This window comes from Bidens hawaiensis, unplaced genomic scaffold (assembly GCF_021521415.1).
Source record: "Bidens hawaiensis isolate Kalapana, Puna unplaced genomic scaffold, B.hawaiensis_p1.1 tig00023403_1, whole genome shotgun sequence".
NCBI lineage: Eukaryota > Viridiplantae > Streptophyta > Magnoliopsida > Asterales > Asteraceae > Bidens > Bidens hawaiensis.
Window position 1 is genome coordinate 157,793 of NW_027493669.1, and position 144,179 is coordinate 301,971.

The following is a 144,179-nucleotide window of genomic DNA, read 5'->3' on the forward strand; positions in this document are numbered from 1 at the left end:
AGCCACCAAAACTCATATTTTTCTTCAAGATTATATTTTAAATCAATTTTAGTTAATTTCTAAACATACTTGGCATGTCGGTAACCAACTTGATCTTATAACAAGTTCGAACCGATAAGGTCGTATACTCGCTTAACGAACGTTAAGGTTCTTCACAGTAGATCTACATACTTGGTTAAGTCTATTTTGATTTTATTGAGTTATCTCATAACATTTATTATTTTGGGAAGTTAACTGTGAGCTTGGTCAATTATCAAGTCTCGAACCGATAAACCCGAACACTCGTTTAAACCTCGTTTTGGTATTCTTATAACCAAGGGTTTTGCAATATCGCATTTTAACCCACATTATTACTTAACATAGGTTGAGTAAAAAAAGAAAAAAAAACTAATGAATAGAATACCGAGACCCGGTTTCGAGTAAACTTATTTTACAAAACTCGTTTATTTAATTTCTCAAATATTTACATTTTAAATTCTAAACTTTATTTATTTACTTTATTTGTCATGTATTTTATTTTAAACCCTTCCAAGACTACCTACTAACACAAGACCCGTTTAATATAGGTCTTGCTCGTTAAACCGATCTCTCTGATTATTCACGACACTATCTTTCAAGTTACTTGTTAATGTGAGTACTTTTTCGTCCCCCGTTTTCCATCTTTCGTTTTGGGGGTGGCATTGCATACTTATTCAAATTCAAATGATTTATACTTGAGTCTTAAACCACAACACGTATTGTATATGTTTACTTAAATAAATGCTCGATTTGGTGTTATATGCTTTACATGATTATGTGCAAATTCTTGAATGCTAAGGCGGGTAGCCTCATCAAAGTATGATCATACGTTAATTCCGAGTATATATGGTATCCCCATATAGAAAGGTATCGTCAATGTATTCTTATTGACGATTTCATTATTGTCGTCAATGTATTCTTATTGACGGTTCGTCAATGTATTCTTATTGACGGTTTTATTATCTAATTGTTGCTATTATTTATTGTTTTCATATACTATTTGTGGATTTCATACTATATACTTATTGTCCAAAACTATGAAAATTGCTCACCAACCTTCGTGTTGACAAACTCTATTTTATGCAATGTTACAGGTTTGATGTTAGCTTGATTGGATTACTTGAAGAAACTTATTACCTTGGCTTTAGGATATTAGAAAATAAAAGAACAAGTTATTTGTTTATCTATCTATTTGGCATTTTGTATGAACAATTGTTGTGTTATTTATGATGATATGGATTTAAATGATTTGTTTAAATATTGTAACTTTATAGTGTCATTGTGCAATGAGCAATCATGTCGCGCCTCGACGTTTCTGCCTTCATTGGTCAGGGTGTGACAGGTTGCACACCGGGAAACATTTCGCGGAGGGCTGCTTCGATTTGAAGGGGTTCAAGCCGGTCCTGTGTAAACCCTCAACAATATCCAGCTAGTCGCTGTTAATTTTTCTAAAAGCAGCACACCCCTCATCGAATTCAACGAGATCGTGGTTGTGAGTCTCGTTTACCACTTGAACCCTCCAACATGCACCCCTCGGGTCGTACCTGCCCAGGATCTTAAAAGGACAGCATTTTTTAACGCTGTTGGTACGTCTCACCGCCGCCTTTATTTTGGGTTCGCCTCCACGATTGCATGCAAGGTCCACACCATTTTTCTTTGACCGATGGACCACAACAACAAACCCATGATGCCGTCCTCTAATTTTGACCCATTTCTCCAGCTCCTCGCGGCTCTCAAAAATCTGAAACAGTTTTATGCTATTTATTAATCCGTTTATTAAATAATATAGAAATAAATAATATTAACTTAAACAAAACACACGGTGTCTTACAGCATCTGTTTTATACAAAACCGTCACCTCGCATATGTAGTCATCATCGTACTAATCTTCGTTATTTTGGTTTGCCCCAGCATGATCGTTTCGCCCATGGTGTGATGAAGACTCGGTTCCGTAAAACGGATCATTTGCTACTGGTGGCTGGTATGATGACGAAGCCTGACCTCCATAATCCGACCAGGCGACAGGTGACGGGTACGACGGCTGACTACCGTAAACACCAGCCAGCTGATCTGTATAATCCGACACGAAGTACTCCTACATGAGTAATAAAGACGGATTTTGTTCTTATTTATTTAAGTTGTAATGTTTATTTAATTCGAGACAATGTTTGTGTTTTTGCGTACTTGAATTATATGAAATAAATAATTTAGATATTGTTACGTGTATTTACTTTAGTGTCTTTTGAGCTATGATACAATTATGTTGCGCCTCGGCATATTCCACCCTAGGTTGGGGTGTGACAGCGTTCAGTAGCATGACTTATATGGGAAGATTGACATTGCAAAACGACCTTCCAATTTATTGGCTGCTGTCGTTATGGACAACTTGATCAGTTACAGTGATTACCTTGTGATAAACTGACAGTGCCAAACGAACCCTTTCTTGGATGCTTTCGGTATCAGCATCTCAAATCTGGCTCTACGATTTCTTCAAACTCCAACTGTCTTGACCATCGGCAACCGTAGTTGTGTTCACTCAAACACATATCAGTCATCACTAAGCTTAGGCTTAGGCTTATTAGTTTTTTTATGTTTAGTTGGGTGTATTCTAAGTTGATCATCTTGCGTATATTAAAGAATTATCGGCTTATATGTATACACACACATATATATAGTAGATGTGTGGTATAAGAATTCATTGCTCCGACATAACCAGCACCAGATCGAGATATTAGTTTGATGAGTTTGAATCTCTCGAATCCGCGGTATCCGCTAACGGTAGTGATAACGGGAGCCCATACTTTGGAGAGAGAAGTGGAAATTCGGTCATTGCCCCAACATAACGAGTACCAGATTGAGATATTAGTTCGGACTTACCTGAACTGGTTGACACGTATGCTAACGTGGATTTAGGCTCGGTGTTGATGTTGATATTAACACGTTTGCTTAAAGCTTTCGTTATCACCGGCATAATACACAATGAAAGCACAAACTCAAACAACAATCCATATAATAGCAATTCTCTTCATTATTTTTCTCTTCTTCATGTTTAGTACTCTCTTGAGTGAAAGTAGAGAAAAATAATGAAGAGAATTGCTATTGTATGGATTGCTGTTTGAGTTTGTGCTTTCATTGTGTATTATACCGGTGATAACGAAAGCTTTAAGCAAACATGTTAATATCAGCGTCAACACCGACCCTAAATCCACGTTAGGATACGTGCCAACCGGTTCAGGTACGTCCGAACTAATATCTCAATCTGGTACTCGTTATGTTGGAGCAATGACCGAATTTCCACTTATCTCTCCAAAGTATGGGCTCCCGTTATCGCTGCCGTTAGCAGATACCGCAGACGAGAGATTCAAACTCATCAAACTAATATCTCGATCTGGTGCTCGTTATGTCGGAGTAATAAATTCTTATACCGCACATCTACTATATATATGTATGTATATATATAAGCCGATAATTCTTTAATATACGCAAGATGATCAACTTAGAATACCTCCAACTAAACATAAAAATAATAATAAGCCTAAGCTTAGTGACGACTGATATGTGTTTGAGTGAACACAACTACGGTTGCCGGTGGTGACCAACGGTCAAGACAAATCGAAGAACCAGATTTGAGATGTCGATAACGAAAACAGCTAAGAAATTGAAAGTTCGTTTGGAAATGCCAGTTTTCCCAAGTAAGCCTCTGTAACTGATTCAAGATGCCCATTACGAAATCAGCCAATAAATTGAAAGTTCGTTTCGTACTGTCAATTTTCCCAAATAAGTCATGCAATTGACCACCCTTTGTCGAATTTCGAATAATAATATATTGTTGATAAGTAAATAATATTAATAATAATCATAAATAACATTAATAATAACAAAAGACAAGAAAAAAAAAAGAAAACAAAGAAAAAAAACCACAATAAGACAAAATTGATGGGTTTTTCTAGAAAAACCCACTAACATAACCAGTACCCGTTTGATATAATATAATATAACGTAATATAATATAATATAATATTATATTATCTTATATTATATTATATTATGTTATATTATATAAGAACGTACATTCGAACGTCTTGTGTCGGCGCCTGACACCCGCATCTGAATCTCTAAATTACATCATGTACGTAATAATAATAATATTTTAATACTAATAATTATATGTTTAGAATAATATTATTTTAATAATAATAGTAAATGACGGGACAAAATACAGAAAGAAAAAGGTCTAATAAATCGTCTGCTATTTTCTGATTCCGTTGTTTGAATAGGTCAATTACAAGACCCTTTTTCTAGAAATAAATAAATAAAAAATAATTAATCCACTACATGATCTATAAAACATGGGCTGGCTTAATTGGAATTTAAAACACATCACATGCACGTAAAGAAATAATACAAATACAATTGAATTGACTGAACATGGAAAACATGGACTGACATTTTAAACTTGACATTTGACAACAGTTAAAAACTGAAACAAGATAAACGTGGAGGGGTGCATGGTGTTGCAAATGGGTCATGGCGGTTTTCAATGGTGCCGTGGCAGCAGCTAGTAGGTGGTGTATGGGGGCTAGATCGTTTGAACACACTTTTAGTTAGGAGTGTCAATCGTGTCAGCTTGGCTGGTTGGTGAGTTTAAATATGCCACACGAACAGCTCATATTATTATTGGTGTCAAATATTTCAACATAAACCCGCACATACACAAGTTCGGGCCGACCCATAAATGATGCATTTAACGATTTATCAAAATGATGAAAAGATTTTTTAAAAGGAAAAATGTATATAATTTAGAGTTAGTAGAGCAAATGAGTAACATAAATTTATTTCTTTTAGAAATACAAAAGTTTTGAAATTGGATTGAAAATTGTAAGAGTATATTAAAAAAACGAAAAAGACAAAAATAAAAATATAATTATAAAAGTTTTTATTTAATACTTAGGGTTGGCGGGTCAACCCATTCTTATATGAGTCTAACAAAACCCTATCCGTTTTTAAAATGGGCCATGTTACTAACCCAAAACTTGTTTTTTCATGTTAGTTTCAGGTCATGTCAATAATTGTTAACTCTATTTTAGTTATCAAGTTTATTTTCTAATAGCACCCAAATTAGCTCATAATTGAAGTAGATTCAAATTGAATAATTATTCGCTCTCCATCTACGGTAAACGTGTCGCTCAAGGGATATATATATATACACACACACGGCGTTTATGTAAGAGCCAATAATGCATGACGAACTGCAAAAGCCACATAATAATAAATACATAATGCACAATGTATAAGTATTTTATGTGATTGTTATAGTTCTTAATATAAAACTAGTCATGACTGAATGCATGTATATATGTAGCCATGTAGGTAAGTGGCTAGAGCCATCTCTCTTCTAAAATAATAGACTAGAAGAAAATAAATTACTCCAAAAACTAGAACTTTATTATGATTGCTTAAAATGTTAAACCACCAAAAACCTGCTTCTAACTTAAGAATTGAAAATTCAGAAACATTACTGCCTACATATCAGTTTGTCAATAACAGCAGCCAGCAGCAATTCAAACTCCAAATCCCAAACAAAAGAATGATGTTCACAACAAAACTCTTACTCTTCTTTGTTTTCAAACATCTACAAGGATTACAAACAAACAGCCAGACCATCCATGTAACTGATTACAAGAAATAGTCCGGTGTCTTGCGGGTTGTATCCGGTTCAATCTGCCTTGGTGCCGGATCAAATTGAAGGAAATTTTGGTCCATGTTTTCCCCTATTTCAAGTATCGCAGCCATGTTCCCGCACCGATAACAGTAGTTTGGAGCACTAAATACCGTCACCACGTTCTTGTCCTAACATCACCATAAGAGTAAATTGGTCATTTCACAAAATAAGTTTAACACACTTTTGCTTTTAACATCTCTAAGTGAGAAGAACCAAACGTTTTACAACCGATTGATCAGTGAAGACAGCGAATGTAATTTTTTGAAAAAAAAAGGATCAATCTAAAGCTTGTAAACGATCTGGGTGTTTGTTCAGCGAGAAGTCCGTTTATGTTCGTTATAAATGAATGAACTTGAACACAGCTTGCTAGTTCATTTATGTTCTTGAACATTAATTTATCTTCATTCATTTAAATCCATTTTTGTCTGTTCGTTTACGTCCATTTATGTTCGTTAGTTTATGTTTGTTCTTTTATGTTGGTTAATTTTTTAGGCCCATTACAATTTACGAGGTTTAATAACTTTTTAGGCCCAACACGCTTGCATTTACTTTTAGTTAGCTCAGCTATGTTCGTTCATTTACGTTTGCTTATGTAATAAATGAACAAACATGAACAAATCTTTATGTTCATGAATGCTCATTTAAATTCGTTCATTCATGTGCGCTCATTTATGCTTGTTAGTTTACGTTCGTTAATATATTCATTTATGTATTAATTTTTTAAGCCAAATACATTGTTCACATTAACTTTTAATCACCTAATTTATGTTCATCCGTGAACCGTTTGATTTTAACTTAAATGTATGAACATAAACGAACACGTTCATGTTCATTTTCTTAACGAACGGACACAGACAAGAAAACCCCGTTTGTTTAACTATTTGTGTTCGATCGTTTGGTTCATTAAAGTCAAACGAATGAACATGCTCAGTTTGAGCTCGTACACTTCATTTACAACCCGTAATCTAACCTGGCACCAGTTAAAACCCTCCATAACAAGCTGATGAGCTCTTGATATAAGCGAAAGCCCATTCGTATGGTTTAAGTGAGATGCTATATCTTGTCCAAACGTGTATCCGGCCCCACGTGGAGATATTCCCCACCCGCATCTGTCATCAGGGTCGGACCACAACAGGTCACACATTGGTCCTTCATGTGGGACCTACGCCAAACTCACCAAAAAATGCATCAGTAAACTACAAAAGTTCAAATCACACGTTCAAGAATAAAGGCAGTACAGGCTACAAAGTACCTCTTGTATGCGGTCCAATGCTCGGATATTGTCTAGTGTATCCAATGACGGTGAAAGTCCTCCATGTAAGCAAAAGATCTATAATATAAAAAAAAATAAAAGAAACTGTTTGATTTTCTCATAAGATGTATGAAATTATGAAAATAATGAACATGAAATTTGTAAAAGTATAACCTGGCTTTCAATAAGTGGTGTAAGAGGCAGGTAATCAAAAAGGTCAGTAAAATGCTTCCAAACATTCATCATAAAATCCATATCTGAGTTGACCAAAAAGTAATACGAGTAAAGCTAATATTCAAGAGCTCTTCAAGAAATGCTGACCTTATGTTGCAAATGCTAACATATATGTATGTGTGTACGTGTTTCTCAATTTTTAAGATAAAGGTCTTACACTTGAGTGATCTGTCTGCTTTCACGAAGAATTGTAATTCTATCTCTATAACGAACTTTTAGAGCCACTAAAAGTGTGACGGTGAGTAATACCCACGATCTGTGTTAACAATTTGATTAAAAATCAAAATTTTAATTTTAACTAAAAAAGAATACACCGCTCCCACTGAGTTGATTATAATTATGAAAGATAACTACACTCTCAAAGACCATGTACCGCATAGTCATAGTACTACTAAGTAGAAGCAGTGTTGCACAACCACAATATATAATTATTTTACCATCTTTGTTTGACCTAGTTGTAACCTATTTGGCTACATGATGCAACATATCACCTTCTTAGACTTATATATTTAACGTTATGTAGACCTTGGTTTTTAAAGGCGTGAGGCGAGCTAGAAAACGCCTCAGGGATGAGGTGGCGGCCTCATGTACTAATGGGTCAAAATTAAGGGTTTGTAAGAGGTTGATATGTAAAAACAACCAAAAGAAGAATAATTAAAAAATTCACTTCATAAGAAGGTTGATATGTAAAACAAATGAGAAAGACGCTTGGAGTTCTAGTTGTAAATAAAGCTAATTTGGTTGTACATAAAGCAAAGGTGAGTCTTGGACCTAGGTGCAAGACGCTTAAAAAGCGGAGGCCCGAGATAAGTAAGGCGTATAGCATAAAATACCATTTTTTAAGGGTTTTATAGACACATTTTTTGCTTGTTTAAGCCAACTTTAGGCTGGTAAGAGATTCATTTTTGGATGTTTTAGACCAGTTTGCCTAGAACTTGCAGAACTTTGCCGAAACATTTAAGATTTGGCCAGAATCTCACCCTAAGGTTGCTGTAGCGCCTGAATAGCAAGGCACTTTACTGCTCATAGCCTCGTCTAAGGGCCTAGGCGTGTGCCCAAAGGGCTTTTGACAACATAGCGTCTAGACGCCTAGACAAAGCGCACCAAAAACACCTTGCGAAAACAAAAAGGCTCTTCTTGCAAGATTCTAGCCAAAAAATTGCTTTCCAACAACTTTCAAGCAAGATTCTGGCGAACTTCTGCATATTCCGGACTGAACAACTAAAATTGGTATGAATTATCCAAAAACGACCTGGAACCAGCTTAAACAAGCCTAAAACATGTCTGAAATCCCTAAAATGATATGCTTAATTTGTACGCCTTACTTATCTCAGGCCCCTCACTTTTTAAGCGTCTTGCGCCAAGGCCGAAAGCTCACCCTTTGCGCCTTGAGCTTTCAACTACCTTGCGCCTTTCAAACGTGATGTGTGCGCCTCAGCTTTTGGGGACCTAAACGCTCTGGAGTGCTTTGCGCTTTTTTAAAGCAACCTGTAGACTATATACATAATAATTTTACCATAAAGCCATCCTAAGACATCAAGATTGCAGAAAACTCACTTTCTCATATTCAGCGTCAATATTTTTCCTAGAAAACTATTCGATTAATCAATTTTCAGTTAATTTCACATTCACCAAGATAGTAATATACTAATTAATTCCAATTATTTCACATCAACAAAGATGGTACATTAATGCACAGATATATGCTTTAGCATTCATGCTGACAATGATCAAACCGACTGCATCACGACATCTATGTGTTTCTAGAATTCCATATGATGCCTAACACTAAAACTCTGCATTGAATTCTAAATTCTATAGCATGAGACTATATACTTGAATTGTCTGCTCCAGAAAATCTTTAAGCAAGTAACCTCACATGATTGCACATGAATCATCTTCTATTATATGCCCCAGCACAAGAAGAAGATTGACACACGCAATCAACAAACTTAATTAGTAATCTTCCTAATCTTCAAAAAGCAATCCAAACAAAATCAAATTTGTCTCCAATGAATGACAGAATTCAGTTCGATTCAAGTTCAACCCCATCTATGTCAAACGGTTAAATCACTGACAACAAGTTGCTCTTTCTGACTAACCATTCATGATTAACAATACGCATACATATTCCAATCACCACAACTTTAACGTAACAAAAAAAATCCTCAATTTATTATTCATTCAATGTCCTAAAGTCAAGGAAGATGCTATAAATTAATCACCCCTAGATCTAAACGCTAGCAGGTGTGTCATATCATACGGTGCCGCGTAAGCATAGCTACTAAAAAGCCCTGCTTGCACGTAGGCCCATTTCCCAGGCCAGACCCAATAAATGCGCTTCTAGCTCCTAGGCCCTCGCTTCTTGAAGTTAAACGACACCTCTATTGGTATTGATTACGGATCAAGAACAATGATCATTTGAACCTTTACTATTTAATACTTATTGAACTTTTGGTTTTCATGCTATAACATTTTGGTATTTGAACTTTTGGTACTTTACTTTGAACACTTTGTTATTCAAGTTTTAAAATAAGATTTGAATCTTGACTCTTTTAGAACTTTTGGTACTAATTAGATGATATTAAATGTTATATAATAGCTTTTATTTTGATAGTATTATTTTTCTAATGCATAATATACTTTAATTTGTTTTATCTAAGCACGTTTTTTTCTTAGGCTCTCGCAAGAAGATTGGCATACGCAAGCAACAAACTTGAATAAGCTAAACTGCCTAGTGACAAATATAGTAATCATCCTAATCTTAAACAAGAAATCCAAACAAAAAGCAACTTTGTCTCCAACGACCGACAGAATTCAATTCGATTCAACCTGTCTATGCCAATCAGTTAAATCACCGGCGTACTGATTAACCACAAACAAACATATTCCAATCACCACAATTTTAACGTAATAAAAAACTCTCTATTTATTATTTCATTCAATATCCTACAGTCAAGGAAGATGCTATACACACACCACCCCTAGATCTAAACGACAGCTAGCGTGTCACTTCATATGCGCAAACCACAGAGTTGTCGCACCTATCAACGGGCCAAATGAAGCAAACTTCTATTTGTAAAATCCCGACTAGGCGTCGATTAATCACTAGTCGGTACCCCCACCACCAGCTAGTATCTGATTAATCGCTATTTGGTCAAAATCGGTCAAAACCGAAAATTTTATACGTAAAAATTCGGTATATATGTATATTTGAAGAAAATACATATAAATTCCAATCAGACTAATCCCAATTAATCGCTAGTCCCTACCATACCGCCCGACTAGCAATTTCTACAACACTAGTTATACATCATCCGATTCTTACAACATCTGACACAACACATAAATCTAGTTAAATATAAGAAATGCAGAAAAGAAAATAATAATAATAATATTTCTCACCAACATAATCGCCCATGAAGAGATAATTGGTATCCGGCGGGTTCCCACCGATACGAAAGAGCTCAATGAGGTCATAAAACTGGCCGTGAATGTCCCCGCAGACCGTAATGGGGCATTTAACCGGCTGCACATTCCACTCCTCGACAAGAATAGCCCTGGCTTGATCGCAGAGCGATTTGACCTCGGATTCGGTCAAGGGTTTGCAATCCATCAATTGCTCTATTAGCCGATCTAAATCCGCGTGCGACGGCATTTTCTTTCTTTCGCCGATCAAATTGCCACAGATCCAAAAATACAAATAATAATTTGAGATCCCTAAAAATATTAATTAAAATCTGATGGTGAAGAGGTAGGTCCCAGCAAGGCCCAGTTGGACCCGCAAGACTCACCTTGAAGAGGGACGTCTGCGCAAAGACCAACTGGTTCCACAGGACCCACCAAGCTCAGAGAGATGAAGACCTTACGCGCAGTACGCCAGCTGTTCCCGCAGGAAAAGCCTCCCAATGGTGAAGTACCCCGCCTGTTCCCGCAGCTGCGGATACAAGCCATCAGGGAAGGCTACCCGCACTAATAGCAAGGCTACACGCACAAGGCACTAACTCTCAATAATTCAGTAATGTCACCTGAAGAAAGAATGAGCAAGGCGGGAATACTCCTGCCCAAATGAGCCAGTCCGTACGCTTCTGGAGGATCTTTTGTTCTATACCTGCCAAGGTATGGACAAAATAGACAAGATCTGACCAAAGCAGCCCATGAACCAATCACAGGGTGACAGCTCACTGACAACAGTACGACGAGGAGCACGCTCTAGTACAAAATGTCACTATCAGCCGCTGCCTACTCACCAACCCTTGTCGTGGCACGTACATAGCCTGCAGTTGGTGGAAAAGGAATAGTACACAGCCGGCCATGTCACTATCAGCCGCTGCCTACCCACCAACCACCAGCATGGCACGTGCGTAGCCCACAGTTGGTAGAAAAGGAATATTATACAGCTGGCTGTACCTGCTTGGAAACCTACCTTCGGCTATAAATACTCCAACACCTTGGAACGGTATCATATACTATCTTATACCATCACATATCTTATCTGCTCTAGCTATTTCTCTTAATATACATTTATATTCAGAGCAATCTAGTCTGATTCTCACGCCGGAGGGTGGTCACAAGGAGGTACCCCCCCTTCTCAGTGACGAGCTCACGGTGTCTGTTTTGCAGGTCATCATAAGAATAACCATCTTTGCCGGACCTAACCCTCGTGGGAAACATCTACTTGACCCTAAGATTATCCGTAATCTGCCGGGGTCACTTAGTGTTTCTTCATTGGCGCCATCCGTGCATAAAAGCTAGAACTAATTCTCAGTTTTTTCAAAACCTCTGGAAAGATGGTTAAGGTTACTCCGGTGCCAAGGCCAGCGAGTGACCAAGAAACCCCGGTAACCAAAACCCCAGCTACTGGGAACACCGGCGAGTACACAAATTTTACGAACACTACCCCGGTTACCCAAGCCGGGGCAAGTGCAGTAAACAATCCTCCCCTGGGATTCATTGATACCCAATTGGAGAAACAACAAACGAGGCTCCCCCGCCAAACACTTGATCAAGTTAAAGCGTGGGCAGAAGCACGTCAGAAAGAATTCCAAGCTGAGTTGGATGAACGTTTACGTTCACTCCAACAGGCTAATGACGAGTTCGGGAACACTCAACAGCTCAACATGAGCAATGAGTGCGAGTACTTGGACGATGATTGGGAGGAGTCCGACAGTGACGCAAACCCTCGTCATAGGGCGAAAGGGAAGCGTAAGGAAACGGACTTCCAACCGAAAAGGAATTTTGGAGAAACTTTCAAACCAAGGAACGCGGGGAGAAACCCACGTGACTTCTCTAAAACCTTTAGACCAACTGTTGCAAATGCGGGAACGTCCAAGTTTGCAAGGGACATTGCGGAAGCAATCGCTTCGAAGAGTGCCAAACAGATGTCCAACATCGGCACTTATGATGGTATATCCGACCCAGATGATCACTTGAACAGATTCATAGCGGGGGCAACCGTCAGCAACTGGACGGAACCCACGTGGTGTTATATGTTCCAGATGACGCTGGTTGGAGCGGCCAGGGCGTGGTTTGATCGTTTATCGGTCTACCACATCTATGATTGGGCGGACTTCCAACACAAGTTCAGCCAGCACTTCAGCCAACAGAGGAAATATACTGAAGAGCAGTGGACGATCCTCAACTGCGTTAGAGAAGAAGATGAATCTTTACTAGACTTCATCACTCGCTTCAACTCGAAAAAGCTGAGTCTGGGCACCTATATCGAAGATCTTGTTCGCGCCGCTTTCATCCAGGGCGCCGAATACCCAGAGCTTATCCGCACGTTGACGGGTAAAGACGGCATGCCATCCACATGGGATGCCATCATGACGGCGGCCAAGCGCTTTGCAGAAACGGAGAAACAACTGGGTAGGGATCTTCCCCAGAGTACAAACCTTTACACGCAGAGGACTAGAGAAAACAACGTCCGGACCGCCCGGCAAAACAAAAAGAGGAAGCTAGGTATTTGGCAGTCAAGGGTAAACTTTGACACCTCATCCAGCTTTCGTCCTCTAGTAGGCGGAAGGGATAACACGCACCCATCAAGCCGAAACCCCCGGTGGACGCCACTCACCAAAAGCGTCACGGAGATATTTGCCACCGAAAAACTCCCATGGCCAAAAGCTCCAATGGTCTGGCAGCGACATAACGCGGATCAGAGTAGATCCTGTGACTTCCACGGGACAAAGGGTCACACCACTGAGGAGTGTATATCCTTGAGGGATATTGTTGAAACATTCGTCAAGGATGGAAAACTTACACACCTTGTGGCATCAATCAAGAATGGAGGGAAGAATGATAACCGATACAAAAGCAACGGACGAAAGCCCGTTGACATCAGCATCCACATGGTTCATAGTAACGTCAGAGGAAGAAAAAGACGAACGACAGAACCATGCGCGTGGAAGGAAGCTGAGGTGCGCTTCCCGCGAGTGCCAGGAGGACCCAGCAAAGAAGGCCCTATCGTCATCAAAAGCCAGCTAGGGCACTACATCACTTCCCGCACTCTTGTTAACAACGGCGCCTCGTTAACGGTTATGTACAGGCAGTTCTTCGACAAGCTAGACGACGAAGACAAGGAACGCCTGGAAACGGTCTACGCCTCGATGGAAGGGTTCGACGGCAGCACAAACACCCCCCTGGGCATCCTATCTTTCCCCGTCATTCTCACAGACGGGAAACACTCCCGCACAGAAGACGTGGACTTTGTCGTAATGAGGAAGCCACACCACACATACGACATTCTCTTCGGGAGAGACGGGATGGCAAGATTCAATGCCGTGGTATCTTCAGTCCACGGCATGATGGGATGGCCAACAGCTGAGGGTGTAGCGATGATCACCGGTATTCCCCAGGTATGCATCGCATCTGTCTCATCAAAACCCAAACCAAAGATGGCTAAACCAACAATCACCGAACCAGAAGAATGGGCCTTCAATGGCAAATACCCTGACCAGGCTGTTACCATTGGCCCAACAGTCACTGATCCTACGCGCACCTTACTCAAACGCTTACTACAGATAAACGCTGACATCTTCGCGTGGACACCAGCTGACATGACTGGTGTACCTCGAAGTAAGGCAGAGCATAAGCTCAAGTGTGACCCGGCTTTTACGCCAGTCATACAAAAGCGCAGAGTAATGGGGGCGGAACAAGCTAACGCGTGTAGAACCCAAGTCAAGGAACTCCTTGACGCGGGCATCGTACGCGTTAGCAGATATCAAACATGGGTTGCAAATCCCGTCATGGTACCGAAGTCTAACAAACAATGGCGCATGTGCATAGATTTCAAAGACTTAAACAAAGCATGCCCCAAAGATTGTTACCCGTTACCCGAAATTGATCTTAAGGTAGATTCGTTAGCACCGTTTCGCCTTAAATGCTTCCTTGATGCGTATAAGGGGTACCATCAAATCCACATGGCCGTTGACGATCAGGACAAAACCGCATTTTGGACGCCCGATGGCATATTTTTTTATCAAATGATGCCATTCGGACTTAAGAATGCCGGGTCCACATACCAACGCCTGATGGACAAAGAGTTTCATGCCCAAATTGGGAGGAACTTGGAAGTCTAAATGGATGACTTGGTCATCAAAAGCCCTGACCCAGAAACGATGTTGAAAGATATCGAAGAAACTTTCAACACGCTCAGAAAGATAAACATGAAGCTCAACCCGAGCAAGTGTTCCTTTAGGATGGAAGAAGGGAAGTTCTTAGGAGTCATTGTTACTAAAGATGGCTTCAGAGCGAACCCTGAAAAGGTCGAAGCCATTATCAAAATGGAATCACCTACTACCATCAAGCAAGCTCAGACACTGAATGGACGCCTAGTCGCACTTAACCGCTTTTTGGCAAACCATGCGGATATGTCGTTCCCATTCGTGTCAACATTGAGAAACTGTTTAAAGAAAACGCACTTCCGCTGGACACCAGAAGCGGAAGCAGCTTTTCAGGAAATTCGGTCACGCTTGATCGAACTCCCAACGCTCACAGCACCAGAAGCGGGGGAGGAATTAATCCTATACCTTTCCGCCACAGATAGAGCAACCGGGGCCGTCCTGCTAGTAGAATGAAAAGGCATCCAGATGCCAATCTACTATGTTAGCCGTGTCCTAACAGATGTAGAAACCCGGTACTCTACCCTGGAAAAATTAGTCTTAGCACTTGTACAGGCTTCACGCAGGCTAAGACGATATTTCCAAGGTCACCCAATCACCATTCTCACCAACTTCAAACTCGCAAACGTTCTAGGCAAACCCGAATTGTCAGGACGCCTAGCCAAATGGGCAATAGAATTGGGAGAATACGCGATAAAGTACAAGCCGAGGCCAGCCATAAAAGGCCAGGTCTTGGCCGACTTTATTGCAGAAGTCCCCGCTTCGCGGGAGAAAGAGTACAAGGAGGAGGCTCAACCCTCTCCAGCACAGGACATCGATGATGTCTGGCGACTCTACACTGATGGAGCAGCCAGCAACGAGGGCTCAGGCGCAGGGTTGAAACTAACCAACCCAGCAGGCCAAGAATACACTTACGCTATTCGACTGGATTTTCCAAGTACAAATAACGAAGCAGAGTATGAAGCATTCTTGGCCGGGCTGAGAATTGCGCGTAAGATGGGAGTGAAAAACTTGGAAGCCCACGTGGATTCCATGTTAATAGCCAACCAAATAAACGGGACGTACACGGCCGTGAACGACACAATGGCCCTGTACCTCGCACAAGCAAAAACCCTTATGCGCGACTTTAACGATTGTAAGTTCATACACGTCAAGCGTAGCGAAAACAAATCTGCGGATGGGTTAAGCAAGTTGGCATCATTAGCCTTCACCCACTTGGGAAAGGACATCCGCATTGAACTCCTTGAAGCACCATTAGTCCCGCACAAGGAAATCTGTGTCATCCAAACCGACACAGAAACGTGGATGACACCAATAATAAATTACCTTGCGGCGGGTATACTACCAGAGTAAAAAACACAGGCAAGAAAAATACGCTGTAAAGCACTGAACTATCAACTCATCGATGACATCCTTTACAGGCGTAATTTTCTTGGCCTACTCCTAAGATGCGTGGACAACCAAGATGCTGGCTACCTCCTAAAGGAAGTGCACGAGGGCATCTGTGGAGTACACGCAGGTCCACACGCTGTTGTAGCTAAGCTAAATAACGCGGGATACTTTTGGCCGGGGATGCATACAGATGCGCTGGCATACATCAGAAAGTGTAGGTCTTGCCAACTCTACGCACCCAACACGCATCGCCCGAAGAATGAACTTGTTCCAGTCACCTCTTCATGGCCATTTCAGAAGTGGGCCATCGATGTGACAGGCCCATTTCCCACAGCAGCAGGGAACGTTCAGTTTCTGGTGGTAGCCATCGACTACTTCGCCAAGTGGATAGAAGCAAAACCCTTAGCCCAAACAACCGCAAAACATATCAAAAAATTAATTTGGGAATTTATTATTTGTCGTTTTGGACTTCCCAAGAATTTGTTGAGCGATAACGGCACCAACTTTGCTGACAAGAAGCTACAAAAGTGGCTGGAAGAACTTCAAATCACCCACACCTTTACCTCAGTGGCGCACCCGCAGGGTAATGGTGAGGTGGAAAGAGCAAATAAGAGCATCATCGACGGCATAAAGAAAAGACTCTTGGAACACGGATCCGGTTGGGTGGACGAAGTTCCACACGTCCTTTGGGCAAACAGAACGCTGAAAAAGGCCAGTACGGGAGAAACCCCGTTCAGCCTCACTTATGGCACTGAAGCCATGGTCCCGGTCGAAATTGGTTTACCCTCACCAAGGGTCTTGATTCAGCCAGAAGACAATGATGCGGAAAGACGGTTAGACCTTATGCTAACCAAAGAACGCAGAGACTTAGCCACAGCGCGTGAAGAGAACTACAAGCGACAAATGCAAAAGTACTACAACACGCGGGTAAAACTCTGCAACTTCAATGTCGGAGACTACATACTGCGTAACAACGAGGCTTCGAACCAAGAACGCCCAGGAAAGCTGGCCCCGGTCTGGGAAGGGCCATACATTATCAAAGAAGTTTTGGGAAAGGGCGCATACCGGCTCGAAAGGCTCGATGGCACCCCCATCCCAAGAACATGGAATGGAGCTCAATTACGCAAATGTTACATGTAGATCAATTCCAAACTTATAAAGAAAAGGCCTAGAGCCACTTCTAATGGAAATGATTCTCCTTTATCACATTGTGTTGATAGCCTTACCTTTATACTTATTCAAAACACTGATATGCCGGTATTCACCGCATAAATAAGTGGGGAAGTAAGTCGTTGCATGTGGAAGGCGGCAAAACCCGCATAAACACAAAACGGCAAAAATTTCTAAGGAAAAGATGAGGAAAACCTTCACGCATGTCAGTTATAGGTGAAGTTTAGTCATCCCACTAAATGAAAGTGACGGTCCTACCCGCACAACCATGATAGAGGAAACTGAACATTAACCTATTGACAACCGCGCGTCGAAAGGTTAACTTATTCAAAACACTGATATGCCGGTATTCACCGCATAAATAAGTGGGAAAGTAAGTCGTTGCGTGTGGAAGGCGGCAAAACCCGCATAAACACAAAACGGCAAAAATTTCTAAGGAAAAGATGAGGAAAACCTTCACGCAGGTCAGTTATAGGTAAAGTTTGGTCATCCCACTAAATGAAAGTGACGGTCCTACCCGCACAATCATGATAGAGGAAACTGAACATCAACCTATTGACAACCGCGCGTCGAAAGGTTAACTTATTTAAAACACTTAGAAAATTTCTAAGGAAAAGATGAGGAAAACCTTCACGCAGGTCAGATATAGGTAAAGTTTAGCCAAGTGAAAGTGACGGTCTTACCCGCACAATCACGAAAGAGAGCAAAACTTTAACCTATCATCTGCCACGTTGAAAGGTTAACTTATCCAAACTAAAGAAATTGCTAAGTTAAAACTAAAATATACGTGAAACAAAGATTCAAAAATAAGGGGAATATACCCCCTTACCTTGGTAACCAAGAAACCGTAAGACAAGTGCGGGTACAGTGTCAAGGCGAAACCCTTCACATACTTTGCACCTGCAGAGAATTGAAGCCAAGAATACCTTGGTAACCAAGAAACCGTAAGACAAGTGCGGGTACAGTGTCAAGGCGAAACCCTTCACATACTTAGCACCTGCAGGGAATTGAAGCCAAGAATACCTTGGTAACCAAGAAACCATAAGACAAGTGCGGGTACAGTGTCAAGGCGAAACCCTTCACATACTTAGCACCTGCAGGGAATTGAAGCCAAGAATACCTTGGAAGTCAAGTAACTATAAGACGAGTGCGGGTACAGTGTCTAGGCGAAACCCTTCACATACTTAGCACTTGCAGGGAATTAAAACCAAGAAGGATCTTCTGGGCCATGCTTGTGGAAAGGGATATAACAAGCGGGAACGTTGAGAACTAGATTGTTTGAAGCTCCAAGATGGAATTGGTTGTTTAACATAATTGATCACTATGTCTAAAACTACCAAAACCTCGTGGAGAATCTACACAAGTGAAACTCAACGCTCCTGACTTGCGAGGAGGTTACACACCTACCCGCATCATACCCCAAAGATCAAGCAGAAAAGTCGGGAATTTCTGCACGTGACATTAGGAAAACCGCTGGAAGAATCCCCACGGAAAACCTTAAAACTAAAAACCCTTTTCAAAACCCTTTGCTTAAGTCCAAAAGTTCACCTCACTTATTAACAATTCATGAGAAGAACATTGGACTGGGGGTACTTGAAGAGGTAGGTCCCAGCAGGGCCTAGTTGGACCCGCAAGACTCACCTTGAAGAGGGACGTCTGCGCAAAGACCAACTGGTTCCGCAGGACCCACCATGCTCAGAGAGATGAAGACCTTACGCGCAGTACGCCAGCTGTTCCCGCAGGAAAAGCCTCCCAATGGTGAAGTACCCCGCCTGTTCCCGCAGCTGCGGATACAAGCCATCAGGGAAGGCTACCCGCACTAATAGCAAGGCTACACGCACAAGGCACTAACTCTCAATAATTTAGTAATGTCACCTGAAGAAAGAATGAGCAAGGCGGGAATACTCCTGCCCAAATGAGCCAGTCCGTACGCTTCTGGAGGATCTTTTGTACTATACCTGCCAAGGTATGGACAAATAGACAAGATCTGACCAAAGCAGCCCATGAACCAATCACAGGGTGACAGCTCACTGACAACAGTACGACGAGGAGCACGCTCTAGTACAAAATATCACTATCAGCCGCTGCCTACTCACTAACCCTTGTCGTGGCACGTACATAGCCTGCAGTTGGTGGAAAAGGAATAGTACACAGCCGGCCATGTCACTATCAGCCGCTGCCTACCCACCAACCACCAGCATGGCACGTGCGTAGCCCACAGTTGGTAGAAAAGGAATATTATACAGCTGGCTGTACCTGCTTGGAAACCTACCTTCGGCTATAAATACTCCAACACCTTGGAACGGTATCATATACTATCTTATACCATCACATATCTTATCTGCTCTAGCTATTTCTCTTAATATACATTTATATTCAGAGCAATCTAGTCTGATTCTCACGCCGGAGGGTGGTCACAAGGAGGTACCCCCCTTCTCAGTGACGAGCTCACGGTGTCTGTTTTGCAGGTCATCAGAAGAGTAACCATCTTTGCCGGACCTAACCCTCGTGGGAAACATCTACTTGACCCTAAGATTATCCGTAATCTGCCGGGGTCACTTAGTGTTTCTTCAGATGGGGTTGGAGATAACAAGGGGGGATTTGGCTAACATTTTGTGGTAGCATATAGATTTGGATTTGTTGTTGCCATTGACTTAGAGATGAGATGAGATGATTTCATTTCATTTGATTTTCTCTCTCTGGAATTTGGCAAAAGGAAAGACAGGGTGTGTTTTGTGTGAATATATATATACATCTGTATGTAATGTTGAAAAAGAGAAACTAGTGTTAACATTTTAGTCCTTTTATTTTGTATCATGTCAATTTCAACCTAGGTAGGGACAAGCATAAACTGGAAAAGACTCGTGAGAACCAATCTGGATCAGACCCGGCTATTTATAATAGGGTCGGTACCCAGGTTCTAAGAATATATCATTAAACGGGTCCGGGTTCTAAGTGCCCTCACTATCATCTACACCACTAAAGTCACAATATAGGTACTCGATGTTAAAACGGCTAATCCTTAACCCTTTAACCTCTAAAGTTGCTTGTCATTCCTCTAACCTTGCGTTGAGTCCCTGTTTAAACTCTGCAACCAACAAAATGTCATCCGCAAAATAACATGCAGCGTGGAATCTCCCAAATTGACTTTGATAACTCATCCAAGAGAACTACAAAAAGAAGCGGATTCAACACACACCCTTGGTGAAGTCAAGCCTCCATAGGGTAGAGATAGGTATCCCTTACAAGCACCCGGACACTAGCTTCACTCCTACCATACATATCCCTAGTTATGTTTGCATACCTTTCAGGAACCCCTCTACCCACCAAATTATCCCAAATTAATCTGTGTGACAAAATGTCCAACGCCTTTTCAAGTCGATAGATACCATACATAGATCACATTTCTTCCCCGTATACTAATAAATAAGTGTCACACCCCAACCAAAGCGTCGGAACGTTCCGGGGCGTAACATATTGATCAGACATTAGCTCAAAAGACACTAACTAAAACGACAATAATTATTTAATTCAATAACATTAAAACAAGTACATAATTACAATAACCAAATCAAATACAACATACATTTGTATTTTTTACTAAATTGTAACACCCCGGCTTAAAGCGGAAACGCCCGAGTGTCACGTACAGATTGTTCAAACACACGTGACACTATTGGGTGGCAATAATAACATTAATTCATTTAAGCATCAATTAACACAATGTTTGAAGGTAACAATACAAATCAAAAATACAATCAAATATGATAATTTTGTTTATTAAATAACCTATGATTCTAGGTGTCTTCTCATCTTCAGCCTCTAATAATAGTACCTGTAGCATATATATAAAATATGGTCAACTAACTTAATAGTTGATGAGTTCCACAAGTTTGAATAAATACATAAAAACCTTGCAATTCCATGAAACTTGTGATAATTAAACTACTTTGCATGTAATGTCCTTTCCAGTTGGCAATAGCCAATGTACTCGGATGGGGGGTCCCTTTTCCACTCATAAAAAAATGGTCCTGAGCGCAAAGGGGGACGTATGATCATACTTATTGAGACAACCACTTGTTGAGCACATAATCAAGTAAGCACATATAACACACAAGTCCACGATATGAATTGTAGTTTAATAGCTGAGTATGAAATCAATTTGCGTTTGATATGATATATATGCTACCCCCAAAAGTAAAAGCGTTAAAAAAAAGGGGTGTGAGAAACTCACCTTATGAATTGAAGCAAAAAGGAGAACTCGAAAGCGTTGAAAAATGGCAAACAACCGAACGCGTCACGAAAGCCGAAACAAGCGATCCGCACTAACTAAATTGAGTAAAACGAGACTTAATCGATAATCGTACGGGATTGGTTTATTGTATAATTTATAATTTATAATGAATATTTTATATTATTTTATACTTTTTGATTATAATATTATTATTTATGTTTTAACGAAAACTCGGTTATTAATATGATATAAGTGTTTTTAACAGCGAGGATATGAAGTTTGCACGTATACTTGAACTAGGGTTTGTAAGTCGTATTTATAATTAATGGTTTAGCAAAAAGATTTTAACAATTTAAATTTTACTTTAAACATTGACGAATGATTTTTAATTTATGGCTTACGAAAATGAGAGTTCGGTTTTTAAGTGACAAATGGTGAAATATATTTCATATTTAATTTATATAATTTTTATTTAATTAAATGTGGTTTTTATGATTTTATTATGATTTAATATATAATTAAAAGATTAATTTAAAAACATGAATTAATTCAGAATAAATTGGATTCTCAATCCTTAAATATACTATGATATATCAACTGTTAATTAATAAAAACATTAAAAATGGTTCTTGAGTTTAATAGGCCAACGCCTTACCACTGGACCATATAATCATTTTGAGTTTATGTAATGAAGCCAAATTTATTAATATAAAAACAGTAGATCATCTTCAATACTCAAACCCTAGGTTATCAATTCTCAAATTCTGTTCCATGTATGATTTAATTATTTTAGTGGTTTTGTTTATTTGATTAATACTAACATAATGCATATAGTAATTACTCGTTAATGTGCTGTTTTAACGGAGAAGGGAGCCTCGGCGGAGCCGGTGCTTGACGGAGGATTACGGCTATATTAGAGAGATTTAGAGGGAAAGAAGGATATGAGCGAGTTGTAATGAGGCCTAAGCCTCTATTTATACACTCAATTGGAGCGTGTACGCGTTAATTCTATTAATTTGATTACCCGGATATTCCGGCGAGTTACGAAGATTACGGGGTTCAAACGCACCAATTAATGATTAACAAACGTTATGGTCGTTGATTATTGATGCGTCGTTATGGTTTAATGTGGTTACAAGCTAATAATTAGATTTATATGCTAGTTTTAATACGTTACAAAGGTCGCCGGAGGTTTCGCGGCTTCGCCGGAGATGGCGACCGGAAAGACATGATGGGTACGGGTTGGGGCTGGGCTGGTTTGTTGAATTTTGTTATTAATATAATAATTTACAATGAAGTGGCAAGTAAGCGGGCAACAAGCTGCGCCGCAACCCCCTTTTGGATAGCAAATCCAATTCCACTAAAAACAAAGTTTTGGCTCTTATGGGCCGATAAATTACTATGCTCGACTTTCTGAACTCTGTTCAGAAGGTCCACGGCATCCTGAGCTAAGAAACCAAATGTGTCAAAGGAAAAGGGGATAAACACGTGTTGATTCTCCAAACAAGCTTTCTCGTGTTTAACAACCTTGTCCGATGCCGCCTTCAATGCTACCTGGCCTGCTACAAATCCATTGTCCCTAAGATCAACAAGAGGGGACACTCCTGTGAGATCTACACAAGCGTGTTCCCCCCTACCCACCTAAAAACAAGAATATCGGCCGGTCGTAAAGTAGATATTCCTTCAAGAGAATCCGTAAGAAAGTTTACGGGGGCCTCCTTTTTAACTGAAATTCCGGTCCATTTAAAAACATCACATATAATAATTTAAGTCAATTTACATAATGGACCTTCTACTTTCAAGTTTGATTTAAATAAGAATATAAACTATATTTACATTATAGACCTTGTACTTTGAAATGCGTTAGAAATGAAATAACAGTTAGAATATTTGGATAATTTTTATATTACACCCGTATAGTTTGAGGATTGTTAAAATAACAACTTTAAATCTCGGCATTTCGATAATTGCTTAAAATAAATAGGAAATGAACAATAATCGTAAATCATCGTGAGCATTATATCAATGATGAACTAATAAAAAAAGACTATGTCGAAAAGACAAAATGAGTCGATTTAACGAATTCAAATGCGTAAACCAATAAAGATAACAAAATGACGATTGGCACATAGAATACATGCAACGAAAATTTATTAATAACCTCATAATATATATATATATATATATATATATATATATATATATATAACCGAAAATTCAAAATAGGTCGGGTTTTAGGGTTTGAAAAGTAACGAATGTTACATAAATATCCTAAGGCCGAACTAACTATCTTCGATCTTGATAACACCATATACTTGAACCTGTAGCATGTATAAAAATAGAGTTTGTTAACACGAATGTTGGTGAGAAAAAATAATTTTAGGTTTATATATGTAGATAGATAAAATCGCCATTCATGTTTAATAGATGTAGATTTGTTCCTGTTGATACAAAATTAATGTACTTAGGTAAATGCATGATCATACTAGATGAGAATAGATGATAATGAGGCCAAACCACCAAACAATAAAATAAACACTTAAGCACAAAGAGCATAATCATAGAGCATGTAATAATCACAAATAAACATAAACTGAATTGTGTTTTGAATAGATGTGGTAATAAAACTTGAATAGTACATAAGGTATACATGTCACCCACAAAATATAAGAAAGGTGAAAAAGGGTATGTAAACTCACATTGAATTTGGTGGGTTGAAAGATTAAGATCTTAGTTAAGCGTGTGAATGTCCTAACGTGTAAGCCCTAAATAAAAGTAATAAGGTTAGTTTTAGTTTGTGTTTGACGAATAATTAACTAAGGATTATAATGGTATGATGATATGATAACTTGTACTTGAAAAAGGAAAAGAAAGATGAAAACAGAATTTGGATAGCTTGCTGTCATAGCATAGATAAATTATTAAAAGATATGAACAATGCCCAAAAAATATAAAAAACTCCAGTCAACTAAATGAATGTGTTAGGAAAAACTTTCACTTAGAAAGTTTAGTCATATTCGGACCCGAGATTGGCTAAAATAGCCATTTTTCTAACATGGTATAGATATGCGCAATGATTTTAAAATAACGATTGTGAAGCCATACGAAAGAAATTAATTCAAATAAATAGGCATTAGAACCGTAACTCAATAAAGTAAATGATAGGATTTTGCCTTGCATCATTCCAGTTTATTATGATCAAGTTATTACTCAACCTTTGTCGAATAATTCTGCTGTCAAATCTGGAACATTGTAAATAACAATGTTTTTGATGTTTCATAATGGATTTTGATAAAGAAAAATTATGAACCACTTATGGTATGATAAATACAACATGTTTGGTCATGTATCATCAAAATCCTTATGGTTCATGAATTAAAATAAACTAAATACAACAAAAACTTCAAGAATGTAAGAACTTGTTAAGGTGTGGCTACTGAAGATCATCTTCCAACCTTTAGTTCTTTGTCTCCTCCACAGCACACAACATGGTATATGGATTATGTGGGATCCTTGACGTGATTATATGATAGTTTTTGAACCATTATAAACAAAAAGAAAAATAAGAGAGAACGAAGAATAAACACATAAAACATGATCAATAGCAAAGAAAATATGAAGAACATAAATTAAACCTTACTTGGATGAATGTTTTAGAGAGAAAAGAAGAGATGAATGAGAAAAGGAAATAAGATAAAAATGAAGAGTATTTATTGTTATGATTAGAAGGGGGTTAAATAGGTAAGTCTTGGAGAGAAAGTTGCGTTTGAAATATGTTAAAAAGATGCTTTTTCTTAATAAAATATGTGAAGTAAAATACTTATGATAAAAACTAATTTAAGATGGCCATAACTATTTATGTTATATGTTAAAATATTTATCTAGACATACCCGGTTCAATGTATCAAATTAACTATTACACATGTAAACAATAAAATGAATATAGATTCAAGTATTTGTAGATTTGAAAATAATGTTAATAACTTGAAATGAATAATTTATGATTCAGTAGCAGCAGCAGCAGCAGTAGTAGTAGTAGTAATAATAATAATAATAATATGGATGAGGAATTAGAACTTTATTAATTTGATCATACGATTATGCAAAGAACAAGTTTTCGTAAAAGAAGATCCGAAAATTTAAACGGGTCGAGTTTTCGGGTTTGAAAAATTAACAAATGTTACAATTGGGGGGGGGGGGGGACTCATGGGTACTACCCATGCACCACCCAATTCTGCACTGCTATCTTATTTCTACTCTCGAGTACCCATAAACCACAAACTCACTGGCAGCACCTACCCACAAGTACCCTATAACTTCTTGTTTGATTTTTAGTTCTCCAAGTACAATAGTGTAATAAAATGAATCAATTTTATGTGGCAAACATTTGCCGTGAAATGAAGCCATGCATCCTACCTATGTAGGTGCCTCGTCCTCTCTTATGAATTTCACGGGTATATGTGAGTAATCAGTGTTATCAGGCCAACCTTTACCATCAATTTGTTCAACCACATAAGTTAAAATATTTATAGGGTTCATCATTCTAAAAACTTTGACATTCAATGATTATCGATAGTACACGTAACATATATATATATATATATATATATATATATATATAAATAAGGTAGAGTGTCGCTTAGTTCCAAATCATGAACATGACGTACAAGGTAACCTGAAGGTAATGACATCCTTCAGGTGACCTCTAACATTACCTCTAGAAATTATGCAAGACACACTTTTAATGATGGTAATAAAAATTTGGGATAACTAATAACGGAGAGTACTGCTATTTCTGTCCTTGTAGTTTGCTCCTTTTGTCATTTTCGTTCAAAATTTATTTTTTAGTCATTTCCGTCCCCATAGTTTCATTTTCTTGCCATTTCAGTCCAAATCACTAATTCCTTTAGTTTTAATATGTTAAATTATTAGTATTAAATGACAAACATACCCTTTTAATTAAATAGAGTAAATTGTCATTTCCGTCAATGTGGTTTGCTCATTTTTGCTAGACCTGTCCAAAGTAAACTTATTTTTAGCCATTTCCGTCCTCATGGTTTCTAAAAGTTGTAATTTCCATCCACTTTACTAACACCGTTTGTCACATCCAAACCTACGGCGACATATGCCTGGCACGATTGATTGCACAGTAGTTCATAAGACACTATTAATAATAATGACAATAACTAATTAGTTTATTTTATAAATCGAAGTATATCACAATACAAATAAAAACAATCCATCATACAAACTAGCTTTTTATTTGATAACCTAGAGTCAAACTAATATCTTCTCAAACATCCAATTCTTCAACTAGCAAATCTGTAACTCGCATAAAAATCGAGTTTGATCAACAAAAGGTTGAGTGAGAAATACACAAGTTTAGATATATGTTTATATTGTAAAACAAAACAATTCGTATTTGAATATGAACAATTACAATATCTACCTTCTACCTATTCTAATAAAGTAAAATAACTAAGGACACGTATCAGTTTGTGGTTAAACCACATAACCTTTTCCCCCCAAATTAATATTTATGTCATAGATCAATAATTATTCACTTTTCTTTTACACTCCATTTATATTATATATATATATATAGATATAGGATTTGGTTCATTTCAGAAGTGTTTTCTTAGAGCGAGAAGTGCGAGAAGAGATTATAACTAATCACATGATTTCTTTTTTAATTTCTTATTATTTAAATAAAAGGGTATGTTAGTAAAATATAAAATGTTTTGTTTTGTAACTCATACTCATTAATGGTTTAATTAATGTTAAGTTACTAACAAATGATAAGTTGTTGTTGTTGTTGTTATTATTATCATTTCATCTAAAATTTGAACAATTAAAATCCATTTGATCTAAAATTATTTTATTCTAATACATGGCTAATTAATTTTTTTATTTGATATCTAATGTGAAGTGTTTTTTTTTTGTTTGATTTTAATCAACTAATGTAGTGTAGGCTTATCTTATGTAATGTAGATAAAGTTACGTAATCTAGTGTATGCACACTTTTCAAATTTTGTATAGTCATAACTAATGTAGTGTAGACATATCATATATAGTCTTGGAAAAACTAATGTAATGTAGGCTTACTTTCAAATGTTGTGTAGTCATAACTAATGTTGTGTAGATATATCAGATGTAGTGTAGGCAAAACAAATATAGGGTAGGCACACTTTCAAGTGTTATATAGTCATAACTAATGTGGTGCAGAAATATCATATGCAGTGTAGGCAAAACTGATGTAGCGTATGCTCACTTTCAAATATAGTGTAGGCACACTTTCAAGTGTCGTATAGTCACAACTAATGTAGTGTAGATATATATAGTGTTGTGTAAGCAAAACTAATGTAGTATAGTGTAGGCACACTTTAAAATGTTATGTAGTCATAACTAATGAATTTTGGACATATTTAATGTAGTGTAGGGGCACTTTTAAATGCTTTTATAATTTTACACAAAACTAGACGAAAAACACTCGTTTTCGCGCTGTTTAACGCACCTGATAAGTTTTTCGCGCCAAAAACCAAACCCGAACTAAATTTGGACCAGGCTTTTCGTATTTGGGCTTGAGAAATCAGAAACTTGGGCCAAAATGGGCCCATGGGCTTCCGATCGGCCAGCAGCCACCCCCCCTTTTTATTCTTTCACATTTAAACTAGGTCCAAGATATTTTCAACATTATTTTTTGAAAACTCTGGACATAAGCTCTGTTCCAGCCAAAAACCTTCAAACCCTAAGGTAAGGGGCTTAAATAAGTAGCTTTTGTACTTGTTTAAACTTGTTTAATACCATAAAAACATGTCTTGGTTACTAAAAATCATTCCTAACCGTGTAAAAATCCTAAAAATGGTCCATAAACATGTTTTGATCATACACATGGTAAGGAACCTGTTTTGATAGTTCTTTTTTTTTTTGCCATAAACACGGATTAAAGGGTTGAAACGGCGTTTTTACGGTTCAAAAGTTCGTTTTTGTGCTCTAGCCGAAACCTTAAGTTAAAGGCTGTTATGCTTGGTTTTGGGACATGATTTGAGTATTCAGGAAATTTTGAGGAATTTTTGGAAATTTTTTGGGGTAAACGGACGATTTTCAAGCGAAATATAGCTGATAAAATGAATTTTTATAAATTAATAAATTAGTAAACAAATTCCAGAAATATTTTTATAAAAATCTACATATTTTAATTGATAAGTGTTTCAATTTTCATAATTTAATGATTAACGGTTAATTAATTATGATAATCTGAATATTAAACAAATTCAGTTTTTATAACAACCAGCAAGTTCGCGACTAACGAACCTGCGGGAATATCAAAACACCAAGAGTGATCAAAAATTATATTTTGAACTAATTAAGTAAAGACGAACTTTTCTATGAAAAACCTGGACAATCCGGATGGATTGTGCGCGTTCCTTCTTAAATCAAATTGAATAAACGGAAACGGGCCCCGGGCTAATCCGGGACCCCAGTAGGTGATCCTTCTTTATAACTTAATCACTTTATTAACCAATACATTTACCCAAGCTTATTTTCCCATAACTGTTTTCTGAACGCGTAAACGAACAACTTGGCCCAGCTGGGAAAACGGAAATCTGAGCCAAGTTCGGTTTTGTGTACTAGACATTGAACAACATCACAACCTAGGCCTATTACCACTTTCTGGGCGTTCCAGCTACACCCAGATTAGTTATACAGCCCAGTTTAGTATTGAGGTTATAATAATATTAAAATATTAATATTATTATAATATTGATTATAGAAACTACTAATCGCGGACCGAACAAACCACGAGCTGATACAGTACTGAATATCGACTAAACCGTGAGTTTCATGACCCCACTTTTAAACTGTTTTACGAACTTTTGGGGTGAAAAGCATGTTTGCTTATATATATATACTTATCCGAAACATGTGATGATGTGAATTATCTAAGTGCTAACACACGAAAGTCCCCACGATCACAGTGACTAACTTCGAGCCGGTGGCTTGTGAATAGTACTATTGGTTTGACAAACCCATGCGGGGCCAGCACGGTTGCTGAGACATTATCCCGTTTGCACATGTCCATATTTTATTTTTACGAACCAGCTATGTAATGTTAGGCATAGCTACCGGGGCATGTTGTGGGCGGAAAGGGGCCACAGTGGTTGATTGAGCGTGGGAAATGGAGGCACACAGCACGAACAGTCCAGGCTTCACTGTAGCTTAGCATAATTACATCACATACATCATTTACATACATACATACATACTTATTTCATGATTATAAGTGTTAACTTGTGAATACTCATTACTGTTTTCTTGAAACTCGTGAAACTCACCAACTCTAGTAGTTGACCCGTTTTAAACTGCTTTTCAGGTATGCCTAAATCGGAGTAATTTGGTGATCTGTTACTTGCCTGAAGTGTGTGGTCGATGCTATGTGAATAGAAGCAAGGGTGTTAGTAGTAAGAACGTTTAGTTAACGAATTAGTTTTGTTTGTATCACCTAGACTGTAAAACAATGATAGAACAAAGAAATGTAATATATTGTAAATTAGTTTGTAATGTTTCTTTATAAACAATGTGTTGATACCAGAGGTGTCTGTTACATTCCCGTTTTACGCTTCCGCATTGTGCTAGTCGGGGTGTGACAGAAGTTGGTATCAGAGCCATTGGTTATAAAGGATTAGGTTATCCCTTAGGGTACCTAAAATATAACAGTAGGCTCGATTAACTCTGGGAAATAATTAAATAATAAATTAATATTATATACTGATGGATGCCGGGATGAACTTGTAGGGCAAGTGAGTTATTGTGGTCCGGAACATAATAACAGACTTGCTTGTACGAGGGAATTCGGGGAGAAATCGCGGAACGTGTGGTTAGGTAAAAGTGGAAACATATGTGTATAAAAGGTAATGTGTAAGTATATATATATATATAACGCTTATACGTGCTTATGTGGAACAAAGTGTATGAATACGTGTACGTACGATACTGTTGATGACGGTACATTTTACTATGAATATTATATTCAATATTGATTTAAATAATAATAATAAATAAAAATTTTAATAAAACTAATATTATATTATAATATAATTAATATGAAATTTGGTTTAATTAATTAATCTCCTCGACAATAGTTAGCGATAGCAATAGATATTATTCTTATAACTAACCTTTGTGCAGAGTCATGTCAAGGAATAACGACTACGTATCGGAAGAAGAACCGGTAATATCTGTAGAGGAGGATCCCGAGGAAGAATCAGAGGAGGATCCAGAAGAGGAGGACCCAGAAAAGGAACCGGAGGAAGAAGAGGAAGAGGTGGAAGAAGAAGTTATCTGTAGAGAGCTACCCAGGAATGTGCTTGATCTATCTGGTTACAGATGCGATAGTTATCCACCCAGGTCACCACGCAGGGATCAAGACGAAGTTAACAGTCAGTATCGTTCACCTACTAGAGTAGCCAGATTACCCACTCCACCTATACACCTGTCGCCGACGACTTCAGCTACTGCACGAGTCCGGCAGACTGCTCGTATTCGGGTAACCCCGATTGACCCTACCTCGATTCCATTCAAAACTACCCATGACCGGGGAGGACCTTCACACCCTAGGACAGATACTTCATCTTCCCGTTCATTGAGTATACCTACCCCTCGCCCTGACCTCCCAAACGCAGGAAACAACTCTTGGATGGCTGCCCTGACTGACCGTGTGATAGACCACTCGATAGCCATAGCTAACATTAACCAGGAGAGGAGGGACATGACCCAGTACTTATCGACGTTACATCAGATAGTACTGAAATTGCAGCAGTCAGATGCCTACCACCACTGTTGTTTGGATAGGGTGACAATTCGGCTGTGGAACTGTTACTGGGTGATTACGGTGCTGTTATTTTTATGTTTGTGGTTAGCCTATCGTCTGTATGGATAGATGCGGAATATTACAATTATGTGTACATGATCTTTTGATACCCCATGTATGTATATAGTAGTATGTTATGTTAATATGGGGCACAACTTTGTACATTATTACAAGCACTGACCCTTATAGGGTTAAGTCTAACAGTCACTTAGTGACAGATTTTGATATATACATGCAAGCACTGGCCTTTATCAGGCTAAGTCTATGTACTTTTTGATATCAATGTAAAGAACAATTTGTGAAATGTTAGTATGTTATCTGGTTACCTGTACAACATTGATTGTGATTATTATTACACAGTGCCGTAGACTGGAATTAGTACTAATTGGCTTATATTTGTTTATCATTATAGAATGGCCCCAAAGAAAGCAAACCCTATGACTGAGGCAGAAATAGCCGAGATGATTGCTCGGCAAATGCAGGCAGTGATCCCACTTATCGTAACACAAGTGACTGCCGGTGTAAACGCAAATATGCAAACAAATCAACAAAAAAACAATAATGCTCCCCCAACCAACAATGAAACAGTTACAAATAACAATCCCCCACCTAATACAAATACCTCTACCAATGCAAATAATCCCCCACCGAACCCAAGCAATGACAATAACAACCCTAATCCCCCTCGAATGGAATATTCGATCAAAAACTTTATGGCCTGTAAACCGATTGATTTCAAGGGCACTGAAGGGCCAAACGGGCTGATTAAATGGATCGAAAAAACTGAATCTGTTCTCAATATTAGTAATTGTCCACCGGAAAACATAGTCAAGTATGTTGCTTCTACTTTTACTGATCACGCATTAATGTGGTGGAACACTACGGTACACTTCTCGATATAACATCACTTCTCGCATGATCTATCCCCTATATATATATATATATATAACATGATTAAATTATTCACTTTCCTATACTTTAAATTTTTATAAATATAAATATTCTTATAAATTATAAATATATGCTTTAAATCTATCTATTTATTTTTTCAGTTAATTTACTAAACTATTTATATGTGTGTTAAAATGTAATAATATATACCATTCACTTTCATATATAATAAAGTTTATCATAGTCAGTTTCTCGGTTTTTTTTATCAGTGATTGTTTCAGGTTTTTGTGGGACTTAAATTTGATTGTTACGGGTCAAAAAGTTGGTAAATAGATTGTGTGGTACAAGTTAATATATTTGGCTCAAAATATGTTACGGGTCAAAAAGGGCAATATGAGTATTTTTAAAAGTTTGAGAATGCAAGTAGATTTATTATCAAATTTGTTACGGGTTAAAGTTTTGACTTGAAAATGTCAAAAAAATGAAAGTTAGAATTTTAAACGTGATTTAGGTTTCGAATTTAGTTTCAATGACATTATGGAAATTATGAAAAGATTCGGGATTTGGCTAATAGACTAATTTTCTCACAACTATTAAAATTTAAGAAAAGACGGCGAACACTTTCGACATGCTACCTCCAGGCCTATCAATGCTTCTAACTTTTCTCAAATTTGAAACATTTGTGTCAGCATTGGTTTTTCCTTTAATGGTGATTAAAATGTAGTGTGTGAAACATATCATACAAAATTATGCTCAAGTGAAACAAAATATTCACAAAATTGAACAGGTTAACATGTTATTTTTAAGTGTTGTCATTATGGCAAAGGCGAGAAACTCCCTCAAAATTATAAAAATCATTTTCATAGTGTAACCCAGAACCATTATTGTATGAAAAAGCTTTTTTGAAATTGGTTTATAACCAAAATTCTTTCAATTATATATATATATATATATATATATATATATATATATATATATATATATATATATATATATATATATATATATATATGGGAGATTTCAAATGAGAACCCCTTTGAGTTTTAAGAACTCGAAAGAACTCAGTGAAACGATTTTTTTTTTCGAATTTTTTTTACACATGCGTAACATATGTAAGTTACATACACGTTAAAAAATTACAGAATTTTTTACGCGCCGAGTCGACTTATCACACATGTGTAACGGACGTAAAAATTAATGTAATCACTTACAACTTTATTCTCTCTCATACTTTGACTTTTTAGTCAGATTTAATCTCAACCACACAATCCAATCCATTTAATAAAATGTGTGGCTAAGAATTGAGTTCTTAAGTTCTTAAAACTCAACATGGTTCTCAAAATATCCCTCCCCTATATATATATATATATATGCTAAGTATAAAATGAAAACCCACTTGAGTTGTGAAAACTTTAGAAACTCATTCTCAACCTCATGTTTTTAATTAATGTTTAAATCTTGTGGTCCATAATTAAAGTAAATAAAAAATGTAATTATAAATATAACTTTTTCTCTCTCTTGAAAACATATATAAAAATTAGTAAAAAAATGTTAAAAAATAGCAAAACATTTTTTTTATGTTTCGATGTTTTGTATTAAATGTTACAACATATATTATATGTAACACAAAAAAAACGATGTTACATAGGGTTTTCGTGGGTTTTCACAGCTCAAATGGGTTTTTATTTTAACCTTACCATATATATATATATATATATATACAAGGGAAGTATAAAATTAAAACTCACTTGAGTCGTAAAAACCCTATGTAACATCGTTTTTTTTTTGTTTTTGCACACGTAATATATGTTGTAGCATTTAATACAAAACATCGAAAACTAAAAAAAATATTGTTTTGCTATTTTTTAACATTTTTTACTAATTTTTTTATATGTTTTCAGGAGAGAGAAAAAATTATATTTATATTTACATTTTTTATTAACTTTAATTGTGAACCACAAGTTTCGAACTTTAATTAAAAACATATGGTTGAGAATGAGTTTCTAAAGTTTTCACAACTTAAGTGGGTTTTTATTTTAACCTTACATTTTTAATTAAATGGATTGGAATATATGGTTGAGATTAAATCTGACTAAAAAGTAAAAGTATGAGAGAGAATAAAGATGTAAGTGATTACACAAACTTTTACATCCGTTACACATGTGTAAAAAGTCGACTCGGTGCGTAAAAAATCCTGTAATTTTTTTACGTATATGTAACTTACATATATTACGTATGTGTAAAAAAATTCAATAAAAAAAATTGTTACATTAAGTTCTTTCGAGTTCTTAAAACTCAAAGTGGCTCTCATTTGATATATATATATATATATATATATATATATATATATATATGGGATGGATATATATGTGTGTGTGTAAAAAAAAATTCAATAAAAAAAATTGGTACATTGAGTTCTTTCAAGTTCTTAAAACTCAAAGTGGTTCTCATATGAAATCTCCCCAATATATATATATATAGGGTAAGGTTAAAATGAAAACCCATTTGAGTTGTGAAAACCCGCGAAAACCCTATGTAACATTGTTTTTTTTTGTTACATGTAATATATGTTGTAACATTTAATACAAAACATCGAAACATAAAAAAAAATGTTTTGCTATTTTTTAACATTTTTTTACTAATTTTTATATATGTTTTCAGGAGAGAGAAAAAATTATATTTATATTTACATTTTTTATTCACTTTAATTGTGGATCACAAGATTTAAACATTAATTAAAAACATGTGGTTGAGAATGGGTTTCTAGAGTTTTCACAACTCAAGTGGGTTTTCATTTTATACTTAGCATATATATATATATATATATATATATATATATATATATATATGGGATGGATATTTTGAGAACCATGTTGAGTTTTAAGAACTGATAACTCAATTCTTGACCACACATTTAATTAAATGGATTGGAATATGTGGTTGAGATTTAATCTGACTAAAAAGTCAAAGTAGAAGAGAGAATAAAGATGTAAGTGATTACACAAATTTTTACTTCCGTTACACATGTGTAAAAAGTCGACTCGTTACGTAAAAAATTTTGTAATTTTTTTACGTATATGTAACTTACATACATTACGTATGTGTAAAAAAAATTCAAAAAAAATTGTTACATTGAGTTCTTTCGAGTTCTTAAAACTCAAAGTGGTTCTCATTTGAAATCTCCTCTATATATATATATATACTAGTGTGAGGGCCCGCGCATTGCGGCGGGTAAAATCGGTGCTAAATAGAATGAGTGTCATAACATAGATAAAAATAAGAATGTAACAACAATATTGAAAATATATATTTAATTCTTAAAAAAGAGAGAATGGTAGTCCGGAAAACAATTTGCTACACAATAATACGTACAAATCGTTGATTTAACAAGACCGCGTTAACGTAGGCTAAAGTGATGCCGAATATGTGAGTGAATGACTATTGATGTATAAACCTACATCATATCTAATAAGTGAACCATTTTACACCAAAAGTATAGTATAATCTTTTCGGTCCGTTTCTACAAGTTATATCAAGACGTAGAAAAAAATAATTCAACAAGCAGACCAGTTTAGATTCAAATCTTCTGTATATAACCAAACCTATTGAAAACAACTATAACAATTTGTTGCCTTCAAGTTGCAGCCTCAAAAGAAGTTACGATTTGGTGGGGAAAAGCGAAAAATAGTTTTTATTTTCATTTTATCAATTTCAATAGCTACTTTTGATCCAAAATTCGATGTTAATGCTGCTGACTAATTTTATGTAAAGGTTAGTATACCCACTTTAGACTTCCTGGTCACACTTGACCAAAGAAGTCAAATTTGACCATGATTGATTAGCATGCAGTTTTCCTTTCATCTTCACATTCTTGATACTTCTAGCAATGTCTGCAACACCATGTGTCTTTTTCATGTCTGTAACACTATTTATTTTAACTTTCTTGATACATTTAGCAAAAATTTGATTTGCATGCAGATTGATCATGGTCATCAATTAAATCACCCTTTTTAAATAGCATATCTGAATCAGTTGGCTCAGGCTGTGGTTAACAAAGTATTATAGAAGATACTAAAGACAAACTTGAAGAAGCTGAAACGGACGATTTTCTGCTAGATGACATTTGTTCACCTAGCAAAACCACCTGGTCCAGCTCCTTTTTTAGCCGTTTTACATTCTGACACTTGTCAGATATCTTTGTACTACACATAAAGTAAATAGCCTACAATGAATGCTACAACTTACTGTAACCTAGTGACTAAATCATCACGATCTCTGAGGAACTTCTGAAACTGTGGAAATAATCTGAATAAATTTTCTTATAGCGAAAACTGTAACAAGATGGCGTTAATCAATTATTATGATTATCTGCCACTTTGGAGAATGAGAATCAAATAACTAAATCAATAAAAAAAAAAGCTACAATTCTTGAGGTCAGTATGCCATCTAGTTGCTAATGCTGCAACGCCTTGAGGTCAGTGGGAAATCTTTGCAGCCACATTTAAACAAAGAATCAATCCCACAACTTGTGAAATAGATGACACCTGACATACACCAAGAGGTATTCAAAATATGTGATATTGAATAATTAGAATGGGTTTAGGGTCTAGACTTACTGCAAAAAAAAAATACTATGTATGTTTGGAATGAAATTTATGATTATTAGCAAAAAAAAATATCATCTTTGGAATCAAATTATGAGTTAATTAGTTATAAACAAACACATAAATAAAAAAGTGTTTACGGGTAAATCCAAATCATTTTGGCCCATACTAAAAAATGACCCATTTCAATGAGCTCGTTTGACTCGCTCCGACCCGCATATTTTGCTGGCCCTAACTTGTGAAGTCCTAATATGTATCTCAATCATCTATGAATGTTAATCAAATTCATAAAAAGAAAAAAAAAACTACTCCAGATGGTTATTTTGGTTACGATTAAGACATGCCAGGATGAAATGGAACGGGAATGACATAGTTGCACATACAATGAAAATGAAAGCATGATATAGTAGCCGTCTTCACATAAATGACAAATGTATAGGGTCTAATAAGCTTTATAAAACAAAATTCACACCTTAAAGTCAAATTTATTATGAGTCTATGTGTGCTACAAATGAATAGGATATGTAGACTTAAGAGAAATATTTGCAACAAATGAGTTTTTACAGCTGAACATTTTTACCTCTTTATGAACCAAGAGACAGATAGCATAATTTGTCCTTAAATCCGAAAAACAAATCAAAACATTCAGACCTAAAACCTTAGACTAAAAACGCGTTAGGAAGCAGATTAACCAAAACATAAACCACGGCTACATATACATCTTACCTAGAGACATTAAAATCAACATTACCGTGCGAAAAGGAAGCCAGGGTGGGTCAAATATGAAGTTGAACATCGCCTATACTTAAGGAACAATTGTAACTGCCACAATTGAAGGAAAAACTGCTGTTATGGAGATAATTAAAGATGAATAAATGATGAAATTGAATATGAATGGAGGAATGACTGCACCATAAACTTGATCATTCAATTCAATTCTTGAAATGATTACCGTAATTAAGGATGGTAATAAATATAACCGGTGATAACCAAGGCTGAGGACGAACTGGAAGGTCGCCGTCGATACTGTTACACAGACAATTGAAGGAGCAATTATTATAAGAGTAATTGAAGCAGGAGGATTTTGTCCCTCCTATATATTTTATATGTAATATAGATAGATTATAACAGAATTTAATAGCTGCAATCAAATTAATAAATAATATGTCTTCTTCATCACCTGAATGTATCTCAAACCCTCGATCGCTTTCTAACCGTTGGAGACAAACTCTGAATAATATCAGAGTGCTGTATAGCCAAATAGTTAAGTTTATTCTGCAAGATCATACAAAAACAAATTTAAAAACAAATATATCATCATGCATGATTATCAAAATAAAAAACAAAATGAAAAATGAAATCTAACAGATCTTAAAATCCTTTAAAACTTATATATATATTCCGAATCCAGTGTGGTATAATTGAATTACCGTTGACGTCAATTCAAACAACAAGCTTAAATATTTAAATTGCACTAAGTAGTGGCCCAATATCAGAAAACAATTTACACAATCGAATCGAACAAGAGGAAATTACAACTATGTTTACTGTCAACATGGATAAAAGATTATACCGAGTGATGATGTTGTTCACCACCGTGCGTCTTCGCATATTACCATCATCACTGGTTCATCAACACGGAAATCATATCCGCTTGATTTGTCGTCGCCATCGTCATCATCACCCATGCTCACCTAAACTCAGAATTATAGTCGAATCTTATTGTTAGATACAAAATTAGGGCAAATGGTTTAGCTTGAAGGAAAATTAACAATAGCAGCAATAATAAATATAACAGAGATCAATTAACCAAACTGGGATTCAACAAAATTAAAAAAACTGGGATGTGAAGAGGCCAACTAAACAAAGACTGTTCACAGGTGATACAATTAAACAGAGAAGCTCGTAATCGAAAACCTAAGTTACGGACAATAGTTTGAACTCGCCGAAGATCATTGACTTTATGGTAGTAATGTAAAATAGATTGACAGAATGCCTTCATGGCCTGTGCGGAATGTAACAGAGACGAACCAGAGTGATGGCTAAATATAACAGGGACACGAATTAATTATGTAATTGATCAACCGATATAGCAATTAAAGGTCTTATCTGTAACGTCGCCGGAGGAAAGGATGGATGGGTTAATGTCGCCTGAGGGTGAATGTATAATGGCGCCGGAGAGTTAATGACATTTATTTTAAGGAGAGTGAGCGTGGAATGCAAAAAGGTGTCGATCTCTTTTATAATGTAATATATATATATATAAACCCAAAAATTTTATGTATCGCGATGTGGTTGCTCCCTTTTTATGGAAGCCACCAGATTTCTTGATTTTTAAATGAAGGTCTCTCATTGATTTAACCAAAATTCATAGGTATGTGTCTTACAAAAACCAGATAGCTCTTAAACGGGTTATAACATCCTTAAATTAAAAATTAATCTTACCAATTATTTGATATGAAAATCCTACAAAATAGGAATATACTAAAATTTAATATCCAATTTAAAAAGAAAAGGATATTATTTATAATTAACAAACAATTTTATAGTAAAAAACATAAGCGAGTCATGGGTCATCAAATCCAGATAGCTTTTAAACGGGTTATAACATATTATTTATTTATGAAACCTTTTCATCATCAAACCCTAAGTATATTATTTTCTTACAATAAATAAAATTAAAATCCAAAAAATAAATATTAAAAAACGAAAAATGTAAAACAATCATTCTCTCAAGCCATCAGATTACTTTATTTGTAAATGAAGGCTTCTCACGCATTTGACCCGAATTCACGAGTAAAGGTCTCACCAAACCCAGATAGCTCTTAAACGAGTTATAACATCTTATTATATTAAAAAATAATCCCATCAAATATTTGATATGAAAATCCTATAAAATAGGAATATACTAAAAATTAATATCCTATTTTATTTAAAAAAAAGATATTATTTATAATTAAGAAACATTTTTATAATAAAGATAAATGGGTAATGGGTATCACCAAACCCAGATAGCTTTTAAACCGGATTATAACATATCATTTATTTGTGAAACCATTTCATTATCAAACTCAAGTATATTAATTATTAACTTTTTTACAATAAGTAAAATTAAAATCTAAATATACATATATTATATTTTATTAAGTTCATTTAAAAAAAAATCATTTTCTGATATAAATAAAATCAATTTATGTACACATAGTATATATATATAAGCATAGATGTAATAAATTTTTCATATACGGTATGTACTTATTTGCTTTATTTATAACTTTATTATTTGAATCATCTCGTATGTTATACGGGCTCTAAAGCTAGTTAATGATATATAGCAATTACCAAATAAAATATATGTGGACCCTTTCGGTCTAGCACAAAGTCAGCTAACCAGGGTAATGCATGTATACTAGATGAGGATGAGGTGGTCCAACAACCAAACAATAAAAATCAACACATAACTATATAGCATGTCATCGATGAACAATAAATCCATACACACATAATCGAATTATGGTCTATAAGATATAGATGTATAAATAAAGTTTGATGTGCATGGTATGCATGTTACCCCCCAAAAGTAAAAGATGTAAAGGGGGTGTTAATCAGTCACCTAGAAAGTAGGCCAATAGAGAGATATATAGTAAATAACTTGAATTATAAGTTAAGCGAGCTGCCAACCGAACTCAACAAAAAAACCCTAACATGAGGTCAAAACCATAAATAAATAAGAATAGTGATAATTATATATAATAATTAATCTAATGAAAGATTTTTAAGCGAAAAACCAAAAGTTTGTTTTTAAGCGAGTGTTCGGTCGTGTCCGACCCAAATGTTGATTTGAGGTAAATTTCGGGTCCAACATGACCAAAACATAAATACAAACATAAAACATTGAAGGAACATAAGCTTATTCGGGCCAATTCATGGTATAATTGAAAAGCCCCATATTGGTTCTTAACATAAACCCTAACTTAAATTTGATTCAACTGAACATGAAATCCCCCAAATATATTGAAATTAGATGAGCGCTTTCATTCAAGGGTTAATAACTAACAATAAAAACAAAAACTTACTTGAGAATTGATTAAGGAAGCAGATGATTTAAGATTTGAAGACCCGTTAGACTTTTGAAAGTCAAACCGTGAAGAACACCTTAATTAAGCTTGAATTCGTGAAAGAGAGTAAGATTTACAAGTTGTGTAGCATAGAGTGAACATGGAGAATGATTTGTTCATATAGCAATCGGATTTAAAGTTAATGTTTATCAACAAATCATCTTACTTTGTTTTAAACTCAAACTATTGATAAATAATTCAATTTGGAGATAAAACTTCTTTAATTGATGATAAAGATCGTTCCTTTACGATAGAATGATACCTAGGAATGTTCTAGAATCAAAATTTTGAATCATAACGAGATTATGATGAAGATTTGAGGTGAAACAAGTCAAAAACGAACTCAAACACAAAAATACCGACCTGATAGTTGGTAGAGAATTGCCCTAGAATAGAATCAATCCCGTCGCGCTACGTTGTGTGTTGGTTTACCCAGACTTTCATTTCTTCAATTTTAGCCTTGTACTTTCTAAAAATGTGATTTTAGCCCAAATCAAGCGATTGTAAGGATGGCTTAACATGTTTAAGTATCATAACTAAGGATGAGCTCAGGATGGTATCGGTACCGACCGATACTGATCCCAAAAATTTGAAATATTTGTTAACGGTATTGGTTCGATATCGGTACGGTACTGATATTTCGTGCAAAATTCGGGAAATACCGGTAATGTACCAATGCCGATAACGATGCCGAAAACTAAAAACTTGGTACCGGTTTGGTACCGATGGTACCAAATCGGTACGAATTCGGTACCGATACGGTATTGGTACAAATCGGTACCGGAACCGAAAATGCTCATCCATAGTCATAACAATATAAAATGAATTAATCACGATAAATTACTAATAAATATTCGTTCTCATTGACAATGGAATATCCGAATTACAAAATCAAACTGGATAAACAAATACAAACAAAATCGAAAATTGGTGAATGCTACAGCGAAAATTGACGAATGCACAATATACCCTAGTTTTGGAAATTTCGTCTCGAAATTAAGGAAAAACTACAACAAGTGTTGTTAAAAATAAAAGAACTTTTAAGAAATTTTCAAGTTACATTTTAAAATTTAACATAACACAGATCTTCATGTGGCCCGAGAAACGCTCAAGATGAAAATACAATAAGAAAAATTATATATAGGATGTATTTGTGGCGTATCATCATGTCTTTATTATTTTTACATTTCTAACGTTACCCAAAACCACCTTTAGTTCTAAGTTATAATACATAATTGTACATACTATGATTTCCATGAGAGTATTTGGATAATTACGTTTCGAGCCATAATTACCTTTATCGCCGGATAGTCAACATAATGCGTTCTACTGCATGGGTTATAAAAACATAAGTTATTATTCATTAAAGTATATTTTTGAGAGAAAATAAGATAACCAGCAAAACTTTTGTGAACTTAATAAACAAAAATAAAAACAAAACCAACAATATCGTCATAAATGTACATAATGTCATAAAAAATATACTAAGCGAACCTTCAGGTTTAAAATAAAGAAAGTCTTTGTTATATAAAAATCAGCAAATAATCATGAAATGAGAATAGGCATGAGAAAACCTTTAAAGATTATAAATATCGTGATGATGAAATCCTTGGGGTCATGAATATAAATTTGAGCAAGATTAGAAGAAAATTTTAAATGAATTGAGTTTGAATAGACGTGGAAATTATGAATTTGCGAAATGATATAAAATTGTACATACGACTTCTATTATTAGCTATGATCATACACGTACTCATAGCCCCTGGTTTTTTAATTAGCGACAAAGGCTTGTGGTAACAGATCATAGACCGCCAGTTTGTAATTAAACAAAATTGCATGAAATATAGACAAGGTTAGATGAATAATAATAATGATAGATGAATTAGACGTGATATAAATAGACTTGAAATAAATAGACTTAAGTTAAACATAAGAACTTTAATACGATACCAAAAATAAGAAAAAGTCATTACAATACTTAAACCAAAAAGAAAAATAAACAAAATAGAATCTAGCGAGCGATGAGAATCTTCAAGTAGCTGGAATTTTTAGTTGCGGTTGACTTGAAACATCTGGTCTTGAGCACCTTGGTGGATTTGATCTTTATGAACTTTGAGTAGTTTGGTTTGGTTGGATTGGAATAGTTTGAATAGGCTGAGCTTGGATGAGTTGCATGAATGAAATTTGATTGAAATGGGCTTGATGAACTTGGGCTTGCGGTTCTTGGGTTTGATAGGTTTGGATTTGATACGTTTGGCTTGGGTTAACTTGGTTTGGATAGAGTTGAGCTTGATTCACATATACAAGTCTAGGGCATGCATTTATTAAAATAGTGTTAGTAAGGGCACTCTTGTCAAGGTACACTATCTTAATTGACACGGGCCAACGATGTTAGTAAAGTGGATGAAAATCACAACTTTTAGAAACCATGAGGACGGAAATTGCTAAAAATAAATTTACTTTGGACGGATATGGTAAAGGTGAGCAAACCACACGGCCTAAAATGGTAGTTTACTATATTTAATTAAAAGGGTATTTTTGTCAAGTCAAACTAACTTAGCAGGCTAAAACTAACAGAGTCAGTGATTTGAACTAAAATGACAAGAAAATGAAACCACAAGAACATGAATGCCTGAAAAAAAAGCATGGACAGAAATGACACCTCTCTCTCTCTCTCTCTAAGGGATAATAATTAACAAGGTTGACGATAGAAAAATATAGTACTTTGCCTGCTCATAGTGTCCATCATCTTGTTGAGACATACATTGATACAACCAACCAAAGTACCATCCGAGCGGAAATAAACTTAAGGCATAAAATGAAAATAAATACTCTTTTCCCAGAACATAATATGTAGCATAATAAGATCTATTTTCAACCCACAAGCACATCGAACCAAACTACATACGATACTGGAAAAAGACTAAAATGGGCTGAAACTTATTTGAAGTCCAAAAATTGTTTCAATACACATTATGCTTCTAATATAAAAAAAAAAAAAGGTGGCAAACAATTTCATCATGTTCACAGGTACAAAGACGTATGACTCTACGAGACATATGAGCAAGAATAGCACATACATACCTTCATCTTATAAAACTAAAAAGATTGAATATATATATATAAAGATTGAACATATATTGCATTTTCTTTCCAGTAGTCTCTTGATCATTAGCTTCACGGCCTCTTTTTAGTGCATATTTATTCCCATTGATCATGATGTTCTTTCAAAGTTGCCACCGATTTGCATGTGCAACCATTCTGGTGACGATCCGTTACTGAATTCCCTTGCGGGTTGTGAAGCAAACGGCACCCCAGACATGTCGAACGATTGTTGACCAAACTGAAACACCATCTTTGACTTGTTAGGCAGAGGCGGAAAATGGGTAGATAAAGTAACGGGTCAGAGGGGTCAAAGCTTTACAGGTTTTGGGTCATGAGTCAACCCATTTCATATGATCCCTTCTAAGCTAATATTATTTATTTCCATTATATGACCCGTTAAAAATAAAGCACAACCCTAATGTGCTCGTTCATAAGTAAGCCATCTTTATTGTTCCCTTCTAAGCTGATACAATTTATTTAACTCTTGTGACACTGTTAAAAATAAAACATTACCCCATGTACCCGTTTGAAGAGGTAGGTCCCACAGAGCCCAGTTGGACCCGCATGACTCACCTTGAAGAGAGACGTCTGCGCAGAAACCAACTGGATCCGCAGGACCCACCATGCTCAGAGACGTGACGTCCTTACGCGCAGTACGCAAGCTGTTCCCGCAGGAAATGCCTCCCAATGGTGAAGTACTCCGCCTGTTCCCGCAGCTGCGGATACAAGCCATCAGGGAAGGCCACCCGCGCAGCAAGGCTACACGCACAAGGCACTTAGCTCTCAATAATTCAGTAGTCACCTGAAGGAATGAGCAGGGCGGGAATACTCCCGCCCAAATGAGCCAGTCCGTATGCTTCTGGAAGATCTTTTGTACTATAATTGCCAAGGTATGGGCAAAATAGACAAGATCTGACCAAAACAGCCCTTGAACCAATCACATGGTGACAGCTCACCGACAACAGTACGAGGAGCACCCTCTAGTACTGTCACTATTAGCCGCTGCCTAATCACCAACCCTCACTGTGGGACGTGCGTAGCCTACAATTGGTGGAACAGTGCATAGCCGGCAGTAAAGGAACAGTATACAGCCGGCCTTGTCACTATCAGCCGCAGCCTATCCACCAACCAGCATGGCTTGTGCGTAACCCACTGTTGGTAGAACAGGAATACTATTCAGCCGGCTGTACCTTCTTGGAAACCTACCTTCGGCTATAAATACTCTAACACCTTGGAACGGTAGGATCATCTGGTATTTTACCTTCACTAGCTATTTCTCTCAATATACACTTATATTCAGAGTAATCTAGTCTGATTCTCACGCCGGAGGGTGGTCACAAGGAGGAACCCCCCCTTCTCAGTGACGAGCTCACGATGTTTGTTTTGCAGGTCATCCGAAGAACATCCTTCTTTGCCGGACCTAACCCTCGTGGGAAACATTACTTAACCCCCAGATTATCCGTAATCTGCCCGGGGTCGATTAGTGTTTCTTCATTGGCGCCATCCGTGCATAAAAGCTAGAACTAATTCTTAGTTTTTCAAAATTTCTGAAGAAATGGTTAACGTTACTCCGGTCCCAAGCCAGTAAGTGACCAAGAAACCCCGGTAACCACAACCCCAGCAACTGGGGGGAACACCGGCGGTTATACAAATTTTACGAACACTACCCCGGTTACCCAAGCCGGAACAAGTGCAGTAAACAATATTTCACTGGGGTTCACTGATGCCCAGTTGGAGAAACGGACGAGGCTCCCTCGCCAAACACTCGATCAAGTTAAGGCGTGGGCCGAAGCACGTCAGAAAGAGTTCCAAGCTGAGTTGGATGAACGCTTGCGTTCACTTCAACAGGCTGACGAATTCGGCAGTACTCGCCAACATCTCAACATGAACAGTGAGTGCGAGTACTCGGACAATGAGCGGGAAGAATCCGATACCGACGCAAACCCTCGCCATAAGGCGAAAGGGAAGTGTAAGGAAACGGACTTCCAACCGACAAGGAATTTTGGAGAAACCTTCAAACCAACGAACGCGGGGAGAAACCCACGTGACTTCTCCAAAACCTTTAGACCAACTGCTGCAAATGCAGGAAAGTCCAAGTTTGCAAGGGACATTGCGGAAGCAATCGCCCCGAGAAGTGCCAAACAAATGTCCAACATCGAAACTTATGATGGCCTATCCGACCCAGACGATCACTTGAACAGATTCATTGCGGGGGCAACCGTCAGCAACTGGACGGAACCCACGTGGTGTTATATGTTCCAGATGACACTGGTTGGAGCGGCCAGGGCATGGTTCGATCGTTTACCGGTCCACCACATCTATGATTGGGCGGACTTTCAGAACAAGTTCAGCCAACACTTCAGCCAACAGAGGAAATATACTGAAGAACAGTGGACGATCCTCAACTGCGTTAGAGAGGAGGATGAATCTTTACTAGACTTCATCACTCGCTTCAACTCCAAAAAGCTGAGTCTGGGCAACATAAGTGAAGATCTTGTTCGCGCCGCTTTCATCCAGGGCGCCGAATACCCAGAGCTTATCCGCACATTGACGGGTAAGGACGGCATGCCATCCACATGGGATGCCATCATGACGGCGGCCAAGCGCTTTGCCGAGACAGAGAAGCAACTGGGAAGGGATCTTCCCCAGAGTACACACCTCTACACGCAAAGGACTAGAGAAAACAATGTTCGGATCGCCCGGCAGAACAAAAAGAGGAAGCTAGGTATTTGGCAGTCAAGGGTAAACTTTGACACCTCATCCAGCTCTCGCCCTCTTGTTGGCGGAAGGGATAACACACACCTTCCAAGCCGAAAACACCGGTGGACGCCACTCACCAAAAGCGTCACGGAGATATTTGCCACCGAAAAACTACCATGGCCAAAGGCTCCAATGATCCGGCAGCGACCTAATGCGGATCAAAGCAAATCCTGTGACTTCCACGGGACAAAGGGTCATAGTACGGAGTAGTGTACATCCTTGAAGGATATTGTTGAAACATTCGTCAAGGATGGAAGACTTGCACACCTTGTGGCATCAATCAAGAAGGGAGGAAGGAATGATAACCGGTACAGAGGCAACGGACGAAAGCCCGTTGACATCAGCATCAACATGGTTCATGGCAACATCAGAGGAAGAAAAAGGCGAGCGACAGAACCATGCGCGTGGAAGGAAGCTGAGGTGCGCTTCCCGCGAGTGCCAGGAGGACCCAGCAAAGAAGGCCCCTATCGTCATCAAAAGCCAGCTGGGGCACTACATCACTTCTCGCACTCTTGCTGACAACGGCGCCTCGTCAACGGTGATGTACAGGCAGTTCTTCGACAAGCTAGACGACGAAGACAAGGAACGCCTGGAAACGGTCTACGCCTCGATGGAAGTGTTCGACGGCAGCACAAACACCCCCTGGGTATCCTATCTTTCCCCGTCACTCTTACGGACGGGAATCACTCACGCACAGAAGATGTGGATTTTGTCGTGATGAGGAAGCCACACCACACATACGACATTCTCTTCGGGAGAGATGGAATGGCAAGATTCAACGCCGTGGTATCTTCAGTCCACGGCATGATGGGATGGCCAACAGCTGAGGGTGTAGCGATGATCACCGGCATTCCCCAGGTATGCATCGCATCTGTCTCATCTAAACCCAAACCAAAGATGGCTAAACCAACCATCACCGAACCGGAAAGATGGGCATTCAATGGCAAATACCCTGACCAGGCCGTTACCATTGGCCCAACAGTCGTTGATCCCACGCGTACCTTACTCAAACGCTTACTACAGAAAAACGCTGACATGACTGGTGTACCCCGAAGTAAGGCAGAGCATAAGCTCAAGTGCGATCCGGTTGTTACGCCAGTCGTACAAAAGCGCAGAGTAATGGGGCCAGAACAAACTAACGCGTGTAGAACCCAAGTCAAGGAACTCCTTGACGCAGGCATCGTACGCGTTAGCAGATATCAAACATGGGTTGCAAATCCCGTTATGGTACCGAAGATTAACAAACAATGGCGCATGTGCATAGATTTCAAGGACTTAAATAAAGCATGCCCCAAAGATTGTTATCCGTTACCCGAAATTGATCTTAAGGTGGATTCGTTAGCACCGTTTCGCCTTAAATGCTTCCTGGATGCGTATAAGGGGTACCATCAAATCCACATGGCCGTTGATGATCAGGACAAAACCGCTTTTCGGACGCCCGATGGCACATTTTGTTATCAAATGATGCCATTTGGACTTAAGAATGCCGGGTCCACATACCAACGCCTGATGGACAACCAGTTTCATGCCCAAATTGGGAGGAACTTGGAAGTCTACATGGATGACTTGGTCATCAAAAGCCCTGACGCAGAAGCGATGTTGAAAGACATCGAAGAAACTTTCAACACGCTCAGGAAGATAAACATGAAGCTCAACCCGAGCAAGTGTGCCTTTGGAATGGAAGAAGGGAAGTTCTTGGGGGTCATCGTCACTAAAGATGGCTTCAGAGCGAACCCTGAAAAGGTCGAAGCCATTATCAAAATGGAATCACCTACTACCATCAAACAGGCTCAGACACTGAATGGACGACTAGTCGCACTTAATCGCTTTTTGGCAAACCACGCGGATAAGTCGTTTCCTTTCGTGTCAACGTTGAGAAACTGTTTAAAGAAAACGCACTTCCGCTGGACACCAGAAGCGGAAGCAGCTTTTCAGGAGATTCGGTCACGCTTGATCGAACTCCCAACGCTCACAGCACCAGAAGCGGGGGAGGGGTTAATCCTATACCTTTCCGCAACAGATAGAGCAACCGGGGCGGTCCTGCTAGTTGAACGGAAAGGCATCCAGATGCCAATCTATTATGTCAGCCGTATCCTAACAGACGTAGAAACCCGGTACTCTACCCTCGAAAAATTAGTCTTAGCACTTATACACGCTTCACGCAGGTTAAGACGATATTTCCAGGGTCACCCAATCACCATTCTCTCCAACTTCAAACTTGCAAACGTTCTACGCAAACCCGAGTTATCGGGACGCCTAGCCAAATGGGCAATTGAGTTGGGGGAATACGCGATAAAGTATAAGCCAAGACCAGCCATAAAAGGCCAGGTTTTGGCCGACTTTATTGCGGAAGTGCCTGCATCGCGGGAAAAAGAGTGCCAGGAAGAGGCTCAACCCTCTCCAGCACAGGACATCAATGATGTCTGGCGACTCTACACTGATGGAGCAGCCAGTAACGAGGGTTCAGGCGCAGGGCTGAAACTAACCAACCCAGCAGGCCAAGAATACACTTACGCTATTCGACTGGATTTTCCAAGTACGAATAACGAAGCCGAGTATGAAGCATTATTGGCCGGGCTGAGAATTGCGCGTAAGATGGGAGTGAAATACTTGGAAGCCCACGTGGATTCCATGTTAGTAGCCAACCAAATCAACGGGACGTACACGGCCGTGAACGACACAATAGCCCTGTACCTCGCACAAGCAAAAACCCTTATGCGCGATTTTAACGATTGCAAAGTCATACACGTCAAGCGTAGTGAAAACAAATCTGCGGATGCGTTAAGTAAGCTTGCATCATTAGCCTTCACCCACTTGGGAAAGGACATCCGCATTGAACTCCTCGAGGCACCTTCAGTCCCGCACAAGGAAATTTGTGTCATCCAAACCGGCACAGAAACGTGGATGACACCAATAATAAATTACCTTGCGGCAGGTATACTACCAGAGTCAAAAACACAGGCAAGAAAACTACGCTGTAAAGCACTGAATTATCAGCTCATCGATGACATCCTTTACAGACGTAACTTTCTTGGCCCACTCTTAAGATGTGTGGACAACCAAGATGCTGACTACCTCCTAAGGGAAGTACACGAAGGCATCTGTGGAGTACACGCAGGTCCACGCGCTGTTGTAGCTAAGCTAAACAACGTGGGATACTTTTGGCCGGGGATGCATACGGATGCGCTGGCATACATCAGAAAGTGTAGGTCTTGTCAGCTCTACCACCCAACACGCATTGCCCGAATAATGAACTTGTTCCAGTCACCTCTTCATGGCCATTTCAGAAGTGGGCCATCGATGTGACAGGCCCATTTCCTACAGCAGCAGGAAATGTTCAGTTCCTAGTGGTAGCCATCGACTACTTCACCAAGTGGATAGAAGCAAAACCCTTAGCCCAAACAACCGCGAAACATATCAAAAAATTTATTTGGGAATTTATTATTTGTCGTTTTGGACTTCCACAGAATTTGGTGAGCGATAACGGCACCAACTTTGCTGACAAGAAGCTACAAAAGTGGCTGGAAGAACTTCAAATCACCCACACCTTTACCTCAGTGGCGCACCCGCAGGGTAATGGTGAGGTAGAAAGAGCAAATAAGAGCATTGTCGAAGGCATAAAGAAAAGACTCTTGGAACACAGATCCGGCTGGGTGGACGAGCTTCCGCACGTCCTTTGGGCAAACAGAACGCTGAAAAAGGCCAGTACGAGAGAAACCCCGTTCAGTCTCACTTATGGCACTGAAGCCATGGTCCCAGTCGAAGTTGGTTTACCCTCACCAAGGGTCTTGATTCAGCCAGAAGACAATGATGCGGAAAGACGGTTAGACCTTATGCTAACTGAGGAACGCAGAGACTTAGCCGCAGTGCGTGAAGAGAACTACAAGCGACAAATGCAAAAGTACTACAACACGCGGGTAAAACTCTGCAACTTCAATGTAGGAGACTACATACTGCGTAACAACGAGGCTTCGAACCAACAACGCCCAGGAAAACTGGCCCCGGTATGGGAAGGGCCATACATTATCAAAGAAGTTCTGGGAAAGGGCGCATACCGGCTCGAAAGGCTCGATGGCACTCCCATCCCAAGAACATGGAATGGAGCTCAATTACGCAAATGTTACATGTAGATCAATTCCAAACTTGTAAAGAAAAGGCCTAGAGCCACTTCTAATGGAAATGATTCTCCTTTCACAATGTGTTGATAGCCTTACCTTTATACTTATGAACTTCCCACACTGATATGCCGGTATTCACCGCATAAATATGGGAAGAAGTAAGTCGTTACGTGTGGAAGGCGGCAAAACCCGCATAAACACATAAAACGGTAAAAATTTCAAAAGAAAAGATAAGGAAAACCTTCACGCAGGTCAGTTATAGGTAAAGTTTAGTCATCCCACTAAATGAAAGTGACGGTCCTACCCGCACAATCATGATAGAGGAAACTGAACATTAACCTATTAACAACCGCGCGTACAAAGGCTAACTTATTCAAAATACTTAGAAAATTTCTAAGGAAAAGATGAGGAAAACTTCCACGATAAGATATAAGTAAAGTTTAGCTATCCTACTAAGTGTAAGTGACGGTCATACCCGCACAATCATGAAAGAGGAAGCGAAACATAAACTTATAATCTGCCACGTTAAAAAGTTCACTTATCTAAGTACTAAAGAAATTGCTAAGTTAAATCAAAACATGCGTAAAATAAACAAGGCAAGGAATTAGCACATAATCTTTATTCCATCAAAATTCAAATATTACAAAGATTGCTGGGTGCATACCCGCATACAAAAGAAGCTATACAAAAATAAAAATCTACTCTAATAGTGGAAAGGGATCTTCAGGATCAAGCTTCAGGACCACTTCCACTTGGACCCGCACCATCAGTAGAGCGTGGCGGTTCAAGGAAAGCTTTAAGGATAGCTAGCCCATCATCAGCAGCAGCAACTTCGTTCACCTTTTTCACCACCGGATGCGGGAAGGCGGCATACTGGTTCACTGCTTGGTCATATAAAGCTTCAGTATCCACATCAAATAAAGGGAAGTTGGAAGGCGGGATGCCTTTCTCAACGAACCCTAGACCAAGCAGGAAGCCGGCCTTTTCCCCATCCTCATGAGAAGCGTTGAGGGCTGCTCTCATAGCATCGTCATAAGACGTATCCGTGAAGACCCGATGCACAACCTACAAAAAGAAAAAATACAAGTATCAAAACCTTTTCTATTTACAAAGAAAAGCGTATAGATATAATGAAATTAAACATACCTGAGACAACGCTTCTCGAAGAAGCCATTCCTTGGCAACCAGAGCCTCCTGGAGGGCGGCTTGAGCTTGGTTACGGGCGCGTTCGGCTTCACTTTTGTTGAGGTTGGCAAGCAACACTTCTTTAGCCGCAGCCTCTTCAACGCCCTTTAGCTTCCGCTCAGTTTGGTCAAGCACCCCCCTCTGGTCCAAGATCTCTTGGAGCTTCTTGGCATCTTCCATCGCAAGGCATCATGAGCCTATTGGAGCGCCTCTAGTTTGGCTTTAAGTTCCTCATTCTCGAGGCGTAGAGGCTCAGCAACAGCTTCAGCCTTGGTGGCCCTTTCAGTTGCGTTCCGTGCAGTTTCCTTAGCCAGCCGAAGCTGTTCGTTAACAGCTTGGGCAGCCTTGGAACGGGCCTCGAGCCGGGCCTGAACTTCAACCTCGAGGGCCTTGAAGGCCTTCTCCTTTTCCGCAGCCACTGCGGTAAGCCTCTTGTTCTCCTCCCGGACAGCCCGCGCCTGAGCTACTTCTTGAATACGAGCTGCTTTTAACTTGTCGTTTTCACGACAGAGCAGCTCGACGCGCGGCTGCATCCGGGCCAGGAGAATCCGAAGCTCGTTGGTTAGCCTACCCTCCTGGTAGCTAGCCATTGCTTCCCACAACGCACCACTGGGAGCTGCGTGACGAGCCCACTCCACGCACTCCACAGGCGTGCGAAGGGTTGTTCCTCGGCGGATGTTCCATCGTGGAACATACACTTCATTGGAATCCGACACTGCAAAAAACAAAAAGCAGTTAGGAAAAGATGATATATATAAAAAAAAAAAAAGGCCAAAAGAACCCTACGCACCTGTAGGGTCGACAACAGGCCGATAGCCGCCAAACCCATCACTTGAACCCAAGGGAAATCCATCCAAGAGGTCAGGCAGATGGGAAGGAGGCAGAGGTTGGCGAGAAGCCCCAAGCATATCTGAAGGATCGGCCGTAGCTGCCGACGTCGGAGGAGGCATAGAGGCCGCCGCGGTAGAACCAACGGAGGTGAACTCACCGGAGGTGAACTCACAACCGTGGTCGCCGCTGCGGAAGTACCCGCAGAAATAGTCACCGCCGGCTCAGTGAAAGATTCAGTAAATATGGCACTGACAGCCGGCGGAGATGTCATCACAGTTGGAACAGTCGGCTCAACTGGGTGAGCAACTGAACCAACTGAAGCAGGCGCAGCCGCCTGGGTCATCGCCTTAGGTAGGTTGACCAAGCCTACTGTCATGGGTCCGGAGGTGCTCCTCCCCGCTCCACCCTGGAATGCGGTAGCATCTACGCCTGCACAAAGAAGATATAAGTATAATGGCGGAAAGATACGAAGTTAAAAAGTAAAGGAAGTTTGTACTTACGGGTTTTCTTGAGCCTAAAAGTGCGAACAGGCGGGGACGAACCCGATGGAGCCGGCCTCTTCACGCCGCTCACCGTCGTTGTCCTGGGCTGCTCGGAGGTGACGGTCGTCTCAGCCTCTGGAGCAGTGGTCTTAGCACCACCAGGGTTCCCCGCCACCTCCTCGCTTTCGGTCTCTGAATCAGACCGATGCACCGGATCGGCAGTGGAGGCGGCAGCCTTCTTCTTCCGCACCAACGGAGGACCATCTGCGGATTCCTCATCAGAAGATGACAAGATTAGAGGAATTCCAGCAGAGGTTTCAGCATTGAGAGGTCGAGGGTTGAATAACGCCTTACCTGGCCGCGTGGCGCTCAGAATAGGGTGGCCTGGCGGGTAGACCTCCACAAACCGATCCCTCGTTTGCTCCAAGATGGGCAACTCGTTCTCATCGAGAGCACGAGTACCCATCCGAGCGGGACCATCACTCTCCCGCGGCTGCAGGAGAGACTGCAAGTCGTTCCCCTCTGAAATAAAAGAAACAGTTAGAAGACAAACCTATATAAACAAATAAGACAAAGCATACCGTAAGGGACAGAGTTCAAATCGTATTCGAGGACGATGGGAACCTGTGACGCCTCCTTCCACACCCGGCTCATCCCAAGCATCACCATCCCAGACTCCGCAAAGCGGTACACCGGAGTCTGGATCCGGGAGATCTTGGCGAACCATTCCGCCTCCTGGTAGTTTGGGGCGTGAAGGGCGGGGAGTGCTATCCCATTCTTAAACGTCATCGCTATCGGGACGACGCGAGCGGAGATATAAAAAAACTCCCTCTTCCACGACCGAAGACTGCGCTCGGTTGCGCAGATCTTCAGCCCCTTGATCCGGTTGACCAAGGTGTACCACCCCTGGATGCACCTCCAAGAATAGAAGGTCATCAACCGGTCAACATGGGGCTCCACGCCCAGAATGAGGCACACCCACTCAAAGTGGCGGATCTTGGCGATCGCCATCGGGTGTACCTCCGTCAAATGCACCCCGTGCCTCTCCAAGACACGGTATACAAACTTCGTTAATGGGAACTTGAGATTCCCATAAACGAAGAATGCAGCGTACACCCCTATCTTGCCCTTGGGGGCATCGTACACCGTCTGGTGTGGCTCCGGAAACTCAGGCTCGAACGGCTCGAGCATGAACTTCCGGACGATGTACTGAAAAAGCTCAGTGGGAAGAGCACACTGGCATTCGCCAGCAGTGCTCTTATCGTCTTTATCAGACGTAGACGTCGGGATCTCGACGTGCACGTCAGATTCCTCGGCAGCAGCTTCGAAATCGTGAGTAGAAGACATGGTTTGGAAGTAAAGGAATGATTTCAGGAGAATGCTTGGCAGAAAGTATTCGCCGGAAATCGTTTACAAGAAGAGTGAAAGTGTGAATTACAAAGGACCCTCTCCCCCTTTATATACTCATCGCAATTAATGCGATGAATTTAATGCGGAAGAGAGAGAAATCACAGGTGCAATGAAACTATGACACGTGACAAAGTGCAAACTGGCAACAGCTGTTGAAAGGACGCGTGCCATTAATTTCGCGGCCACGCGCCCGAAAAATCGCGCCCACGCGCCTGAAAAAGCGTCTGGAATGACCATGTACTGTCACGTCGCCATAACTTCCTGCACGTCCTGACACAGTCAGAAGAAACCGTCGGACGACGTTTCAACAGTTTGGACTGTTCTTATCCTTTCACCAAATCTTCGAATTTCAAAATTTCAAAAAGATTCAAAAGTAAGCGGGAAAATACCCCTTACCTTGGCAACCAAGAAACTATAAGACATGTGCGAGTACAGTGTTAAGGCAAAACCCTTCACATACTTAGCACCCACAGGGAATTGACGCCAGGAATACCTTGGAAGTAAAGTAACCGTAAGACGAGTGCGGGTACAGTGTCAAGGCAAAACCCTTCACATACCTAGCGCTCCGCAGGGAATTGAAACCAAGAAGGATCTTCTGGGCCATGCTTGCGGAAACGGGAATAACATCCCCGCATAGCGGGAACGTCGAGAACTATATTGTTTGAAGCTCCAAGATGGAATTGGTGGTTTTAACATAATTGATCACTATGTTCAAAACTACCAAAACCTCATGGAGAATCCACACAAGTGAGACTCAACGCTCCTGACTTGCGAGGAGGTTACAGACCTACCCGCATCATACCCAAAGATCAAGCAGGAAAAGTGACATTAGGACTTCCGCGGGAAGAATCTCCATGGAAAACCTTAAAACTAAACCCCTTTTCAAAAACCCTTTGCTTAAGTCCAAAAGTTCACCTCACTTATTAAACATTCATGAGAAGAACATTGGACTGGGGGGACTTGAAGAGGTAGGTCCCAGCAGAGGCCAGTTGGACCCGCAGGACTCACCTTGAAGAGAGACGTCTGCGCAGAAACCAACTGGATCCGCAGGATCCACCATGCTCAGAGACGTGACGTCCTTACGCGCAGTACACAAGCTGTTCCCGCAGGAAATGCCTCCCAATGGTGAAGTACTCCGCCTGTTCCCGCAGCTGCGGATACAAGCCATCAGGGAAGGCCACCCGCGCAGCAAGGCTACACGCACAAGGCACTTAGCTCTCAATAATTCAGTAGTCACCTGAAGGAATGAGCAGGGCGGGAATACTCCCGCCCAAATGAGCCAGTCCGTATGCTTCTGGAAGATCTTTTGTACTATACCTGCCAAGGTATGGGCAAAATAGACAAGATCTGACCAAAACAGCCCTTGAACCAATCACAGGGTGACAGCTCACCGACAACAGTACGAGGAGCACCCTCTAGTACTGTCACTATTAGCCGCTGCCTAATCACCAACCCTCACTGTGGGACGTGCGTAGCCTACAGTTGGTGGAACAGTGCATAGTCGGCAGTAAAGGAACAGTATACAGCCGGCCTTGTCACTATCAGCCGCAGCCTATCCACCAACCAGCATGGCTTGTGCGTAACCCACTGTTGGTAGAACAAGAATACTATTCAGCCGGCTGTACCTTCTTGGAAACCTACCTTCGGCTATAAATACTCTAACACCTTGGAACGGTAGGATCATCTGGTATTTTACCTTCACTAGCTATTTCTCTCAATATACACTTATATTCAGAGTAATCTAGTCTGATTCTCACGCCGGAGGGTGGTCACAAGGAGGAACCCCCCCTTCTCAGTGACGAGCTCACGGTGTTTGTTTTGCAGGTCATCCGAAGAACATCCTTCTTTGCCGGACCTAACCCTCGTGGGAAACATTACTTAACCCCCAGATTATCCGTAATCTGCCCGGGGTCGATTAGTGTTTCTTCACCGTTCATTAGTAAATGCGTCAACGTTGCAATCTTTAAGTGATTCAAATCCCATTCAACATGCACCCTTTTAAGCTACTACTATTATCTTACTCATTTGACCTGTTAGAAATACAACATAACCCAAATGTACCCATTCATAAGTAAACAGGTCATAGTTGCAATCTTTATTTGATTTAAGTCCATTTGACATGTTCCATTTTAAGCTACTATTACTTGTTTTACTCATTTTGAATCTTTAGATATAAAACATAAGCCAATTGTGCCCGTTCATAAGTAAACGGGCCAAAGCTGTCATCTTTATTTTACTACCGGTTAAAATAATGCATAACCCAAAGATAACCAAACCTCATTAAAGCAATTGACATATTACCTTTTTGGCTAATAATCTTTACTTTAATTTACTACCCGTTAAAAATGAAATATAACATAACCCAAATGTACCCGTTCATACCTAAATAGGACGAAATTGCCATCTTTATTTAATCCGACTTCCATTTGGTAAAAATATATGTGAAGAAGGTAGTTATCAACATGCATAACATTCAATACTTACATCTTTTGAAGGAAACCCTTGGGGACTCGGGTGTGATCTTGAAGTGACAGCTTCAAGCTTCATTGATAAGAACTGTCAAAACTAACAAATTAGCACCGTAATCGTTATAATATTAAAACGGATATACAAGTATGCTTACCTCGACCTGTTGCTGTAGTGATTGAATGTAATTAATTATCTCATCAAGAACTGATGCTTTCCCAATAACCTAAACATCATATAATTAATACTTTTATGATCGAAACTGCATACTCTTGTCTGTCTTATTTTTAGATCAGTTTGAAAGATATTGCACATGACTAAAAAAGTTAAAACCATTTGAACAAGACTCACATGCCATGTTGTCTAAATCTTATTAGTTAACTGATTTAAAATTTAAATTTATGCTATATATAATTGAACAAGTAATTGCTACAGTGAAGTTTTCATATGTGCATATTCAGTCATATGGTTTATTAATAACAGCATTTAGTCCCTCTATTTGTGTGTTTTGTTTAAAGTTTATGCCAAAAATAATATGTGGATAAATATTTTAAATTTTCAATTATTAATCAAAGTTGCTGATTAGCCCAGCGGTTGACACGCTTGCTATACTTAGACTTAGAGCCTAGAGGTGATGTGGGTTCGATCCTGTGACAGGTTTTATAGATAGTTTTGGAAGATATTTTCTTTCCTTTTTCACCATTTTTATTCCTTTCTTTCTTTCTTTATTTATTTTGCTTAGCAAGGGATATGGACAAATAAACACTAAAAAGACGGAAATATAACTTGAGACATGTGTAGAAGGTGAAAAAATGTGAGCAGTTGCAATTCGAGTATAGACATCATAATATGTTTTTTATATCCGTTTTGAAATTTGAGTTTCGTGGCCAAATTCCCCGAGCAACGTGCATCGGCAAATTTCTAGTTAAATGCAGATGACAAAACCAGAACAAATGAACAATATAATAATAAATCATACCTTATTACAGCCGGGGACAAGATCTTGAAGAATTTTCATTCTTTCACTTATCTTTTCTCTTCTAGCCTGTCGCCATGTAATGTGTAAAAATTCAGCCAAAAAAAAAAGCTACACAAAAATCTTGATCTTTATTAAAAAAAAATATAACTTTTATGAAGTTAGAAAATTTACTCTTTCGGCTAGACTGTGGCTATCAGTGGCTTGACCTCTTCTCGCTCTAACATGAATGTAATCTTTGGGTGGCTCGGATTGTTTCACACTGTTATCTACTTTCTTGCCGGTACTCCTTTCATCTTCGGGTTTAGATTCCGAGTTCTCGTTTTCAATTGCTAAAGTCTTCAATCGTTTACCATCACCGTCAATCTGATGACAATTTAGCATTAACAACTCTTAATTGTATCTTACTAGTTAATAAACAAATAGCAGCTAAATTAAAAAAGGTACAGTAGGAAAGGAACCTGCAACTGTGTTCTGTGGTGTGAATTTAATGTTATAATATAATTGTAACAGAAAAGATTGGTGAGATATGAATCATTTTGGATAGAGTACAGTGGTGTTTTAACCTTAAATTTGGATAAAATTTTTGTACCAGTTTCATCAGAATTTGAATATATTTGTGCCAATTTCACCCAAATTCGTACGAATTTCAACCACGAAACTCACTAAATGTTGTTCAGATGAACAAAAAACATCTCAGATTACTACAACAACAAACTCACATCTACATAACTGAAGCTAATTAGTTTACAATATATAACTCCATAAGAAAAAACTAGTCTACTAGTGTTGATGAATTACCATGGTATTGGCATCACTAGTTGAAACAGCTTTAGACTCATCATCAACAGCATTATGTTGACGCCGCTTCTTCTTCTTAATATTCCCTGTCTGTTCCAGCACCACCCCACCCAAAGATTCAATATTTCAAGCCCTAGATTGCTTCACGTTAACTCCAGCTCATAGATACATATGACTCACTAGTATGCATGTGGGGTGAGTGCGTAGTGTACCCACCACTAGACGGGGCCTACCTTCGAAAGACAAGTGACTTCTGAATGAACGAGGAGGATTTTCTTTTCTTTCTTATCAGCCGTACAATTTATCAACAATGATTTAAAATAAAAATAATAACCTTCGCATAATTATAAGACTTTACCCTTTGTCATGGCTGTGTTTTAACACAATTTGGATGCCATCATCTTCGCTTTTAGCGTCTCTATCAACTTCATCTTCACTAAATTTGTTATTTTTCGGCTGACTGTTTCTTTTTTATGATTGTTGATGGCCAAATGGCTGCAAAGTACAAATATACATAAAAAATCACGGGTTTTAATTTTTGATATGAAAGTAACATATGTTACTTAAAACACACCTAAGATTGCCTCCTTTCTCTCCGGCTTTTCATAAAGTCGATTTTACCCTGAAATATATGGGTGACTGGAATGCTACTTTACTATATTTGAAAACCGAGACAAAATGTAATCCGTTGATCCATTATAAACATATGCATTGCTTGATAATGCTACTGCATTTATTGCGTCATCATGTGCACTATTACTCTATTAGCTAGTGTTCTAGACATGTAAGTTTTGTTGAATTGAGCCTCCTTCATACTAAAATGAAAAATAGCTTAAATCCAAATGGAGAAATGATATCGATTTAGAAACGCATTCAATTCTTACCTTTCCAACAGCTTCAATTATGCGATCACTACAGGGTTCAGGAAATATAGTTCAATTATCTCGTACCCGCGCAACATTTATAAGAGGCTGAAATAGTTTATCGTATTTTCAATGTCACAAAGATTCAATTTAAGAAAATCGAAAAAGATGTTCAAATCTTCAAAACATTATAGGGGCGCAAACACGTAAAAAGTGATGAATGACACTGATGTTGTGGTGACATTACACATGAAAACCGGCTAACTTACAAGATATTCTTAAATGAGTGGTTAGTAAATATTCAAATTTTTAACAAAAAACCAAACTAAGAATAACCAAAGTTGAAATTTTCAAATATGAACATAAGACTTAGCTTCATCTTTTGAATAACAAACCAAGAATCAAATTCAGTTATTAACCAAATTCATAAGACAGTTATTAATCAAATCCAAAGTTAAAAATTTCAAATCTGAACATAAGACAGTTATTAAGCAAGAACCAAATCCAAATTCATATTTTGAATAACAAACCATTAAAATTAATAAATAATATTTTTACTTTTCTGTAAGGAAAACTTAGCTTCATCTCCATCCAATAAGTAATATCTTGCCCGATTTCTTCCCTCTCAGGCTCAAAAAGATCATCCAAGAACCCCATTACGTGGCTTTAAAGACATGGTGATTGGTAATTTCTTGGCTACACCTTTCAGGACCGGATTTGTTGGAGCCCATAGAATAATATTCTTGGCTTGATCAATGTCAGGTATCGAAGAAGAAGAAATAGGTGGTTGAAGGAAGTATTTTACTATGTGGTAGCCTATTTGGAAGAATAGAAATGAAGCTATTTTCAAAGCCAATGATTGAAGACGGGAACAACCTTTGATACCATTTTACATATTTCCTTTCTCTGGATAGTTACTAGAAACAAAAAAGATAATATCTCCTTGACTAAGTGGCTTCAAAATCCACTTCTTTTTAATATTTCATCTTTTTTCGATAAAAAAAACCCCATCATGCAGCTATATGTGCCTGTAATTTGAAGCTGCCCGGTTATATAAATCTTGAGAAGCAAGTGGATCCGTAACTTTATCAGCAGCTCCATGTAAGATGAAAAAGGATATGCTACTTAAAGTTGCAGGTCAAGTGAGACGAGATCCGAAGAATCTCGTGGCCCGTCCAAATAATCATTGGCCCGGTCTACACCAACGGGTCAAAGTGTATTTTTGCTAGAAGTGCTACAGCCTTTATAGAAACTGGAATATCCCATTTGTTTGCACCTTTTGAATTGGTATTTTGGAGCCACAAGTGAAAATAATGAAGCTATATGTCACAGACTAAATAATATTTGAAGATCGAATTAATTAGGCATGGTCTCGGCAGGAAAAGAAGGCGTACATGTCTGGTTGTGCTTGCACGATGAACACACCGCTGGTTGTGAGTTGTTGCCGCTCGCCTCATGAATCCAAGGCAGTGGACCCTAAAACGAACGATTTATCTGGCCTTCGAACACTACACGGAGTCTGAAAAAATTACCCCGTGACATATAGCTATTACATCTATTATGCAATTTTCTATCAACACTTAGATTAAAAAAATTATAAAATATAAAATTGCGTTTACGAAACTAAACAACAAAATTTTAGGCTTGAACTTAGATTTAAAGGAGCTGATCCGGCTCGTTTAATTTAAAAAGCAAAAAAATTGAGATCGAGCCAACTCGTGGCTTGTCAAGTTGGCTCATAAATTTCTTTTCAATTTTCTTTACCTGTTTATCTTTTTACAAATATTGATATGTAAAAGAAGAAAACATATTTTCTTATACATGTAATTAGGGGTGTGTATGGGTCATATGCCGGTTAATCGATAACAATAACCATAATCGTTCCGCTATAAAAGTTTCGGTTAATCGGTTTTGAAGGTTATAATGAGTCGGTTAACCGTGACCAAAACAATGTAATTTAGCCTAAAACTTTGGTATTAAATATTACCAAAAATAAATAAATAAATAAATAAAATAAAAATGACATGATATAGTTTAACAAAATATATAATCGATAATATTAGTAATATATACTCAAACAAGCGATAGATAAATGAATAACTATTAAGTAAAATTAAATCATGTAGGTAAAAAAAATGAGCATTATTAGTTTATTACATTTTTTAATTTTTTCCAAAATATCAACAACATGTTCTAATTATACTTCATAAAGTTGAGAATCTTGTAAATGAGGCGGTTTGGTTATGGCGGATTTGAAATTATTTTTAACCAAAACCGACCAGTATTTGACAGTTTTCAGAAATTCATTAAACTGACCCATCGGTTATGTCAGTTATCAGTTAAAATCGGTTCGGTTATGTCGGTTATGGTTCGGTTAACGGTTATGACGGTTAATTTGCACACCCTTACACATAATAGAATTTACAAACGAGTTGAATTAGTAAGCCCAAACATAGCGAAGCAATTATCAGGGGCGCGCTCTACCCACTAAGCTAACAGCCTGTCGTGTGAGCCCCCTACCAGAAGCCCACTATGCCAAAAGCGAGAGAAACCCCATCCCTAAATCTATGTTTCATTGTTTATAAAATCAAAATGATGAAACAGATTCTTTGTGCACCACGGATCTACCAGGTAGAGATGCATAAGAAATCTGTATCCGGACCCGAAAAAAAATCTGGAACAGTTTTTATACTCGGGTATTCTATACCCGAAACCGAAACCCACCCTACACGTAGGTTATGGATGGGGAATGCATTTTGAGCTCAATACCCGTACCAGGAACCGAACCCGGTTTACACCCGTAATTACCCAGAACCGGTCATACCCTATACCAATACCCTATGAAGCACGGGACGACTCTAATGATGTATTACCCGTCCCGGGGCAGTTTGGGGATGGAAACGCATTGGAAACATTTCCTAAACGAACCCGGTTAATGGGGACTAGTCCAAAACGTTTCCGGGCTTTTGGGGACGGATCCAAAATCGTTTCGGGGACATTTCCATTGGTGCCATATGCCACTATAGAGTTCTTGGAAACCAAATAGCGACCCTGTAGCGAATTCCGGCTGCGGATTCCGGCTTCGGAGCTGCAGTTTTTGCCGGAAAACCTGGAAGAGGAAGATAGAGGCAGTAACTTATGACAGTTGGAACATGCTTTTAGTTTTTTAGGTTTAAACAAGTTTGTTTTTTTAACATTTAACCCCTTTATCTTTCACTTGTTGCATATAGTCTCTAAAACTTTTAGATAAAATATGTTTTTCTTCTCTAATCTAGTCTTCCTAAGTTTGTATATTTCATTTAAACCATAGGTTTTAAAATAACTTATTCAATTCTTAAACAATATATATATATATATATATATATATATATATATATATATATATATATATAGGAGAATTATAGTTTGAAAACTCTCTTGAGTTGAGAAAACCCGTGAAAACCCTATGTAACATCGTTTTTTTTTTTTTACATGTAATATATGTTGTTACATTTAATACAAAACATCGAAAACATAAAAAAAATGTTTTGCTATTTTTTTTTACATTTTTTTAGTAATTTTTATTTATGTTTTCAGGAGAGAGAAAATGTAAATAAACTTTTATTAACTTTTATTGTGGATCACAAGATTTAATCTTTAATTAAAAACATGTGGTTGAGAATGAGTTTCTAGAGTTTTCACAACTCAAGTGGGTTTTTATTCTAACTTAACCATATATATATATATATATATATATATATATATATATGTGTGTGTGTGTGTGTGTGTGTGTGTGTGTGTGACATTCGTCAATTTCGGGTCTTGTTTGTATTCGTTTTTGTATTTGTTTATTATGTAAACCGACCCGATTTGTAAACCGAAGCTTATGTTATAATCAAAATGATGGATTTATGTTACAATATTGTTTCACACTTGTTGGGTCTTGAAAACATCCTACCTTTATTTTTATTTATTTATTATTTTTTGTTGTTTTGTGTTTTTGTCTTGATCAATTTTACATGAAAACTCTTGTGTCTCACACCCATATTTGACCACCAACATTACCCTATATATACACCACATTTCCTCTTCATTTTCCCTTGCTACAACTCCAAAAAAAAAAACTCTCTCAAACATCAAAGATTCAAGGTTATCTTCTTAAGTGTTCTTGAAGGTTTTTAGTCTTTCATCTTAATTAGTTTATGTAGCCTTATTAATACTTGTTTATGGTTGTGCAACATATATATAATATACACCCCTTGTTTACCTTTGGTAGTTACTTCTCCGATTCCGGTCGGTGAGGTTTCGGACCTCATAAGGCAAGGCTTCATAGAGGACTTCGTGTCCTTGATATATATACATCTATATAACTTGTTCATACATATTAATCTTGCTTATTTTAGTTTGTTGGTCATGTTTACAAGTTCCATGGTTATGGGTTTTTAAGAGTCTATGCTTCGGTTTAACCGTAAATAGCTCTAAACCGTAAACCGAACTTTGTTACTAGTTTTGTTAAATAATTGTTTAAACATACTTATTGTTAGATCTAAGTTTCTAAAATTATTTTTACAAATTCTATGGTTATGGGTTTGTAGAATCTTACCTCGGTCTTAACCCGAAACACGATCCGAACCGAAAACCAAACTTTTGTTTAAAGATTTTATTGTTAACTTTTGGTATTTTTTATTTGTACATTATTATACAAGTTCTTTAGTGTTTGGACATGTGGAAACCATCTATGAACTTTTTGTGAGATGGAAACCGAACCAAACCGATTCTTACTCGCTTAAGACACACAAATGTGTTTTTTTAGCCATCAAGACTTGTATATTTCTTTAAAAATAGTTACAAATTGATTTTTAAATATTTTCTTAAGTACATGGAAATGTTGGATCCAACTTGATCTCATAACAAAGTTTGGACCGACAAAACCGAACACTTGCTTAACGTTCGTTGTTAGTTCTAAAACAATGGAACTACATACTTGGTTAAGTCTTATTAAATTTTATTGAGTTATCTCATAACATTCAATATTTTGGAAAGTTGACTTTGGGTTTGACCAATTATCAAGACCCGAACCGACAACCCGAACACTCGATAAAAAAAACCCGTTTTAGTATCTTTATTCCAAAGGGATTTGCATTCTTGCATTTTACCCACCTTATTACTTAACATAGGTTGAGTAAATATTAAGGTTAGATACTTTAACCCGGTTTCGAGCAAACTTACATTTTTAAAGGGTTATTATTACAAATTCTTAAATAGTTACATTTTAAAACCTTGAACTTTAATTATTTACATTTCTCAACATTTATTTTGTTTAAAGACCTTCAAGACAACCTTTCTAAATTCAAGACTTCTTTTCTTTTTAGGCATTGTGCGTTAAACTCGTCGTTCCGACAAATCTCCAAATTATCATCTTTCAAGTTTACTACTTGAAGGTGAGTACTTCATACCCCATTTTCCATCTTTTATTTTGGGGGTGACATTTCATACTTATTCAACAAAATGCTTTATATTTGAATCTTAAACCACAAACGTAGTTGTATACTTTACCTAAATAATTGCTCGATTTGGTGTTCTATGCTTGTATGCCTATGTGTTTATCGCTTTTGGTTGGTGGAACTATAAAATCCTAGACTATTTGGCATCCCCTTATAGCAAGGTGTCGTTAACGTAATGCAATTAACGATAACTATAAAATCCTAGACTATTTGGCATCCCCTTATAGCTAGGTGTCGCTAATGTGTTTAGCGATATCTATTTATCCAAATTACCACTTTTATTTATCGTTTCGTATGCAAGTTTTGTGGCTATCTTTATTATAAACTAATATGATTAAACTTATGAATTGCTCACCAACCTTTGTGTTGACAAACTTTATTTTATGAAATGTTGCAGGTTTGCATCTTGGTTGATTTATGATTGTGAAGAAAACGACATCAAAGACCTTAGGATATTAGTAAAAATGAAAAATATCAAATTTGCCATATTTTGTGATATCTTGTTTATGGTTATTTTATGGATAATTGTTATGTGACATTTTCGATGTTGTGAAATGAAATGAGTTTATTAAATACTGTCCTTTAATTAGTGTCATGTGCTTATGGACAATCGTTACACCTCGGCATGTTCCCCCGCCTTTGGTCGGGGTGTAACAATATATATATATATATATATGGGTGAGATCTAGTTAAAACTCATCTTAAAGAGAAAACTTAAAAACTCCAAAAAAACTATTTTTAACTTTTTTTTAAATTTTTTTGGAAGGGGTTTCTTTTTTTTTTGCTCCATTATTCTTATATGTTATTACTGTTTCCAAAAAAAAAAAAAACCTTGTCGGTATAGTGCGCATGTGTAATAGTGTGCATTGTATATATGCAAAAGTGTTTGTATTGCATAGAATACAATACTATTGCAAATATTTGATACACACTATTGTATATATGTAATATAAGACTAATACACACGTCGAATACACATTAGTACGTATGTGTAATATAACATTAACGCACATATGCACCACATCGACTTTTATTTTATTATTATTATTTTTCCATATAATACAACACTACTACACATATATAATACACAAATATAGAATATATGCAATTAAACACTATTAAACTTAAAAATACATAGTAATACATATGTGTAATACAACGGTATCGCACAGTATACGCATTACAACGGGTTTTATTTATTTATTTATTTTTGAGCAAAGGGTAAGAATATATGATGTTGTCTAATGACCCTATAATAATGACCCTCACAACTAAGCTTTAATATTTAAACAAAAATCCTAAAACCACACACAACCGGCAAGTGTACCGATCGCAAGTAGTATAGACCTAGGAAGTCCGAGTATCGAACACGTGGACATGTAAGACGCTAACGATCACTAACCCTAGACAAGACCTACCTTAGAATAATATTTAATTGATTTTTGATTTTTACTTACTTAACTGGACTAACTAACAAAACTTACCAAAAATAGAAAACTTAACGACAAACTAACTGTGTTAACTTAGGATGGAGAAAAACGTATACCTAGGTCTGAATCAAATTGTAGGCCTGACAAGCTATTGGATTGGATGATATCTAGACACTGGTCCCTAAAGATGACACAACTAAGGATCGCTCGGGCTCACTGGATTACCTCTCGGTCTCACACAACAAGCCTAAACTACTCAAAATCGGCTAAAACGACCAAACCGGGAAACAATTGCTAACGTGTTCTAATGAAGGATCACCTCTCGGTCTCACCAACACTCGACCCTAATGGTAATGAATACTACACAACCAAGGATAGAGGAACAATTCAACTTAAACCAAAATAGATCAACTAGTCGCTCAAAACACCTAAACCTGACAAGAAACGAACTCGCTCTCGCGCAATCCTTATTCTAGCATGTAAAGGCAATGAGACAACCCTAACTTCTTATCACCTCTCGGTCTCTAAGAAGGTGCCTAACCGCTGTACTTAATCCAATAAATCATGCAACAAAACCCTACGGTTGTACCTACCGCAAACAAACCCTAAACACAAAGTTTAGAATCAAACAATGCACCGATCAATCAATACAAAACTAATCAACCGACACACGGGGTTTATGCAATGAATCACCAAAATTTCCAGCCACTAAACACAACCTATTTCATGTATAAATCAAACTTTATAATAACAATTCAAGTCTATCAATCAAACAATCCATAAAACCTATCAAACACTAACAATAATCATCATTCCTAGGTAGAACTAACAAGTTTAGCCTAACATATTATTTGGACAGCAGCATATACTCAATAAAAACACCATAGAACTCATACCAATCATCTCAAAAATCATTCAATAATCAATCCTACTCATAAACACTTCAATCTTTCAATCAATCGCAAAACTCGTAATCAATTGAACAAGTATAAAAAGATGATGAACAATGTTATGAAAAGAAAGGATATGGATGAATTCCGGGCTGTTCTTGGCTGCTACAACTGATGAGAAACGTCCCCGAGGCTTGGTTCTTGTGTCTTCTTCCTTCCCTAGCCGTCACACGATCAAACCCTAAGCCGAAAAAACTTTTTCTTCCTCTTCCCTTGCTGCCCACTGCTGCGATCGGCCAGAACCTTTTGCTTAGGTTTTTTTTTCTTTTTTATATTATGTTATAATATGAGGGTTGGGCTATTTCCATGATGTAACGGACCGGGCCTTGAGTTTTTACTTGAAAACGTATGCGTAAAATGCTCGTAAACTGCTCCAAAAGCTCGGTTTCTTTCTTTCTTTCACCCAAAGAAAGAAATTATGTAAAACCTATCTAAAACAAGTTAAAACACATAAGATGTAATACAAAAACGTAGATAAAACGTGCGGAAAATACGTGTGTTTTACAACACATCAAAATATAAGAATAATGGCAAAAACAGAAATTTGAAAATATTTTTTTATTTTTAATTAAAAATAATTCTTTAGGAGTTTTTAAGTTTTCTTTCTAAAGATGAGTTTTCTCTTGATCCTCTCCATATATATATATATATAAATAAAAGAATTTGTTTAATATATTTTATTTTTTATAGTTTTTATTGTCGTACCTTGTCGTAGCCGTATATGGGATTTTTGAGTTTTGACATTCCCCGTTCCCGTATCGTCCTCGTACCCCGATCCCATACTCGTTCCTGTGCTACATAGCCCATACTGGGTTATACCTTATACCCAATACCATTTTTTTAATACCCAATATAATACGCGAACTTTTATAGTATATATTTATGTTAATTCACCACTTTTTATATTTAAGTTTTTTTAAATGCATATTATAAACTAAATAATTTGTACATTTGTGAATTCATGGTTTTTATAATATGTCATTTAACTCCTTGATGCCTATAATAACTAGTTATTTCGGTTTTCTACTAACGACTTTAACTATAACCGCATCTCTTTTATTGGTTTGAGCAATATACGACTTACTTGAAATGAATTGCACAATTCATAAAAGGAAATCTTTCCGCGAACTTCTGTGTATTTCTAGTTACTTATTGTGTCAATTACCAATTCTTGGTCATTGAGATTCGTTGTAATTCGGATTAATATTTAGGTATAGATATTACCTCTTTTTTCTCCTTTCAAACAAATTGAAATGATTGAAGTTTTTCTTTTTGAAATCATGTTAGGTCTAATTCCTATTACTTTGGCTAGATTATCTGTAACTGCAACAAAGCACATTTAATTTTTAAACGAATTTAAATAAGTATAAAAGTTACAAATTCATAACCGAGTATTGATACTCGGTCATACCCGAACACAAACCCGATTCCAATACCCGGTTATATCCGAACCCGATCATACCTTACCGGGGTACTTAGGTTCGTGCTTTTCTTCTCAATACCCTACTAAATTTCTCATAATACCTGATCATACTCGAACCTGGTTTCATACCCGGAACCAAGTATTGGAAAAACCCGATTTGTTCACCTCTACTACCAAGAGCATTGATACAAACGACCCAGACCCAACAGATGCAACTCTGTAGGCCCCAACAGATGCAACTCTGTAGGCCGGCTCAGTATGAAACCCAACCTTCCAAATGGGTAATTCAGGCCCCGGTTCGTTTTAAAGATTAAGATTCAAATTGAAGATAAGAATTCCGGAGGATCATGCCAATCATCTACTTTCTTATTCTTTAAAATATTGTGATTTCTACTTATTATAAAGCATCATATACATATAAGTTGAAGCTCAAAGCCAAGCAAAGTATAACAGCGGATATAGAAACATAAAGGTTAATTTGAAGCAGCCATTGGTGGTTTATGGATTTGAAGCATCCTATAAAAATCCATCAATGTTTGGTACCCTGGGATGGAATCCTTAAGTGCTTCATGTGACAATATACGCTTCGCCCATTCAAACAGTTTTTGGGTTCTAACTTCATCAATTATCTTGAATTCATTGTGGTTTTCAACAAGTTTTATCCAACCCAGAAAGCAGCTAAAAACAACATCCAGATAGCCTACATCATCTCCACCAAAATAAGCCCTCCCATTGCTATACTTCACAAATGCTTCTTCCACCAACTCACATCCTTCAATTATCTCTTCTTTTATGGTTTCTTTTCTCTCCTTTTGTGGTGTTCTTCTCAACTCTTCAAACAACGGAAAAAACTGTAGACAAATACATTGTTGAATACATGTTAGACTTTGTGTTACACAATTAACTACGTACCCAAATGGAAACCGCTTAACTCTTTTATGGCTCAAATAACACAATTAACTATTCGTGTTAAATTGGTTAATGGGTATACATGACCGTTTGTTAATGATATTAAAACGACATACTTTTATATTTTTTTTCTTTTTAATATATAATATATCATAATATTATTTCATCTTCTAACCTGCTAACATAGTTTGTTAATAAGATTATGCAATGTAAGTTTCATTATTACTTTTATTTTATTGTAACAGTTATATTTTACAGCTTATTAATTGTGTGAAGTGAGTTGTTTTTATAATCATGTTCAACTTGCTATTCGTTTTGTCCAACTACTTATATATTTAGTCGTGTTATTCAACTGGTTATCGTCTGACGTTTAACATGCTTTTAAACGTGTCCATTTATATATGTTAAGTGTTTTGAGTAAGTGTTCGGGTTAACTTTAATAATCTTGACAGCTATAGTTTCACGTAAAGATAACAAACCATAATAATCTTTTAAATGAAACAAAAAAGATTTAAAAAAAAAAATAGAATACAAGTTTTCTTTTGTAATAAGTAGGACTATTGGTTTTTATTAACTATCATCTTTTGATCGCTGCTGGTTTCAACTAACGAATTGGCTGATAGCAATCCCACATTTTATCATATTTGTCCCCAATGGGTCACGGCTAACAGAATGCTAACGCCGTTAATTGTGGTTGCCGGAAAACGCTTTTGGCCGAAAAAGTCACATTTTTTGCCGGAAAACTTAACCTGATCACCACCACCAACCAACAACCATCACTTGAGCACCACCAACCAATTCCGACGATGATACTAGGGTTTCGACGACCTCAATAATTGGGGCTTTTACTAGAAAAAAGTTCTTAAAGGTCCGATCTAATGTTACAAAGATGCTTGAGACGAAAATTTTGAGTTTTCCGAAAAGTTTTCTGGACAAAAACGTTTTTCCGGCGACCTGCAACTAACGACGTTAGCATTCTTTTAGTCGCGAACCGTTGGGAATAAAAGATGAAATCGTTATCAGTCAATTTGTTAATTAAGTTGTTGGCCAACAAATGATAGTTGGAATAGATATTCAATACGCCTAAAAAAATAGGATCTTAAATAGAAGATTGTAGCCATTTGTGACCAAAATATAAGCACAATGTTTATAAAGATAAGGCAATGGCGTTGACATATGTGATTAATTTCAGAATTTACAATTTGCAAGAACATTTGCGACGTTAATATTAGAAAGATTGTATTAGTTGGGTTTATCGCACGTCTGTCTGGATGTCATGCGTCACATTTAAAAAAAAGTTTGGTTTATTATAAGTATCCCTACCATGATTAAGAAATATAAATGTTAGTTTTCTTTTATTATCCTTACAGTATCTATTAATATACACAATCGATTACAATTTCGAAAGAGAAACTAATTAATTTTAACAATTTCATAATATAACAATAAACTTAATAGTTAAACGTTTGTAAGAATCAACACACACTTAACGCACCTTGGTATCGATGTAGTTGGCCCAAAACCGGCTGTCGGCTCTATCTAAAGGATCCGAAGGAAGGATTGGGTGGATATTCGGATAGATTTCGTCAAGGTACTCTATTATGATAAGTGATTCGGATATTGGTTGTTTGTTTGCATGAAAAAGAACCGGGACTTTCTTATGAATAGGATTTGATTTAAGCAGGAGCTTACTTTTGCATGCGAGGTTTTCATCTATGAACTTGTACTCAATTGACTTGAGATTGAGAACGAATTGAACTCTGTTCACAAATGGTCTTGCGGCTGTTCCAAGAAGCTTAATTTCACTATTAATTTCCATGATAAAAAGATTATACATAATGAAAGGGGAGATGCTCATGTATATATATACATACCAAAGCTAATGCATGCGCAACCTAACATTTACCTAAAGTACAAAACTTACCCCATAAATGAGTAATTAGATCTGGCGGTGGTTTAGGACTGTTGTCAAACTCTTAACACAAAGTAGCTTTAAATTTACTTTTATTTTATTAGATTATTTAGTTTATTCTAATTTAAACTAACTTTCTTTAAACCTTCTTTTATTATCTTTTTTTTATCATCCCATTGTTTATACTATTTGGATTAACAGAAAAGGTTTTATATACACTGGTAGATAGATGTAAAAGGAAACTAGTGTGGTCCTTCAATAAAAAAGTGTGAGCCTGTGCCATCTATCCATCTATATAAACGTTTAAAAAAATTTTATGGGTATGTTTGGTTGGAGGTAATGGAATAAAGAGAGAATGGAATGAAAGAAGGAATGAAATAGATAAGGAAATGAAATGGATCATTACCATTCCTTTGTCTTGTTTGATTAACTGTGAGAATGAAATGATGCTGTTTGGCATCAAAAAAATTGTAGATATGAAATAGAAATAAATAATAAAAACACTCATATCTAAAAATAATTTTTTTAAGAAAAAGAAAACTGTAATTGTGACGATGGTGGTGGTAGCTCCAGCGACGAAAATGGTGGCGCAGGGGCGGCGGTTGTGGTGGTGGTGGTCAACCGGTGGTAGCATTGGTAGTGATGGTGATGATAGGGTGGCGGCGACGGTGGTGGTGGTGGTAAGGCAGCGACAGTGGTGGCGGCGATGATGGTCAGGTGGCGGAAGTGGCGGTGGTAGCGCTGGTGGTAAGGTGGTGGTGTAGGCGACGATGGTGGTGGCGATGGTAGTGTCGGTGGTTGCTATTAGGTGGTGGTGGTGTGTAAGACCCCGAATCCCAGAAATCCTACAGTTGGTAATAATAGCCAAAATTCAAAAAAAATTAAAACCAAACAAGTTCATCTTATTTAAAACCATTTCAGAGTAATTAAACAGCGGAATAATAAGTATTAAAATTCCCAAAAACTGGGAATTGGTGCCCAAAGTCAAATGTATAAAAAATAAATAAATAAATAAATTGTTTGTTTTATTTGAATTCCTTGACCAGAAATGCCTTCAACCGTCCGAGTAATCTCTAGCACGTCTAAGTGATAATCCCTAGCCTTGACCTGAAAATCAATCTAATATACACACAAAGTCAGCTTGAGCTGAGTGAGTTCCAGTTTTATAAGTAACATCCATAAATCAGATTTATTTAATAAATATAAAAAGATTTGGAGAAAATCATAAGTGATTAGATAAATACTTTTTTCTTGGTCAAACATGCAACACGGGCCTCCTCACCCCGGTCTTCCCCGAGTAATATATTTGACCCGCTCGCGGTTTAACAAAAACCAACAAAATCATGCAACACGAGCCTCATCACCCCGGGTCGTCCCCAAGTAATATATTTGACCCGGTCATAGTTTAATAAAACAAAAATCACGCAACACGAGCCTCCTCACCCCGGGTCTTCCCCAAGTAATATATTTGACTCGGTCACGGTTTAACAAACCTAAACACATGATGCGGGCCTCCTCACCTCGGGTCTTCCCCGAATAATATATTTGACCCGACCACGGTTTAGCAGAACGGCGGGCCTCCTCACCTCGGGTCTTCCCCAAGTAATATATTTGACCCGCCGGGACATAAACATGCAACATGGGCCTTCTCACCCTTAGTCTTCCCCAAGTAATATATTTGACCCGGTCACAGTTTACCAACACATACACATTCACATACACACTTACAAACATCTAATTCAAATATTTAACCAAACAATATCATCACATTCAATCTATGAATAATGGATAATCTAGGAATTAATACTAGGCCTAATAGCAGCCTCAAGCCTAGACCACAAGTAATATGTATAACCTTAAGGAATATACGACCACAACGAGTCTAAAATATCCTAAGACATAGAATATTATTCACACATAGTTTCATAAATCCACAAGTACGAATAAGGCTATGTAATACCATCCAAATAGTTTAAACGAGTAAAATCAAGTAAAATTGTAATAGGGTGTGTATGCTAGCCCAAAACGTAAAAAGGTAAAAAGGGGCATCATGAACTCACCTGACACGAGACATAAAATCACCACGAGCTAGAGAACCCCTAAGTATTCCCACAACTCACATGCCTGTCGGATTATACACAATAGTTACTAACGATACCGAATGAACTCGTTTATCCTACGAGGTGTTCTAACATGGTTTGAGTTACCTAAGCCTCGTCCTCACCAATTTCAATTACAACAGCCACTAGGGCCTTATATTTACCAAAACCATCCTTAGATAAACAAGGAATTAAGGAATTTCCAAATTACCCTCGGAAGTTGTCAGTTGAACGAATATGCTCGTTTATCAGTCGTTTATGCTCTTAACATCCAACTCAGTCCCGTGTGGACCAAATTTGATAAAATCACAGCCGACAAGTCCACATGACACTGCACGAGTTGGATGGGTCGGTAATTCGCAAGCACAACGCGCAAACTACCAATAAACGCGAATTTATGTTGTACCGACTCGTTTGATAACCGACAACCAATTCAGCCCCAATACTTAAAGAAATAATTTTTCCACAGACCATATATCAAACTGAATCTACACAAACTGAATTGGTTGTTAATTCCTTCAAACCTCGCTCTAAACGCAACAATTAGCAAACTACACAACCGAAACCTAGTTTTCACATAATCAACAATAGACCATTCTAACGAATGCCAAAGCTCAAAATACTAAAGGATGATATACAAGACATACCTAGGAAATTAAAACAGCCCTGAAGGTCCTCAATTGGTCAGTCCCCGGTTAAGTCCTAAACCGAAAAAATTGATCAATGTCGAGTATAAGGAGCAGATTTTAGCATGCAAAGACGTATTTTATTACATAGGAAGACCATATAAATAAATTATGAAATATTTATCAGAGTTTAATAAATGTCTTAGGTTTATAAATATATTTTTATTATATTTTTCTAATGGACACAAAAATCATAAATATTCCTCCAACACAAAAAGGTACGTTCAGCTATTGCAGTGTGCAGCAAAAGTGTTTTATTTTTTTTAAAATCATTACCAAACCAAATTAAACGATTCCAATTGGGTTGTAATCTTAACTCAAAATGTGAAATTTCAGAAGTGGAATCAACCAATTTGAACTTTTCAAAAAGGAGTTATGATGTCGGGAAGACAGACCAGAATCCGTCACCCCACATCAGCTTTGACACACAATTTTATAAAATCATAAAAACCATTCAAATCTCGTCCAAAAATTATAAATTATACATTTCTGGAAACTAGACTCAAAGTAGAACATCATGGAAACAAGAATCAATCAAAACAATAAATTTACATCGAGTACAGATTGAACAATCAACGAGTATGAATCTGTCAGAAACTATTATAATCAAAACTCAAAACCTAACATGTTTATGATATCTCTAGGGTTCAATAAAGGGTTTAATGGTGGAAAAGACCTTCAATTACATAATAATAACCTTGAATTATAGTTTTGGCTCTTGGAATTGGCTGGAAAAGAAGAAATATGTGGTGGTGTGGCTGGTTCTTCAGACCGATCGGACAAGAGGAGGAGGGAAAAGGGTTTAGGGTTTAAGTTATAATATATTTACATCTAAGTCCCCCAACTTGCAAAAGGTAATATCTTGAACCAAATGTTAAATAATTTGACTTCCAAGAATGACAAAGAGGTCCCCGAGGAAGGCTAGATCGAGTCTCGGTAAAAATACAAACTCTACAACACATAGATCCTTTTAACGAAAATTTGCGGGCGTTACATGGTGTTGAGAAAATAGGGTGAAGGAAGAATGGATTGAAAAAAAAAGAAGGGGGGGGGGGTGGGAATGAATGGTTTTGATGGAATGGGATTCTGTGTATAATGGATGATTTCATTTCATTGAGCAACCAAACATAACTTTTTTTTTATTCCCACGCAATGAATTATTCTATTCCCCTTATCATTCCTACATACCAAACGCTACCTATGTGTTACTCTCTGTTGCTCCTCACCTCCTCTCAAGCTACCAGATTGCTTGATTTGTAATTTGAGACTTCTCATGCTTTTGACCCAAACAATAATTTTGGCGGATTATGGGTTCACAAACCAGAATATCCCTTAAACGAGTTATAACATCTCATTATTTATGTAATAACCCCTTAATTTTCGCGGGTCATGAGTCTCACCAAACCCGGATAGCCCTTAGACGGGTTATAACATCTCATTTATTTGTGAAACCCTTTCATTATCAAACCCTAATTTAATTTTTCTCCTCTGCATATTCTCCGTCGCCAGTCTATCCTCTCCATCACTTGTTAACTTTCGATTACCACTAGGGGTGGGAATCTTGACCCAAACCCTTTCAAATGGGTCAATTTGGGTTGTTTTAAAAATCATATGGGTTGGTTTGGGTCATAGATTTTAATAAGATGGGTCAAAATGGGTCACTTGAAATTCCACATTCTTATTTTCGCGTCAAAATGGATCGATATATTTAAAGAAATGGGTCGATATGGGTTAGTGTCTTAAAAAAAAGTGGCAAGCTCGGGTTGAACGGGTTTTAGATCGGAACGAGTTCGGCTTAGGTTACGAGCCGACACGAGTTTTCGCACTGGACGGGTTGGGTTTCGGTTTCCTTTTTTTCTTTTTGGTCGGTTTCGGAGCATTGGACAAGTTGGGTTTCGGGTTCTTTTGCTTGTTTTTGGTCGGTTTCGGCCTTTTGTTTCGTTGTGGTCTGTTTTTCAGTTTCATTTCTGTTCGGTTTCAGTATTTTAGTTTCGTTTTGATCGATTTTTTCGGTTTCGATCTATTCGGTTCAGTTTTGGTTTATGTTTCGCTTTCGTCGACTTTCAGTTCAGTTTTTTTTTTGGACATACGAGGGCGGCGGCGGAAACGTTTTAGCTTTTTTACATTTTCCATTTTTGATTTATATTTTGAGTTATGATTTTTAATTAATTTTTTTGATTTTTTTGAGGGGTTTTTATTAACAATCTATGACCCAAACCAATTAACAATAAAAACCTCTTCAAAAAAAATTCAAAAAAATCAATTAAAAAATCATAACTCAAAATATAAATTAAAAACGAAAAATGTAAAAAAGCTAAAACGTTTCTGCCTTTGCCCTCGTTCTACAAAAAAAAAAAAAAACGATCCGACCCGTTTTGACCCGTTCCGACCTTGACCCATTCTGACCCAGACCCGTTCTGACCTGAACCTTTTGACCTAACCCGTTCCAACCCGAACCAAAACAACCCTTTTTTTAGTTGACCCATTCTGACCCTAACCTGTTTCAACCCTAACCCGTTCCGACCCATGACCCGTTTCGACCCAACCCAACCCATTTGCCTCCTCTAATTACCACCCACCATCGTCAGACTCCTCTCCATTAATCAACCATCATCATCACCTACATCCACCGCCCCTTTTTTATAAAGCAAATATTTGTGTTCATTTTTGTTCTTTTAAAAATATCAACAGTTCGTGTTATTTTATTTTCGTTCGTTAAAAATATAAAAAACTTACACATCTCAATTGAAGGATTCCGGTTGTTAAAATATATAATGAGTTTAACAAACTAATATATACATATTAAATCAATATAAAACTACGTTAAAAAATAAAACAAATCATTAGAAAATATAAAATAGTAAAACAATTGAAAACAAAAACCTAAATAAACCCCCGTAATGCGGGGGGCTCAAACTAGTTACACACACACAGATACATACATACATACATACATACTAGCTTTTAGCCCGCGTGTTAAACGGGTTTGTTTAGTTTTTTTAAATATGATTTTGAATATATAATTTGTTATATATTATTTTAATTAATCTACATTGACTATGGTCATCACTAATAATAGTGTTCATTTATGTTTGTGTTCGTTTACATTTGTTCAATTATGTCATTTATGTTAATTTAGCTTATTAGCGAATAACAAATGAATATAAACGAGCATGCATGAAAACAAATATTTGTCGAATTTTATGTTTTTTTAAAGTTAAATAAACGAACATGAACAATTGTATGCTCATGTTCATTCGGGATAATTTGTATTTTAAAGTAACATATTCATAACAATTTACAGCTAACGATGACATTTATAATAACCTATACATGCATATATAACAATAGTTTGGCGATAAGCTTTTGTATGTAACTTTCAATACTACCACTAAACAAAAAACTTGTAAATATTTTTTTTTAGAATAGTTATGATTAATGGCATCGCTTGAGGGCATATAAATTACACACCCATTCCCACTATCATTTCAAACCAAGCACGTGCATTACACAAGTCTTGAACGTAGAATGTTTGACCACCTTCTTTGTCAGATATGCCAACTTCTGTATACGAGGAAATAAAAAGATACGTGTTATAAAAATAACGAAATCATCACTTATTTTTTGACGATTATTCCAATTATAAAAATAACGAAATCATCACTTATTTTTTGACTTTATTCTATAAAAATTATCTAAACAAAAAGGTTAGAAGAATATGTTTTCGACATCAAGACTTTTGGCTTCCTCTTCAATTTCTAGATTTTCACACCGTTAATGGAATGGTAAAAAAAACGTTCACGCCCAAAACATTGAAATTTTATATAGCAAAGGAAACCGTACAAAAAATATCATCCAAATATAAATTTACCTGAGAAAATTTTTGACATGAAACCGAATGAAATTTTCGACCTGCTTATAATTTGCATTTCGTGGCCTCAAACACTTTCAACGCGTACACTCCCCGAAATCAAACCCGTTCCCTTCTAATTCACCAAACCTGCAACCAATTGTTTGGTACACCCATAACAAACAATTCACTACCACACATATAAATAGATTACAGAAATTCTATAAATACCCCTGGTCAAACAATGAATTGACTTGTGATATTCAAACCATTTTCGTTACTGATTACCACTCACGAAAATACCTTTAAAAATTTAAATCATAGACAAAAAGTGAATAAAAAACTTACTGTTATATGGACAAATTGAACGAAATACCCTTTTAAACAATTTGTAGAACCTGCAGTTTTGAGGGGTTAAAGCATAGCCAAAAACAAAATAAATGTGAATAAGCCATTTATTTGTTTTTTTTATCTACAACACATCTTTTTAATTATTTTCTCTAGGTATCAAATTTATGTTTCATTCATGAACTTTTGTTTATGTTCGTTCATTGTTGTCCATTCATTTATGTTCGTTAAACCCATTGTAAATTTTAAAACATATAAATATGTCAAGTAAGAACCCATACAATCAAGTAAATATGTTGCGTAAGAACCCATATAATCATGTACTTGATGTTTTTTTATTTGTTTGTTTGTATGTGTGTCTATGCTCGTTTACGTTTATTCATTTATGTTTGTTCAATTATGTTCATTTTTGTTCGTTTACGTTAACGTACGCTTAGATTTTTAACAAACAAACATAAACAAACATTTAGGTGTTCATTTTTTTTAACGAACAAAAATATTTTTTCAATTAACTTTTTATGAAACAAAAATACGAGAATAAGTTTTAGATTGTAAGGTTAAGCAAAAAATTATAAGTTTTAGATTGAAAATAAGTTTTTCAATTAACGGTGTTTTTAACAAATTGACAGTTCTTAAAGTTTTTAAAGAAATGAAAGTATAAAACCCTTGAATTAAAATAAAAATTCAGTAACTTACAGTTCTTCTAAAAGATTTGACGTGCCCTCAAAGGGTAACCTTATGATTATAGCGCTTTTTTCTCACACCTTGCCTTAGTGCATGTTGCAGTGCTTTAAACCTACAATGACATAACAAACATTGATTTTTTAATGCATAATCAAAATAAGAAAGCAATAAAAAATGTAATATTTACTATCAATTGACCATCCAAAAGTGATTAATTACCTTTCCAAAGGTTCTAGTTTCTGCAGTCACCATGTTTGTTAATGAGTGGGTAGGCTTTATGGGAACGTGAAGAAGGTTGGCTTTGATATTGGGATCAACGGCGGACGGTAAATCGGAATCGAACAAATCAGTAGAGATGTTAGAAATTATTATTGAAATAATATAATATTTTTAATTATAATTGACGTAGCTGTTGCATGTTGGTAGTGTGAGCATTGAGTAAGCCAGTTTGATCTTATTTGCAAGCCCGCCAAGTGGTTTAAAACAACTATTGGTTTCCTAACCTTTAGCGATTTCACAGGGTGTTGTCAAGCCCACTCAAACTGTATCAGTTGACCTAAACTCTTGTAACAGTTTAATAAAACATTAAAACTACACATGATATTCAAACAAAGTCCATAACATTTGAATTTTTTTTTTAACATACTTAGATATTTCATTAAGATGTGAAGAGCAGTGGTGTTAGTTGGAAAATCATATATGCAAAGCACCATTTCCCATGGGCGTTTCTTTGTTGGTCCTTGATGCATCAATGCATAATTCTCCATTATTTATTAAGGTTTAAATCAACAATTAATGAACAATTAACAAAAGTAGTGATTCATTTTGTTTGGTTAAAGTTTAACTAACACATACCTTTTAATCTTCTTCATAGCTTGCTTACGTCAGACTACGTCTTGACAAGAACCGGGAAAAGAATAAGGCCACCTACACAATTACTCAAAACTCAATTTTAAATTTCAACTAAAAACCGACTTGAAATAACAAACACATTTTTAAAATATATAATGTACCAATGCTGCTATATGAAATACAATTAAACCTAACATAATGTTGTCTAATAACCAGTTTAACCTAATTAGTTAATGATTCGGATTAAGAGAAGTGAAATTTAGTGAGAACTTAATCCATATCCCTTGCTTAATATCAAACTCATTTTGGCCCGTTAACTTAATCCACCCTGTGTGTTCCAACTATAATTGAACATGAACCATACATTTATTAACCATGGATCATACCAGAAACCAGTTTTCTAATTTCAAGCTTCCACCTTCACTTCAAAATTCAAGATTTATAATTTGTTTTTTATTTAACAATGTACTAAATAATTTCATATTTATATCAAGCCTGTGTTCTTTCATTACTGACTTAAAACTCTTATTGTGAAACCTTCAGTTGTCATGTAAATTATGATTTGTGAAGTTTTAAACCGTATTTTATTTATAGTGTATAAAATCATAGTATCTAGTATCATCATCCCTAAATCATAACCATTTGCCCACTACTCAATAGCAAAATTTTATGTCATAACCTAACTTTTTTTAATCCATAATAAAATACCAAAATAGGGACCATTCACATAATTTCACTGATTACATATCCATTGCACCAAAACTCCATGCATCTACTTCTTTTCACAAACATTTACATCTCTATATATCATTTTCACCCAAACACAATAAACCAATAGTAAAATACGAGTGAAAAAAAATCCCTAAATCATACCTTGTAGCTTATGAGAAACAACGCCATCTTGAATGGAAACAACATCCACATTCCAACCGTTGGCCGCTAAGTACGGCCTCACGTTTTCGATCATAAACACTAATTGATTACTGACAAATAAAAACCTAGCTTCTGCAAATCACAAATCACAAATCAAAACCTTAAAATAGCCGCCGTTAGGATTTCGAGGGGTTCAAACATTTACCAAGCGGAGAAGATGGAAATCTTGATGAAAGTACGCATGATGATGAAGGAGCAGGGTGAAGGAGAAGCATAGGTAGGGAGAATGGAGATTTAGGGTTTTGAAAGTGTGACGAACATGGAGATGTGAAAAGAGAAAAAACATACCAGTTTTATTTGACCCGATTCAAACCCTATTGGTAGACCAATGATTGCAAATTTTGGTTAAATTAATGAGAAGTCTCCATCTAGAAATGGAGCAATCTGGCGACACAAGGGGGGGGAGGCGACGTGAGAGCTTTAAATGTAGATAATTATATATACACACACATATATACATACATACATACATACACACACACACACACATATATATATATATATATATATATATATATATATATATATATATATATATAGGATTATGTTCATTTCAAAAGTTTTCTTATTGCGAGAAGTCCTTCCAGTCAATCATATAATTTTATTTATATTTTATGTTTAATTAATTACTAGGGCATATTAGTAAAACTTCATGCTTTATTTTTTGGTAACTAATAAATAAGTTAGGAGTTTCACACATTATTTTCTTTTTATCATTTTTTATATTATATTGATTATTAATTTTTCATTATTTCGAAAAGTCTTTTTATAATTCCAGATTTTTATATTAAAATAAGAAAAACTCATTCCGAATAATTATCCCTACACGTTAAAAATACATGCTACACATCAATGTTAATAACATGTCCTATACACATAATACAAAATATCCTACACATTAAAAATATATGTTACACATCAATGTTACCAACATATCCTACACATCATACAATGCTGACAACATATTCTACACATTAAAAATACATGCTACACATCAATCTTAACAATATATCCTACACATCATATAACATATCCTACACATTAATTAATCAAAATATCCACAACCCATATATGAACCTCCATAACACATAAATGATCCTACATGTTATAAAATTTACACGTACAAAGTTTGAAATACCACCTACACAGTACATATATGAACTTACATGACAAAATTTATATGTAGACAATTCGAAATACCACCTGCACAGTACATACATGAGGCTACACACAATAAATGTTACACATACACAATTTAAAATACCACTTACACAGTATAAAATCAAATTTTTTTATATTAAACTACGTATAATAAAGAGCGGATCATGCTAATAATCTACAATTTTAAAATTTTCACATAGATTAATGTCTAGCTTAATGAAAGAAATAAAATAATAAAAATTATATATGACACTATGACAATTGATTAAGCATAAAAAAATGAAACCGTTAAATATCACTTACACAGTACAAAATAAACTTTTTTTTATATTAAACTACATATAATAAATAGCGGATCATGCTAATAATCTACATTGATAAAATTTTCACATACATTAATGTCTAGCTTAATGAAAGAAATAAAATAATAAAAATTATATATGACACTATGACCATTGATTAAGTATAAAAAATGAAACCACTAAATGCATTAGTGTCTAGCTTAATAAGGCTACATCATAAAAGACATATGCACCCATTTTAATTAAAAATATTTCATAAACATGTATTTGTATTTACAAATTTGCCATTTCTTTTGCTGACAATTAATTAAACACAATTAATGGTTCAGATTCACTTGTCGCACTTCTCGCTATAATATTAATTCTCGCAAGATTTATCCCCCCCACACACACATATATATATATATATATAAATGAGATAATTTGAGAACCGTGTGAGTTATAAGAACATTAAAAACTAAATCCTAGCCATACATTCATTTAATTCATTAGTTTTTTGTGATTGAGATTAAACTGAATATAAAATTTAGAGATGAGAGATAAATAAATAATATTAAATGGTTAAAGGTTATTTTGGTAAAAATATAATAGTTTCCTTTGTCAAATTTCAAGACAAATCATGCTCTTAATCATGTTTTTTTTTTCTTTTTCTTTTTCTTTATTCTTTTTTTCTTTTATAGAAACTATATTATAATTTTTAAGTTAAAAAAACATATTTTTATATAAACTAAATTCTAATTTTTACACATACATAGATACGGATATTAAATCTTAGTATTTGTCTTTTGTTTTTAACAAAAGCAATAAAAAGGTTATACTACATTTTTCAAAGCTATGTGAATTAATCCAAGCCACACGTTTTTTTATAAAATCATCAAACTATTTTATTTAATAACTACGTATAAGTAATAATTCATTTTTATAAAATCATCAATCTATTTCTAAACAAAAGTATCTAAAATTATATCAACACATTGCTCATTAACCCTTTTCATTCTTTTTGAATCATTTCAGAAGATTTGGGCCATTTTTTTTCTTTCTTTTTGCTCTCTACACACATATATTACACACAAATACCTAACTTAATCAAACTACACAAATTACATAAAGTGTCAAAAATAATAAACAATACACAACTTACATGAATTACCCAAATTACATCTACACTAATTACTCAAATTACATAAATTCCCCAACCATAAAAAACACAAAATTACATAAATTATTAATTACACAGCACCAAATACACATATTACACAAATATACACAAATTATTCAAATGACCCAAATTACATATATTATATATGTTACAAATACCACACAAAATGCATAAATTACATAAATTAAATATATTACAAATTACACAAATTATATAAATTATACAAGTTACATATAATACACATATTACATAAATTACCAATTACATATATTACACAAAAATTCACATATTACATAAAATAAATCAATCAAAAAACTGGCCAACCTTTAATTCTGTTTATTTTTCAAAAAGTTGCAAGGAATCTTATTTTAGACAGAATTACAAATTTTGTCCTTTAAAATAAGACGAATTACGGTTCGTGTCCTTTTCTAAGTTTCCTTGCAGGCGGTGTACTTTAAACTTTTTTTTCCTACAAGTTATGTCCTTTACGCTAACTGGGTTAGAAAAACTCTGTTAAATCCCATCACGTGAGAAGCATGTGAGGGTAGTTTTGTCTTTTTGCCTACCCTGCAACAACTTCTTCTTCTTCTTCTGTTTCTGTACCTTCACTAACACCATCACCTGCCATCACCCTTCCTCAACTATCACCCAACCTTAACCACCTGCCACCATCGAATCTAGCACCACCATCCCTAACCGTTCGCCACCGTCGCATCAAGCACCACCTCTCCGATTTGCTTCTAAACTAAGAACATCAGAAGTTCCATTGAACCTCCGATTCACTTATTTCCCCGATTCACTGTTCACTCCGGCGGCGTTGAACACGTGGGTTGGGTTCACCGACAAGGGTTTCGCGAGACTCGAGGCGGCCGGAGCCGTAGGTGTAACTGATGTCAAAACGACTGTTATGTTTGGATTACTGCTTTCGATTGATTGCTTGAAGCATTAAAAGATTTGGGTTTTTTTTGTTCGGTGATTTTTAGAGTTTTGCCAATTAGAGTTTAATCACTTGAATTGGGATCTGTATGCTGCAAGTTTAAGTTAATTGAGTGAAACGGCTTCTGGGCTTGTTTTATTTTTGTGTAGTTTATCGTTTTCGAAAGCTAATTAGGGTTTTGAGGATCAAATTACTCGATTCAGTCAGAACCCAGATACCTAAACAACTGATATACGGGGTTTAATTCGTCGTCGGTAGCGTGAAAAATTTGGGTTTTTTTGTTCAGTGATTATTAGGGTTTTGCTGATTAGAGTTTAATTAGTTGAACTGGGATCCGGCCGCCTCGAGTCTCGCGAAACCCTTGTCGGTGAACCCAACCCACGTGTTCAACGCCGCTGGAGTGAACAGTGAATCGGGGAAATAAGTGAATCGGAGGTTCAATGGTGTTAGTGAAGGTACAGAAACAGAAGAAGAAGAAGTTGTTGCAGGGTAGGCAAAAAGACAAAACTACCCTCACATGCTTCTCACGTGATGGGATTTAACAGAGTTTTTCTAACCCAGTTAGCGTAAAGGACATAACTTGTAGGAAAAAAAAGTTTAAAGTACACCGCCTGCAAGGAAACTTAGAAAAGGACACGAACCGTAATTCGTCTTATTTTAAAGGACAAAATTTGTAATTCTGTCCTTATTATTTTACTCAAAAGATTGGTTTTTGAAAAATATATTGATTTTGTAAGATATTTTTCTTATAAAGCCCAGAAAGCATAAACAAGAATATGAATAACGCCTAGGATTATCCAAATCCAAATGGTGGAAAATGGGATATTTCGCTATCTTCAAAGTCATATAAAACCAAACGAAAAGGTTTTTAATTTTGGTTTTGGATCTTCGTAGATTTGGATGCGAATTTGAAGATGATGGATGCATTTTTGAAGTTGTTCAATCTGTTTTGCTAGGCTAGGATTCAACCAATATATTTATAACCGGATTGGACATCAAACTTTCCTAGTGAATCGGTTCAAACCGATCGGTTTTTTAAAAACCAAGTGAACTATATATAACCCAGCCGGTCAGGTGACCGAATTCTGGTCGAACCGGCCGAACCAATCCGATTTCAAAAACACTGGATTCAACTTAGGTTCGAGACCCATTTTAAGCAAAGAATCATGGATTTTGTTTTTTCTTATTACTTTCTTATTTAATATTTCTATGGTGGGTTTTGGTGAAGTACGGATTCTGTTTTTGTATTTGTTTCTTTTTTCTTATATATACATTTTTTATCTCTATATTTGTTTTGAATATTTTATTATTTGGGTTTATTTTCGGAACCATAATGAACATATTCGATACCGACCGAATTCACATCGGCTCACTGTCGCAATGCCCCGATTTTAACGATCGAGCTAGCATCCTTTTAAATATGTTACTTGTATCTAAGCTATACAAGTGCCAGTATCGTAGCCGAGTTCATATCATTTTCATTATAAGTTATACGTGTATGGATACTATTTTCGACGTTTTCATTTTAATTTTTTATTAGTTCCGGTGTCGTAACAAACATAACCGATACCGACTGAATTTGAGTTGATGCGTCGCCGCAACATGGCGGGTTGTTTACTTAGTTGACTTTTTAAAGATATGCAACCCCCATTGAATCAAGTTAGATACTTCAAATCTTACATTTGTTAGTATTGTGTCATATAGTATTCAGTTGTGGAGTCAATAATTCTTTTAAGAAAATCGTCAATAACCTTTTAATGCACAATTCAATACAATGAACACATAAGTGAATTGCGATTTTCGACCCTATGATTTGTTTTAATTTGTCATTTCAGTCCAAAAGTTAAAATTTTCTATTTTCGTCCCTTATATTTTATTTTCATTGCAATTTTCGTCCTTTTCGTTAACATATTTGGGGTTGAAATAGCAGATTTTAACAAACCACAAGAACGAAAATCGCAATGAAAACAAAACCTTATGGACGAAATTGCAACATAAATGAAACTGTGACACTTGTCATTTTCGGGTTGATTCGTATTCGTATTGCAAACCCAAACTGTTTTGTTTTCCGGATCCTTTGATATTAATAAAATAGTTTATTTTAAGTTATAATCATGTTTCATACTTGTCGTTTTTAAGCCCCTTAAATGTGTTTAAAGCGCTTATTCGATGCTCAAAACGACCTAAAATGAACTACAAGGACCAAAGTTGCCAAAAACCAATCAAGGTTAATCTCATAAATATTTTACCAACTATAAAACATATTTTTGTCTAGATTTTTTTTAATTATTTTATTTAAATTAAAGGTTTTAATTTAATTCAAAAGCAACCAATGGACATTTTTGCATAAGATTCTATTCATGGAGTCTTATCACACTCTCAAGCTAATCCTTGCACCTTTGTCCTATAAATATAAGTGCTTCTCATCCATTTTTAGTTGCTAATACTTCACTCTCTCTAATTTTGGATTTGCAAGGCTTCTTCCTCTTGTTCTTAACAATTTGAGTTTTAAAGTCAAATAATAGCTATTTCTTGTTTTTAATATGATTTGGGTAATTAAAACTTATGTTTTATGTTTGCTTATGTTACATTACTTTGTTCCTTTTCTTTTCCTTCTTTAACCTTGATTGATTAATGTGTTTATGTTATCCTAAGGCAAGCCTTTTCATATTAGGGCTATTTGGTCCATTTTGGGATTTTAACTTGTTTAATCATTTTGCTTCGTTTAAGTTATGATTTTTTAAGTTTTTATATTAGTTCTATGGTTTTGGATATGTGGTTACCAACCTCGCTCTCATATCGAGTCATGGACCGAACCAAAACCGAACACTCGTTGAAGATCTTTATTTAAACGCTAAACAACCGGTTTGCATATAAAGTATAAGTTTCTAACTTTTTATTTATTTTTCATATTTATTATTATAATATGGAAGTATTGGATCCAAACTTGGTCTCATATCAAGTCTTGGACTAACCAAACCAACAAACCGAACTCAACTGAATTCACTCGCTTAAACACACTAGGTGTATTTCAAGCAACCTAATCTCATATTTACTTTAAGTTTCTGTTTTGAACTGATTTAATAATGTTTCCTCAAATAATTGGCATGTCAGATCCAACTTGGTCTTATATCAAGCCTGGACCGATAAAACTGAACATTCGCTTAACGTTAACGTTTGGAGTTTTTCTTAATAAAAATTCTAACTTGGTTAAGCTTTTGACCTAAATAAGTTATGTCATCTTATTTATCATTTGGAAGTGTTAGATCGGACTTGATAACATATCATGACCTGAACAGACTAAAACGAACACTCGTTAAAGTCCCGTTTTGGTGTTCATATCTAACAAGGGGTTGTTCACTTTTGCATTAAGCACTCAAGATCTTTCAAGTTAGGATGCGCACGTTAACCCGTTTGGCTCGCTTTATTAAAGTTTTTATTCTAAGTATTTCTTCATCAAAGTCACTTATTCCAAGTGAGTAATTTCATCCCTGTTTTCAATTTTATATTTTGCGGGTAGCTCACATACTTGTAAAACAAAAATGATTTAAGACATAGATCCTCAAACTACAAACTCTAGGTTACCTATTTCTTAGAATAATCGCCCGATTGTGTGTTATATGCCTCATTTGATTAAATTGCTAAACGTTTATTGCTTTTGTTGGCTGGCCTCATCCTCATCCTCACTAAGTATTATCACACACTCCTCGTAATTTGGTAGTTTTACCTATTGGAAAGGAGCCTCATTTATTTATGATTTATATACCTTTCTTGTTGCTGTTGTTTACGGTTTCAAATACGAGTTGTGGATTTCGCCTCATATTATATATAAAAAATCATGGAATTGCTCACCAACATTCGTGTTGACAAAATATACTTTATGCAATGTTACAGGTTTAATAATTGGTTGATTGAATATTGAAGACGTTATTTTATTTTAGACCATTTAGGTTATTAGTTAAATGAACTATTTATTTCTTTGTAATTTGCTTTTTTTGTATGAACAAGATGTGTTGTATTTGATGTTAAATGAAATGAATGAGTTGATTAAATGTTGTCACTTTAATAGTGTTATTGTGTTCATATGCAATCCGTCGTGCCCCGTAATGTTTTGTCGCCTTTGGTCCTTATACGTGTTTGCCTATACGTGATTGCCTTACTTGTTTGCTGATTGCATTATTTACTTATTTATTTCATTTTCCCTCTCTCTCTCTCTCTCTCTCTCTCTCAAACACACACACACACACACACACACACACTCATAGAAATCTAAGGTATCCTTACCTTACCTGAAAAAGAAAATTTTTATGGATTACAAATTTAATTTTAGATCCCGATATTTCGATGTTTCTCATCTCCTTAAAGATTGTTCTATAGCGGGTTTGTAGTAACTGGAAGGGGTAAAACACTAAGATTCGATCATTGATAAAAAGATTCCGAGAATCGAATGTGATATAATTTATCTAGAATGATTGGATCTAAGTGTGTACCTTATAGGCCAAAGAGAACCCATGTTATATGAGTCAACAATTTTGAGTCGCCTTTGTAAGTGTTCAGGTTACATTCATATTAATGTTTTTAGTTGGAAACATGAAAGCTACGGTGATACACGGACTAGTGTTTTTAACTCCTCGATTACGCCACATTTCTTCAATTTTTATTATTTTTGGTTAAAACATTGTAATATCCGTATTTTGAGAATATTAAATAACAAGAGGATTTGTTATTAACCGTGTTTTGTTTATTTAATTGTGTGATAGTGTTTGGATAATATTGGATTTGGAATTGAGAGTAGGTGGTGGAGCCCATAGCCCCCTATAAATATCAACCACTTACCCACTCTTTCTCTTTTCTTTCTAAACATACAAACACACCCACACATGAGAAACACACACATACTCTCTCTTACATCCGAATCCAAATCCGAGCTAAGAAGAAGGAAGAATCTCGTGTGTAAACACCGTTTAAACAACAAGAACACGTCCAAATCTGAACCCGAACCCAAGAACAAAAGGTGAGTTCGGCAAAAAGGGTTATGTGTTGTGGTTAAGTTCAACATGCAAACTGGTAGAACGATAGGTTGGGTCGTAAGAGGCTAGAAAAATGTAAACTTAAGGGGTCGAATTAATGGTTTCGTTTTAGGACAAAAAGGTGTTGTTTGGACCTTATAAAACACGGGTATACAAAGTTGGTACAACCCAAAACCCATTAAAAGGGTAAAATCGGGTCCCAAGGAAGAGTCTAGGAGTAAAAATGGCTTTAAAGTGACAAAATAAGGTAATCGGGCCTAAATTGCATGAAAAAGGGCTTCGCATGGCATGGCATGAGAAACCCAAGAATTTCGCATCGCATGCCACGCGAAGCGAAATGGCCATGCGAAGCGAAATTCCATGCGAAATTCTCATGCGAAATTCCATGCGAAATTCCATGCGAAATTCTCATACGAAATTCCATGCGAAATTTCATGCGATTCATTTTCCGATGCGTTTTTGATAAAGGGCCTATTAGCAAAACTCACGTGCTAGCAGTGTTCACACATACTCGGCTTTATATGTGGACATGCTTGCAATTTTGTATGTATAAACACTCTTAGCCAAGATAAGACTTACATAGAATATGCTTTTCGAGAGATCAATTCTCCACCCACTTTGTGAAGTGCTACATACGTTAAAAGATATTATATTTCCAGGGGTTTTGGTATGTGGGTGATAGGTTTTGTCAGGTATTTTGGTAAAGGAGTGTTTCGGAGGGGGTACGACTAATCGAGCTTCTTCTTCAATATTTTCTTCCTTTTCTTGCTCTTGCTCTATTCTCCGTCCCGAAGTGTTGTCAATCAGCAGTTTTGTTTTTTTTACAAACCTAATGACTTTTTTAAGGTTAGATTGTCAAGACCATTTTTTTCCAAGATGTGGATCAGCTCTTCCTCAACCCTGCTTTAAACATAACTTCCAACTCTAATGGTTCGTTTGGCTTTGAGCCTAATAGCCCCCCCCCCCCAACCTCATTAGCTCGGTATATTCATATTAGGATTTGGTTTAGCTTACTCTACATCTTTTTTCATGAGACCAATTTCCACAGCTAAACATTGTTCATATCTTTTTGCTCATCTTTTCATGTGCTTTTGAAAATCTCACAAAATGGTGGCCTTTATTTCTCTTGGCACCACTTTTTCTTCACCTTATTTCTTAAAAGAAAGATTCTCTCCCTAAGTTCTGGAGGCAGCCTAGGTTTTGTGAATTGTAGGCAGTGAAGTAAATTGAAATCGAAAGAATGCGTTCTAGTTCTTTAGGGTCAGCCGGTAAAAGACCAATGCTAAATTCTATCGGTGAAAAGGGTAATCTAGTAGGTTTTGGGTAGGTTTCGTGTTTTGGTGACATGAATAGGGTTTGTTTTTGTATGGTTTTAACTGTGGTTGCTTTTGGTTTTTGTTGGAAATATATTACCTTTCTTGTTATGCAGCATTTCGTCTAATCTCGAATAGGGTACTCAAGACAAGTTCTAATCCGCAAGAAGCATCTGACTCACTCAAAAGTATCCAATGTATGCGTATTTTTCTGAATATCTTCATGAAGGATTAATTCTCACAAAACAGAAGGATTGGGTGAAAATGCCATAAGAAGTTAGTCTCAGTATTACAAATCATATTTATAATTTATCACTAGTGGATTAGCTTTGCTCATATGTTTCTTGTTCTTTCTTAGTTTCTTGGTTTGCCAAATATATTTAAACAACTAATGGTTTTTATTGCTGCAAAAACATATTTTTAAAAATTTGCTAAAAAATTTCACTTTTTAGACTTGGTTTCGCCAAGTGTAAATCTCCTCTCAACACTTAAATCTCACATTGTACTCAATGTGAAAAGATTTGAAAATAAATGGAAAACGAGGCTTAAAAGGAGTTTAACATTCCTAACTCACTTGCCCTACGAGTTCATCCCGGCATCCATCGGTATCTATCGTTACTCATTATTAAGTTTCCCAGATATAATCGAGCCTACGGTTATATTATAGGTATCCTAAGGGATAACCTAATCCTTTATAACCAATAGCTCTGATACCAACTTTTGTCACACCCCGTTAAGCTATTTGCGGAAGCGTAAAACATTAATGTAACAGATACAACTGGTATCAAATACATTGTTCATAAAGAAACATTACTAACTAATTTACAATAGATTACATTGTTCTAACTTCTTTTACAAACTATGTGTCACAATCAAAACTAGTCTGTCTACTGCTTCACTTTTAACTTGAATGCTTGTACCAGATTACAAGCATCGATCACAACTCAAACAGATAGCACATAAGCACTTTACTCCACGTTTCTAAATACCTGAAAAGCACGTTAAAATAGGTCAACTACAAATAGTTGGTGAGTTTCATAAGTTGTATCGAAATCAGTTCTGCGTACCACACAGTCATAGCTTGTAGGTACGTGCGTATGTAAGAAAATGTAATTACATTTATATATGTATATCTGTATCTTTGTATGCACATATATATGTGTATAAGTTTATAATAAAATTTGAAATTACGATAAAATCATGACTGTTCATTCGTAATACATGCCTTCTTTTTCCACATAATATCAACCATTGTGGCCTCCCTTCCGCCCACAACGATTCCCCGTAATTTCAACCACTATGGCCCCCTTCCGCCCACAATAGTTCCAGGTAAACTTAAACATTACACAGTATATACACAAATAATTAGTATTTTCTACACACAGTGTTTCCTACATCTATTCACATAATGTGTATACATAGATATATATATATATATATATATATATATATATATATATATATATACAATAATGTAGTATTTATCATTTATCACCAATCACCGAGGCCTCCTTTCCATCCACAACATATATAATCACAATATTTTCTTGACACTCATGTCATAATCAAGTTAGTTCGTTTAATAAGTTGCAGCAGAACTTGGCTCATAGGCCATACTCAACTTTGGTTTATAGGTTGCATCAGAACTTGACTCATAGGCCATACTCAACTTTAGTTTATAAGTTGCAGCAGAACTTGGCTCATAGACCATACTCAACTTTAGTTTATAAGTTGCAGCAGAACTTGGCTCATAGGCCATACTCAACTTTGGTTTATTACTATTGTGGCTCCCCTTCCGCCCACTATAGTCCCATGATCATCACAGACTACGTTATCCCCATGGCCATTACAAACCACCTTATCCCCATGGTTATCATATACCACGCTATTTCCCAACCTGTTGTGTTTAGCATTATATAGCGTATTTTTATAAACAGGTTGTCACGTATGATTTCATTATGTTTTGGCATTCGTAGTATTTCCATTTAATATATCAATCACGATAATAATCACCTTTCATCAGCACGTAGTTTATCATTATGTTTGTGGGGACTTTTCATATATGAAAGTACATGTATTTTATGTTACGAACCTTTTCCAGATAGATAATGCATATAAACATGCTTTTCACCTCAAAAGTTCATAAAAAAGTTTAAAAGGTGGGGTTATGAAACTCACGGTTTTGTAGGCACTCAGTGCGAGATCATCTCGGGGTTCGTTTCCCTTGCTATCACTTAGTCCCTATAGTCAATATTATAATAATATTAATATTTTAATATTATTATAATCTTTATACTAAGCTGGGCTGTATAGCTAGTCTGGGTGTGGCTGTAACATTCAGAAAGTGTCAATAGGCTTAGATTGTGATGTTGTTCAATGTCTAATGTTTAAAGTCGAACTTGGCTCAGTTTCCCCGTTTCACCAGCTGGACCAAGTTGTTCGTTTATGCGTTTGGAAAACATTTATGGGAATGTAAACTTGGGTAAACGTGTTTGTTGATGAAATGATTAAGTTATAAAGAAAGATCACAATTTAAGGGGCTGGATTTGCTACGGGCCTCGTTTTCGTTTATTCGGTTTGAGGTGGAGAAAAACGTGCACAATCTACCCAAATTGTCTAGATTTCTCACAAAAAGTTTGTTTTTACATAATTAATCCAAAAATAGGCTTTTTGATCATTTTTGATGTTTCGATATTCCAACAGGTCCGTTAATCACGAACTTGCCGGTTTTCGTCAGAATTGAATTTGTTTAATCTTTAAATTATCATAATTAATTATCCGTTAATCATTAGATCATGAAAATTTAGACACTTATCAAATATAATATTGATATTTTTATAAAAATAATTATGGAATTATTTACTGATTTATAAATTTACAAAAAATCATTTTATATGCTATATTTAGCCCAAAAATCATCCGTTTATACCAAATGATTTCTAAAAAATCCGCCAAAATTCCTGAGTGACCAAAACATTTCCCAAAATAACCTGTAGCAATTTTAGAAGCTAAAAATATTTCCAAATATCATTTTCGAGCCAAAAACGGCTATGAAAGTCCGAATAAACGCGAATCCACAAAACATACATAGGTTTTTCCAAATGACCGAAAATTTCATATGTGATCATAATATATCAAATCTGAGTTTCCCAAAAAACTTCATAAATTTTCAAGCATTTTAACTATTTTTCCCAAATAAACATCCTAATTCGGTAATAAATTCGCCAAATATTCTCGGATGGTTGAAAAATTACCAAATTTGAACAGAAACTCAATAATATGGTCCCTGATGTCCCTGCAAAATTTTATGACCTAAAAATATGCAAATCACAAAAGAATTCTAAATAGCCCGTAATCTAGCAATTCGGCATTACCTTTGCGGTTTTTGTTTGGTTTCGCTCTCTTATTCAAGTTTTCGGGGTTCTTGTGCTTCTATGTAAGCTAGGTACATGTCCTATATCAAAAACCAAGCATGTATCATCAAGAGACCAGCCATGAAACTTAGGGTTTTGGTTAGGGTTCTAAACCGAACTTTTGAACCGTAAAAACATCGTTTAAACCCTCTAATCCGTGTTTAAGATCAAAACAAGTTTTTGGACAGTTTTTAGGGTTTTCGCATGGTTAGGAGTGGTTTTTGATAATCAAACTATGTTTATATGCAATTAAACTTGATTAAATAAGTTAAAAGAATGATTAAAAATGAATGAATTTACCTTTGCTTTGAGCTGGTAATAATTTTTCAGAACTGGAAGTCCAGAATATGATGGAAATAGTGTAAAAAATCAAACTTATTATTATATAAATATAAAGTTTACTTAATGCGGGGGGGGGGGGGGGGTAATTTCCCCTTGGCTGCCGGAAAGAAGAAAGGCCCACATGGGCCCATTTTGATTCCATTTTTTCTTGATTTGCCTGCCCAAACGTGAATTTCCGAGTCCAAATTTATTTCGGGTTTGGTTTTTGGCAAGAAAAATTTATCGGGTACGACAAACAGCGCAAAAACGATTGTTTTTCGGCCAATGTTTTGTAAATTTAGAAAAACATACTATTTGTCTGTAAAAGTCGAAAACATTTTCACGGATCGGTTAAAACATCCTAAATAAGTGTTTTGTAAGACTTTTTTGGCTTAACGGATGATACAATTCTTGTTTTGTAACTATCTTTCGCGTTTAACGTCATAGTGGGTAGTTAAACGAGCATGTTTTTGTTTAACGGTTTGTTATCAAATTAAGGCCATAATACTAATGTATTGGCCTATATTAAACGTATATCACTTATAGATGCCCCCTCGGGATATCAGGGTCATAATCAGAGCCGTTCGGCTATTCGTTTGTCCGTTACGCAATAAGCGGTTAAACGCTTATTCGATTTGTAAGTACTAAGGTGTATTTGGTTTTGTCACGAATGTCACATTCTCTTCCAGTTAAGAAATTTCGTCCCGAAATCCAATAAGTCAATTACGCATCTTTAGAGGAAAAGTTTATAATTATTTGTTTTGGAATTTGTTCTTCTGTTTCCGAACACATTTGATTCCCCGTTGTGGATTCCAGCGAACATTATTTAATGAAATTTTATTTGTGTCGTAACCGTTTGGTTTTACCCATTCAACATTTTCACGAGTTTCTTTATAGAGTTTAGTTGTATAAAAATTTTCATATGGCACTAATTCCGCTCTGTCAGTAAGGCACTCATTCTGATTCGATATATATAAAATATCGGGAGTGAGATAATTTTATTTAATACGTTACGGGGTTAACCTTCGAGACAATTTTGTACAGTTCTGTGTATTTTAAAGTCAACTCGTCGGTTTCATTAACTTAACTGACAACTTTCAAAAATCGTCATTTCTTCACATATATCGGTATTGTCCTCGGATTAGCCTCAAGCGGCTTTCAGTTTGTTTTTAATATTATGAGCCTTATCTATGGTTTCCGAAATTGATTCGTGTTTTGAATTTTGGGGTCGTTAATTTTCAATTGAATAAGGTGGCGAATTATATTCTTGCTCGGTTAATGTAATATATAGCCGTTTATATAATATATATATATGTGTATCAAGGATTGAAATTACTGGTCTCACTTTTCTCTAATGTTTGAATATTGATTATTTGTTAGAGGATTACAGACCGTGTTCGGGTCGATTAGGGATCTAAGTTTCATACACAACTCACTAAGGATAAAATCTTGTTAAGGCGCGTTTTTTTTTTCCAGTTGGGTAGTTGTTACAAATCAGAAGAAGGTATTTGGAGTGGATTAGTCAGGGAACTATCATTTATCTTGAATTGCTTTCTCTGGATGTTTAAGGAACATGTGTTGAGGGTTCCATTTTAATTTGTTTCCCACTTCCAATGGGGTATTTCGAATTGTTGTAGCATCTCCGAGAATCTTTAGTATTCCCCGTTAACTTATTATAGTGCACAACTTTACAACACATGTGCCTATGATCTTTCTCATACTAGTTTCATCATAGATTTCGCTTACATCTTTATACTAGTACTCAGTTTATCCAAACATCTGGCCTGACTTTTCATTGTTCATCACTCGGTTATTAAGGCTATAAAAGTTTAAAGTTCAAGTTTCGGTTACGGATAGTATAGTTCTTCTCATCCGTGTTTCGTCATTGGGGGGTATATGTTACTACTTTGTTTCACTTTCCATTCATAATCTCGGCTATTTTTTTTTTGAATAAGGAGGATAAATTTAAGTAATAGTAGAAAAGTGTTCCTCCCGCTGGGGTATCCATGAATCCTTGATGTAACTGTTATGATATATAATTTAAGACAGGGATACAAAAGGCATTAGGGTACTAGGTTTTGTTCCGTGTACGGGATCACTTCTTTATCTAGAAGAGGCAGTATAACTGTTCTATTTCTATGTATAACCTTCATTTGAACTCAATTAACTAGTGCATACTGACTATTACACAATGACTCCTCACTTCCACCGGGAGTGCATCGATAGGGAATAGCTAGTTATTTAGGTTAAGAGGGTAGTTTTTCGAGTAGTATGGTTAGTATTTATAGTCTTACTTTTGGTGGTTTCCATAGTATATAGAATTGTTATTTTACCAGCCGGTATATTTTCCAAGGTAATAATTTGTAGGAACGAAACGTCTATCAGTGCCCGTAAAAAATAAACTAAAGTATTTAGGCATTACTAAGAACGTACTTGTTACTACATTTGTTCTATCCGGTTTATTCACAATACGTGACCCCTAGTCGAGTTGGACGTCGATGCCGGTCCTCGCCTTTGTCTTCTATCGAAATTGGGTTCAATCTAGGGCAGTCTTTCTTGATGTGCTTCAAACTACCACACTCATAACAGGCATAACGGTTTAGTATCGGTTGGTTTTAGTAGACTTGTTGTTGTCGTGTTGGTTGAGGTTGGGGTAGTTGTGAGTCCTGGAGTTGGGTTAGTGGTTTTATAGTATTCATAACGGTTCTACAATTTCGGTCATAGTGTCCCACCTTCCCACATTTGTGACACACATTGGTCCGACATTCACCAACATGATGATAACCACATTTTCCATATCTAGGAAAAGGCTTGTTATACTTATCTTGATTCACATCGGAACTGATCATAGCGTAATTTTGTATTGCAGGGCTTGCACATTTATTCTGTTGTCTTTTTTGTTTTCTCGCTCCATAATTGGTTCGTTTTGTACCAGATGATTCCCCGGGCATTCTTAACGCACCACTTCTAATCAAATCAGAAGTTTCAATGCCGGCTTGTAACACGACATTTTCGAAAGTTACAGGGCCAGTTGAATTAACCAAACTCCTGAATTCTGGGGCTAAACCCCAAATATAGCGTTCAATACGTTTGGGTTCTAGGGTAACTAACCATGGAACTAGATTAGTCAGTTCGTTAAAGCGGTGGGTATATTCTAGATGATCTGCACCCCTTAGGTTCCGAAGTTCTTGTTCTAATTTATGAATTTCTTTTATCAGGCGAAAGTGTTTTAACATAAGATCTTTAAGTTCTTCCTAAGACATACGATTGGTTACGTCTTGTCCCCGAATTTGCACAACTGTATTCCACCACATAATCGCGTGGTCCACAAATGTAGAGGTAACAAATTTGACAATACATTCTGGTGGACAACTGGTGATATTAATGATGGATTCAGTCATTTCAATCCACTTTATCAGTCCATTTGGTCCTTCAGTACCACTAAAATCCTTAGGTTTACACATCATGAAGTGCTTAAGTGGTATCCGTGTTGTGGGGGATTTTGGTTGTTACGACTATTGTTCAAGTTTGGTGTGGGATTATCATGATTGAGAGTAGCATTAGCATTCAACGGGGGAGTATTAGTTGTGATATTGTTAGTATTTATCGGGGAAGTATTTGTAGTTGTATTTGTATTTGCTGGGGGATTAGTATTTACGGCCGCGTTAGTGTTCGGTACTTGATTTGTATTCATAGTTGTATTAACACCGGCAGCGAATTGTGCTGCTATAGTTGGAAGTACTGTTTGTAGTTGCCGAGCGATCATCTCGGCTACATCAGCCTCAAACAATGTGTTTACTTTCTTCGGGGCCATTCTATAACAATAACCAGTTATCCCACAATTAACAAAATTCACTTACGCAACTGATCACAAAAGGAATCACAATAACAAGTAATCAGGTATTTCAATTAACATGTATAAATCACACGGGTTTGTTCTCGAGTCTTAATACTAAGGATAGTATGTAAAATTAGCCTAGAAAAGGCCAAATTTTGCATATATATTGAAAGTTGTCATCTCATGACAAGAAATTTTAACCCAATAGGGGTCAATGTTTGTATTAAAAATGCCCAAATCGTCCTCCATATTAGCATAGCGCACCACCATATGCTTGTATGGAGTATCAGAAGCTACACACGACAATACCGTACTATCCTTATCTATCAAAGCACGCGTTATCACAATTATAAATAGTTCACAACTTGTACGACAATTGTTCCGGTACGATCCCATTATTGGGAAGCTGTTTTTGTTCGGTCTCCCGTAGGTAGATATTTGCTCTTTATGAGTTTAATTAGTACGTTATAATGGGAATGCACATGTATATTCCACCTGACTTCTGAATGTTTGTTAACTATAATCATAAAATATATTCTTATGCCTGGTCATTCAGTATTCATAGGCATGTCGGGCTTAATAAAATTAGTAGTTTATTGGTTGGAGGTAAGTAGGTTCCATTCCAGTCGGGGCACGCCATCATTTCGTGATTATGGGGTTATCCTTTTATAATAATCGATTGAAATAGCGAAACATAGGAGAGGTTGAAGGTTCTCGAACATAGATGATTTGAAGAGTTTGCTAGTTAAGGAGGTTCATCATAATTAGTTGTACTAGTGATATATAAAGAAAATTATTATTATTAATATTTCTTTTTGAAATATCATTAATACATTATATGTAGTAGTAGTCACGGCCTGTTTATAGAATTAGGGACTCAATAAGTAGTTATTATATTTATAATTCAATAAGTTGGATTCATCACTAAGTATTATCCCCAGGGATGGTGTTTGTTTTTTCAATCAATAGAAATGGAAGGATGACCAGAAAATAGTTTAGTTTAGTGTCAAAGAAACGAGTATATGAAATAAAGGTTAGACCCAGGCTGAGAGGTATTATATGTATATATATATTTTCTTGAAATCATTGTCTGTAGGACACGCCTACCACGGTTCTTTCCCGGGCCTTGCATATTAAGCCCCTTAGTGGGTCCGTCATATCAGCAGATTTAGTTTGAACTCGGTTAGGCGTTCTCTATTCTCGTTTACAGGCAACACCGGTTCCTTTTTTGTCATAAGGCTACCCGATCTCGATATCCTTTGGTGTAACAGTTAGTCATAAAATAGCATTTTCCAATAGCTTTAATCAGAGTAGAGGATGTTATTAATTAGGGTAAAAATAAAATATTTTATTTGTTATGTATAAATATAATATTAATTGTAATAAAATATAATATTAATTTAGTAAAATATAATTTTAATTAATATAGGGATTAGTATTGATCATAACCGAATATAATGTTCGTTTCGATAAGATTCCATAATATCGGTAGTACCGTATGTATACGTATCACTATACCTCGTTTCAAATAAGCACGTATGCACCTTACATATATACTCAACATCACCTTTATACACGTATGTTGCCATTTTTACCTATCAGTATGTTCCGCGACTTCTTCCCGAATTCCCTCGTACAAGCAAGTTTGTTATTACATTCCTGGCCATAATAACTCACTTGCCCTACGAGTTCATCCCGACATCCATCAGTATCTATCGTTACTCATTATTAAGTTTCCCAGATATAATCGAGCCTACGGTTATATTATAGGTATCCTAAGGGTTATAACCAATGGCTCTGATACCAACTTCTGTCACACCCCGTTAAGCTATTTGCGGAAGCGTAAAACGTTAATGTAACAGATACAACTGGTATCAAATACATTGTTCATAAAGAAACATTACTAACTAATTTACAATAGATTACATTGTTCTAACTTCTTTACAAACTAGGTGTCACAATCAAAACTAGTCCGTCTACTGCTTCACTTTTAACTTGAATGCTTGTACCAGATTACAAGCATCGATCACAACTCAAACAGATAGCACACAAGCACTTTACTCCACGTTTCTAAATACCTGAAAAGCACGTTAGAATAGGTCAAATACAAATAGTTGGTGAGTTTCATAAGTTTTAACAAAATCCGTTCTGCGTACCACACAGTCATAGCTTGTAGGTACGTGCGTATGTAAGAAAATGTAATTACATTTATATATGTATATCTGTATCTTTTTATGCACATATATATGTGTATAAGTTTATAATAAAATTTGAAATTACGATAAAATCGTGACTGTTCGTTCGTAATACGTGCCTTCTTTTTCCACATAATGTTGATGCATAAATGTCAGTAGTTCATATGTCTAATGTCTGTAATCGAGTCTGTAATATTGTTTATGTATTTGTTTGTTTAAAGCGAAGTTGTTGACAAGTTCGCTTAGGCGAACTTGTTAACCAAGCGAAGTTGTTGACAAGTTCGCCTAGGCGAACTTGTTGAACGAGCGAAGTTATGGACAACTTCGCCTGAGGCGAAGTTGTCGTGTATTTATATAGATTACGGATTACGGTTTTAGTGTTGGTCAGTTAGTAAAAGTTACGTGTAATTCAGTGAGTCAAGTGACGTGAGGTCGAGAGTCTGTAAGTATCACGGCTTGAGTTATTAATATAACGTGTGTTTGTTCGTATCGTATTCGGTGTTCGTGTGTGTGTGTTCTATGTCCGTAACGATCTACACAGGGATTCTGCACCTGTGTATATCGGGATATCTCGTGTGATCCGTCCAGGGAACCTACAATTGGTATCAGAGCTTTTGCTCGATTGTGTGGTTCGGGATATTCACGCGGGTGTAGAATTCGTCCCATTTCGGCTATTCACGGGACGAGTTTTTGGTGTTTTTGCTCATTCTATCCTCCTACCAGTGTGTTTAAGCCTTTAAACCGTCAAAAACGTCGTTAAAATCCGATTTTCAGATCTGCAGAAAGTTTAAGTTCGTCAGGCGAAGTTGCTGTTCATCAGGGGAAGTTGCCGTTAGGATACGTAGGGTTTCAGCGAAGATATAAGGAGAAGCGAAGTTATTTACAATTTCGCCTACCTCCTCAACTTCGCCTAACTCAGCTAAGTTCTCATCAAGTTCGCCTAACTCAGCGAAGTTCTCCTCAAGTTTGCCTACTTTCTAAGTTCGCTTACCCTAAGCGAAGCTATTCTCAACTTCGCCCAGTCACGCGAATTTAAGAAGAATCCAGCGAAGTTATTACTTAAGCGAAGTTATCCTTAACTTCGCCTACAGTACTGTTCAGAGGAAATTTCTTAACTTCGCCTTTTCAGAATTTTTCGGGTTTCTTAGTCTTCAAGAAGGATGTCGTCGATCAACATTTCGGAGCTTGTAAAGATGGAAGTTGAAGCGGGGTCAGCTACAAAGGCCCCAAGGTTGCTGAAGGGAACCGATTTTGTCGCGTGGAAGGATCGGTTCATACAATACGTTAAGTACCAGGATGCGAAAATGTGGGTATGCATCCAAGATGGATATATTCCACCTGTCATGGAGTATGAGGGTCGAGACCAAATCAAGAAATACAGTAAAATGGAAGAGGAGGAGAAAAAGATGTATGAAGCCGAAAGCAAGGCTCATGCTGCAATCACAATGGCTCTTCCACAGGAGATCCTCCATACGTTCAGAAAGTATACATCAGCTAGAGAGCTTTGGGAAGCTCTTGAGAACAGATTTGAGGGGAATATAGGTATTCGGGCTTCAAAGATAAAGTTGCTCAAAACTCAATTTTCAGTCTTTAAGTACTTAAAGAACGAATCTCTTGATGATATTATCACTCGATATTATCATCTAATGACTGAATTGAGTAACTACTCCATTTCCTACCGAGAAGAAGAGATTGTGGAAAAGCTTCTCGATGCCCTCCCACCAAAATGGGAGATGTATACTGTACTGATGAGGGAAGACAAGGACTTTCCTACTTATGATCTTGAAACCACTGTCAACAAGCTCAGAACTTTTGAGCTTAATATGGTAAGAAAAGAAACATCTATGGATCAGGTTCAAGATCCAGGCATGTACGGTGCTAAAGTAAACTCCAATTCAAGTTCAAAGACTGATTCTGCCGCCTACTACTCGAAGAGTGAGTCGGGTGCCAATTCTTCACAGGAGGGGCATGTGTCAGTAAACTCAAATGGGGATGTTTGCTTTGTTGCGGGTGGATCAAGTGGTACTCAACAGACAGTAAGCAAGAGTAGTGGATCTTCAAGTTCCTCAAGCAATAATTACTCTAAGATGCCAATGAGCGTCAAATCTGCTGAAGAGCAGTTTGGCCTCTATGCTTCATTTATTGCTTCATATGAAAACTATATTCAAGGAAAGGTGGTTGATCCAGCGATGCTAGATGAAGACTATGACCAGATCGATGCTGATGATCTGGAGGAAATGGATTTACAATGGCAGATGGCCAATATAGTGAGGAGAGTAAAGAAGTTTATGAGAAAGACGGGGAGAAAGTTTGTTGGTGGCAGGCCAGGGTTCGACAAGTCTAAGGTGAGGTGCTATAACTGTCAACAAAACGGGCACTTTGCCAAAGAGTGCAGAAACGAGCGAGTTGAACGTGGTCTAGGCCGGTCTGCACAGCACACTGGGAGTAGTAAAGAAGTCAATGCCATGATGTCCAGAGAAGCAGGTGAATACAACTGGAACCTGCATTCGAATGAAACTAGTGAACAGGCAAATATGGCTAAGGTTGAGAATGAAGAACGTGAGAAGATTACCGGAGAAGAGAAAGCTACTGGTAAGGAAAAAGCTTTCATGACAGATAACAAGGATCAACTCTCCGAGGTAAGTTCTAAATCTATTTGTACTAAATGTGAGAATTTGTCTGAGCAACTTGCTACCATAACTGATCAGTATGTTCGTTTAGATGCTGAATTTAAAACTCTTAAAGAAAATCATCACTTTATGAAAGCAAGAGAAAACAGTTATAAAGTTAAAATAAAAGCGTGTGAAAAAGATGTTAAAAGCTTAAAAACAAAACTTGCTGAAAAAATTGAAGTAATTGATCTAAGTTATGAGGTTTTAGAAGAAAAGACTAAACTGATTGCTGAACGAGAAAAGCAGATTGCTGACCACCAGGTGAAAGTGGTGGAACTGAACCGAAAACTTGAATAGTTCAGAAATTCCTCTGCTATTCTTGATCACCTTGTTAGTGATCAAGGTACCTCTACAAAGAGAGGAGGAATTGGTTATCACGAGGTTCCACCACCTTATAACCACAATTACACTTTTAACCCTAGTGTTCAGAAATCTGTTGATTTTGAAGTTCCTCAGACAGTTCCAATCAAGGTTACGAGTAAAAAACCAAGTGTTAGTAGTGGCGAAACGAGTTCGCCTGTTTCAAGTGAGAAAATTTCTGTTACGAGTCCAGTCTCATCAGATTCGGATAAGTTGTCCGAATCGGGTAAGACAAAAGAGAAGGTAGTGTTACCCACTGGTGGAGAAAAAGATAAAACTTATAAAAAGAGTACTCCACTCAACCCGTACATCCCACCTTATGTGAGACGAACGGCCGGTAACACAGCCTCAACATCCAAAACAACCTTTGAAAAGAAAATGGAGCATAGGTGTTGTTTTAGGTGTAATAAGTTAGGACATCTTGTTGCAGATTGCCCTCTGACGCCGAAATTCAGAGGTGTGAGGCCTATTAAAACTGAGCGTAAGCCTAATGGTAATTTTAATACTGCTAAAAATGAAAACCCTTCAAAGTTCCGAAATGTAACTAATTCTGGTTTTCACAGAAACAAACCTCAGTTTAACAATGCTAATAACCAAACCACAAGATATAATACTTTCAATATACATAGGTTTGGAAGGCCTCACACTCAATTTCCAAGGAGATTTCCTAATAGGACAGACAGGAATTATCCAGATGCTAACTTTGGAAAGCAGAAGTACGGGATGTATAGATCCAAGACCAATTGGTCTTGGGTCCCTAGATTCTAATCCTTTGCTTTATTGTGCAGGAATAGTTGAACAGGGCTGCCCACAGTCTTTGGATTGTAGATAGCGGCTGTTCCCGGCACATGACGGGTAACAAATACTTGTTGCACGACTTAAAACCTGTTCAAGGAGCGAGAGTTAGTTTTGCGGGTGAAAGTGGAGGAAGAATTACTGGAAGAGGAACGGTGTCGAATGGGAAAATGACTCTTGAGAATGTGAACTTTGTAGAAGAGTTGAAGCACAATCTGCTGAGTGTGTCGCAGATTTGTGATAAGGAGTACACTGTTCATTTCACGAAGAATGAGGCGATCGTGTTGAAGCCTGGTTTTCAGATACCAGACGAGTGGATAGTGATGAAAGCTCCACGTGATACAAATACTTATGTGATGGATATGAGGTCTACTGAAATGGCCACGGGAGAATCATGTTTAATGGCGAAAGCAAGCGAATCAGAATCCGAATTGTGGCACAGGAGGATGGGGCACATTCAACTTCGGAAGATGAACCACATTGTCAGGAATGGACTTGTGATGGGCGTTCCCTTGAAAAGTTTTAACTTTGAAGACAAATGTATAGCATGCAAGAAGGGAAAGCAACACAAGAAATCCCATCTCACCAAGAAGGTCAACTCTATTGCCAGTACTCTAGAACTGCTTCACATGGATCTCTTCGGTCCCGTGAATGTAAAAAGTCTAGGAGGTACTTCTTACTGCTTGGTGATCACTGATGACTACTCGCGATATTCGTGGGTATATTTTCTGAAATCGAAAGATGAGACGGCTCAAATGGTGAAGAATTTGATTACCAAAGTTGAGAACGTCATGAGTAAAACAGTTAAGTTCATCAGGAGTGACAATGGAACGGAGTTCAAGAATTTTGAGATGGAGATCTTCTGTCTTCAGAAAGGAATTGAACACCAATACAGCGCTCCGTATACTCCGCAACAGAATGGAGTGGCTGAAAGGAAGAACCGAACTTTAATTGAAGGAGCCAGAACTATGCTGGCAGATTCGAAGCTTCCTGTGATGTTCTGGGCTGAAGTAGTTGCTACAGCCTGCTATGTTCTGAATAGAGTGTTAACTGTTAAGAGACTTGGTAAAACATGTTACGAGCTTATGCAAGGAAGGAAGCCCAACTTGAGTGGTCTTGAACCATTCGGGTCCCCTTGTTCGATCTTGAAGACAAACTCTAAATTTGGCGAAGTAGCCGATGAAGGAATCTTAGTCGGTTATGTTGTTGGTACTCCCAACAGACGTGTCTTCAATACTTCGACCTGCAAGGTGGAGGTGGTGTGTAACACCGACATCACAAGTTACCAACCGCCAAAACCTAGCAATGGACCTACTGAGCTTTTCAACTATGTTAAGCTTTTTAAGTCATTTAACGTACCGAATTTGGAAATTTCTGAAGAAGAAGAAAGAGCTGCGACTAAGATGATACTTGATGAGGAAGAAAATCTATTGCAAAGACAGCTGATTGATAAATGTCAACCTTCCTCATCAAACACTATCGGTACCCCTGCTGAAGAAGAATTTATCAATCCTTTTCACTCTCAGCATGAAACAACCATTGATGAGATCTCTTCTAATTTGGAAGATAATTTGCATGTCGGTTCTGTTCCGACCACGAGAATTCATAAAGATCACCCTTTGGATAATGTGATTGGTGATGTGTCCTCAGGTGTACAAACGAGAAGTAGCTTGAATGAACACACCTGTGTTTATACAAGCATTAAGGAGACAGGAATAATCAATGAATGCCTGTATACCTGCTTTATAAGCCAGATTGAATCGAAGAATTATCAAATGGCTTTAAAGGACAGCTCGTGGCTCGAAGCCATGCAAGAAGAGTTGGCTCAATTCGAGAAGATGGAAGTTTGGACTTTGGTTGAAAAACCAAAGAATGTGCATGCGATAGGCACAAAATGGGTGTTCAAGTGCAAGAGAGATGATAAGGGGATCATTATTAGAAACAAGGCGAGGCTAGTCGTTAAAGGTTTTAATCAACAAGAGGGGGTTGATTATAACGAAGTGTTCGCTCCTGTCGCTAGGTTGGAAGCCATAAGATTGTTTTTAGCGTTTGCTGCTTATGAAAAGATGAAGGTGTTTCAGCTAGATGTGAAGAGTGCGTTTTTGAATGGGAAAGTTGATGAGGTTGTGTATGTTGAGCAACCTCCGGGTTTTCCTGACCCAGACTTTCCAGATCACGTGTACAGGTTGAGCAAGGCGTTGTATGGATTACATCAGGCACCTCGTGCCTGGTATTCAACTTTATCGGATTACTTGCTCGAGAATGGTTTTGAAAGAGGGAAAATTGATAGCACGTTGTTCTTCAAAAGAGATGGAAGCGACTTCCTGCTGGTACAAGTCTACGTGGATGACATTATATTTGCTGCATCAAAAGTCTCCATGTGTCAGGAGTTTGAAGCTGTCATGAAGAAAAGGTTTGAAATGAGTGCTATGGGTGAACTAACTTTCTTTCTAGGATTGCAGGTTGATCAGAAGAAGGATGGGATGTTCATTCATCTGACGAAGTATGTTCATGATGTGCTCAAGCGCTTCAAGATGGAGGACAGTTCTCCATATGATACTCCAATCTGCGTCAATCACAAATTGGGTGCTGAAGTAGACGGTGATGCAGATGTGGACCCAACTCAATATCGGGCAATAATAGGTTCTTTAATGTACTTAACTGCATCTAGGCCTGATATAATGTTTGCTGTTTGTCTTTGTGCACGTTTTCAGGCAAATCCAAAAGAATCTCATTTGAAAGGTGCAAAGAGGATACTGCGGTATCTCAAGGGCAATCCGAAGCTGGGGTTGTGGTACCCGAGAGGAGGAGACTTGGAGCTGGTCGCTTACACAGATTCTGATTATGGAGGGTGCAATCAGAGTCGAAAGTCAACAACTGGAGGATGTCAGTTTCTTGGTGGCAGATTGGTGTCGTGGCAATGCAAGAAGCAGACTTCAGTCGCAATTTCAACCTGTGAGGCAGAATACATGGCAGCATCCAACTGCTGCTCTCAGGTTCTTTGGATACAACAACAGTTGCGCGACTATGGTCTGAATTTCTTACTTACTCCTATTTGCATTGATAACACAGCTGCTATCTCAGTAACTAACAATCCCGTGAAACATAGTAAAACTAAACACATTGACATACGTCATCATTTCATACGGGATTGTGCTGAGAAGAAATTGATTGTGCTTGAAAAGGTGGATACGCTTGATAATTTCGCTGATTTATATACTAAAGCGTTTGACAAATCCAGATTTCAAAACCTTATTGAACTGAATGGAATGATCAATCCCGAGTAACCATGCTTTTCTTGTTATTTAAAAAAAAAAAAAAAAAAAAACGTCACTAATCGCTTAAAAATATGCCGGTTACATCAGTTTGAAGGACATGTCTTCGGATATGTTTTGGTCCTCATTTTCTACCTGTAGATTTTGAGGATAGCCATTAACTAGATTACTGATAGTGACCGGGGCGGTTTATAATGAGTTTTTCATTCTTTCGCTTAAAATTAGTCGATCATACTTAGTTAGAAAGACACATACTAGTATGTGGTCGGTCCAGCTGATCCATTGGATCGTCGGGATAGCCGTTTACCTGAAGACTTTGTTTTGGTCGGGGCGATTAATGTTAAAATTTTGAAAGAAATGGGAAATGAAATTATTTTTCAAGTCTGTTACTTCGTAAGAAGTTCGTTAGCTATGTTAAACGGAAAATTGATCCAACCTTGGAAAATGATAGATATACTAATTCTGTGTGCTTAACTAGTGAAGTTATTAGGCTTAAAAGGCTTTTGGACAGTCATTGTATGTCATGGTAACTTTTTATGGTGCGTAAAAGTAGACGTGATACAAACTAAATCTACTTGATTTTACGTGGAAACTCCTTAAGAGTTTTGCATGTCTTCATATATATCTTTCCGAATGATAGGCAGAAAAGCGATTACCCAGTCATACACGAGCCCATGTGTGTTCTGATTCCCGTGAAGATAGCGTCTCAAGATACTGCAGTGATCCAGATTCGGGACTTGCAGTAAATTTCTACTTTGAAGTCTATGTTTATTCGAAAAAATATATATATATATATATATATATATATATTTGGAGTTATTGAAACATTTTAGAGATGACAAAATATCAAGACTTCTCAATCTTAGAGTAAGAAGAAGAACAGGAACCAGAAGAAGATTACTTACAACTTAATCAGACACTATGGGTCGAAGTCAATTCGGGGTGACTTGGGGAAAGCCAAATACGCTTTGAGGATAGATAGGAGGCATCAATATTTCTGAGTTGTTGCCCATTTAAATTTTGAGGCATAATTGAACCAAACTCGTATCACAGAAACGATGAAAACCACTTTAAGTTATACATGCTTACAACCTGTCTCTATATGTCATAATACAGCTAAACACAGATCTATGTGACAGTCACATACTTAGTATGATTCCTGTTCGGATCTTTTCTAAAACGTAGCAGTCCCTATTGAGACTGAAATTTGATCCCTTATACTTTAAATTTTTTAAGTTTTTGTACTTAGATAGTTTTATGATTTTTTAACTGGTTACTTAGAATTGATCACGTCATTTATTTCTTAAAGGGAAGTTTTAAAGAGTTAATTGAAAAATGTTCAAATTATAAGGTTAAATTTTGTAAATATATAGGCGATGTTGTTGAACAGGCGAAGTTGTGGTTAACTTCGCCTAGGCGAAGTTATTCGTAACTTCGCCTGTATAACAGATCCCCTATATAAAGAATACTTAGAGTCAAACTGTTCATTATTCAGCGAACTTATATCCACAGCGAACTTACTTTTCCGGCGAACTTGATATTTACACCGATTACGTGTTATTTATTCCCGATTTTCACACCGATTCAAGGTTCGAAATACCATTATATCACATACTCAATGTTCATTCAAGCTTCTAAATGTTTGTTTCAACTGGTTTCGAACCCTCGGACCATCGGTTTTGTAACCGATTTTCATAACTTGTGTTTTTACGTGTTAAGAACTATTCTGATCGTCTAGATAACCTTAAACCATGTTATTCGGAGTCCTTAATCTTCAAACTTATCATCAAATCTCGGATTTTGAATTTTGAATTTATCCTAACTGTCGCCGATTCAGATTCAGGCGAAGTTAGGGTTTAGGCGAAGTTATCCGTAACTTCGCCTGAAGCTTAAGTTCGCCTGAGGCGAAGTTATCCGTAACTTCGCCTGAAACTTAAATTTGCCTGAGGCGATGTTGTGATGAGGCGAAGTTACCATTAACTTCGCCTAGATCATTTTTACTTAATATTAATTAGACGAACTTAAAGCTGAAGCGAAGTTGTTCCCAACTTCGCCTCTTCTTTAACTTCGCCTATACAGAGTTTATCACAACTTCGCTCATGGTAACCAGCGAACTTGTGGTATCCATTAACGTTTATCTAACTTGTTTAGTTTGTTGCAGATATGGCTGCGATAGCGGGTGCTGGTGGTGCAGGAGGAGACGATGGTGATAACCAACGTCAATTTTTCCCGGGTCACAATATGTACATCACTTTAGACCCGGAGGCGAGCGGTGTGGACGATTACCGCGAGATCATAACTTTCCTCCTACGCTCGAGGATTTTTCATGCGATCACGAACACTCTGCCAATATCTCTACCAAATATCGAAGACTTTTGGCAGACGGTAGAATATGATTGTCGTGTTGAGCCCCCGGTCATGCGAGCGACTGTGAACAATCAACAAGTTCAGTTCAATTCTGAACAGATTCGGGTGGCGTTACGGTTTGGAGAAGAGACGAGGGACGACCCAACTGAGTTCGTGGCTCCGTTCCGTGATGGAGCGTTTCTCCGAATGGGCTACTCTGGTCCATTAGGTGATACCCAGAGGAGGAAGGGTTTCCTTCTAGATCAGTGGCGCTTCCTCATGCACGTTATGATAGTTTGCATGTCTGGGAGGAAGGCGGGCACTGATGGTATGGGTGCGACCATGCAGTCTGCAATGACTGCACTGACTTACAATAAACGCTACAGTTTCAGTCAGATGGTCTTTTACGAGACAGACAGACAAAGGAGGGCGATGTCTCGGGAGCGGTTCATTATGTACCCACGTTTTATCCAGATGATATTGAACCATGTGGCTCCGAATCTACCTCAGAGACGCCCGATAAGATACGTGGAATCTGTGAGCAAACGTATCTTTGCTCAATGCCGCACTTCGAGTGCGAGGAGCAACCCTGAACGTCGTCCCAGGCATACTCCACTGTTTGGGTTTTTAATCAACCCGGAGTATGTTCCTGCTGGTGGGGACGAGTTCAGAGATCCTCAACCGCGACAGGCAAAAGCAACTCAAGCTCCACCTGCTGTGCCTGTTGTGTCGGCTGCAGAGGATATAGATCTTGATGCTGTTTGGAGGTCAAGGCTATTTTGATATGCATCAAGGAGGTTCCAATGAAGACTATGCCTCAAGATGTGTTGAAGAATCTAAAATGGTGGTACGTTGATTGCCAGACTGCTGAAGCCGTGATGGAAGACGAAGATGAACAAGAAGTGCTGAGGGTGTATGATCCGATGCATCTTGTTAACTTATCGAAAGCTGATCTGCAAGTGTTGAATGAAAAGAAGATATTCTATATTCCTGCTTGGAAGGATGAAGCAAGGAAATATCAGCGAGTAGTCACGGTATGTGTTAGAGAAGGAGTGCACGCGTGAAGATACAGGATTACGAGACAAGAGCTGAAAGAACAAGATATGAAGCTACTGCCAAGGGGGAGTCTGTTGATGCATAAATGTCAGTAGTTCATATGTCTAATGTCTGTAATCGAGTCTGTAATATTGTTTATGTATTTGTTTGTTTAAAGCGAAGTTGTTGACAAGTTCGCTTAGGCGAACTTGTTAACCAAGCGAAGTTGTTGACAAGTTCGCCTAGGCGAACTTGTTGAACGAGCGAAGTTATGGACAACTTCGCCTGAGGCGAAGTTGTCGTGTATTTATATAGATTACGGATTACGGTTTTAGTGTTGGTCAGTTAGTAAAAGTTACGTGTAATTCAGTGAGTCAAGTGACGTGAGGTCGAGAGTCTGTAAGTATCACGGTTTGAGTTATTAATATAACGTGTGTTTGTTCGTATCGTATTCGGTGTTCGTGTGTGTGTGTTCTATGTCCGTAACGATCTACACAGGGATTCCGCACCTGTGTATATCGGGATATCTCGTGTGATCCGTCCAAGGGAACCTACACATAATATCAACCACTGTGGCCTCCCTTCCACCCACAATGGTTCCCCGTAATTTCAACCACTATGGCCCCCTTCCGCCCACAATAGTTCCAGGTAAACTTAAACATTACACAGTATATACACAAATAATTAGTATTTTCTACACACAGTATTTCCTACATCTATTCACATAATGTGTATACACAGATATGTATATATATATATATACAATAATGTAGTATTTATCATGTATCACCAATCACCGAGGCCCCCTTCCGTCCACAACATATATAATCATAATATTTTCTTGACACTCATGTCATAATCAAGTTAGTTCGTTTAATAAGTTGCAGCAGAACTTGGCTCATAGGCCATACTCAACTTTGGTTTATAAGTTGCATCAGTACTTGGCTCATAGGCCATACTCAACTTTAGTTTATATGTTGCAGCAAAACTTGGGTCATATGCCATACTCAACTTTAGTTTATAAGTTGCAGCAGAACTTGGCTCATAGGCCATACTCAACTTTGGTTTATTACTATTGTGGCTCCCCTTCCGCCCACTATAGTCCCATGATCATCACAGACCACGTTATCCTTATGGCCATTACAAACCACGTTATCCGCATGGTTATCATAGACCACGCTATTTCCCAACCTGTTGTGTTTAGCATTATATAGCGTATTTGTATAAACAGGTTGTCACGTATGATTTCATTATGTTTTGGCTTTCGTAGTATTTCGATTTAATATATCAATCACGATAATAATCACCTTTCATCAGCACGTAGTTTATCATTATGTTTGTGGGGACTTTTCATATATGAAGGTACAGGTATTTTACGTTATGAACCGTTTCCAGATAGATAATGCATATAAACATGCTTTTCACCCCAAAAGTTCGTAAAACAGTTTAAAGGGTGGGGTTATGAAACTCACGGTTTTGTAGGCACTCAGTGCGAGATCAGCTCGGGGTTCGTTTCCCTTGCTATCACTTAGTCCCTATTGTCAATATTATAATAATATTAATATTTTAATATTATTATAATCTTTATACTAAGCTGGGCTGTATAGCTAGTCTGGGTGTGGCTGTAACACCCAGAAAGTGTCAATAGGCTTAGATTGTGATGTTGTTCAATGTCTAATGTTTAAAGTCAAACTTGGATCAGTTTCCCCGTTTCACCAGCTGGACCAAGTTGTTCGTTTATGCGTTTGGAAAACATTTATTGGAATGTAAACTTGGGAAAACGTGTTGGTTGATGAAATGGTTAAGTTATAAAGAAAGATCACAATTTAAGGGGCTGGATTTGCTACGGGCCTCGTTTTTGTTTATTCGGTTTGAGGTGGAGTAAAACGCGCACAATCTACCCAAATTGTCTAGATTTCTCACAAAAAGTTTGTTTTTACATAATTAATCCAAAAATAGGCTTTTTTGCTCTCTTATTAAAGTTTTCGGGTTCTTGTGCAAGAACTCAATAATATGGTCCCTGATATCCCTGCAAAATTTCATGACCTAAAAATATGCACATCACAATCGAATCCTAAACTGCCCGTAATCGAGCAATTCGGCATTACCTTTGCGGTTTTTGTTTGTTTTCGCTCTCTTATTCAAGTTTTCGGGTTCTTGTGCTTCTATGTAAGCTAGGTACATGTCTTATATCACAAACCAAGCATATATCATCAAGAAACCAACCATGAAACTTAGGGTTTCGGTTAGGGTTTTAAACCGAACTTTTGAACCGTAAAAACATCGTTTAAACCCTCTAGTTCGTGTTTATAAGACTTTTTTGGCTTAACGGATGATACAATGCTTGTTTTATAACTATCTTTCTCGTTTAACGTCATAGTGGGTAGTTAAACGAGCATGTTTTTGTTTAACTGGTTTGCTATCAAACTAAGGCCATAATACTAATATATTGCTATATTAAACGTATATCACTTATAGATGGCCCCCCGGATATCAGGGTCATAATCAGACCCGTTTGACTATTCGTTTGTTCGTTACGCAATAAGCGGTTAAACGCTTATTCGATTTGTAAGTACTAAGGTGTATTATGTTTTGTCACGAATGTCACAAGTGCTCACCATACATAATGATAATCAAGTTTGATAACATCCAAACAAAGAAAATAAGATGAACTGTTCCAACATCTCACACAAACAACTTAATTTTAGCCTAAATCCACTTAATACTTAAAGAACTTGGATCTAGGGCTCGGATTATACCCGGATTTGACATGAAATGGGTCAAACCGAGACCTAGAGTCGGATTAGATCATGAAACTTGACATATCTTTGTGATTAGGTCATGAAATTTCATTGGAATTAAAGATAATCGATTATATGAATGGTAAATAGAAAAGAGAAGTGACTCAAAGAACGGTTGACTAGAATCTAAACCTAATGGAAACTGCTTGAATAATTCTGGTCCTCCTCCAAAATAGGTCTGCATGTGGGCAGTCCCTGCCATGAAGTTGGTTCGGGTCGTCGTTTTGGCTTGCTTCCGGTTAAAGCAAGCAAGTCTGGCCGTGAGTTGCTGGAGGTTGTCTTCTAGCCTTGCCATCCTTCGGTCCACATGATAGTGTTCGAAACATAATGTTTCCTCCTTTTCAGCTCTCGGTTCCGCTGCTTTGCCGCCATGTTGATGATAACTAACTTGTCGATTCTTTCGCATAAGCACATGAGTTCTCGAACTACATTTATCGACACCTCTTCTTGTTTTCCATAACTTGGCCTGAATCTCTCCTCTCCGTGGCAGACTCTAGGGCAAGAGTGTATGGAAAGGTGTATGTCAAAAGAATAGGAAATTATAGCCATTTACAGGCATTCGGGAGGGCAAACATGGGGGCTTGGTGACATAAACACGACCTGTGCTAGATTTAGAAAGTTGCACGATAGTAGAGATGATAAGCTGTAAGAAACCCATGGTGACCACGACCCCTTTTGGGTCGACTGACACGATGTTTTCAAATTTTCTCTCGTATAGCTGTCATGGTTTTTGGCAGATGGTTTAGTGTGTGCAAATCTTATCCCTAAAACACAATTAAATTTTATTTCATAGAAGTCCTAGATTACATTAATTCCTAAAAACACATAAAAAGAAACACACAAAAAATAAAAACAAATAGATAAAAACGAAGTTAAGCCCGGTTAGTCCTAAATAGTAGCGGCCCTTATTATTATTATTATTAATTTATTTCATTTTTTTAAACTTATCCCTAAAAAGTAATAATAAAAATAGCCTAAACATGCTAAATTTTTTTCGGAGTCGATAGCTTGACTAACAGTTATGTTGGTTTAGTTCATGGGATGGAGGTTAAGTGCCTCCATTACGGTTTTTACGGGTTCTCCTAAGTAAAATTTAAGCTGGTGACCGTTTACCTTAAAGCTATGTGATGGTTGGGTAAAAGTTAGTTTATTTTGTATATTAATTAGTTTATTTTAGTTAAATAAATGAACGAACTATGGTACTTCAAGCATTGTTATGTGTTTTCAGGACATTGGGAGCTATGGAGCTTAATGAGGATATTTACGGGCTTGGAACGAAGATCGAGAAGTGAGAGATTGGAAGTGCACGCATCACGAGGTAGTCAAGAAAAGAAAATAATAAATCTATAAAAATTGCATCTTCGCGATACGTGAAGATGCAGGGGAACAATTTTGCGATACGCGAAGTTGCAAAATTCTGGCCGCGACTATTTTTTCCTTCGCGATACGCGATGGAGCACGTCTAGCATCTTCGCGATAAGCGAAGATGATCAATGTCGGCAAAAATTAGGGTTTGCCTTATATAAACCCCTTAACCTCTCCATTCGGATTATTACGACTTCCAGAGGCAGAAGAGGTGTTCTAGGATGATTTTCAGCCATCCCGAAGCTTCTGGTTCCATCATTGATCATATGTTCATCAAGATAAGTGCTTTAACGATTATGTTGATGTCCGGCTAGTCGTGTGTGTTCGTTCTAGGCTAAGGTTTTGTGTGAAGTACTGTTTTGATCAGATTCTAATGCTTAATAATTATAGCTTGATTGATTTTATATGATTTGTCTTGCTTAATTAGTTATTTGGTTGATTAAAGTTTGTGTTTGCGACTATTGATTTGTGTAACGTTTGTTTGGTTGTTCATCAACATTTAGGGTTAAGCTCTTGTGTCATTGGACTAGAATCATCAAACCTTATCATTGAGTTAGTTGTCTTAGACATAGAATTGGTAATTATGGTGTCCGGGTTCATTTGTGTCAAAAATTCGGTTAGGGTATCGTTTGTCATCATAAATCAAACCATAGGACTAGCAATTATTACAAAACCAAAGAGTAGAGAATCTTTGATTAACGTATGGAACACATAACCCGAACCTAGAATGAATACTTTTCATTAATATTATTTACAAATCGTTTTAAGTAATCATTAGTTTTAATTAAATCTTTTTCTAAAAACTGCTTGACATCGTCTGTCAGCTTAGATTAAATAATTAGTTATAAATTAAATAAACTTTCACTTTCATAATTAGTTATAAATTAAATAAACTGCTTGACAGCCTACATCATAATGGCGCTGTTGCCGGGGACTCAACACGCTTAGTGCTAGTTTAGTCTAGTTTAGTTTAGTTTAAATTAGCATAATTTAGTTTAATTTTAGTTTAATTTCTTTTCTTCGTTGATTTTACGCGGGGTGTGCTTGTTTGGTGTGTGCAGTTAATTTGCTTGAGACAAGGAGGTGTTGCAGTTTGATCCTGAGATCGAGAAAGCCACGAGAAGAAACCGAGCAAAACAGAAAAGGGGTGAAACTTCGAGACCGAAAGAAGAAGACATGAATCATCAGGAAGAAAACCCATACCCAATGCCACCGGTGTTTCAACCCTAGAATAGTAACCCACCACCACACCAAGAACAACCCATTCCACAAAACCCTCCAGTCCATGACTTACCACCATTAAACCTACCAAACCCACCACTACATCAACATGTTAACCAGAACCAAAACCGAAGAACTCAGAGACAGTACAATATGAGAGATGATCGCTCTATACGGTCTGAACTGCCAAATAATCGGGTAAATTTTGAATTTGAAAGGGTAGCTAATCGGCGGAGATTATTAGATGAGTTTGAGGATGAGGAAGAGATGGAGGATGCTCAAGGGGGTCGGTATTATGACGACAACAATAGCCCCCTCGAATCCGAACACCCGAACCCGTTCGAGCCAGAAGAAGACAAAAGATTCCTGAGCCTCAATTTCCCGAGTACGAGTTTGATGGTGGGGTCCCGAGGGCATTCATTCCACCGCCCGTTCGGGGGGTTCAACGCCACTTCATTCCACAAGTGGCCACGGACCCGCTTCCCATTGTGATCTCGGTTAGCGAAGGAAGAACGTTTTCAGTAAGACAAAGTAACCTGACCAGGATGCCTACCTTTCATGGGAAAGCATCTGAAGAGCCATACCTACACTTGTGCGAGTTTAATGCGATTTGTGCCACCATCTCGAGTCAAGGGTTCATTGCTGATGAAGTCAAGCTAGTTGTGTTTCAGTTTAGCCTTAAAGATCTAGCGAAGCAGTGGTTCTTATCTCCACCGTCAGCAAGTATTTACATGTGGCAAGATCTGGCTCAGCAGTTTTTGGATGAGTACTACACCCCACAAAGAACATCCGAGGCCGGAACCTCCATCAGAAATTTTCAACAAGGGTCCGGTGAGACTTTTCATGAAGCTTTTATGAGATTCAAAAGGTTATTAAGAACTTGTCCACATCATGGAATTGCATTATGGGGTTGATCAAAGCGTTTCATGATGGGTTGTCAAGTGATGATGTGCGTGATCTTCAGTCGACCACAATTGGGTTGTTTTTGACTAACAATGAGAATGAATATTGGCAACACTTAGAGAGGCATGCAATGAACTCGAAGAGGCAAGCTCAGTCGAATCGCATGGTAAAAAGGGCGGTTGTGAAAGTCATCGCTAGTGGTGAGTCGGATGATCGTATGGCTAGGTTGGAGAGAAAGTTGGATCAATTGATGGGTGTGGGAGTGAAAGAGAAAGGCAAGTCAGGAAAGGTATATCTAGTTTGTGGGGGTTGTGGAGGTATAGGCCATGTAGTGGCTACTTGTGGGGTTGTGTTGGAAGACGAAGAAGAAGAGGAAGAAGAGGAGGTGAACTTTGTTCAGGGTGAGAAGAGGTACAATAATCATATGAATTCAAACACCTATCACCCGGGCCTCCGAAGTCACCCCAATTTTAGCTATGGAAACCCGAACACGCAGCAAAACCCGGACTTTCAAGGTAATTCCCAAAAAGCAGGTTATGAGTTAAATCAACGTCAATATGGGAACGAGAGGGGTAGCGGTCTAAGCGGGTATAATCAAAGAGATTCGGGGGGTTATAATAAGGTTTATTAGAAGAGTTATCAGCAGCGTTAGCAAAGTCAAGGGGCGGCTCAAGGTCAAGGAAGTTCTTCGGGTAATAAGGAAGAATCGATTAAAGATGTATGTGATGGATTTTCTGAAGCAGATGAAGACTGATCAGGAGGCTCAAAATAAAAGTGTAAATCAAAGGTTAGAGCTCCAAGATAAAGCCAATGTTGTGAGGGATAAACAGGTGAGCCAGCTTGCTGAGGAAGTGGCGAGTTTGAAGAGAAATCCATCCAAGTTGCCGAGTGATACCTTGAAGAACCCGAGTCATCAGAGTGCTAGCTCTTTGAATGGTAAGAATACTCATGTCAACCAGGTAAGTACCCTTTGGAGCGGTAAGATATATAATAATGGGGTAACCCACCACCTTTTGTTGAAGGTGTGGTGGAGGACTTGGGGGAAGATGGGAAGAGTGACGATGAGGTAGAAATTGAACCAAAAACTAAATCAAATCAAACAAATAAATGTAAAATTGAAACTAAAACTAAGATGGGAACACCAACCGCCAAGGAGACAGGTTCAACGAGTAAAACCGTTCCGTTCCCTCGGGCATTGGTGAACCCCGAGACGTCATCGACACTTAGAAAGAGGGGCCCACAACAGGAGGAAATGTGGGAAATATTTTAAACAAGTAAAAATTAATTTACCCCTCATAGATGCAATTAAACAAGTCCCTGCATATGCTAAATATTTGAAAGACTTGTGTACTCAAAAACGAACTCACAAGTTTCCAAACAAGTTGACTTAACTGCAAATGTGAGTTCGGTTTTGACGGGTATCCTCCCACCCAAGCTACAAGATCCGGGAACGCCAATCATACACATTCAAGTGGGCGATTTTAAAATGACTAGAGCGTTGTTAGATTTTGGGGCTGGGGTGGGTATTCTCCCGGGAAGCTTGTATGACCAGTACGACTTTGGTCTACATAGAAAAGCCGACACCACCGTGGTGTTGGCTGATTTGACACTCAAGCTTCCTAGGGGAATCGTGACCGATGTGATTGTGATGATAGAATATTTCTATTACCCGGTTGACTTCTTGGTTCTAGACTACGTGACAGTTGACCCGAAACATCAACCGAACGTGATTCTCGGTCGGCCCTTTTTGGCCACCGCGAATGCTTTGATTAATTGTAGAACCGGGGTAGTGGACATGGCATTTGGTAATAAGATCTTAGGCTTAATGTGTTTTCAAAGGTGTCTAACCCTCTGGTGAGTGACGAATGCTTCACGGCTGAAGTCGTTGATGGGTTGACCCCTCACAAAAGTGGGGATGATGCCACAGAGGAGTGTGCTATGTGTTGCAGGAAAGCAGTTGAGCATGTCTTACAGTTAAAAGAAGAAGAGAGAGAAGTGGAGTTGTATATGGAAAGTATTGGGAAACCGCCATGGTCTCAGCAAGTGGAGCGGTTGCCCGATACGATCGATTCAAAGTTGAAACCGTCATTGGAGAGTCCGCCGGCTATTGAATTGAAGGAGCTCCCGAAACACCTGAAATACGTGTTTTTGGGAGAGGGAGAGACATTACCGACCATTATCGCTGCGAATTTGGAAGACGAGCAAGAGAAGGCGTTGGTGGAAGTCTTGAGAGGGCATAAGGCGGCGATTGGTTGGACGATAGCAGATTTGAGAGGGATCAGCCCATCCATTGTCATGCATAAGATCATCACCGACCCCGAGGCAAAAACCGCTCATGATGCACAAAGAAGGTTGAATCCAAACATACGGGAGGTAGTGAAGAAAGTGGTTTTGAAATGGTTGGACGCGGGTATCATTTTTCCGATCTCAGATAGCACGTGGGTAAGTTTGACACAAACAGTTCCAAAGAAGACGGGTATTCAGATAACCCGTAATGAGAAAGGTGAGGAAATCGCCACCCGACCGGTAACCGGGTGGTGGATTTGTGATGATTATAGGAAGTTGAATGCGGAAACATCTAAAGACCATTTTCCTTTACCGTTCATTGACCAGATTATCGATAAACTTGCAGGTCAGAAGTTTTATTGTTTTCTAGATGGCTATTCGGGGTACAATCAGATTGCTATTCACCCCGATGACCAACATAAGACCACTTTCACGTGTCCATACGGCACCTTCGCATTTTGGCGAATGCCTTTTGGTTTGTGTAAGGCCCCGGCCACCTTTCAAAGGTGCATGATGAGTATCTTTTCAGATATGATCGGGGATTCACTTGAAATTTTTCTGGACGATTTTTCTATCTTTGGTTCATCTTTTGAAAAAATGCTTAAATGAATTAACTAAAGTTTTAAAAAGATGTGTGGAAACGAATTTGGTCGTAAGTTGGGAAAAGAGCCACTTTATGGTTCAAGAGGGGATGGTTTTGGGACATGTCATCTCAAGTAGGGGGATTGAGGTTGACCGGGCGAAAATCCAAGTCATATCTAATTTACCACTGCCTACTAATATAAAAGGGATAAGGGCATTTTTGGGTTATGCCGGTTTTTACTGACGGTTCATCAAGAATTTTAGTGTCATATCTAAACCGTTGTGTAATTTTTTTATTAAAAGATGTACCATTTTTTTTAAACGAAAAGTGTCTTAATGCATTTAATGTCCTAAAAAACAAATTGGTTGAAGCCCCGGTCTTGTTGTCACCTGATTGGTCACTCCCATTTGAGATTATGTGTGATGCAAGTGATTACGCGGTCGGGGCCGTGTTGGGTCAACGGGTGGATAAGAAGCCCGTTGCCATACTACGCAAAAAGAGTTGCTCGCGGTAGTATATGCACTTGATAACTTTCGATCTTACATTTGGGGGAGAAAGGTTATTGTTTTTTCATATCACAGCAGTCAAGTATTTGATGGAGGAGAAGGACGCGAAGCCGCGCTTGATCAGGTGGATTTTACTGCTCCAAGAGTTTGATGTGGAGATCCGCGATAAGAAAGGAAGCGAGAACGTGGTTGCGGATCATTTATCGAGACTTGTGGGACAAGAAGAAGAGGAGACGAAAGGGCCATCAATGAGTCTTTCCCGGATGAGCAATTTTTTTCTGTTTCAACTTTGCCAGGGTATGCTGACATTTTTAATTTTCTTGTTGCAAATACAATTCCGGAGTTTTGGCCAAAGAAGAAGAAGCAGCACTTCCTCTCACAGGTGAAGCACTATGCATGGGAAGATCCGGATTTGTTCAGAGTTGGAGCGGATCAAGTGATGAGGCGGTGCATACCGAAGGAAGAGATGCAGAGTGTTTTGTATCATGCCCACTCATCACCTTGTGGAGGCCATTTCAGCGGCTAGAACATAGGACATCGAGTGCTTGCATGCGGGTTCTATTAGCGTACCATATTCAAGGATGCCGCAGCGTTTGTTAAGAATTGTGTTAGATGTTAACAGATGGGGGGTATTTCAAAGAGGGATGAGCTGCCCATGCAACCAATCCTCGTTGTCGACATCTTTGATGTTTGGGGGATTGATTTCATGGGCCCGTTTTCTAATTCTTTCGGTAATCCATATATCTTGGTGGCGGTCGATTATGTGTCTAAATGGGTAGAAGCAATGGCCACCAAGACGAATGACTTGTAAGTTTGTCCAGTCTAATATTTTTTCACATTTTGGTGTCCCTAGCGTTATCATTAGTGATGGGGGTTCATATTTCAAAAACTTTAATTTTGGCAAACTACTTAAACGGTATGACGTAAACCACCGTATTGCCACTCCATATCACCCTCAAACGAGTGGGCAAGTGGAGGTTTCTAATAGGCAAATAAAAGAGATTTTACAAAAAACAGTAAGGCCCGATCGGAAGGATTGGTCAAAAAACTAAATGATGCTTTATGGGCTTACTGGACAACTTATAAAACGCCTATTGGAACCACCCCTTATCGGTTGGTTTATGGAAAAGGTTGTCATTTACCTGTCGAGCTAGCCTATCGTGCGCTATGGGCGGTTAAAAATATTAATCTAGATTTTGAGTGTGCAGGTAAACAAAGAAAGTTGAACATATGCGAGTTGGAAGAATTGAGAGATGAAGCTTATGAATGTGCATCCGCATATAAAGACAAGTGAAGAGAGTTCACGATGCTAAGCTAAGAAGAAGGACGTTTGAGGAGGGGCAACGAGTGTGGTTGTACAACTCAAGATTGAAACTTTTCCCGGGAAAATTGAAGAGCAAGTGGACGGGACCTTATCAAGTCAAGAGAGTTGGAAAATTCGGTGAAGTTGAGATCGAATATTTTGATGATCATCTGATTCAAGTGGTGAATGGTCATCGGTTGAAGCCCTATTTGGAGGATGTGGATATGAATAAAGAGATACATGAGTCGGAGGTTTACTTTTTGGCGGACGAGCCGACTTATTCGGTTGATTGAGGAACCAAGAAATGTCGAGCTGTAGACATTCAATTCAGCGCTAATCGGGAGGCAACCCGGCATTTGTAAGTTGTAAACTTTGTATATTGAGTCTAGTTAGCTAATAGTTTTCCTCAAATCGTGCAGTGTAGAGCAAGGATCGAGTGTGGGGAAGCGACACGATGATTAGCGTTGGAGAGAAATTGGTAAGCACATGCGTCGCTAGAGGGAGCCCCAGGTACGTAGGTGATTGATATGTGGCAACCGAAGTGGGTGGCGGAGGACATCAGCTCGAATAACACTAAAAAGATTAATATTTTAAAGCTGAAAACCGTTAAAATTTGTTGCTTTTAGAAAGTGCATCTTTGCATATCGCGAAGATACTGGAAGTCAAATGGTCAGTTAAAGTCAACGGTCAAGGTCAATGGTCAGACTTGCAACTTCGCGATACGCGAAGATGCAAGGCCTGCATCTTCTCGATACTCGAAGATGCACAGATCTGACGAAAAAATTTATAAAAATCCGGATTTCCCATCACTCTCACCATATCTTTCTTATCTCTAACCCTATCCACACATCATAATTCCGGCCGCCACCACCCCTGTCACCACCGTCGCCGGCTGCCACTATCGTTACCATCACTTTCATTGTTTAATTTTATCATCTTTGACGAATCCAATTGAAAGGTATGTGTTTTATTTTGTTTACAATTGATTTGTTTCTAGTTTGAATGGTGCATCTCAAATTGTTGGGGTTGATGAATGCATGTTATTGGGTGTGTTTTGGTCGGGATTGATGGGTTTAGTGATTTCGTGGGTAATTGATGTCGGATTTTTTAGGATGGGTTCACCGGATTATTGACGTTTTGGCCGGATTTTGGAATTTGTTGTGAAGTTTTTGATGAATGATAGTGTTTTCAAAAGATTTTTGTTCACCGGAATAATTTTTCGGCGATTTGTCGAGTCAAAATTTTGTAAAGGTTTAACAAAAGTTTGTGAGTTTGGGTCGGTATTTTGTTAAGATGTCGGTGATGTTGTGTGTTTTTGAATGATGGGAATTTTTTTGGCAAAAGGGGTCGTAAAAAGTTTTTGAAAAGTAACAAGTATGTGTCGGTTTGTGGAAAAGAATGAATTCCAAGTGTTTTGTTGGTTAGTTTGTTAGTAAATTTGTCGGGTGTGATTTTGTCACGTTGTGTCTTTGCACATGCGGTTTTGAAGAATTTATTTTGAGTATTTTAGTTGATATAAAAAAAAATATTTAAAATTGAAAAATAATTTTTATTATGATTTAGATTATTGAGGGCAACCGCGACCGTAAATGCTATACGGTTGTCGCTCATCGTTGTTTTGACATGAACTTATTTGGTATATCTATTTGCAGATGTCGATGAAAAGGTCCAAACAACAACAAACGTTTAACTCTACCTCTCAGCAGTATGCGCGTGTGCCGATCAGATATGTAGATAACGAGATTGAGGTTTTTGGGGCTGCAGTTGAGGATATCATCGTGGGAGATGTGGAGGACCACATCATATTATGATTCCTCTCTGATACTCCAAAATATGAGATGTTTAGGCAGATTCGTGACATGGAGATATTCCGACATCGTACGTTTGATTGGGAGGTGTTGGAATCTATTGGGCAAGTTCCGAGACTTAATAGTTTGTTACCGGGACGCTGGGCAGATATTCTGGGGTTTGAGCAGAAGCAGTATGTGGAGCTGATTTACGAGTTTTACTCCACTTTTAGACATAATTCGAAAAAGTTTGATGAGCCATACGCGGTCAGTTTTGCGTTGGGGAGAGAGTTGTTTTAGTTTACGTTGAGCCAGTTTGCTGTGATTGCAGGTTTGTATGGGGAACATGAGGTAGCTGGTCCCGAGTTTCGAGAAAGTATTCGGGGGTTTACTAAAGGGTCGACTGCTTCTCGGCCTCACTGGATTTCGACTAACGATTTGGCTACATTTTGGAGGACTATTGGAGATGGCGAGCATACGAGTACTGTTGTTGCCTCGCAAATTCGGGATCCATTTCACATGTATCTACATAAGGTAATTGCTTCCACATTCATGGGCTGAAAGTCGGGAAAGGATAAAGGTAATAATATTGATTTGATGTGTTTAATGGCCACGGTTGGGGGTATGAATGTGAATTGAACTACGTTGTTGTTAAGTTCCTTTGCAAGGGGAGGTCGTAGAGCAAGTGCGACCACGACTCAGTTGGCATTGGGGCCCATGATTACTCGGAGTCGTTGGGTGTGTTTGGACGTTATTCGGTAGATTATTTTGAGGACGGACCGGATACCTCTGTTGTGACGATTGATGATGCTCAGAAAGCGGGTATAATGACTTATGGAGATCCACCGCGGATGGTGGAGGCGAGAGCAGAGGGTAGTTCGAGGGGGCAACGTGTGGAGAGGCCACCTACCCGACCACGTCAGAGGAGACAGCCCAGTCCACGACCGGTACATCACCAGCACCTGCAGCCCATGACCTTAAACTACATGTTCGAGCAACAATTACAGATGCGGGATGAATTGCATGGGTATCGAGACGAGTTCAGAGAGTATAGAAACGAGTCGCGGGGTTACTTCAGGACCATATTTGATCATTGGAACATTCCATTACCGGGTACTTTGCAGCCGCCGCCGCCTGCTACTAATGGTTTTGATATGGGTGGCACTGGGCAATGTATATGGAGGAGGATCTGGTGGGGCTGGTAGTTATGGTGGAGATTCTGGTTATAGTGGTTATGGTCAGTATGGCACATGTGGATTTTACGATGCAGGTGTAGGAGGATCAGGAGCTGGTGATGATGATGACCAGGAGGATTCTGATGAGTAGTAGCTGTTGAAGGATGCAGCTGTCCCGATCAATGTTTTGGGTCTTATTTTCTGGTTTATTTTATTATGCTTTTATTATCTTCTGGGTTGTACTGATATTATTATTTTGATATGGGTGGTTTGGTTAGGATACTTGATGGGATTTATTCTTTTGGGTGGTTGCTTGTGTATATTATTGTTGTAGTTGAACTTTGTGGGTGTAGTTCACTATAAACCCATACGAGACCATACTCGTTCACCCGGGCTACCGGGGGGGGGGGTTTAAAGAGCTTTTTGCATACGGTAAGTGCAATCGTGCTTCCTACGAAAGTGAGTTAGGTCTTTTAACATTTTTACTCGTTTAACAAATTTGGTTATGAAATTTATTAATCTCGGTCGGTAATTTAAAATTAATGGTTTTGTATACGGTTTAAAAGACCTATATTTTTTTTAACATTTGTGAGAAGCTTGCTTCTACACGTGTGTGAGTTTGCAGATTTTATTTTGAGAATTGAGGAGGTAAGGTTCACTGAGAGATCACCAAGAGCACGAGAGTTGCACATGAGAGTATTTCTTATTTATCAGTTGATTTTGTTTTCATAACCTTATTTGTTTTATTAGTTTTGTGTTACAAGTGTAATTGTATTTTTGTATATTAAATAACCACCATCACATTAGGCAAGATTTTTAAAATTGTCAAAATGAATTTTAACCCCGTCCCTAATTTTAATTGCTAATTTTTAAAACATTGAGGACAATGTTTGCCTCAAGTGTGGGGATAAGGGAGAAATTGAAAAAATTTAAAAGTTTTAATGTTCCTTGAATTAAGATTTTTGCATAATAAATGGAAAATGATAGAAAAATCGGGGGTTATTTTTCAAAATTATTATATAATATGAGATAAATAAAACGGAAACACACTTAATTTGGGATGAATTGGTAGGCTCAGCCTTGAGAATGAAAGGATAATTTGATTGTTGACTTAATTGAACTTTAAATGCTTGATTTTAGTGGGAAACACCTTCAGGGTTTTGTTTGTTTAGCTAAGCCTGTGTAAGGACTGGAATGAAAGATTAGACCATACTCAAGCCTTTCTATTAGATTTGATCACCAAAAATATATTTTAATATGAATAGTCTATAGTACAGTGGTTGGATAGGCTTACATTAGAGTATGCTAAATGGCTTGTGATATAAACATAAATGAAAAAACTGCTAGTTAAGTGGCTAACACTTCATAGGCGTATGGTTTTATGGCCTTAAATCATGTATTGATGGGATGCCTCGGGGAACGGAGACCATGGGTCGGTATGCGGTTTATCATCTTGTATGCGTAAATCCTAAATGGATTTATTCATATTAAAAAAGCTTAAAAAGAGCAAACTCGCAGTTTATCTGCCAATTCATAAGTCAATAAACATGATCACAAAAAGTGCTTTCAAAGTACAAATTCACTACTGACTTGATCATCCACGATGTTAGTCATATGGGGTCCTCGTGCTCGCGTCTCATTACCATTAAGAAACGGACCACACGGGACACGTCATATGTAAGCCCTACAGATGAATTCGTTCCTACTCACGTATGGTGATGGACTTCGGGGTATTGCTTGATAACGGGGGCATGTCATGTAGTGGGGGCTATTTACTAGTTGGTTACCTAATTGCACCTTAATCATATCTAATGGCCATTTTGGTAGACTTTAATGCTTAAGTTTGGGTTTTGGTTCGATAAAAATATCCAAGATTGTCTTAGCTATTACATAAGGGCTTGAAAAATTGTACAAATGTGCAAAATTTTTATCGTCTAATTTTAAGGTTTAGGTCAAGTTGGGGTGGTCTGGTTCGGTAAAACTATAATGAAGCATGGTAAGGCGGTTTCAGGTCTTTGAGGTGTGGGTTTCATTTTAATCATACGAACTAATAAAACTGTCGCACCTTATTTTTCCTGGTAAGTATTAAGGCGTTCGTCGCAATCGTGGTTTTTGTGTTCTTTGTGCTTAATTAAGATAATCTATAAAGTATTTTAAGAATGATCTCTGATTCTGATTCCATTGCAAAATATTTTTCGGGACGAAAAAGGATAAGTGTGGGGATGTGATGGTTGGGTAAAAGTTAGTTTATTTTGTATATTAATTAGTTTTTTTTAGTTAAATAAATGAATGAACTATGGTACTTGAAGCAATGTTATGTGTTTTCAGGACATTGGAAACTATGGAGCTTAATGAGGATATTTATAGGCTTGGAACGAAGATCAAGAAGTGAGATATTGGAAGTGCACGCATCATGAGGCAGTCAAGAAAAGAAAATAATAAATCTGAAAAAATTGCAACTTCGCGATACGCGAAGATGAAGGGGAACAATTTTCCGATACGTGAGGTTGCAAGATTCAGGCCGCGACTAGTTTGTCCTTCGCGATACATGAAGGAGCACGCCTAGCATCTTCGCGATACGCGAAGATGATCAATGTCGGCAAAAATTAGGTTTTGCCTTATATAAACCCTTAACCTCCCCATTTGGATTATTACGACTTCCAGAGGCAGGAGAGGTGTTCTAGGACGATTTTCAGCCATCCCGAAGCTTCCGGTTCCATCATTGATCATATGTTCATCAAGATAAGTGCTTTATCGATTATGTCGATGTCCGACTAGTCGTGTGTGTTTGTTCTAGGCTAAGGTTTTGTGTGAAGTACTGTTTTGATCAGATTCTAATGCTTAATGATTATAGCTTGATTGATTTTATATGATTTGTCTTGCTTAATTAGTTATTTGGTTATTTAAAGTTTGTGTTTGCGACTATTGATTTGTGTAACGTTTGTTTGGTTGTTCATCAACATTTAGGGTTAAGCTCTTGTGTCATTGGACTAGAATCATCAAACCTTATCATTGAGTTAGTTGTCTTAGATATAGAATTGGTAATTGTGGTGTCCGGGTTCATTTGTGTCAACAATTCGGTTAGGGTATCGTTTGTCATCATAAATCAAACCATAGGACTAGCAATTATTACAAAACCAAAGAGTAGAGAATCTGTGATTAACGTACGGAACACATAACCCGAACCTAGAATGAATACTTTTCATTAATATTATTTACAAATCGTTTTAAGTACTCATTAGTTTTAATTAAATCTTTTTCTAAAAACTGCTTGACATCGTCTGCCCGCTTAGATTAAATAATTAGTTATAAATTAAATAAACTTGCACTTTCTTTGAGTCCCTGTGGAGACGACCTTACTTACCCGTACTAGTTATAGGTATTTAAGTCTTTAATTAATTGTTTTTGAGTAAACCGCGACAGCCTACGTCACTATGTCCATCTTTTTGAATTAGTTCGATGGTTCCATACTCAAAAACTTCCTTAACTTTAAATGGTCCGGACTATCTAGACCTCATTTTTCTTAGAAATAAACGAAGGCGAGAGTTATAAAGGTGTACCTGGTCACCTTCTTTAAATTTTTTTTCACCTTTTAGACATGCATCATGAAGTATTTTCGTCTGCTCTTTGTAAATCCTTGAATTTTCATAAGCTTGCATCCTCAGTTCGTCTAGATCGTGTAGCTGTATGAATCTGTTTTTCCTAGTGGATTGCAGATCAAGGTTGGCAGTTTTAAGTGCCCAATAGGCTTTCAATTCGAGCTCAATTGGAAGATGACATGCCTTCCCGCACACTAATTTTAACGGTTTTGTACCTATAGAAGTTTTGTATGCAGTACGGAAAGTCCACAGATGGTTGTCTAATATTTCCGACCAGTCTCTGCAATTATGACTAACAGTTTTTCCAAGATTCATTTGATATCCTGATTTGTTACTTCCACCTGACCACTTGTTTATAGGTGATAAGGTTTAGTGAGTCGATGATGCACTCCGTATCTTGCCAATACCTTTTCCATTTGTGTATTGCAGAAGTGTGTTCCTTGATCGCTTATAAGTGCCTTGGGAGTACCGAAATGATAGAATAGTTTCTTCAAAAATTTGACCACCACCCTAGCATCATTAGTGGGTAAAGCTTACATTTTGACACGTAATCAACTTCGACTAGGATGTAACAATGACCAAATGATGTTTGAAATGGTCCCCTAAAGTCGATGTCCCAAACGCCAAATATTTCGTAGACCTGGATTGGTCTCTGTAGTATTTCTTCTCTGGATGAGATGCTGTTGGCACGTTGGCATGCATCGCACGAGTAAACCATTTTTTTTACTTCTTGGTAGATGGTAGGCCAATATAAACCGGTGTCGAATACTTTCTTGTAGTTTCCGATGCTCCATGATGACCTCCTGCGGGTCTTTCATGACATTGTTTCAGGATCTTGCGTGTTTCTTCTCTAGATACGCATCTTTGTATGACATGATCAGCTCTTATGTGGATAGGTAAGGATCTTCCCAAAATTAATATTTGATGTCAGAGAAAAATTTCTTCCTCTGCTGATAGGTCATTCCTTTGAGAACGATTCCACTGGCTTTGTAGTTTGCTATATCAGCGAACCAAGGATGATGTCTTTCATGCATTTGGATATGCATATGAAATTCATGAAGGAAATTTTCATTTATCTTAACCCCCATTGTTTCTTCTGATGCTGGACATTCCAAACGAGAAAGATGATCAGCTACAAGATTTTCAGCACCCTTCTTGTCCTTGATTTCGATGTCAAATTCTTATAGAATCAAAACCCGTCGGGTCAGACGGGGTTTAGCATCTTGTTTGGTGAACACGTACTTAATAGCCGCATGATCGATGTAGATTATGGTTTTTGAAAGGATTAGGTAAGAACGAAATTTTTCGAAAGAGAATACCACAGCCAACAGCTCCTTCTCGTTAGTTTTGTCTTGAGCATCATTAAGAGTCTTTCTAGCATAGTAGATTGGAAGGAAGTGCTTATTTCCTTTGTCCTAATACTGCTCCAATTGCGAAGTCGCTCGCATCACCCATGAGTTCGAATGGTAGTGTCCAGTCTGGAGCTACCTTATTTGGAGCATCAACAAGTTTGTCCTTCAGAGTTTGGAATGCATCCAAATATACTTCAAAGAAGATGAATGGAACATACTTTTCAAGAAGTTGTGTCATTGGCCGGGTTGTCATTGAAAAGTCCTTGATGAAACGACGATAAAAACCTACATGGCCAAGGAAACCTAGGACGGATTTAACAGATGTGGATGGTGGAAGTTTGGAAATGGTTTCAACTTTAGCTCTATCCCCCTCTAATCCTGCTTGAGAGATCTTGTGCCCGAGAACAATACCTTATTTAACCATAAAGTGACATTTTTCCCAATTCAACACAAGGTTGGCTTCCTCACATCATGATAGCATCCTTTTCAAATTTTCAAGACATAGATCGAAGGAACCGCCAAAGACAAAGAAGTCATCCATGAAGACTTCCATTGAATCCTCAATCATGTCATGAAATATAGCTCCCATACAGCGTTGAAAAGTAGCTGGAGCATTACGCAATCCAAAGGGCATTTGTCGGTAAGCGAATGTATCACAGGGACATGTGAATGTCGTTTTCTCCGATCTTTAGGTGAGATTAGAATTTGAAAATACTCAGAGAACCCGTCTAGAAAGCAATAGTACATTTTTCTACATAGACGTTCGAGCATTTGATCAATAAACGGGAGAGGAGAGTGATCTGTCTGGCATCATTGAGTTTGCGATAATATGCAAACTTGCCATCCCATGATGGTTCTCATAGGAATCAATTCATTCTTGTCATTGGTAACTACTCTCATTCCTCCTTTCTTTGGAACTACTTGAACAGGACTTACCTAAGGAGAATCGGAAATGGGGCAAATCAATCCTGCATCAAAAAGTTTAAGTACTTCCTTTTTCACCGTGTTTTGCATGTTTAGATTTAATTGTCACTGGTGCTGCAATACGGGTTTGAAGTCTTCTTCCATCAGAATCTCTTGAGTGCAAAATGACAGGCTGATGCCTTTGATGTCCCTGATTTTCCAAGCGATTGCTTTCTTATGAGATTTAAAGACTTTGAGTAGTCTTTCTTTCTTCTTTCTTAAAATGTCACACCCCAAACTAAGGCTGAAATGCCGGGTGTGAACCGTTGGTTCACAGCTCACAAAGTACTATCATACTATTTTAAAATATGACAATATCTTATTATTTATTTATTACAAAATTTCAATCAAGTACACAAAGTTTAACAAGTTACCAAAATAAAATATTACATATATATCTTTTATTTCATTAACTAAGGTCTCTCTAATTGTTTCTTCACCTTAGCTTCAAACCAAATGATAATCCTAAAAATACGTACAAAATAATATAGATTTGTCAACACGAGGTTGAGTGAGAAAAGTCAGCAGCTTTGACATAATAATAATGTGTAAGTAAAACGAGCAAAAATGATAATGTGAGTATAAATCAATCAAACCATGAGCAAATAGTTGTGTCAGTTGACCATTCCCTAGCGAATCAGGCTTTGGCCACTGTGACAACCAAATGCAAATGTGGATGTCTGTTGACCATTGCCTAGCGAATTTAGCTTTGGCTACTAAGACGACGTATGATCATACTTACATGCTAGACTTCTGATGGACCTCTCAGAAAAACAATGAAATAAACAACCAAAACAAAAAGCAATTAGTCATTCAATTGATAACGCACAACACACACAATGTGCTAGTGCGAATAATATATACCAAGTAAATACCGATAAGTAAGCAAGTGTCCCCAAAATGTTTAAAAGCTGAAAAAGTGGGGAATGACTTCTCACCTTGACTATTAAGTGAATAAACCGAGAGATAGAATAAACGAATAAAATTAATGTGACAAGTGGTCTGATCCAACCAGATCTGTGACTTATACAAAATAAAATAGAGTCAAAACCGAGAACATAGCCGCTAGAATCAACCCAAACGGATGTATAGAACTCCAGTTATGAGATTTTCAATTAATAAGCGAGCTGGTACTAACCAGAATCTAAAAAATGAGTCAGAAGTTGGTTTTGGTCAGTACACTCAAAATCTCAAGATTAAACTTAAATTCTTCTGGATCAAAAGTCGTTTCTGACCAGAAGTGATAGAAATCGATAAGTCAACTTTGTTGACCGATATGCTCTTAAACGGGTTGGAGTCCAATTGGCCTGTCAATTCCCCTCAATCTTAGAAATTGATTAAGGTTTATTGATCATTAAACAATAAGGAACAACTTTACAAAAGACAACTTACCCGAAAAGTGCTTAGATTGATGAGAAAACGGAGTCAAACACCGGGAAAACACCAAAGCCAACTTGAATACGAACAATCTTGAAGAAAATAATAAAGAACGAATGGAAGAACGGGTTTATCTTGAAAGTGACGACTGATACAAGGTAAATTAAGGATTAGGGAAGAGGTTTTGCAGGTTATAATGGCCTTGTTTATGTAGGAATAGTAAACTAATGTTAATTTTAGTCAAAAGACTCGTTTAAGCAAGAATCTCTTGTTTAATGAGAAAATCAACTAAAAATAAACCAAAATTTGTTCTTGAGGAAGGAGCTAGTGTATATGGACATGTACCAAGTCTAGGAGGGTTTTCGTGGAGCTTAAAACACGCGATTTGGTCAAAAAAATAAGCGATTTAGCATTAAACACGAGTTATGACTTAAAATAAACAAATCTTCTTGATCTGGGGGTCTCGCCACGCCCCGCGACCAGCTAGGCGTCCCAAATTGCGCTACGCGGCATGGAAACAAATCTGATATTTTCCTTTTTGTCAATTTTGGTCCCTGAAGTTCCGAAAATGCATTTTTAGCCATTTTAAGCAATTCTGAAAGTTGTTTAGGACTATTTGGCATGATTGAAAGTTATGAAATTATAAAATAAGTTAAACCAAGTTAAATACCAATAAATACAATTTTTAAATAGTTCGAAAGATCCAAATTACATTCCCGAATCGGTTTAAACATAAATGAATACAAATACGAAAATTCTGAGATGTTACAGTCTCCCATACTTTAGGGAATTTCGTCCCGAAATTAAGAAAACTAAAACATAATCGTTTTATAAACAATTAAACTTTAAGGAAAATATTTTTAAATAAAATTTAAAATTTACCATAACATGGAACTTCTAATAGCCGGAGCAACGCTCCAAATGAAAATTTGATAAGGGAACATATATATAGGATGTACCAGCGGCGTATCCACCATATCCTTATCATCTTTACATTTGTACCGTTATCCAAAACTACTTTTGATTCTAGATTATGACACACAACTGTACGTACTATGATTTCCATGCGAGGACTTGGATAATTATGTATGCATCTATAATTATTTAGATCGTCGGATGACCCACATAATTCGTCCCATTGTTTGGGTTACAAAACATTTTAAAAACATCATGTTGTGGGAAAGTAAAAAGTTTTTTAATTAATATTAAAGGTAAAGTTAAAAGATCATAAATGCATGAAATTATTTGAATTAAAACAACGAGGTAAACCTTCGAGTTTGTTTAATGAAAACACTGAACCTTTTTTTAAATACCTTTTGATATGAATGTATAAATTTTAAAATTTAAAGGAAATGAAATCCTAGCTCGATAAGAGTGATGAACGAGGATAGGAATATAAGATAACTAATGAACTTTCATGAACTTTACAAATAACAGAAAATAACAAATAAGATTCTTTTTTAATAAATATATAAAAAAATATCAACAACAAAAATTAAGTGAAGGTTAAATTAATAGTTTAATTAACAACAAGTCTTAAAATAAGTAATAACATGTGAAATCTTTAAATATTACAAACGTTAGAAATGAAATTTTCAAGATCAATATTATAGGTTTGAACAAGGTTAACGAAGATTTTGATGAATTGTTATGAAATTTAAAGAGAAAAATTGATATGAAATTATAGCATTGCAAGTTGTAAATTTGAGATGAGATAAATTCAAATTATAAGATTAAATATTAAAATAAATGGTAAATAATAATTGAAACATTAATGGAAATGCGAAAATTTACTTATTCAAACAAATCATTAATAGATTAAATTGGGAAGCGGATATTCCCGAATCACTAACATAGTCCTATTCCAAATAAATTTTTAAAATTAGATACAATATAAGGTGTGTCATTGGAGTATCCACGAATTACGAGGAATCTTCCTATTTTCACAAAATCGTTATAAATAATATGAAATAAGCAAATTGAATTATTAGTTAAGTAAATAACGAATATTAGTTAATAGTGATACTGAAAATAAGATGTGAAATAATATAATAAAATAAGAGAAACGCGGGGTTAGAAATGCGTGAATCACCATGGTTATTCTAACAACTAACGAAGTCGTCACCGAAAAATTCAAAATTCTCAAGATGTAACGAAAATCGAAGTAGGGAGTTGAAATATCCACGAACCACCGGGTACTTTCAACTAAATACCGAAATTTAATAAAAATGAAAACAGATCATTGAGACACTATGGACCACCACAGGTTTTTAACAATAGTAGTGAAAATATCAATAAATGAAATGGGTGATTGAGTTATACATGGATATCCATAGAAATTCAACCAAGAAGGAAAAAGTCAATTTAATAATAAAAATTAAATTAATTAATGGAATATTTAATTTAATACTGGAAATTAAATTTAAATGATGAAAAACTCAATTTAATAATAAAATTACAATAATTGAATTTTAATAATAAAGATTTATAGATGTAAGATAAGTTGTGAAAAATGAGAAGTAATACGAGATTAATGAAAAAAAGAAGTACTAAAATGTTACTCCATCCGTCCTATTAAAAGTGTCTATATTTCCTTTTTTATTTGTCCCATTACAAATGTCCGCTTTCAAAATTTATTAGTCAAATTTCAAGTTTACCCGTAAGCACACACAACTAGCATTAATAAACAATATGGTGGACCCATTTTCCAAGGGCATTTTTGTCATTTGGTTAGCAAAAAAGGTAATCATTCAATCCACCTTAAACTTTGTGTTTTTCAAACTAAGACACTTTGACCGGGACGGAGGAAGTAATAGTTAAAGTTGAAGCTAAAGATTGAAACATGTTTGATAGTTTGAGATTATAATAAAATGAAATAATTGAGGGAAGATAATTTATATAACATAACAAAATGATAATTGGTTAAGCAAAATGTGATAAATGTGACTGGAGGATTGTGTCAAATCATGGGAATTAAAATACTTTGATTAATTGGAGTAAAGTGAATAAATCACATCTTGAAATTTTCATCAAGTAAAATCAATTAAATAAATGAATAACGAATATCCTTCGATGGGTTGGGCTTTCCATGAGCCTTCCGTGGCATTTTATTGTCCAAACTTGTTAGCATACCAAAATAAATAAATTTGTGAGTTGGGCTTTCCATGAGCTTTCTATGGCATTTTATTGGCCGAGCTAAATAGCAAAACATCGATTTGTGAGTTGGGCCTCCTATGAGCGTTTCATGTCATTTTAAATGGCCCAACAAATAACGAATTATCAAAGCAATTGAGTTGGTCGGCCCATGAGCGTTACATGGAATTTTAAATGACCCAACTAAATAACGAACTAACGGATTCACACATGAGCAATTGGAGTATCTCATGAACCAACACGAACGGTACGCTCCAACCAAACATCAAGTCAAAAACGGGTTGAGAAATGGATAGTTGGAGTGCCCATTGGCGTACATGGTTTTTTCACCCAACTAAACACTTTAAAAAATTAATAATATAGTATTGGAATTTTTTCCGAATTTAGCCACGAACCACCGTGAATTCGGTTTTTGTATAAGGAATGTAACCGTAACCGGTCACGTTGACCACTTAAAGTTCCGGTGGTATGATATTTGTTTTGCTTTGGCCTATAAGATCGCGTTCTGTGGTCAGGTTATCTTCCAGGTAAGGAATATCGTCTTACCTTTGATTCTTGGAATCATTTTGCAAAGGTCCGACTCAAAGTTCTCTCTCCCTTTCAGTTACTACGAGAACATGTCATACTCCCATGCTTTAAGGTGCGGGAGTAAAAACAAAACAAGGGAATTCTTAAGGAATTTCTCAAAATAAAAACAATCTACTAAATTTATTAAATAAAAGAATTAAAAATACTTTTGTCACACCCCGACTAGGTAGTTGCGGAAGCGTAATACGGGAATGTAACAGATAACACTGGTATCAACAACATTGTTTATAAAGAAAATTCAACAGCTAATTTACATCATATTACATTGGTAGGTACTATGTTTACAAACTAGGTGAAAAACTCATAACCGGTTTACGAGCTTCTTAAACAGTATTATATCAGCGTCTATTCACAGCTATGCAACTTGTCTTTCTAACACCAAGCATGTAAGCAAATCATTCCACTTTTGCTTTACCTGAAAAGCATGTTAAAACGGGTCAACTACGTCTAGTTGGTGAGTTTCAAGTTTCACGAGTTTCAATGAAATCAGTACACGAGTTCGTAAAGTTTACAGTGTGTATGTATATATGTCTGTGTATGATGCATTATACTAAGCCACAAGTGAAACCGAAACGAGCTATACTGCATGGCCTCTCCTGCCCATGCACTCCTGTTGGCATTTAACAGCCAATTTTCCCCCATGTATGTACTATGTCTAACACCACATAGCAGTATGTAAATATATAATGACAATGTGCAACTGGTTTTACATATGTTCCGGCTTACCCCACCGGCTCTGTCACAGTTGGGTTTGTCAAACCGATAGTACTATCCACACGCCACCGGCACGAAGTTAATCACTTGTGTTTGTGGGGACTTGTCAACTGTTAGTACTTAGATAATCCACATCATCACACGTTTTCAAGTATATCAGTATATGTAAACATGCTTTTCACCCCAAAAGTTCGTAAAACAGTTTAGAAAGTGGGGGTCGTGAAACTCACCTTATCGTAGTTCGCACAGAAATCACGTATCAAATAGTCAGATGTCTCGTTTATAGCCTGATTCCTATAAACGGTATCGTATCGTTATTACTAGTACAGTGTTCAAGCTAAATCGGGCTGTATAGATAATCTGGGTATAGCTGTTAGGCCCAGAACATGACCATAGTCTTAGATTGTGACTTTGTATACTATGAAATGTTTAAAACTGGATTTGGCTCAGTTTCACCGTTTTCCGGGCCTAGCTCAGTTGATCGTTTATACGTTTCGGGATTAGGTAAGATCACATAAAACTTAAGTAAATATATTGATTGATAAAATAATTTGATTTATGAAAGAATTTTAAAGTTTCGGTGTCTGGTTTGATTGCAGGGTTTGTTTCCGTTTTTACACGGGTTTGATTATACAAAACGCGCACAATCCACCCGAATTGTCCGGAATTCTCGTAAAAAGTTCGTTTTTATTAATATCATTCAAAAATATGATATTTGACCACTTTTGATATTTTGACATACCAGTCAGTCCGTTAAACACAAAACTGCCGGTTTCGTTAAAACAATTATAATTTAAATCTTTGATAAATCATAACTAAATATGTAATTATATATAAATTATGTAAATTTTTGTAAAAATACATTAAGACATGGAGAATTTTATAAAAATATTTTCAGAAATTTTATGATTATTTATTTATTTATAAAAATTCATTTAATAGGTTATAATCATGTAATAAATGGCCCGTTTATATCAAACGACCTCCGAAAAATCTGATAATTTTTTCCAATGACCTCAATGTTATTACATAGCCCCTGCAAAATTTCTAGAACCTAACTCTTTTTACAAAATGTCTTTTTGTGCGTTTTTCGGCTGTTAAAATTCGGTTACGCCATGATTACACAAACCATACTTAGACATTTCCAATGATTCCCAAACTTTACCAGTGATCTTACCATCCCATATTAAACTCCAAAACCAAGTTTCATAATTTTTCAATATGTTTAGCTATTTTTCCCAAATAAACGCTCATAAACGGGAATAAATTCACCAAATATTCTCCGTTTATCGAAAAATTACCAAATTTGAACAGGGACTCATTTATATGATCCCTAATGTCCCTGAAAATTTTCACAAGCTAGCAACAAGCACGTCACAACCTAATACTAAACAGCCCCTAAACGAGTATTACGGGTTTACCTTGTCGGTTTTCGATGAATTTTGCTAGCTTAAACGACTTTCCGGGTCTCGGGTTGCAAACTCAGTATATCTACATATCATATAACATCAAACCAAGCATAAATCATCCATGTAACAGCCTTGATAATTAGGGTTTCGGTTTTGGGTTCAAACCGAACTTTCTAACCGTAAAAACGTTGTATTCATGTTCTAATCCGCGTTTTTGACCAAAAAAGTATATGCTCCTGGTTTGTAAACATGTTTAACATCAAAACATAATTTTACTTGATTTTTAGGGTTTTTGGATGGTTAAACATGTTTAAAACTAACTAAAACATGTTTATATGTTAATTATATAAATCAAACTTGGTTAAATCTTTGTAAAATTTGATCTTACCTTAGGGTTTTTGAAAGGGAGTTGAGAGAACAGGGGTAGAGCTGCTGGACTTCAAAATATGTTGTAAATTAGAATGAATGAAAAAAAACTTAGGATGTAAGTTTATGAAAAGGTGTGTATTATTTGGTGGCTAAATGTTCCGATCGGAACTTTGTAAAGGACCTTAATGGGCTGTTTTGGCCCATTAAACTATACATACAAGCCCAAACATGAAAAGCCCACTTTAAATTTAGTTTTGGTCCGGTTTTTCGCAAGAAAATTAATTCGGGTGTGAGAAATAACGTAAAAACGAGTGTTTTTCAGCTTATTTTTGTAAAATAAGAAAAACGTACTGACTCGTTGTAAAATTCCAAAATATTTTCACGGATGGCTTAGAACATGTCATATAAGTGTTTTATAAATCTTTTTCGGCTTAACGGATGCTACAATGCTTGTTTTGATATTAACGATTGCGTTTAAGCTTATAGCGTATCGATAAACGAAACCTTTTTCGTTTAAAGAGTTTTAAACGTACTGGGGCCTAAATATCAATATGTTAGCCTCTATAACATATATATAACTCGTATATGACCCCTCAGTATGTATACGGGTCATAATTAGTATCGGTCGGTTACTCGTTTAAGCACTACGAATCAACCGATTTATCGTTTACTTGTTACGTAATGAATATAGTGTACCTCGTTTTATCATGAATGTCACATTCTCCCCCCGTTAAGAAATTTCGTCCTCGAAATTTAATGTGTCATCGGTTTTCTAGGGAACATGTGTGGGTATTTCTTTCGGAATTCGTCCTTTCGTTCCCAAGTATATTCGGGTCCTTGTTTTGAATTCCACCGAATTTTTACCAATGAAATTTTGTTGTGTCGTAACTGTTTGGTTTTCCCGTCTACAATTTCTACCGGTTCCTCTACGAAGTTGAGTTTTTCGTTGATCTGAACATCTTCCAGTGGTACTATTGTCGTTTCAGCAGTCAAACACTTTTTCAGATTCGATACATGAAACACGTCATGAATAGTGCTCAGTTCTAAGGGTAGTTTTAATCGGTAAGCTACGGGACCAATTTTTGCAATAATCTCAAAAGGTCCGATGTATCTCGGGGCTAGTTTACCAGTCTTTCCAAATCTTATAACACCTTTCCATGGCGATACTTTTTAAAAATACCTTATCACCTTTTTCAAAAGATAACGGTTTTCTGCGAACATCGGCATAACTCTTTTGTCGGTCACGGGCAGCTTTCAATTTTTGTTTAACTTGGTGAATCTTATCGGTGGTTTCCTGAATTAAATCGGATCTTGAAATTTGAGTATCACCCACTTCTGTCCAACATAGTGGTGATCTACATTTTCGCCCGTATAGAGCTTCATAAGGTGCTGCTTGTATACTACTGTGATAACTGTTATTGTAAGAGAATTCAATGAGCGGAAGGTGTTGATCCCAATTCCCTTTGAAGTCCAGTACACAAGCACGAAGTAAATCTTCTAAGGTTTGGATGGTTCGTTCGGATTGACCATCAGTCTGGGGATGGTAAGCCGTACTTAGGTCGATTCGGGTTCCTAAGGTTTCTTGTACTGCTTGCCAGAAATGTGAAGTAAAGTGACTGTCTCGATCGGAAATAATTGAAAGAGGTACTCCGTGTCGAGATACTATTTCATCGATGTAAATTTGAGCAAGTTTTTCGGTAGTGTAGTTGTTACGGATGGGAATAAAGTGTGCGGATTTGGTTAATCGGTCCACAATTACCCAAATTGCGTTGTGTCCTCTAGCGGTTTTAGGAAGGTGTGTTACAAAGTCCATGGTAATTTGTTCCCATTTCCATTGTGGGATTTCGGGTTGTTGTAACATTCCCGAAGGTTTTTGATATTCCGCCTTTACCCTTGCACATGTTGCACATTTACTTACATACACGGCTATATCCTTTTTCATACCAGGCCACCAGTAAAATTCTTTAACATCCTTATACATCTTATCAGCACCTGGATGAATAGAATATTTGGATTTGTGTGCTTTATCAAGTATCAGCTTTCGGAGTTTATGAAGTGTTGGAATCCAGACCCGGTTTTTGTAATAATATACTTCATCAATTTTCTTCTCAAAATTCCTTTCATTTCCATGTAGTTCTTCTTTTTCTAGCTGGTCTGCCTTCAAGGCCTCATCTTGTGCAACGCGAACTTGTTCGGTTAGGTTACTTTGAACAATCATTCCGAGTGCTCGTACCCTTAATGGTCTGATTCTGTCTTTTCGGCTTAAAGCATCAGCTACTACGTTGGCTTTACCCGGATGGTATTTAATCTCACAATCATAATCATTTAACAGTTCTACCCATCTCCTTTGTCTCATGTTTAGCTCTTTCTGATCGAATATGTGTTGTAAGCTTTTGTGATCAGTATAGATGGTACATTTAGTGCCATACAAGTAATGTCTCCAAATCTTCAATGCAAAGATAACTGCTCCCAATTCCAAATCATGGGTCGTATAATTCTTTTCATGTACTTTTAATTGTCGAGAAGCATATGCTATTACTTTCTTTCTTTGCATCAGTACGCATCCTAAACCTTTACGAGATGCGTCACAATATACCACCAATTCATCAGTTCCATCTGGAAGGCTTAATATTGGAGCCTCACATAACTTCTGTTTTAACATTTGGAAGGCCATTTCTTGTTCTTCTCCCCATTCATATGCTCGATCTTTTTGAGTTAGGAGGGTTAGAGGCTGTGCAATACTTGAAAAGTTTTCAATGAATCTTCTATAATACCCGGCTAGTCCTAAGAATTGACGAATTTCTCTTGATGACTTAGGCACTTGCCAATTCTTAATGGCCTCAATTTTACTTGGGTCTAGTTGGATCCCTTGGTGGTTCACAATGTGTCCCAAAAACTGTACTTCTTGTAGTCAAAACTCACATTTGGACAACTTTGCGTATAACTTCTTTTGCCTCAATAATTTTAAGATTTCCCGCAAATGTTGTTCGTGTTCCTCCTTACTTCTCGAGTATATCAAAATGTCATCGATAAACACTATCATGAACTTGTCAAGGTAAGGTTTGCAAATTCGGTTCATGAGGTCCATAAACACTGCGGGTGCATTTGTCAACCCAAACGGCATAACCAAAAATTCATAGTGACCATATCGAGTTCGGAAAGCTGTTTTTGGTACGTCTTCTTCCGGAATTCTTACTTGATGATAACCAGATCTAAGATCAATTTTTGAAAAATACTTCGCACCTTGGAGCTGATCAAACAAGTCATCAATTCGAGGTAAGGGGTATCTATTCTTTATAGTCACTTTATTCAATTCCCGGTAATCAATACACATTCGAAAACTCCCATCCTTCTTCTTTACAAACAACACTGGTGCTCCCCACGGTGAGTAACTAGGGCGTATAAAACCCCTGTCCAGTAATTCTTGTAACTGGTTGGACAGTTCTTGCATTTCAGAAGGTGCAAGTCGATAAGGTGCCTTAGCAATGGGTGCTGCTCCCGGTATCAAGTCAATACGGAATTCAACTTGTCGGGTCGGTGGTAAACCAGGCAACTCATCGGGGAATACATCTGAATACTCGTGTACCACTGGGATGTCCTCCATTCGTTTTTCCTCGGGTTCCTTAACTGTTACACTCGCCAAGTATAAAGTACAACCTTGGCGTAAATATCTCAATGCCTTAAGTTGAGATATGAGAGGCAGTACCGTTCCAGATTTCTCACCTTGAACAATTATAGCCTCATTATTTGAAGGAGGTATTCTAACGGTCTTATCCTTACAGACAATTTCAGCTTTATATTTAGATAGCCAGTCCATACCGACTATAACATCGAAACTTCCCAATTCCACTGGAAGTAAATCAATAAGGAATGGGTGGTCGTTTAGGATAAGGGAACAGTCTCGGACTATTAGGTTAACAAGTATAGACTTACCGTTAGCGAGTTCTATAGTATATGGTTTTGTTAGTTCACTAACCGGCATATTTTCTAAAGGTAAGAAATTAACATATACGAAACTTCTATCGGCGCCCGTATCAAACAAAACTGAAGCATACTGACCCAAAACTAAGAATGTACCTGTCACCACATTCGGACTATGACGCGCTTCACCCGGTCCTAATACAAACGCGCGTCCCTTAGCTGCATTGGAGGTTGATGCTTGTGCTTGGTTCTGCCTTCTCACTGTACCAGGGTTCAAATTGGGGCAGTATCTCCGAAAATGTTCCGTACTGCCACATTTATAACATGTATGAGGGTTCATTGTAGATGAAGTTTGCTGATTAGATTGTTGTCGGATTGGTTGGTGACTAGGTGTTTGTGAACGACGAGGTTGGGTTGTTTGAAACTGTCGGTTTGAAGTATTCATTATTGTTCTACCACTTGGGGCATTATGCCCAATATTTCCGCTTCTCTGACATATGATCGTTCGACAATTTCCAGTATGATGAAAATTACACTTTCCACACTTCGGAAATGACCCCTTGTATGTATCATGTTTCATGTCGAAACTGGTCATAGCATAGTCCTGAGTTGTAGGGCATATTCGTTTATTCTGAGATTTCACTTGTGTTCTAGGGGTATAACTAGTTCGTTTCAAACTGGATGGTTCTCCTGGAACTCTTAATACCCCATTTCTTGTAAGGTCAAAAGTAACGACGCTGGCTTGTAACACGGCACTCTCTAAAGTTGGGTGGGCTGCGGAATAGACTATACTTCTCACAGCTGGGGTCAGTCCCCAAATATAACGCTCAATGCGCTTGAATTCCGGAATAATTGACCATGGTACCAAACGAGTCAATTCAATGAAACGATTTGTGTAACTTCGATGATCAGTGCCTCTCATTTCCAAATTCCAAAGTTCGTGTTCTAATTTCAGGATCTCATCTCTTGGG

The 144,179-nt window shown here is 37.2% G+C and overlaps 1 protein-coding gene and 2 pseudogenes across 3 annotated transcripts; all 3 read right to left on the reverse strand.

Moving 5' to 3' along the window:
• Nucleotides 1-5,499: 5,499 nt before the first annotated feature.
• On the reverse strand, nt 5,500-10,886 carry LOC143567422 (serine/threonine-protein phosphatase PP2A-2 catalytic subunit-like; annotated as a pseudogene). The gene is made up of 6 exons (XR_013141410.1): nt 10,632-10,886; nt 7,384-7,482; nt 7,167-7,249; nt 6,993-7,070; nt 6,711-6,902; nt 5,500-5,868 (listed from the first exon to the last, which is right to left on the reverse strand). The product of XR_013141410.1 is annotated as a serine/threonine-protein phosphatase PP2A-2 catalytic subunit-like (transcript).
• A 33,222-nt stretch (nt 10,887-44,108) lies between these two features.
• LOC143567426 (transcription factor BHLH089-like) lies at nt 44,109-60,779 on the reverse strand. The gene is made up of 7 exons (XM_077053852.1): nt 60,681-60,779; nt 59,260-59,349; nt 58,633-58,824; nt 58,462-58,527; nt 57,640-57,708; nt 57,501-57,572; nt 44,109-44,468 (listed from the first exon to the last, which is right to left on the reverse strand). Exons 1-7 carry the CDS (start codon nt 60,777-60,779, stop codon nt 44,340-44,342), a joined length of 717 nt encoding a protein of 238 aa, XP_076909967.1. The 3' UTR covers nt 44,109-44,339.
• Nucleotides 60,780-69,881: 9,102 nt separating this feature from the next.
• LOC143567423 (glutathione S-transferase U17 pseudogene) lies at nt 69,882-72,137 on the reverse strand (annotated as a pseudogene). Its single transcript, XR_013141411.1, has 2 exons — nt 71,813-72,137; nt 69,882-70,259 (listed from the first exon to the last, which is right to left on the reverse strand). The product of XR_013141411.1 is annotated as a glutathione S-transferase U17 pseudogene (transcript).
• Nucleotides 72,138-144,179: the final 72,042 nt, after the last annotated feature.

Excerpts from the sequence above, each read along its gene's own strand:
- LOC143567426 (XM_077053852.1), bottom strand. The coding sequence starts at position 60,779 with ATGGGGTTCTTGGATGATCTTTTTGAGCCTGAGAGGGAAGAAATCGGG. Across the intron at positions 59,350-60,680 it reads TAAGTTTTCCTTACAGAAAA|ACAGGGAATATTAAGAAGAA; the intron begins GTAAAAATATTA and ends GTGCTGGAACAG. Across the intron at positions 44,469-57,500 it reads AAGGGTTTCCTTCAAAAGAT|TTTGGTCAACAATCGTTCGA; the intron begins GTAAGTATTGAA and ends ATGGTGTTTCAG.